Here is a 119,235-nt window from a genome sequence, read left to right as displayed (position 1 = left end):
CATCTCACACTGGCCTCCGTCCAGGTGGGCGAGCCTTCCTCCTGTTCCCTGAACATACAAAGCTCCTTTCTCACTCTGAGACTCTGTAATGTCATTGCCTCTTCCTGGGATGCTCTTTCTACAGCTCTTGGCATGACTGATCCCATCATCCTTCACATCTTAGCTCAAACATCTCCTCAGAGAGCCTCCCTTCCTGACAAGTTTATCTAAAGGGGTCTCCTCTGGCTCTTCCCTCCTCATTCTGTTTATTTCTTTCACAACATTTATCATAATCTTTGACGAACTTTACTCTTTATTGGTTTACATGTGTGTTATCTAACTCTCACGTGAGAAATGAAACCAGCTCTTCATCTGCCTCGTTCAGCACTTTCAGCATCAGACACAGTAACTGATACATTAACGATCATTCAATAAATACGTGTAAGTCAATTAAACACTGCCACGAGAAATTTGTTACTCTTATGAAAAACACATATTCACCACTAAAGGAAGAATGACCACCTCTTTAAACATGAACATGCCACCTGTGTACATTCACGAAGAAACAATGTTTGTGAACATGTGGACTCAAGTTTCTCCATCTACACAGAGGGCTGAAATGCTCAGCGTCCCGTGAAGGGGCAAGGTAGCCCCTACCCTTACCATCTCTGCATATTCCACCTGTTCCCCCTCATTGTACAGCTCTGGGGGCAGGTTATAAATCCGCAGGATGTTATCCGCACTATTGGTCAAGATGCAGGAACCATCAGGAGCCCTGTAGGAATAGAAAAGAGTCAGAAAGCTGGACAGGACTACAGGCCTACACTTTCCAAGTGCAGGGCTAGGGCCCAGGCTACCTGTAGGGTGGGTCAGTGTAGGACCCTCCCCTGCCAAGGCCCTGAGGAAAGCAGAAGACACATAATCCTAGATGAGTTTTAAGCTCAATCCAAGAGGAACTCTTACTCCTTCTCCCAGATAATCAGGGTTTTTATCAATGGTGAAAATCCTGGGCATGGTGATCTTCCCCGCCTCCTTGTCCTCACTTACCACTTACAGCCTTTCAAGAAGTTCTCGGGTTGGGTGAACTCTGACCAGGAACCACTGAGAAACCGAGGGAGCTGGGAGAAGCAGTAGTTCCGGGTGCTGGAAGGAAGATGTAGGGAGAGTGGGGGACAGCAAACCCAGGTGGGCAAAGCACGGAGAAAGCAGGCCCGCAGCGGTGGGGCTGCCGACCCGCGGGTACGCGCGCAGTGCACTCCCACGCACCTTCCACGCCGCGGCGGCCCTGCCACCACCACCTACCTGTATCCTTCGTCCTCCGGGGCGAGGTCCTCAGACACTCCTTCCACCGCCTCTCCTGGCCCCAATTCCGGCCCGTCCGCTTCTTCTGCGGGAAGGCTCACGTTTTCACCAACCTCTGGCTCCTCAATTCGAGGGCTCAAGTCGGTAGGAGCAGAGAAGCCCGCCTGCAGGGCGGTGGAGGCAGAAACGGGGCCGCCCTCCCCTGGCGCCCGGGAGCCCGCCGCGGGATCCGGGAACGAGCGGGCCGGGCCGTCCCCAGCGGGAGGTACCGGCGGTGGCAACAGTTCAGAGTCCGGACTCTCACCCGTCGGGGAAGCCCGAGGAGATAGGGGAGCCGGAGCGGGGGCCTGGTCCGCAGCAAGGCAGTCCGGGGCCGACCGGGGCGCCTCGGGCGCGCTCATGCTGCCGAAGAAGCGCGGACTCCGGCCCCCGCCGCGACCCTCGTCCCTCGAGCGCCCAGCTGCCCTGCCGATACGACAGCCCACACCGCCTCAAACTTCTCGGCTCCCGGACGCAGCCCCGGAAAACCCGTCCGGGGCCCTTCCTCCTTCTTCCGGGAGAGGGCGGAAGACCCCGGAAGGCGAGCGGGACCGGTGGACGCGCCCCGCCGCAAGCACAGCGTCCCTCAGCCCCCGCGGTCACTAAGAGCCACTTGCTCTCGCGGGATTTGGCCCCGCCTTTCCATTGGACCTCCGCATCCCGGGTCAGATTTCGCGGGAGGGGCGGGGCAAGCACGTGACAGGTCGCGGAGGCTTACCGTTCCCATCAAGCCGTAGGGTTCGTGGTGGTTGCTGGGTGTTGTAGTCCGAGAGCCTCTGCCTCGGCGAGCAGTGCCTGAGCTCCCCCTGCCGTCTCCCTCCGGCACTCCTAAAGCACCTACTACCCACCCTCACCTGCGGAGGGCGCTGGCGCTATGTTTGATTTTACAGCTTTTGACCTTTTTTTGCTTCTCATTCCGCCAAATTCCTCAGACTTCCGTCTCTTTTCATTCATTCAATAAGCATTTATTACTGAGCTCTTCCTTGCTACTAGGTGCTACTAGGCACCGAGAAATAAATACAATGAATAAGATAGTTGACAAGGTCTCTGCCCCCCCGCCCCCTCCCCATGGCTTACGCTGCTGTGTTACTAAGACAAGGAACAAATCTTTGCAGAAAACGGTAAGGGCTGCGAAGGAAATTAAACAAGATGGTGTGACACAGGGTCTCTGAAGGAATTCGTTGGATTCGGATAGTAAGGAAGTCTTTCCTAAAAGGTGACGTTCTAGCTGATGAGAAGAGCATATCCAGCCATCCGGGAGGGGAATGACAGGTGCAAAAGCTCTCTCCCTCCCACCTTCATGTCTGACACAGGAGCAGGTGTCTCCTAAAATGGTTTCCACTTATTCTGCCATCCCCGCTCCGGCCTGCCGACCGTCCCCACCCCCAGTGTAAAGTAGCTGTAGCACCAACCCAGTGAGAATCCGGACTGGCTCCCGGCCCTCCTCCCGGGCTCCAGCCCCACCGCCTCCCCGCGCCGGCTAACTGCTTGCCCTTACTTGTCATGGCGACTGTCCAGCTTTGTGCCAGGAGCTTCGCGGGGGTTGCTGGGATTGGGATTTTCCCCTCCCATGTGCTCGGACTCACTGGCGCTAAAAGTTTTGAGCTTCTCAAAAGTCCAGAGCCACCATCCTGGGCGCAGGTAGCCGCCGGGCTCCGGGATCCTCTGGCGTCCGGCCTCGGAGCGTGCTTCCCAGGACGGTGACACGCTCCCCTGAGGTTCGGGTAAGCTCCTGACTGAGCCAGATGAGTCCTGTCTGAGTCACCGGCTCTCGGCTCTGTGTGTTTTGAGCTTGGGGAGAATTGGGGTCTGGGGGTGGGGCACGCGATCAGCGATCGCGGGGGAATGGAAGTTTGGCTGGCGGCACCAATATCGGAATGCACCGCTGGGAGGCCTGGGTGCAGATGAAGGGGCTGTTGGGAGCAGCCGGACTCAGCTTTATAGGAGGGGGACGTGCAGCCGGCCGAAGGGGTTCCTCCTCACCCTTCCCCTCCCTTTCTCTCCCCGTGCCGGGTGTGAAGAACCCCGAAATAAGACGCACAAAGCATCAGGATCCGAGATTGTTTTTTCCCCGATCTCGGGATTTTGGGGACCCCCGAGATCTTCGAGCCCGCAGCATCCCTGGAGGGTCCTCTCGGGCTCCGTCCCGACATGATCACATTCGGGGGGGTCGATCCAGGAAGCCCAAGCCGCTCAGGTCCCAGAACTTCCGGACCTTTGTCCTTCCCGGAGGGATCTCCCCAGCGGCCCCTGGCTCCACTAAATGGAGACGATCCTAGTAGACTGCCTGGCGTGGACGTGGGTAGCGCTCCACGAGCAGTCTGCCCGCGACGCCCGGCGGGACGGTCCGGGTCCAGGAGGCCCGCGAGCTCTGTTATTGTTTGGTCGAACATTTACATTTCTGCCCCTTGCCGCAGCGTTTCCGGTTTTTTTTCCGGAGCAGTTCACTGTTCCCCCGAGGAGAGGGAAAGTGTCATTTAGACTGACGTGCTCAGGGAGGCTGCGCGCCGCCTCCTCTACTGGCTTTCTTTTCTTTTCTTTTCTTTTCTTTTTTCTTTCTTATTTTTTCTTTTCTTTCTTTTTTTTTTTTTTTTTTTCCCCTGAACTCCTTAGCTGCTACTTTTGGCAGGCCGGGAGGGAGGGTCTGTTTGGATGCAAACCTCGAGCCTTCCCCCACTCCTTGAATGGTGCGCCCCACCCCATCGCCTGCAATCTGGGCGGGCGAGGGACGAGGTCTCCAGAAGCGTGCCGACGGCAAGTCCCGGGTATTTTCGAGCACGAGTACATTTGAGAATGACAACGATGGCAGAATGCGACGATGCGCCGTTTGTGTGGGGCCGAGACACGGTTTCTCTGGCATCCGGCTCGGGACTCAGCCATTCCGAGTTCCGACGCAGAGCGAACGTCGTGAGGGCGGAAGGGGCGGGGCTTGAGGGGGCGGGGCCCGCCGAGCCGAGCCGAGCCGAGCCGAGCCGAGGGGACGGGATACCGCCTCCCGCCTGTCAGTCACTCCGGGCGCGCGGTGCTTCCAGCCTGCGCTCGCTCACCTACCTGTGCACCTGCTCGGTACCGGCCAGTGCACGCGGTGCTTGTGTGCGGCTTGTTCTGAAATTGAGGTAGCATTTACACTCACTGCAATTAGACAGGTTTGGGCTGCTAACCAGCAGCCTGTCAAATGACACAATTTACACATTGTCATCGCCCCAGAGAAGGTTCTTGGGCCTCTCCCCTCTGGGGGTCTCTGACCCTCATCTTGGAGTTCTGTCACTACTTGTGCCTGTTGAAGAGAGCGTCGTGTAAATAGACCCACATAGTGTGTGCTCCTTTGTGTAGGCTTCTCGCCGGCAGCATAATACCTGTGACACCCATCCTTGTTCCTGTGTAACCAGTACTACTGTATCAGTAGTGTATCAGTGTTTTTTGCACCTTTGTATTTTTGTATTTAGCACATCTCACTGGATGAATAAACCGTGAGGTTTTTTTTAATCCATGTTCCTTTCGGTGACCGCTTGGGTTGTTAACCGTTCGGGGTTATTTTGAATAAAGCTGCTATTAACATTCTTGTACAATTCTCTTTGTGGTCCTATGTTTTCATGGGGTTGGTTTTGGGTGTTTTGTGTGTGTGTGTTTTGTTTTGTTTTGTTTTTGTTTTTTATAACCGTCTGGGAGTGGAATTTGCTAGGTGAGAGAGATCTAAATTTGATTTTTAAAATTAGTATATTTCAAAGTGGTTGTTCTGTTTTATGTACCCACCAGCAACAGCTGTCTTTCCTCACATCTGGTTTTGTCAGACTTTCTAATGTGGTGCATCATTGTGGTTTTCAGTTGCAATTCTCTTAGCTGTGATCAGTTTCCACGTGCTTATTGGCCATTTTAACTTGCGTTCAGCTGCATGCAGTTCTTTATATATTCCGGATAGGAGTCTTTTGTCAGTATCTATTTTCTCCTGACCTGTTTCTTGCCTCTCTGTCAGCCTCTAAGGCAGAGCAGCAGCAGATTTATCTTCTGTCTTTCAAATGTGTTCTGTGTGTTTAGAAAATCCTTGCTGACCCCAAGATCATGAAGATATTCTAGGATATTTTCTTCCAGAATCTTTAGGGTTTTAGGTTTTATATTTAGGTCTTTGAGCCATAATTAATTAACTAATTAATTAAGAGTAATTTTTATCGTGATGTGAGGTAGGGGTTCTGTTTTCTTTTGGGGTTTTCCTAGATGTATATCCAGTTCTTCTAGTGCCACTTGTTGAAACAGCCCTCCTTCCCCCCTCACTGGATCACTTTTAATTGGAGTGCTTGGTCTATTTAATTTAATGCAATTATTGTAAGGTTTGGGTTTAAGTCTACTGTGTTAATGCTATTTTCTATTCTATTTCTTCTTCTCTTCAGACACTTGAGGAAGAAACAATAACAATCTTACAAAAACTTTCAGAATGTAGAAGAGGTAACATCTTCCCAACTAATTTCATGATATCCTGAGAATCCTCATATCAAAACCAGACGAGAATGTTACAAGAAAACATTTAGACCAATATTCCTGCCAGCATATATACATATGTGTGTATATATACACACATATGTATATATGCAAAAATCTCACAAATCTTAGCAAAGTAAATCTGATTATCTATAAAACGGATAAATACATCCTAATCAAGTGGAGTTTATCTCTAGACGGCAATGTTTTAACATTCAAAAAATCAGTGTAATTTGCCACATAAACAGATTGAAGGATAAAAATCCTATGATCATTTCAACAGATACATAAAAAGCAGTTGACATCACGCAACACCTATTCATGATTTTAAAAAAAGAAAGAAAAGAAAAGCCAACCTCCCAGCAAACTAGGAAAGGGAAAACTTAGTCTGATAAAGAGCACCCCCAATCAAGTTACCATCAATACGTAACAGTGACAGACTGAATGCTTGTTTTCTAAGATGAGGAACTAGGAAAGGATTTGATTCTCACCCCTTCAACATTATACTGAAGGTGTTAACCAGGCTAATAGAAGAAGCATTGAAAAACTCACAAGGGGCACCTGGTTGGCTCAGTCAGTAGAATACATGACTCTTGATCTCAGAGTTGTAAATTTGAGGCCCACCTTGGATGCAGAGATTACTTAAAAAATGAAACCTCTTAAAAAGAAGAACTATCATGACTGATAAAGGATTATAGCAAGGTCACAGGTTACAAAGGCAATATACATAAATTGTATTTTTATGTAATAACAACCATTGAATCTGAAGTCGGAAAATGAATTATAAAAGCAGTGGCATTTACAAAGCATCCAAAAACATGGCATACCCAGGGATAAATTGAAGAAAGACGGACAAGAGTTCTATGTTAGAAACTGCAAAATATTGCTGAGCGAATTTAAGGAAGATTTTTATTTTATTTTATTTTATTTGTTTATTAATGAGAGACACAAAGTGAGAGGCAGAGACACAGGCAGAGGAAGAAGCAGGCCCCACGCAGGGAGCCTGCGTGGGACTCGATCCCTGGTCCCCAGAACCACACCCCAGGCCGAAGGCAGTGCCAAACCGCTGAGCCACCCGGGCTGCCCGGAAGATTTAAGTAACAGTACCATATTCATAGATGGAACACTCAATAGTGTTGAGATGTCAGTACTCCAAGATGATTTCATTTGATCCCCATCAAAATCCTAGCTGGTTTTGTTTGTAGAAACTGACAAGCAATTCCAAAATGAAAGTGTAGTACAAAGCTGGAGGTCTTAAACTAGCTGACTTCAAGAATTCTGTAAAGCTACCATAAGACAACAACCATGAACTGAATAGAGCCCAGGAAAAGACACATAAGTGTAATCAAATGGTTTTCTACAAAAGCTCCAAAATGAATCCATGGGGGAAGGAAAGTCTGAAGAGAGTGCTGAAACAAGCAGAGCTGAGTGGATTCTGACCCCTACCTCATACTATACACAATTTGAGATGGATAGTAGATCTAAGCATAAAATATATTAACTTTCAGAAGGAAACATGGCAGCAGTGTCTTATGCTTGGTAGGGCTGGGTGACAAGGTTATATCAAAATGTGTCAAACTTTGTTATCTAAATGGCAAAATTAAGATTGTGCATTTCAACTTACATAGATTGTAACTCAAAAATATCTGTGGGCTTCTGCGGAGCCACTAGAAGTATAGGGGAGACAATACAGGCAGAATGTTGATTATTCTTGAAGCTAGAGGAAATTATAACACTTGACATTTTGTCATGTTCATATTATAATAAACAAATAATGTATGAATACCATCTTTTTAAATTTTTCTTCATTAATCAAATAAGGTCGCTTTGATGGTACCCCCAGTCTCATGAGTGTAAGTTTTAATTCTTTTTATCTGTCTTTCATACTTTCACATATATATGTTGGTAAGAAATAAATTCAGTTGACCCTTAGAAAACACAGGATTGAACTGTGTAGGACCACTTATACATGGGTTTTTTGGATAAATACAGTAACAGTATTGTGAATGTTTCTTTTTTTCCTTGTGATTATATTAATAGCATTATCTCTAGCTTACTTTAAGAATATAGTATATGGGGGGCACCTAGGTGGCCAGTCTGCCTTTAGCTCAGGTCACTATCTTAGGGTCCTGGGATCCAGCCCTGCATCAAGCTCTCTGCTCAGCGGGTAGTCTGCTTCTCTCCCTCTCAAATAAATAAAATCTTTTTTTAAAAAAAGAATGTAGTATATAATATATATATATAATATGTTTTAGTTACTTATGTTATCGGTAAGGCTTCTCAATAGTAAGCTGTTAAATTTTGGGTCAGTCAAGAGATAACACCTGGATTTTTTTTTTTTTTAAGATTTTATTTATTTATTCATGAGAGACACAGAGAGAGAGGCAGAGACACAGGTAAAGAGAAGCAGGCTCCATGCGGGACTCCATCTGGGCACCCCAGGATCATGCCCTGGGCCAAAGGCAGACACTCAACCACTGAGCCACCCAGGCGTCCCTGGATTTTTTTTTTTTAAGACTTTTTTTTTTCTTAATTTTTATTTATTTATGGTAGTCACAGAGAGAGAGAGAGAGAGAGAGAGAGAGAGACATAGGCAGAGGGAGAAGCAGGCTCTATGCAGGGAGCCCGACGTGGGATTTGATCCCGGGTCTCCAGGATCGCGCCCTGGGCCAAAGGCAGGCACCAAACCGCTGCGCCACCCAGGGATCCCTTTTTTTTAAGACTTTTTAAATGTATTTATTCATGAGAGGCAGAGACATAGGCAGAGGGAGAAGCAGTCTCCCTGTGGGGATCCTGATGCGGGACTCGATTCCAGGACCCCAGGATCACGACCTGAGCCCAAGACAGAAGCTCAGCCACTGAGCCACTCAGGTGCCCCAACTCATGAATTTTCTATAGCACAGGGTTCGATGCCCCCAACCCCCACATTATTCAAGGGTCAACTGTACTCATTTTATATTTTTAATTCACATAAACTACTTAGGTTACCATGTTTTTCTTTTTTTTCCCCCTCGAATTGTATTTTTTTAATCAATCTGAGCTATATCTATCTAGTTACGTACACACAGATACATTCATTTCCTTAAACTGCTGCAGTAAACTCTTGTATTTCATGTAGCCAATCCCTACGGATGGATAGTGATGTTTCCTGTCACGGAGAACATCACTGATATGAACGTATTTGCGCAGAACTCCTGCTCCCTCCATACAAAACTCTTCTAAGGGAGTCTTACCTAGAAGTGATTCTGCAAAGTAGTAAGTTGTTGAGTCTTACCAGATACTGCCTTGCTGCTTTTAAGAATCATCGTGTTTTCCCAAATAGCTTTCAGCCAAAAAAACCTTTTTGCACCAAACAAATATTATTATTATTATTATTTTTACAGACTCTGGATGAAGCCAGAGGAGCATAATTATTTAGAGCTTGGACAGTGGCTTTTGAACAGCCCAGATTCAAATCCCTGGCTCGGGAGTTTTCTGAATCTGAATGAGTGAGTTAATTCCTTCAACCTCAGTTCCTTCAGCTTGAAGATACCCACTGCTATGGTTTCTTGAGAGGATTAATGAGATAAGCCACCGGAGCAGTGAGCCCCTGTGCGGATTACAAACAACAGCCATTGTTAGGATGGTGGTGGGGTGGGCAACTGGATGAGGTCCCAGCTGAGTTTGGCCTTCCCACCAGGGATATCTATGAGTCCTGCCTCCCCAGCCATTTGGAAGGTCTGGTTGAGCTTCTGACAATTTAGTTTAATGGCCCTTGATCCTCATCCATGGGAAGTACATGCTCCAAAAAGGTTTCCTGGTGATAGTGCCTGCTTTTTTGAGAAAAACAGAATTACCTTGCTGCCAAGGACCAAGAGAGGGAGAGACCTCCTTTGTCTATGAGGCTGTCTCCCTCCCAGTGGGATTGGGACCTCGGGCCTAGCATCCCAGGACAGCCCCTCCTGGCATATTTACTGAACAGAGATCCCTGAAAGAGGGGCACTAGCATTAATGAGGCAGGACTACAGAAGCCCCACCCACTCAATTACAAAGTTCTGGGTCTAAAATAATAATCAAACTAATAGAATGGAAAATCCTATAAACAAACACATCTGTTGAGCTCTTACTGTGCCAGGCACAGAGGTTAAGTAACCTCCCCACCTATTAGGTGGTGGGCATGGGATTTAGGCCTAGCCTGTCTGCCTCAGAGCCCATGCCCTGCTACAGCTGCTCATGTCTCCCCATCCTAGGTATTTTTCACTAAACAAAGATGAGCAAAACTCAATTCCTGCATGTAAGGAAGCCAAAAGGCTAGCCCTTGGGATGGGTAGAGTTGCACAGCAAATATAAGTAATGATACGATGTCAGACCTAGGGCTTTGACTTCTGAGCTCCCTTCCATAAAATCTCAAAAGCTTTTTTTAAAATTTTATTTATTCATGAGAGACACAGAGCGGCAGAGTCACGGGCAGAGGGAAAAGCAGTCTCCCTACAGGGACCCCAGTGCGGGACTCGATCCCAGGACCCTTTGGCTCACAACCTGAGCCAAAGGCAGGTGCTCCACCACTGAGCAACCCAAGCACCCCACGAGTGGTCATTTCGAATAAAAGCTCATCCATTTGCCTGTGTGCGGTGGGCGAGTCCCTCCACCTCTCTGAGACCAGCTTCCTCACCTGTTGGGCAGCCAGGGTGGTTCTGGGACAAATGAGATAACCCACAAGAAAGGATTTCACAAACTCTGAGGACATAAGAAAGCAGGCCTTCAATCCAGGTAGAGGTGAATGTTCATGGAGATGCTAATGGGAAGAGCTGCTGGGGGTGAGGGTGGGGCCGGTAGGCTTGTCAGTGCTTTACAAGACAAAAAGGTAATGAATAGGGACTTTGGTTTGCAGTGGGTGTGTTTTTTTGCAAAACTCTTGACAAACTCGGGAGTTGGGGAAGATGTCATGAGATGGTGGCAGCGCAGCCTAGTACAGCGCCAGGGCCCAGACTGGGACCTTCCCTCTGACCTGCTGGCTCCTGGGGACACCTCACAAGGTGCTCCTGGCTTCGGCACCATTCACTTGCTGACCACAGTGAGCCCAACCAGGTGAGAGGCATTTTGCTAGTGCTGCAGTGAGCCGGACAGGTAGCTCACCTGCTTCTCCCTCTCCCCCTCCCTCTGCCACTCTCTCACTCTTGTTCTCTCTCTCAAATAAATTAATTAATCAAATCTTTTTTAAAAAAACTGGTGACAGCGTTTGGCTGGCAGTCTTTGCCTGGGTGGTCTGGGCAGACATCCCTGAGGAGCTGTGACATTCGGGATGATCTGCTAGAAGGTGACTCCCCTGCAAGCAGAGGCTGGACCAGGGTTCCCAATAGAGGGAACCCCGAGCCAATGAACTGGGGTGTGTGTGTGGCAGCAGAGAAGGGCAGCCACTGGCTGGAGAATACTGGAAGACAAGGTCGGGGATGCCGGCCGGGAGGTCCTGAAGACTCTGCAAGCCAAGGGTGGAATGGAGATAGCAGATCCTTAGGAAGCTTCGTGATGAAGGGGATCAGGTGGGGAATGAGGGGGTCCATGCAGGTATCTTCGTCCAGGTGGAGGGTGTGGGCTGACGTTCTTCATCCTTATAACCAGGAAGGCTTGTGGACTCTGTAATGAGAGGGCTAGAATCCCCTTTCTGGTTATCTTTGTACCTTGAGGATGTGTGGGGGTAGGCCGCCCAGGGGTGGAATGGGCAGGAGCAGCCCTGCTCCTGGGGAGGCCCAGGTGGGGGAGCCAAGGCATCCCAGGCCCTGGTATAATGTTGCTGGAAGGGTCCCTCCCACCTCGGGGCTGAGGGACCCGGGCCCGGGCTTGTCTCCCGCTGACCCCTCGCCTTGCCCTCCACAGCACCCACACTCCCTTCCCAGGAGCTGCGATGCAAGAGCCACAGTCAGAGCTCAATATCGACCCCCCTCTGAGCCAGGAGACATTTTCAGAATTGTGGAACCTGTAAGTGGAGGGCAGGCCAGGCTCCCCACCAGCCCTCTGGGACCCCTGCCCACCCACCCCAATCCCAACCCCCAGCACCCCCCCCCCCCGCCCCCCCAAGTAGAAGCCCAGAGGAAGCAAAACCAGCACTGACTTTCTGCTCTCATCTTCCAGGCTTCCTGAAAACAATGTTCTGGTAAGGACTGGGTGTGGGGAGGTCCAGGGCGGGGGTTGGGAGCTGGGGACCTAGGGACCTGACCCTTGACTCTGGTCTCGCCCCCTACAGTCTTCGGAGCTGTGCCCAGCAGTGGATGAGCTGCTGCTCCCAGAGAGCGTCGTGAACTGGCTAGACGAAGACTCAGATGATGCTCCCAGGATGCCAGCCACTTCTGCCCCCACAGCCCCTGGACCGGCCCCCTCCTGGCCCCTATCATCCTCTGTCCCTTCCCCGAAGACCTACCCTGGCACCTATGGGTTCCGTTTGGGGTTCCTGCATTCCGGGACAGCCAAGTCTGTTACTTGGACGGTCAGTGGCCCTGCGAGGCGGGTTTCCATGGGGCTGGCCGGGGCCTGGCTGTGGCCCCTGGGTTTCTCTGTTTGGGATTTTGAGACTCCTCTCGGTCCGCACTGTCAGTCTTCCTGCATTACCTATGTATTCTGTGACCTTTGGCCTCAGCTCTGTGTCAAAGTTGACATTTCCCCCCTTGACCTTGGGCTTTCACCTTTCCTGTCATGGGGCAAAGGGACTCTTCTTCATTTTCCTTCACTTGTTCATTCCTTGGCTTTTAAAGTAAGCTTCTGGGAGATGCCTGGGCAGCTCAGCAGTTGAGCGTCTGCCTTTGGTTCAGGGTGTGAGCCCCAGGTCCTGGGATCGAATCCCATACCACTTCTCCCTCTGCCTGTGTCTCTGCCTCTCTCTGTGTGTCTAAAATAAAGTAAGCTTCTGGAATAGACCCCGACCCCTCTACTTCTCACCACCCACCCCGGGCACACATGCCCTGACCTGTCCATCTGTCCTTTTCTTACAGTACTCCCCTCTCCTCAACAAGTTGTTTTGCCAGCTGGCGAAGACCTGCCCCGTGCAGCTGTGGGTCAGCTCCCCACCCCCACCCAATACCTGCGTCCGCGCTATGGCCATCTATAAGAAGTCGGAGTTCGTGACCGAGGTTGTGCGGCGCTGCCCCCACCATGAACGCTGCTCTGACAGTAGTGACGGTAAGCCATCGGGGGCTACAGATGGGACAAGGCTGCTCCCCAGAGGGCCCAAAGCCCTGATTCCTCCCCGATGGCTCTTAGGTCTTGCCCCTCCTCAGCATCTCATCCGAGTGGAAGGAAATTTGCGGGCCAAGTACCTGGACGACAGAAACACTTTTCGACACAGTGTGGTGGTGCCTTATGAGCCACCCGAGGTCTGGTTTGGCATCTGAGGGGTCTCTGGGAGGAGGGGGCTGGAGGGATTTGTGAGGCGGGAGTTGAGGGGGCTTTCTCCTCCTTCAACCTCCCCGCAGCCCTGTGAGGAGTGCAGAGGCAGGTGGGTCATCCCATTCTGCGGTTGGGAAAGACTGAGGCTGATAGACTACAGGCCTGCCCAGGGCTGAGTGGCCCGACCCTGGGCCTACCTTCTACCTCAGGTTGGCTCTGACTATACCACCATCCACTACAACTACATGTGTAACAGTTCCTGCATGGGAGGCATGAACCGGCGGCCCATCCTCACTATCATCACCCTGGAAGACTCCAGGTAGGGACCTGCCTGCCACCCTGCTCCTGGCCACTTCCTTACTGTACCCCCCTCCATCCTTCCCATCCATTCCTGTCCCAATGTGGAATCTCCTCTGCCATCCGCCTCCCCTGGTTTTCTTTCCTCTGGCTTTGGGACCTCCCTGACCTGTGGCTTCTCAATAGTCTGTAGGCTTTGGCTCTACGTAGGATGAGGGTGGCTAGGAGTCAGTGGGGCCCACCACCCTCACGGCCCCCTGCTTCTCTCTTCTCACCTGGGTAGTGGAAACGTGCTGGGACGCAACAGCTTTGAGGTACGCGTTTGTGCCTGTCCCGGGAGAGACCGCCGGACTGAGGAGGAGAATTTCCACAAGAAGGGGGAGCCTTGTCCTGAGCCACCCCCCGGGAGTACCAAGCGAGGTAAGCAAGCAAGACAAGAGGAGGTGAAGGAGGGACACCTGGGTGGCTCAGGGGTTGAGCATCAGGCATGATCCCAGGGTCCTGGGATCGAGTCCCGTGTCAGGGTCCCTGTAGGGAGCCTGCCTCTCCCTCTGCCTATTTTTTTGCCTTTGTGTGTATGTCTCATGAATAAATAAATATAATCTTGAAAAAAAAAAAAAAAAGAGGAGGATGTGGGGCAGATACAGAGGGTGCAATTCTGCTCAAAACATACTCTTCTCTTGTCTTTTCCTCCTCTCTTTCCCAGCACTGCCTCCCAGCACCAGCTCCTCTCCCCCGCAAAAGAAGAAGCCACTAGATGGAGAATATTTCACCCTTCAGGTACCAAGGCTGGGAGGAACAGATAAGGCAGGCTCTTGCCCCCGCTTAGCGGGATCAGATGAGGGAAGAAAAAAATGTGAATGGAGCACATGTGAGGCTAGGCCTGTTCCTCTCTCCATCCTTTTCTCTGGTCCTGTCCCTGATTCTTGAAGTTGATATTCTTGGATTGAAGATTTGTTTCAAGCTGAGGGCCAAGAGCACAGTTTTCTTTTGACTGCTCCGCCTGCAATTAGCACACTTGCCATCAAGGGGCAGCGGTGCCTTGACAGTGGCTGCGGGCTGTGCCTTGCTGCAGATTGGCACTTACACCTTAGTCTGAGTTAAATGGTACTGTGGCTTCCCCCTCTTATTCTTTCTCCTCCTCCCCCCCACTGCCACAGATCCGTGGGCGTGAACGCTATGAGATGTTCAGGAATCTGAATGAAGCCTTGGAGCTGAAGGATGCCCAGAGTGGAAAGGAGCCAGGGGGAAGCAGGGCTCACTCCAGGTGAGTGACCTGGGCCGGCTTGCAGCCCCACCCCCTTGCCTTCATATGTTGGAAAGCCACAGGATTCCATTCTACTCCTACCTTCAAGGTGGAAGGGAACTGATCCCCTCATGGTTGGTCCCACCCTGGGCAAACCTGCTTCTACCATACCCCCAGTTGGATCCTGTACTCCCTTTTCTGCCTCGGGAGGTCCCCAAACCCCTTAAGGGACAAGCATGGGTGTTTGTCATCTCCAGCAACCCCTAGTGCCAAGTGGGGTCTCCAATAGGGACCTGATAACCGTGTGGGAAAATACTGGACACAGCAGGATTGGGCCAGACCCCCAGCCCTGCCAAGGATGAGCAGATCCGTGTGGCCTTGCATCTCCCCTTCTGGGGCTCGGTTTCCTTGTTCATCAGATGGGGTGAGGGGAGAGGAAGCGAACACACAGAAGTTCCCTGGGTGCTCAGTAAATGTGTCTACAGCATTTTAACTTAAATTACCTCATTCCAAAAAAAAAAAAAAAAAAAAAATTCCCTTACTCCAGCCTTGGACCCTTCCAAGCCTAGATCTAGGACAAGGAGCCCCGAGGCTCCCACTTGCTAATATCGTCTCTTCCCCTCCACCTTGTGTCCCCAACAGCCACCTGAAGGCAAAGAAGGGGCAATCTACCTCTCGCCATAAAAAACTGATGTTCAAGAGAGAAGGGCCCGACTCAGACTGACTTCCCCTGCTTCCTGTCCTCCCCCAACACGCACACCCTCACTCTCGTCCTCCTTCCCTGGCATTTTTGGAATTGGGAGCTTGAGCACACCTATTCCGGTGTGTTACTTTGCATGGTACAGATGTGCCTCAGAAACACCCTAGATTCTTCCATTTGCCTTTCCCGTAAGTCTCTACTAAAGAAGTTGGCCTGCACAGTTGGTAGGTCGGGAGATAAAGGACGTTCCAGCCTGGTTTTTAAGTTTTTTACTGTGTAGAACCATGGGAGAGGTAGGAAAATGTTCCTGAATGTTGGGAGCATTTTATAGCCCCTAAGACACTGAGTCATGAGCCCAGTTCTCTATCATTGTAGCCAGTGGCTGAATTTTTCCTAATTTCACAGGCCATTTTTATGAATTGCTAATTAACCATACCTACCTCACTGAGCTTGTGAGGATGAATGAAATAATGTCTGTCTGACCCCAAAACCACCTTTTATCCCATGTCTGTGACTTAGTGCCTGTGTGGGTGCTCATTCCCTGCCCTGGCCAAATCCTGTCCAGCCTTTTTGGGAGACCCCTGCACCTAAGATGAAATCTCACTCCCATCTCACACCCTGCAGAATCCCATCCCTGGTGTAGGATCTTTGTCTACCAAGGGCTTTTACTGCTTCCCCCCCCCCCCCGCCCCCAATTGCTCAGGATCAATTTCTTTTGCACTCTGTGAGGCACATCTGCATTCATGCATTGATCACCCCCACCCCTCCTCCTCTTCCCTTTTTATATCCCGTTTTTATATCAATCTCTTATTTTACAATAAAACTTTACTACCATGTGTGTGTCCGCGGGCTGCATGGGGCCCGCCATGCCGCAGGGATGAGGAAGGAGGTGACGTTGGGAGGCAGCCACCTGAGTCTCCAGGGAGTGTGGGCTGGGGTGGGGGGGTGCCCAAGGCCGGGGCTCTGGAGAACAAAAGCTGGAGACTGGGTCAGTCTGCAGGCTGCATGACAACAAGGGAGGGGGGTACTCCATTCATAACCCGAGAACCAACTGTCCCTTCCTCCTCCCCTTCTGCCAGGGCTGGCATAAAGTTCTCTCCTGCCCCTGCTTCTAGGATTGGGCTGTTACCCCCCTCCTTCGGCCTCTCACCAAGGATTATGGGATTTAAATGTCTGATTTAGCAAGCCTGAGCCTCTGGGGTGGCCATCTGCTCCACAAGAAAGGGGCAGGATACCTGGGTCCCCGAGGGAAAGGTGGTGGGTGCTGTTGGATGAAGATAGGGGAACAGGGGAGGCCTGCCAGCCAGGGTCCCAGGAAAGTGGGGGCGGCTAAGGTGAGGGCTGGAGTGTGGGGCCGGGGCCTTCCCGACATCCCCTCATCCTGGGCCTCATGCCAGGCAATTCAATGAATTGAAGCTTTAAACTCTGCCAGGAAAACCTTTCAAAGGGCTTCTTGGGGTAGGGAGGAGAGCTGAGGTTGGGGAGCTCGGCACCCCGCCTGTTCTACTCAGTGCTGCTGGCTCCCAGGGAGGGGGGCTGGGAGCAAGCTCTCCCCATCACCCACTGCTGGTGAAGCCAGTGCTTGAAGGGATGGTGAGACAGTGGGGACATGGCTTGGCCCACCCCCTCCCTGGAGGCAGAGGGCGGGGTGCTAAGGTCCAGAGAGGCCTCTGGGGCCAGTGTCCTCTCTGCCTTATCAAGCAGCCTTAAAGTTCCTGTGGGAGTACCTTGGCTTGCCCCAAAGGTCCCAGATGGCTGTGCAGCCACCAGCCTGCCTGGCCTCAAAATCACCTTCTTCCTCTTTTTTGCCTGGGCAATGCCAAACACTCCCCAGGAGACCTGGAACCATCTCCAGAGACAGTTCTCCATCTCTCTCCACCCACTGCAGCCTTGGCAAACCAGAGCTCTTAAAACCCCTCTCACTCCTAGATGGGTCACCTTGAAGCTTCCTTATGACCAGTGTCCAGCACCCCTGACTCACATTTCCCTAGACTATGTGTCCCTGGCTGTTTTCATTTCTGCTCTGCTCCTTCTGAAAACAGATCCCTTCTGGCTCTGCTGAAACCTCTGTGAGCTGATAGATCACTGGCTGGGCATGAGGCTGGGTTTGCAGGCCAGTTCTGCGATGAGTTGTGTGACCTATAATGGGTCCCTAACTTTGGTCCCACCTGGCTGTTTTCTTACCTCATGTTCATTCAGTCATCAGTGGGCATTTGCTGGTGTTTTATGCTGCCTACCTCTGTTCTAGAATGTGGGGGCCTGTGGCAGACATGGCCCCCGCCCACAAGTTCCAAACCTAAGCCCTATATCACTGGAATTTGGAAAACAAAAACTTACCTCCCTGATTCCAAGAACATAGGGTTCCCGGGACACCAGGGTGACTCCATGGTTGAGTGTCTGCCTCTGGCTCAGATCATGATCCCAGGTTCCTGGGAGGGGCTCCAGCATCAGGATCCCTGCAGGAAGCCTGCTTCTCCCTCTGCCTGTGTTTCTGCCTCTCTTTCTGTGTCATTCATGAATAAATGAATAAAATCTTTTTCATTTTATTGAAAAATGAAAAAAAAAAAAAAAAAGGAACACCGGGTTCCCAAAGCTGAGACCCAGCCAAAGTGGTACTCTGAGGAATGTGTATAGCCGCAAATGCTTTCATTCCAAAACAGCAACAAAAGGAACGTAGCATGCAGACTAAAAAAAAAGATACAAATTGTTGAGAGACCAAGCAAACTTGGTGGAAAAGGTAAATCTAGTTAAAAGTTTAGGGGAAAAAAAGATAAATTTTAAAAAGGAGAGAAGAGTGTGTGGCTGGCTTAGTCAGTGGAGCTCTTGATCTCAGGGTCATGAGTTCAAGCCCCACATTGGGTGTAGAGATTACTTACAAAGTACAATACAAAATAAAATAATAAAAATTTAAAAAGAAAAAAAATAAAGAGCTTGATGAAGAAAACAGCAAAGACCATTGACTGCTCCAATGCTACTTAACTATTCCATGTCACAAGAAAAGAATGAAATGTCTAATTTATGTAAAGTTTTTGTGGTTTAATTAATAGAAAAATCTGATAAAGGCTAAAAATGGGCACCTGGGTGGCTTTGTTAAGCAGCTGCCTTTGGCTGGGGTCATGATCTCAGGGCCCTGGGATCCAGTCCCAGATCTGGCTCCCTGCTCAGCGGGGATTCAGGGTCTCCCTCTGCCTCTACCCCGCCCCCCTTGTATGTACTCTCTAACAAAAATCTTTTTGAAAAAGACCATAAGGAGGATCCCTGAGTGGCTCAGCAGTTAGGCACCTGCCTTCGGCCTAGGGGCGTGATCCTGGAGTCCCAGGATCTAGTCCCACATCAGGCTCCCTGCATGGAGCCTGTGTCTCTGCCTCTCTCTCCCTGTCTCTCATGAATAAATAAATAAAATCTTTTTAAAAATAAAAAGACCATAAGTAATGCCTGGGTGTCTCAGTGGTTGAGCATCTGCCTTTGGCTCAGCACGTGATCCTGGGGTCCTAGAATCAAGTCCCACATCCGGCTCCTCACAGGGAGCCTGCTTCTCCCTCTGCCTATGTCTCTACCTTTATCTTTGGGTCTCCCATGAATAAATATATGAAATATTTTTTAAATAATTAAAAATTAAAAAGACCATAAAAACTCAAAAGCTAAATTAACTTACATTGATGCAAAACTCTAAAAATCATACAAGAATACATTGATGAATCAAAAGATGAACACTGTACGTAAAGGTTTATTACAGGAGCACAAGGTTTGTTTAGTAGAGAATCTATCAACGTAATTCATTACATTAACAAGTTAAAGAAGAAAAATATGATCATATCAACAGATGGTGAAAGGAATTTGATTAAATTTCAGCATCCATTCCTTTAAAAAACATCTTAATTAAAAATAGTGATGGAATACCAAGAGGTATTATCCTAATGGTTAAACACTAAGATTGAAATAAAGAACCATACGGGATGCCTACTGACAATGTTATCATGCATTCAAGAAGTTCAAAAAAAAGAAGCCAACATGGGTGAAATATTGCTTTGCCTTTTTGATCATATGACTGTACCTAAAAACTCAAGAGACTATGATAAAGAATTGTTGGGGCCGCCTGGATGGCTCAGCAGTTTAGTGCCGCCTTCAGCCCAGGGCCTGATCCTGGAGACCCTGGATCGGGTCCCACGTCGGGCTCCCTGCATGGAGCCTGCTTCTCCCTCTGCCTGTGTCTCTGCCTCTCTCTCTCTCTCTCTCTCTCATGAATAAATAAATAAAATCTCAAAAAAAAAAAAAAGAATTGTTGGAACTAAAAGTAGACACACAGTAGATGGGGAAATATTTTTTATCTTCTCAAAAAAGTACTGAGAGGGACGCCTGGCTGGCTCTGTTGGAAGAGAATGAGACTCTTAATCTCAGGGTCAAGGGTTTGAACCCCACGTTGGGTGGGTGTAGGGATTACTAAAAAAATAAAACCACCCCCCCCAAAAAAAAATCAATGCAGGAAAACCTACTTGCTTTGCTAGACATCAGAAAACACACTGTAAAACCACTGGAATTGGGATCCCTGGGTGGCGCAGCGGTTTGGCGCCTGCCTTTGGCCCAGGGCACGATCCTGGAGCTCCGGGATCGAATCCCACGTCAGACTCCCGGTGCATGGAGCCTGCTTCTCCCTCTGCTTGTGTCTCTGCCTCTCTCTCTCTCTCACTGTGTGCCTATCATGAATAAATGAAAATGAAAAATAAAAAATAAATTTAAAAAAACCACTGGAATTAAATCAACATGGCTTGGTGTGTGGAGTGGTAGACAAGCCAGGGGCAGCAGGTACTGAATCTGAAAGTAAATCTCAGCATACAGGAAATTTGATTATATGGCCAAAGTTGGCAATTCAACTCAATGGGAGTGAATCATAGATTTTTTTTAAATATATTTTTTATTATGTAAACTAGGCCCAACCTGGAGCTCAAGCTCACCATCCCAAGACCAAGAGCGAGTGCTCTACCCACTGAGCCAGCCAGGTTGCCCTAGATTTTTGAAATAAAAGCAAAATAGACAAAACTGGAAAACCCAATAAAATTGGACTCCTGGTTTACACCACACACACAAAAAACAAATATCAGAGGAATTAAAGTGAACATTGAAGTTTAAATGAAATTAATATCCTGCTCCCCACCTCCAATCTAGAAAACATGAGTATACTCTAGTGACTAGAAACCCAGAAACTGAAAAAAAAAAAAAGGCTAAGCATGTTGGACTATCTTAACACCTAACACTTTTCAACAAAGAGGCAAACAATCGCTTGGGGGGAAGTTCTCAACGCAGAAAACAGTTTATATCTCTAGCTATCAGAGAGCTTGAACAAATTAAGAAGGAAAGAACAACCACTAGGAAAAATTTTACACAGCCAGCTTAAAAAAAATAATAATAAAGCATATATTAGAGCTCAACCAGGTGAAATAGTGGCACGCAAAATGTATTGAGTGAAAAAACCAGAATGCACCTAAGGGTATATACTAGGATCCAGTCCTGGCACAATAGCCAAACCCAGTGATCTGTGTGCATGTGCACATGTGCATGTGTGTACTATGCACTCATGATAAAATTGTGCATGTATGTGCCTATGTCATAAAGCTACTCTCATGGTAAATCCTAAGACTATTTGTAAACCAACCAACAAAAATAAACCCCAAGAAAGCTAAAAATTAGCTCTAGACTCATCCCCATACATCACAACAAATATTTTATATGGACCCATGCATCCTTTTTTCCTATGCTTGCGTGTATGCTTTTTACACAACATTGAGATCCCAACAGTTATATTGTTCTGAAATCTGTTTCTTCCGGTCAACTTTTCTCATATCCCTGGGCATTTTGCTGACATTATTCTCTCTCCCCAAACACCCTATGCTTTTAAGCCTCTAAGAAACCTGCCACCCGAAGCCCACAACAGAAAGTCCAGAATTTTGTCCTTGCTGGCTTGCTCCCCTCCCTGGAAGCACGTTTGTGGAGGTCTACCTGGTATGAGTTTCTTGTACTCCTCACCTCTCCCGTTAAACTGGGAGGCTCCTTGGGAGCAGGAACTCTGCCTCTTTCATAAGTCTGTCCTCACGGTGCCTAGAATGCACACAGTAGGCACATCATAAGTATCACTATACAAAGTGGTGTAGGCTTCCTGCCTCTTGCACCAAATGATCTCAAAGATGGTACAGATGAAGGAATGATCTGGATGCTTGGATATTGGACGGAGAGGTCAAAGCTGAGAAACAGGCCTGGGCAAGCCCTGGATCACTCAAATCCACCACCCCAGACCCCCTTTCCCAGAGCCCTTCCAAATGCTTGAAAAGGAATAACCCGCACGCAGGGCTCCGTGTATGATATATATTTATATATATAATTGCTCTCATTTTATTGTACTTTATCCTCTTTTTACAGTAGATCTGACACAGGCATTAAATAACTGCAGAGAGAGACCACTGGGGTGAGGGGGGAATGCAGGAGAACATGGGGACCCGAAGGGAAGAGACTCAGATCCAGCGAGAGGGAAGAAGGGAAGGGTCCATCTGAGGGTGGGGTGTGGAGGGTGCAGTGTCAGAAAAGAAATGGACAGTTAGAGAGGGCGGAATGAAGGGCACTATCGCTCAAGAACACCAGAGGCCCCTCATGGAATGTTCTATGGGCACTATGGGGACGTTTAAAAATGCCGAGGGGCCTGAAGGAGATGGGGGGGGGCAAGAAATTCAGAGCCTTAGACAGAGGGGCTATTTGCAATGTTCAGGCTGTCATGCAGAGGAGGAGGAGGAGGAAGAGGAGGAGGAGGAAGGAGTTAGTGATTAGTTGATAATGTGCTCAGAGAAGCCAGAGAGAGGATGGTGGGGGTAGCTCTGGGCCTGGGGGCGGTGGGGGAAAGGAGGTGAAATAGTCCCACAGCCAGCTGACGTTTCCAAGGTGGCCACTGGGGACCCATCCAAAAAGGCTGCCCCTCCCCCAGGGCTCCGGGGAAGTGGAATTTGAAGGATATTCTGGGAAAACAAACAGGGAGAAGTGAGCCATCGGCAAACACAAAGGCATATTCAGCCTAGGTCAACCCCATCCCTCTGAGGACTGCCTATTTGGGTGACAGGAGAATATTCCAGAAGAGCCAACAGGGACTCCTCTTCCCAACCCTCCTTCCCAGCGCACGCTGTCACCAAAGGGTGAGAAGACAGATGTCCCAGAAAACAGGGAAAAGGCCACGGAACCACCTGGTCCTTGATGACAAACAGCTGTCTTTCCAGAGGAGGGAATGGGGATGGAGGGGAGGTGGGGACAGACCTGCCACCGCCACCACCACCATCGCCGCTGCCAGAGGAGCCGGAAAAGTCAAAACCCACGGAGACAAGTGACTGTGTGGATGAGGCAGAAAGTGTGGGAGGGACAGAGAAAGGTGAATGGAGTGTCTGCAAGCTGGTGTGAACAGAATGTGTGTGTTGTGGGGGGTGGATGAGTGTGAAGGCAGGTGTGAAGGGGGTGGGTGTGGTGAGAAGGTGTGAAAGTGGGCAGGTGTGAAAGTGGGCAGGTGTGAAGGTTGAAGGTGGGAAGGTGTAAAGGTTGAAGGGGGCAGGTGTGAAGGTAAGATGGTAGGCAGGTGGGAAGGTGTGAAGGTGTGAAGGTGTGAAGGTGGGCAGGTGTGAAGGGGTGAAGGGGTGGGTGTGAAGGGTGGCGGGTGTGAAGGGGAGCGGGCAGGCATCTCTGGGGATGGGAGGGGAGGAGACAGCCCACGCACAGCTAGAGCAGAACCAGAACAGTTCCTGACTGGGGCCGCCCTGGGACCGGTCTCCTGCCCTGACCCAGCCAGAACCGGGAGAGGTCGGGGGCTGAAGGCAGGGACTAGCAAGGGCCATCAGGCTGGGTTCACAGGTACAGAACAAAAGGGCGTGAGGCTCAAACAAGTCATAGCTCTGTTATAAAAAATACCTTTGGGGTGGGTGAGGGAGGGATCAGGCAGGGTCAGGGACATTCCAGAAGCATCCATAGGAAAGAGGTGGGGGGGGGGGCGGGAAGAAGGGGCCTCAGGTTTTGTTGATGCGGAGTTTGAAGGCCACACGGCCAGCGAACTTGTCTCGCTCATCATCTGTGGCGATGTTGGCGGCATTGATTCGGCACTCCACATTCACCTCCACATTGGGGGTCACGTTCAGGAACTTCACAGCCACCAGGGGCTGCGTGTAGTTCACCTGGGCCAGAGGAGGAAGGCAGAGGTCCAGGCCCATGGCAACTCAGTGTCCTCCCCAAGGACCCCGTTCCACCCCCCCTCCCCCGGGGAGGCATCAGTGGGGGCCTCCCACGGGACTTACGTGGAACCTTTTGCCATAGTAGGGGAAGTACATGAGGTCGATGTTGCCATTGGCAGGGAACATGACAAAGTTGCCAAGATTCTCAGCATCTTCATCTCGCTGTGGGGGCACAAGGAGGGGAGGGGGAGAGCACGTTAGGGATGCCAAGAACCCAAGAGCTCTCTAGACTTCCCTCCATTTTTCCTTTGCCCCCAAATAATTTCTGTCTTGGATCTGTTTCCCTTGGGCTGTGAGCCTCTGTGTGTGTGTGTGTGTGTGTGTGTGTGTTTGCCTAAACGCAGGAGGGGGCATCCTGTCTCCTTCATCAGACTGGGAAGTCCTGAAGGGTGCTAATGACGTTGAAGCGGCCCACTGCAGTCCCCACACCACGTTCTTACCCTGGTCTCAGGAATCAGTTTCTGGAGCAGAGCCAAGAGAGAACAGAGAAATGAATCAAGGCTCAGTAGGAAGGGGAGGGTGGAGGCAGTGTGAGTGAAGAAGGAGAGAGACTTTCTAGAGCGGAGAGAGGCGGGGTCCAAGGACAGTGAGTGGTGGCAGATGGTGCTAACTACCAGACACCTAGAAAGAACCGGGAGGGTGAGCAGAAGCCACAGTCATCAGGAACTAGATGAGAAGATGGAAGGGCTGGGGCTAGAAGCCGGGGGCCCAGGCTTGGGTGGAGTCAGAGAGGTGGGTGTCTATCCATCTACACAAAAGCAGGTTCCTGCATCCTAGAGAGAAGCAAGGGGGTGGGAGCCCCTTGGCGTTTGAGCCACATTGGCACCCACTCTTACCCCCTTGTCCCTATAGTGACGGGGCCTCTGAGAGAAGAGAAGACACGGAGAGATAAGTGAATCAGGTGGAAACCATGAAGGGCAACAGGTGGGCAGGTGGACAAGGCTCGACGAACTCACCTTCCCCACACAGGTAACATTCATGCTCTGATTTGCTCCTGCATAGAAGTTGATGACCTGGAGGGAGGAGAGAGAGGGTGAGGAGCCAGAGAAAGAAGATGGAAAGGACACATGCGTTCAGCCTTCCCTCCACGGATCTCAGCCTCCAAAGGCCCCATCTCTCTTGTTGTCCCAGCCACTCAAACATCCCAAAATCTCTCGAATGCCCATTGGGGAAAGAAAGCAACTGCCAGCAGAGGGTGGCCCCAGCCCACTTCCTGCGTTCTCCCTGGTGACCAAGATCACACATACCCGGTTCATCTTGATGAAGACACAGGGCTGCCCCGTGCTGTACCCATAGTGGGTGGGGTCCCCAATGCCGGAGCAGTCCCCCAGCTGGGTCCGGTTGAACTGGCAGGCACGCTTTGGGTAGTTGAGAACTCCATTATCTGGCTGTTCATAATAGCGTCCAGGGCGGCAGACATCATTCTTTTGGGCTTGGATGGAATCGTTGTAAGCTAAGGAGGTGGGCGTGGGGAGAGTCACAGACCAGCTATCCTGCTCCCAGGGTCCCCCAGTCCCCAGCCCAAGCTCCTACGCGGCCACACTCACGCTCCAAGAACTTGTTCAGCTTCTGAACATGCTGGTCCCAGCTTTCAGTGTCACTGACATTGACAATGACATCGAGATTCTCGGTCTTGGGGCGAATCATCAAGCCTGTAGCCAACATGGGCAGGGGCGGAGAATATATATATATACATACACACACATACACAAATGGATATATATGTATGGACCACACACTGAGGAAAGACGACAGAAATAAGGAGCTGCTGCAGGATGATGGGTGGATGGGGTAAAGATGTGAGATTGTCTTCACAGGAGGAAGATCTAGCACCTTCCCAGATCACAAAGGTCTCAGGTACAGGAAATGAGAAGAAAGGCAGACTCCAAGCACTTCCCTGCATGTGGTCATTGGGTCATCAGAACCAAGTCTCTGTGAACCATGAGTTATTTTGGGGGGAGGCTTGGCAGCACAGGAGCAGTTAAAGGCTGGTGGGGAGCCGCATCACTCACCCGGTGTGGCCAGCCGGTCCTGATACTTGGGGGTATGGTCAGACACGGTCTGCAGCATGACCCACATGGTGAGGGTGAACATAGCCGTGAGGAAGCCATAGAAGACGAGGTAGAAGAGGAGGATGAAGGCTAGGGAGGAGGAAATGGAGTCAGGGGGTTCCAGGTCCCCTGTGATGACTACATCTGTCCCCACACACCCTTTTCCCCCTCAGAGATTCAAAACCCGGACGGGTCACAGAGTCTTGGGGACATCTTAGAGCCTTCCCCCTGGGAGCAAAATGAGACAAGCTGGAAATAGGCAGTTGTGTCTGGCTTCCAGCCACGGCTCCCAGCCCCCTCCGGTCCTAGGGCATAGTGAAGCCCAACCTTGTGGAGGCCACAAGAGGCCTAAATTCTCGTTGCTGGGACAACCCCAAGTATAGGCCACAGTCATTTTGCATCAAATTATGTTCCCAACTTCTCGAACCATTCATGGCCCTGAGAAGGCCCAACATCTGCTACTGCTACATCAGTACTGGTCCTTAAAGCTGTCCAGCGTGATGACTTTAAGCTGACACTGGCCACCACTCATGACTAAACTCTCACACACACCCCAGGAGTGTGGACCCTCACACTCAAATAGCAAATTCTCCTCTCCCCTGGCACCCATGGAAGTCAAAGCTTGGACGCAGTTCCTGCCCACCTACCACATCTCTCAGAGCTGCCCAGAACCTTCAACAGCCACCCCACCCCCAGTTCACGCACAGCACCCACAAAGCAGAGGTGGAGAGCACTTCCCGTGGAGAGCAGGTCCTTGCTGGGCCTGACATGTAAGCCCCTGCTGTTTCCACCACCCCGGACCTTCAGTCTTTCCATCTTAGAAGACACCTTCCCCATGAAGCTTCCCCAGACTGCCCCCCAGCAGTCAGGGACCCCGCCAATCCCAGGGGCTGGACTTCCAGGTCCCATAAGGCAAGGAGGACACTGGACCCGCCTCAAGGGCCCCCAGTTAGGGGGTGCTGATGGGAACAGCATGCAGTCAGTGTGGATGAAATGCAAATTCAATTGCTTCGAATCCCCAGTTTAACAATTATTTTTGGAAAAATGGCACCCTTCTCCCGCACTCAAGCCCAGCACCAGACTATCGACTAGAGACCAACCACTCCCTCCACACCGCCTGAGTCCCTCTATGGGCTGGGAAGGCGCCCGGAGCCACGGCAAGCCCACAGACACGCTCTGCCGGAGGATGCACGCTTCTCACCACCACTGGTATCTACTCCTCCCTGCGCCTTGCGACATCCGAGCCCGAGCCCGAAGCATGCAACCTCCACAACCTCCCCGGACCACCCCTCCCTGCCAGCCCCCCACCCACAAAGCAGCCACAGAAAGCTGAGAACGCTCAGCAGTGGAATACTGACAACTTCCGCTGTGAAGAGCCCCCCCACACACACACCCCCAACCTCTCCAAGACCCGCCCCCTCATGAATGTTCCCAGGGTCCAGGGGATGGGCACGAGCTAAAAATAGACGGGCTTGGCTAGCTAGTGAGAGCCAGAGGGAGTGAAGGGGCGCTTTTCTGAGGACGTGGGGGGTGGGGGGGCGCCCGTGCGGAGCGGACCTGCCCGGAGAGGGAGCGCGAGCGCCGCGGTGCGGACACGCGCGCACAGCCCGCGACCCCCGGGCGAGGGGGCTCGGCGGGGGGCGGACAGGCGGCGGTGACCTACTTTCTCCGCCTCCGCAGCGGCCGGCCAGGGAGATTAGACCGGCGATTGGGCCCCCTCCCAGGCGAGAGCCCGGCAGGGGGGCCGGACGCCGGGGACCCGGGGCGGGAGCCGGGGCCGAGCCCGCGGGACCCAGTGCCCCCCGGGCGTCGCCCGGCGGACCCCCGCCCCGCCCCTCGCGCAGCGGGCCCTGCGTACCCCAACTGGTCCCGGTGCGGCCCATGAACTGGTGCGTCCTCGGGTTCCACACGAACTCCTTCCACTCCTCAACCACCTGCCCGCAGCTCTTCTTCTCCTTCTGGATGACCATCTTGGCGGCGGGGGGCGAGTCCCGCGCGGGGCGGGGAGCTGCGGAGAAGCTGGGGTGCGGCGCGCAAAGGCCCCCTCACGCTCAGGAACGCGCGGGGAGCAAAGGCAGCGGGGGCGAGGGAGACCCTCCTCAGATAGGCAGCTGCTGCAAATTCCGGGGTGCACCGCCACGCGCTGCAGGCTGCTGGCAGCGCGGCGTAGGATGCACGGCTCCTAGGCCCCCCAGCTGCGATGAAAAGGGGGACCGTCAGAGCAGGGGAGTTTGAAAGGGGAAGGGGTGCGTTGCAGCCTCACCCCCCCAAACCTTCTAGAAACAAAATGAAAACGGATGCAAAAATAGACGGCTGCAAAACCCGAGCGAAACGCAGAAAAAATAGGGGGGCAAGGAGGCCAGGGAGGGGTGGGGGAGGGGGCTGCCCCTAAATCCGAGATGCAAAGAGGCTGTGGAAAGGGCCGGGGCACCGCTCAAGGCCCTTCCGCCAAGCGGAGACCGCCACACCAGCGGTGGCTGGGCCGCGGGGGTGGGGTAGGGACGCGCAATTGGGGGACGGCCAGGGATGGGGGCCCCCCAGGCGGAGGCTCCGCTCCTCAGCAGTGCGGGGCCAGCGGTCGCTGCGCGCAGTCTTTATACTCCGCGGCTGTGGGGGTGTCCGCCCCCTTCCCACCCCCAGAAGCCCCGCCTCCTCGCCGCTGGCCCGGGCGACCTCATGCATATGCAAATATGGAGAAAGGGATTGGGTCCGCCCCCCTGCCGCCTCTTTAGGACACGGAGGTCTCTCCCCTCCCCCCGCCCCAGGTACTGGACGGGATCAGATGGACGGAGCGGATGGAGGGCGTGTCGGGGCGGAGCGGAGGGAAAGATAACCCCGGAGAGATAGGGAGCCGGAGAGGGAAGCCGATCTCTGCCGAGAAGGGGCCCCAGGCCGGCCATTGGAAACTAAGATCTGGAGATGGACAGGGCCAAATGCGAGAAGAATGGAGAAAGAGCCAGAGACCAAGACAAACAGAAGACACCTGCCAGGATGCTGGACCAGACCACACAGAGAAGGACAGACGTCACTACCGGAGGGAAATTCTCCTTGGGGGAGCAGCTACCAGCCCCCACAACACCTCCTTCTCCACTTCCCCAGCCCCTGGTCCTCTCGGAATTCAGGGGCTTCCTCATGTCCCCACCCACCCTCTGGGCAAAGCCCTTCCCAACATCACATTCCTGGGCCCTAGCATGGCCCTGAGACCCCAGCCCTGGACACAGGTCTGCTCAGGTATTGTGTGTCCCCCCAATCCCCCATGTCTGAACTCCCCCTTCCCCATTTACCCACTTGAGTCCAGGAGCATTTATTGAGTATCTACAAGAGACCTTGCACAACTCTAGCCCTGGGGATGCAAAGTCATGATTCTCCTGGAGCTCAAGAGACCCACAGTCTAGTAGGAGGGCTACCGGAGCCTCTAGAGACCACGGCTTAAGAATCATTATCTGTCACTTTTTATCTCAAATCTTGTCACTTTTCCTTGGAGAGATGTTTCTTCTTTCAACTCTCACCTCCTATCCTTGGCTCTAGTCCTTAACGATGCCTGTTCTATCACCCTCCTCTTTAAATTCTCTCCCCCAGCCCAGCTTCAGGGACTTGGGATCTGCTCAATGAGGCTGGTGCTCAGAATGGCCTTGTGCTCGGTTTAGTGCTCTGCTATCACCATCTTGTAACTCTTCATTTTATCTTTGAACTTGTCATTTGTAAGTGAAGTTGAACGGGACAGTGGAGTGTGTGTGCGCAGAGGAGATACTTGTACCCTGCCATTTGTGAGGCTCCATGGGCACAGAACTCCAGCAGACCCACCACACGTGGGGGCTGGGCCAGATTCAAAGGGAAGAAAGCTGAGCATTTTAGGCATACACCTGAATAAGCGGAGTGCTAATAGCTGAGAGGCCACGCTTTATGTTGGAAGCAGGTGTTGCTTGGAACACGGAAAGAAGGGAATGAGTGGCCTTCTAGAAGACATGGGTGGTTGAAGCATCTTATTCTATTCTTTTTCAGGTGCGCAAGCTACTTCCTGACTCAGCAGACCACTTCTGCTGACCACGGTGACATGGGAGGAAGGAGAACTCTGAGCTGCCCACAATTCCTTTTCCTTTCAGTCCTTCTGTGCTCATCAGAAACCTGAAGGTAGATAAATGTTAATTTTTCTTTATTTCGAACAACATTAAATAATAAAACCTCGTGAGAATTTGAGACAAGAACACCAGAAGAAAAGGAAAGCCTTTTCTCTTTCAATGCCTTGAATGGCACTTTCCCCCCTGCGTTTTGAACAAGGGATTCCACATCTTCATTCTTGCACTGTGTCCTGCAAATTATACAGCTGGCTCTGCTTCGGTCTCTTCTGCAGCAGGCTCTGGATTAATTTTCTCAAGATACAGTTTTAATTAGGCCACTCCTCAGCTCAAAGATCTTCAATGGCTTCCTGTTACCCTGCAGGACGGAGTCCTGATTCTTTTGTCTGTTCTTCGGAGCACTCCACAATCTAGACCCAGCCCGTGTCCCCAACCTCCTTTCCCTCTAGGACCCGACTAGTCCTCTGCTGGAGCTGAGCCGGCCACTCCCAGGACAGGCTGTGCTTACTCCTGACTTCACACCTTTGTCCATTTCATTCCCTCATCCTGGAAGACAGCCCACCCTTCAGAGTCCAGCCCCAACTCCCATTCATTCATTCAATGCGTAGCTAATGACCATTTACTTAGAGCCAGGCACTGTTCTGGTCCCGGGATTCCCATTTCAATAAATAACAAAAACAAGCAAACAAATAAAGCAGTGCATTATAATATTATGCAGAAGAAATAAAACAGGGTGAGGTGCCAGAGAACCCCTGGATGGTCCGGGAGGGCCTTACCAAAGAGCTAAGGGTCAGCGTGAGACCCAAGTAACTCAAAGGACCCATGGGGACCTGTAGAAGAAGACTCTTCCTTCCAGAAGGAGGAAAGTGTAATGCAAAAGCTGGGCTTCGATGAAGGAAGAAGGGAGGTAAGATTGGTTCAACAAGAGATCTGAGAGGTAGGCAGAAGCCAAATCATACAGGTCAAAGGGAGTAGTTTGGATTTTAATCCAATTATTGTAGAAGCAATTCTAGGGTGTTAAGCAGGGGAGTGATACGATTAAATTTCATGAAAATCACCATGGCTGCCATGTGGAAAGAGGACCACGGGAAGCAAGGAGACCAGTTGAGAGGGCTTTGCAGGAGCCAGTGCAGGAGACATGGGTGCTCTGGACCAGTGTAGCAGGTTTGAGGGTGGAGACAAGAGGATAGGTTCAGGATTTACGTTGGAAGTACCATCACATGAATAATGGGGGTGACAGAGAGAAATCAAGCCTAATGTCTCAGTTTTCATCTTAAGTAACTGGACTGAAAACCTCTGTGGTGTATTTTATCTTTTCAATCAGACTGCAAGCATTTCTAGAACAGGCCTTGGCCTTAGCCTTCATATATGTCATCCTATGCCCAAGCAACCCACAGAGCTCTGGAAGATAAAGTCTGATTACTGAATTGCACTTCAACATGGAATGGCCCCTTCTGCTAGAAACCTCAGGGAGGCTATCAGGCAAACAGCATAGAAATGAGCCAGGCTCCATCTGGAGAGATGAGGCCTGGATCGTACCCTCAAACCACATGCCCTGGCAAATACAGGGGTGGGGATAGCCTCCAGACTGCTGGCTCAGTCTCTGTCCTGTACACCGGTCCCTTGAAAAATAATGTATTTTTGGGGTGAGGCCGAGCTACCTGTTGCTCCCATGCACGTCTTCTTCTCCTACAGGTACGAGGGAATACGCTACTAAGTGCAGCACTGGTATTCAGAGGGAAATAAGCTAAGGAAGGAATGGGGCTCAAAGAGCCATCACAAACCTCCAACCTCTTCCTGGAACCCAGCCTTCCCACCAGCATCTCCAGGAAGAAGGAAGGGAACAAGAACTCCCACACCCTCTTTCCCATATCCAGAGGCTATCATGAAGTCTGTGTTCCTTGATCCTCCTCTCCACCACCCCAAATCCCAGGGATTCAGCTATCTGGGTCCCAACAAGATGAGTCTTTTCAGAGACAAGAACAAGGAAAGAAGATAACTCCAACACACAGATATGGGCATGTTGGCAGGAGGGCTATCATTTAATGGGCACAGAGTTTCGCTTTTGCAAGATGAAGAGTTCCAGAGATGGATGGTGGGGAGAGTTGCCCAAAACTGAAAAACGTAATCCCACTGAGCCATACAAATAGTTAAGATGGTACATTTTAGTCCATCAGGGTCAAATTAAAAAAAAAATTTGTTTACAAAGATGGTAAATTGGGGGTGCCTGGGAGGGATGAAGTTGGTTGAGCATCTGACTCTTGGCTTCATCTCAGGTCATGATCTCAGGGTTAGGAGATTAAGCCCCAACTCGGGCTCCACGCTCAGCTCAGAGTCTGCTTGTGTTTCTCTCTCCCTCTGCCCTTTCCCCCTGTAGAGCTCTTGAGTGCGCTCTCTCTCTCTCTCTCTCTCTCAAATAAATAAAATAAATCTTTTTTTTCTAAAAAAAGGATGTATGTTATGTATATTTTGCCACAATTAAAAAAAAGGGGGGGGGAGGAACATAGATGTCCTGCCACTGACCTGACCAAGCCCCCCAACTCCTCAGGAGGACATACAGGGCCTCTCACCACCAGGCCCAAGGAAGCCTCCTTGGGATGGCTCAGATGAGGATGTCTGCCTTCATCTGGTCGCAGCTTGCCCCTGGTCAGCCGCATCACACCACCTTCTTTGTCTTTTACACCCGGCAGGCTCCAACTTCTTTTTTTTTTTTTTTAAGTTTATTTATGATAGTCACACACAGAGAGAGAGAGGCAGAGACACAGGCAGAGGGAGAAGCAGGCTCCATGCACGGGGAGCCCGACGTGGGATTAGATCCCAGGTCTCCAGGATCGCGCCCTGGGCCAAAGGCAGGCGCCAAACCACTGCGCCACCCAGGGATCCCAGGCTCCAACTTCTATTTCAAGAACTGTGCATGAGGGATCCCTGGGTGGCACAGAAGTTTGGCGCCTGCCTTTGGCCCAGGGCATGATCCTGGAGACCTGGGATCGAATCCCACGTCGGGATGGAGCCTGCTTCTCCCTCTGCCTATGTCTCTGCGCCTCTCTCTCTCTCTCTCTCTCTGTGTGTGACTATCATAAATAAATAAAAATAAAAAAAAAATAAAATAAAGTAACTTAAATCTTAAAAAAAAAAAAAAAAGAACTGTGCATGAGGTTCATGGTGACAACAGAAGCAACATCTCTCATATACTGAACACTTCCTACAAGGCCGAACTCAGTGCTGGCAAGGCCTTGGGCCCACATGACTCATCAGCAGCTCACAGCAGGCCTACAAGTAGAGTCATTTCCCCATTTTGTAGATGGGGAAAGTGAAGGGTCAAGAGACCTAGGCATGGGATCCCTGGGTGGCGCAGCGGTTTAGCGCCTGCCTTTGCCCCAAGGCGTGATCCTGGAGACCCGGGATCGAATCCCATGTCGGGCTCCTGGTGCATGGAGCCTGCTTCTCCCTCTGCCTATGTCTCTGCCTCTCTCTCTCTCTCTCTCTGTGTGTGTGACTATCATAAAGAAATAAAAATTAAAAAAAAAAAAGAGAGACCTAGGCATTTCTTCAGGTTCATACATTCAATAGTTGACCTCTTTGATGATCCTTGGTAGAACTTTGCAGCCACTTCATGGGGATCTTTATGAAAGCATTTTATTTTTTACTTTTTAAAAATTTTTTATTTGTTTATTCATGAGAGACACAGAGAGAGAGAGGCAGATACACAGGCAGAGGGAGAAGCAGGCTCCATGCAGGGAGACTGATGTGGGACTAGATCCTGAGTCTCCAGGATCACTACCTGAGCCGAAGGCAATCACTCAACTGCTGAGCAACCCAGGCATTCCCATGAAAGCATTTTACACGTCTTTCTACTTCCCTCCCAAGACTCTGGCTCTCCAGGACCAGGGTGCACCTTATTCATCTTTGGAATCCCTCTGGACTACCCAATACAGTATATATTACAGTATGCCTGGCATACTGTCAACAGCCAATACTCTCTGGTTAAAAGCAGGGAAAGGAGAAGGAGGGAGAAGGGGAAGGAGGGAGGGAAGAGAGAGCATGCAGGGTGGAGTGAGTAGGTAGACCAGGCCTGGAAGATGCAGGTTATGCTGCCAAGCTCCGGAAAGGTTGTAGGGGTGTGGGAGAGCCAGGGGACACTGGGCAGGCACTGAAGGTGCCCTTGGTGGGGGCCTGGCAGCCTCTGCATCAGAGCAAAGTCAGTCTTAATGAAAGAGTGTAGACAGCTCTGGATGGTAATCAGGAATCCTGAAATCTAGGGCAGACTGGGGAAAGAGGTTGGGAGTGTGGTGCCCTGGACAGGGTGGGGTGTGGGGAGGAGGGAAGGGCCAGCCCCTGGGAGAATCCTCAAGGACAAAAGTTCAGGACATTGCTGCTCAGAACCACCCCTTGATGGGGACCCTAGTGTTTAGGGTCCTTTAATCCTCCCCGCTGGCTCACACCTGAGGCGCCCACGAGACTGGTTTCTTTTCATTATTCAGGTCTTTGCTCAAGTGACACCACCATAGAGAGACCATCCCTGACCACCTGGCCAAGGCTGCCCATCTACTACTGTCCTCTGTGACGTTACAGGATCTTATTCCCTTTAGAGCACCAAGCACTACCTGAAATGATCTTGCTTACTTACTTTTTTTGTTTATGGCCTGTCTGCCCTGCCCCCATCCTGGGAGCTCCATAGGACCGGGGATGGTGGGGGCACCTGGGTGGCACAGTTGGTTTAAGCCTCCAATTATTGGTTTTGGCTTGGGTCTGTGATCTCAGGGTTGTGGGATTGAGAGCCCCTTCTGGGGCTCTGTGCTGAGCATGGAATCTGCTGGAGTTTCTCCCTCTCCCTCTGCCCTCCCTGCCTGGTGCTCTCTCTCCTTCTCTCTCTTTCTCTCTCTCTCTCTCTCTCAAATAAATTAATTAATTAAAAAAAAGAAGAAGAAGAACAGAGATTGTTTCTTTTTCATCAATGCATTGTCAGTGTCTAAAATAGTGCCTGGTACACAGTAGGTTCTCAGTAAATACCCGCTGAATGGACATATCCATGGCCCAGGCAGACCCCAAACATTGCTCAGGGAGTTGAATCTGGGCTTCCTGACCATGTTGAGGACTCTCCACAACACTCCACCTGCTGGAAGCATCGGTAGACCAGCAACCTCAAGATTGGGAGGGTCCAAGGAGAAGCCTAGGCTTTGTTTCTTCCACCCCAGAGCCTCTCCTGGAGCCTCCTCATCCAGGGGTCATTTAGGTCCTGGCTGATCCCTGCAGAAGGGGACAGCAGGGCCAATGAGTGACTCACCCTGTTGCTGGGGTGACTGGGAGAAAAATCATTTTAAGAAGCCAGGAGGCGGAGATCCCTATGGGTTCTGGAGATGGGGGATGGGTTAACAGCCCTAGAGAGGGTTTGAAGTTTTCCCAGGAAGCTAGGGGCTGAGACAGGAGGGTGCCCCTAGTACCCTGGGATTCTGCAGAGGTCTGGGGGGCTGAGGGCTGAGTTACCATATTCTTTGAGGGCAGAGATATTCCTGACTCTGTTTCTCCCAGCTGGGACCAGCCTAAACCAGCTCTTTGTTTAATGGAGTAGAGATGAATTCATCTAGGAATGCTGCAAGTAGACCAAGACTGGAAGAGATGCAGACTGCTTCTTCCTCTGCTAGGACTCCTTTTTTCTTTTCTCCCAGCTGCTCCCACCCTCTTTCCCAGAACCCCTGCCCTGTCTCTCAGTGGCTCTCTCACTCCCCCTGCTGCCCCTTCCTTGCACAGCAGTGGCCCATCGAAGGGACAACAGAATTCCACTGCTTTCCTTCCCTCCAGACCCCTCAGGAACCCCTGGGCTGGGAGAAGGCTGAAGTTATACAGGGAGGAAATGCCCAGGAAGTGGGTGGGCTCCTGGTTCCCAGAAAGTGACCTGCACTGAAGTGTGTGTGGGGGCGGGGGGGTGAGTGGGTGCTGCTGGAATCTCAGCCTGAGAAGTCACAGCTTCCTCCCTAGCCCTGAACCCCCAGACTAGGTTAGGGTCCCAAGCTTTCATGATGATTCCCTTTATGGTGCTCATCACTTTCCAGTCATCCGCTATGCCTTGGTCTTTGCTGAATGACTGCCTCCCCCAGGGGACTGGGAGCACCACGGTTGGTTTTACTCATCAATAGGACCCACTGCTCAGCACAGCGACAAAGTTGGAGACGCACAGCTAATACTTGTTGAATAAATGAATGAGCGACATTCAAGGAGATTCATAGGTGGGGATTTAATGGGTGGTGTCAGTGCCATTGCTTGGGATCTGGGGACAGCTGTGAGTCCAGATGTCCTGACTTCGTCTAAGGGCCCGGTCCATGTCCAGCTTCTGGCCTTGTGCCCAAAGGCCATCCAAGCAAAAGGAGGCAGAAGAAGCCTCTCCTAGAGGGAGGGCGCATGGAGGGGTAATTAGGGCAGCTTAGACCCCCAAACAGCCCCCCATTTTCGCAGCTCTCTGACTTAAGTTTTTTAAAGTGCTTCCTCCCACTGCCTCTATATCCCCTCTCTTCTTGTGGCCTTTCTTCTTCCTTTCCAGACATTTCCTTCCCCCTAAAAACACATACTTGCCTGTCTTCTCCTCTCCCTCTGGCTACTTCCAGCTGTGTGCTGAGGAACATGAACAGCACCGTCTTACCTGGCAGAGCTCCCAGGAATAGGAACCCCTGGGGCTGGGCCCACAGGTTGAGGAGGAAGCCAAGGTGCAAGGCAGGCAGAGCAAGGATCTCCTTCTTATAACCCTGGGTCAAGATCACCCTGGACACAGCCAGCTTCAGCTGAAGAGGGAGTCCCAAGACCAAGGGCAGATCCAGCTCCAGCCCCGACCCAGAGGATAGCACCATCTTCTGCAGAGTGTGTGGGACAGGGGTGTGAGTGGGGGGGTGAGGGGGAGAGAGAAGGAACTGCATCAACTCCTCGTAACCCCACCCCTTGCCACTGCAATGGGGCCTCTGGGCCATACCTTTCATCTACCGACCATTCCTACCACCTAAATGCTGCCTCAATTTTCCTTGCTTGATACTCTAAAACCACACTACCCCCCACCCCCACCGCCCGGTAAATGCAATCTAAATAAAAGCCATTTGTAGGGGCGCCTGGCTGGCTGACTTCCTACAGCGTGTGACTGTTGACTTCAGGATTGTGAGTTCAAGCCTCATGTTGGATATAGAGATTCCTTAAACATAAAATCTAATGAATAAATAAATAAAATGCCATGTGCTTACTGTGAGCAGCTTCAAGATGTGTCTTTAGCTTTCCTCACATTAACAGTTTGGAGTCCCCCTTCACCCCACCCCAACCCTGTCTGCCCCCAGGCTCCAATGAATACAGGCAGCACCCTCTCTTACTTGGTCTTGGAGGTAGAGGCTGAGCCAGGAAGGGTTTTCTGGGGTCCCCAGGGCAAGGAGGTGGCCGGAACCTGCTGCCAGCTGGAGTCCCAAGTCCAGAGAGAAGGCCCAGGGCTCTGCGTGAGGCTGGGGAATGTCTGGGGGCAGGGGAAGAAGTGATCCACCTGAGGACTCAAGGCTGGGGACTCATGGAAGAGGGTGGCTAGTGATGGAGGGAGACAGGGGAAGTCAGACACAGAACTGACCATAGAGGAAAAAACAGCCTTTTACCTTGGAGACTGAATTCTGCACGAGTTCCTGGAGGGAAGAACGTCCCAGGTTGGGACTGGACAGCACAGCTTCTGAGGCTACTAGCAGGGGTAGACTCTGAGGTCTGGGCCTGTGGGTCCAGCCAATTACCCTGGCGCACGCAGCCATCCAGGGCAGGGACCAGCTGGAGCAGGTGGACAGAGGGAGGATGCGGGGGTGTCGTGATCAAGACATGGGAGTGCCTCTCCACCCTCAGTTTATTCTCCTCCAGACACAGCATTTGGCCTCTACCACCCAACTCTCATGCCCTTGGCTCTCTTTAAAAGTGTGGCCTTATCTTTCTTTAAAAAAGGGGGTGGGGAAAAAATAAAAATTAAAAATTAAAAAGGGGGTGGGGGCAGCCCTGGTGGCTTAGCGGTTTAGTGCCACCTTCAGCCCAGGGCATGATCCTGGAGACCCAGGATTGAGTCCCACGTCAGGCTCCCTGCATGGAGCCTGCTTCTCCCTCTGCCTGTGTCTCTCTGCCTCTCTTTCTCTCTCTCTGTTTGTCTCTCATGAATAAATAAATAAAATCTTTAAAAAAAAATAAATAAAAATAAAAAAATAAAAAAGGGAGTGGGACAGCCCAAGTGGCTCAGCGGTTTAGCTTCTGCCTTCAGCGTGATCCTGGAGACCTGGGATCGAGTACCATGTCGGGCTCCCTGCACAGAGCCTACTTCTCCCTCTGCCTGTGTCTCTGCTTCTGTGTGTGTGTGTGTGTGTGTGTGTGTGTGTGTCTCATGAATAAATAAATAAAATATATTTTTTTAAAGTGTGGCCTTAGAGCCCCACGGTCACCTAGCCAGCCACACTTTAACAGCTCTGGTCTGTGATCTCTAGCCCTATTGTCCTAGTTACCGGCAAACGGAGGTTGGAGATGGGAAACAGCAGTCCCCCCAGTGCAATTCTGATGATGGGCTGGGGTTTGTTGGTGGCTGGAGGCCCAGAGACCTGTCTCAGGCGCAGCACCTCCTCCCCATCCACAGTCAATAGCAGTGAATCCTCAAGGATCTTCACTTCCACCTGCAGGGAGGAGCGGAGCCGAATCAGGGGCCCCTGGGTCTGCCTCCACCACTCTATTCAGAAGCAGTCATGTATAGCAGAAAGAACATGGACTTCTGGAGTCGGCAAGCATCCTTGGCTCACTCAGTCTTTGAGCCTCAGAGCTCCCCTCCAGGAAGCTGGAGATGAGCATAGCAACTCCCCCCATAGTGGGGGTTTTGTGTGGATTGAATAAGATGACAGAAGGACAGGGATGCCCAAAAACCCATTTCTGTTCCCTTTCCATGGACCAGCTCAGGACACCCCGCCCCTCAGGACCAGATCTAGCTTACCTGATGCCACGTGCCATCATCTAGCCGAGGCCCAGCACCCACTGTAAGCTGGGCCAAGTGATTGTGCAGTTGGATCTCAGGCCTGCCATCTCGAAGTCCTAGCACAAACCAGTCATCCTTTGAGTTGGTATCGCCATAAAAAATCACTCCCTCTGGATCCCAGGTTCGAAGCTCAAAGGAGGAAGAGCTTCTGGGAGGACAGAGAAGGACAGACTGTGTATGAGGCATGTCCTCTAGGGGTAAAAGTGGGGTGGGGGAGACTAAAGGTCAGGGATGGAGACAGGAAAAAGAGAAGATCCACAGGAGAGAAGGTAGGGTCAGGGGACTCAGTTAAGGGGGGCTAGGTCAACCTCATACTTCTTGATCTTGGTAAAGTTGAAGGTCATGACAGTGACAGGCTCTCCTCCTGAGCCGTTGCTGAGGTGCACAGAAGGGAGGTCCTGTATCCTCTATCAGAGAAAGAAAACAAACAAGGTAGACCGAGGACAGGAGGACACGAGAACACTGCCACAGCATGGGGGAGGGGAGGCGAGGAAGGGAAGGCAGGAGCAGAGCCAGAGTGTAGCTCATTTAAACACACACATGGGCTAAGCACCCATCCCAACAGTCCTGCACCTGAGTGGAGAGACCCTGTCTCAGGGCCAGTCCCTGGTGGCCGGGAGGTGGAAGCAGCAGCAGCAGTATCAACAGCCACCCAGGCAATGTGGCCAGCGGGCCTCTGCAGTCCATGGTCAGTTGCAGTCCTTTCTGTGGCTCAGAGAACTCTGGGGATAATGTGTGGGGGCAGGAAGCCTTTCTGTAGTTGGTGTTGGGTTAAAGGTTGCCCTGGGGGGAAGAAGGGGGGCAAGAGACCGGGCACTGACCCTCTGGCCCCTCTGACCCCTCTCAGGACAACTTGGGGGAGGGACAGTATTCCTCCACTACACTCCCCCTGCTGGGAAGGTTTATGAGCTAGGATAGGATACTTCCCCACTCCTCCTTAGAGCCTGGCCTGGGACCTGGAACCTTCTGCCCAGCTGAGGAGATGCGTCTACCGGCCTGAGGTCTAGAAAGAGTCCTGCTCTGCACCCCAAGAAGCATGCTCTGTGCCAACTACAGCTGACACGTGGAATACCCAAAATCTAGCTGGGTGAGTCTGGGGACATCACTCTCCAATGGTGCTTTAGTGTCCTTATACATCAAGTGTGAAAATAGGACCTACTTTATGGGATTACTGTAACCAGGATTCATTGAGATAATGCAGTGCTTGTTGTCTGCTCTGAGCTCCTCCCTCAGGATTTTCCCAGGGCTGTGAGGCTAGCCTTAGAGGAAGGCTCTGGCCCTGAGAATGATTTAGTGACTACTAAGAGGAGGCCCGGCCCCCACTCCTAATTATCTCCTCTTCCCCATTTACTTGGAAGTTTCAGCATCTACCAATAGAAATTCATCACCCTCTCACTGACCCGTTTTGAAATCCCAGTGCACCGGAGAGAAAACACCTGGAGTCACTCAAGATCTCCTCTACAAAACACGTCTCGGAGCTGGGGGGACTTGGCCTCCAGTGAGGGAGCGAGAGTGAAGGGTACAGCCGGGAATCACTGCACATTTCACTTAGGGAAGTCCGGGGGATGTGACTTTTGAACTGCGGGGTTTCACCCACGGAGGCTAGGACACCCAGGCGACAACAGCAAGCTAGCGGCCAGTCCAGCCTTGACCCCTGCCCTGGGGCCCAGTCACGGGGGCGGGCGGTGGGGGGCAGGGCCAGGGCCTCCGGGCTGGCCTGCTGTGCCAGCTGATTGGCTGGTGGGGCGCGTCCCGCCGAGGTAGGGGTGCGGCGCGGAGAGGGCCCCTCCCCCCACCCCACCCCTGGGCGGAGCACTCGGCAGGCCTCCGGCGGGTGCAGGGGTGCGGCGTCGAGAGGACCCCCGCCCCTCGCGCCCATCGCTCCCCGGGCCCCAGCTGGCGGCGCCCCCCCACCCCCACTCCTGGGCGGTCCGGGGTCCCGTGCTCACCCTGCCTGAAGGACTGTAAGGGAGAGTCGCGGACTTCAGACCCAGACGATGGCGGGGGTCCAGATGGCTTCCGTGCGGATCCGAGAGGCCAAGGAGGGAGACTGCGGACACATCCTGAGACTGATTCGGGTGACGGCTGCGGCCCGGGAACGGGAGGGGGTGGGAAACAACCCCGGGGCAGGGGTGCGTGGTGGGGAGGCGGGGTAGCCGCGGGAGGGGCCCCCCCCCAGCCCTGATCCGGCGTCCGTCTTGTCACCGCCGCAGGAACTGGCCGAGTACGAGAAACTCTCGGACCAGGTGAAGATCAGCGAGGAAGGTAGGGACCCCGACACCCGCGTTCAGGCCCGGGCTGGGGCGAGAGGACGGATCGGGGGAGGGATGGGTTCTCCAGGCCAGGTTCTCTCTCGGTCTCTTTGCCGCCCCTCCCTCCCCTGCAGCCCTGAGAGCAGATGGCTTCGGAGAGAAACCTTTCTATCACTGTTTGGTGGCGGAGCTTCTCCCCGCCCTCGGGGAGCCGCAGGGTAAGAAGAGCCGGACCTCCGAGGTCCCCTGTCCTGTCCTGCCAGGTGCCCAGTCCCTGAGCCCTCTTCTCTGTTCCTCTCAGGGCCCTGTGTGGTGGGCTATGGGCTGTACTACTTCATCTATAGCACGTGGAAGGGGCGCAACGTTTATCTGGAAGACATCTACGTGATGCCCGAATATCGGGGTAGGAGAATATCGGGGTCGGAGGCGGAGGCTGGGGCCAGCCCCATTCCTGCTCCCTGATCGCGGGCCTCTTCTGATTCCCTTCAACTGAAACAACCCCCCTTCCCCTTTTTTCCGCTTTTTCTCCCACAACAGGTCAAGGGATTGGCTCCCAAATAATCAAAAAGGTGGCTCAGGTGAGGCCCTTGAAAAGCAGGCGGGTGTGGGAGGCACAGGGGTCAGGTGTAGGGTCAGAAAGGCTTTTCTAAAAAAAGAAAAAGAAAAAGAAAAAAGAAAAAGAAAGAAAACCTTTTCCTTTCTTTAGTAAAGATTTTGATTTATTTATTCATGAGAGATAGAGAGAGAGAGGCAGACATGTAAGCAGAGGGAGAAGCAGGCTCCATGCAGGAAGCCCAGTGTGGGACTGGATCCCAGGACCTGAGCCAAAGACAGATGTGCAAACTCTGAGCCACCTAGGTGTCCCACCTTTTCCTTTTTGAAAGGAAAAGTAAGTGATGTCTTCTCCCACAGGTGGCCCTGAACAAGGGCTGCTCCCAGTTCCGCCTCGCTGTGCTGGACTGGAACAAATCAGCCATGGATTTGTACAAGGCCCTAGGAGCCCAGGATCTGACAGAAACTGAGGGCTGGCACTCCTTTCGCTTCGAAGGAGAGGTGATGAGGGAGCTGGCAGGAAAGTGACACCATGCCTTGGGGGGAATCTCTCTTCGTTGATCCTCTCCTTCCCCACCAGCTCAAGCACTCAGAGACTTGTGTCCCCTGGCAGAGATCTCCCTGAGGAACGGGAGGTTGGGTGTGCAGAATCGGGGGAGAGGCCTTTCCACCTCCTTGTTGAGGGTGAAAAATAAATGAGAATTACTATAAGCATGGTGCTGGCAGAGCCCTGGGTGATTCCATAAGCTTCAGCTGCTCTGGGATCCTTCCCGAGCACCTTGGTCTGGTCTCCTGATGGCTGGATGCCACTGCTGGGGGTAAAGGTGAGCCCGAGGTGACTTTCACTCTCAGCGGCCCAGACTTTTGGCTCTGGCCTGTGGAATATAGAGAAAAGAAGAACAAGCGGCCAGCTAGGCACATCAGGCCCATTGGTCCCATTTGGGACCCAGACAAAGGGTGGCTGGGGTGTGTGGACTTCAGGTGTAGGCCGTGAAGTTGAGGCTGGAGGCTGGCTCAACAGATGGAGCGGGCTGCCACCTGCTGGTGGTGTTTCCGGGGGTGCTGGGAAGGGCCATTTAACTCAACTTTGGGGAAAAAAAATCAGCTTGCTAATGCTTTTTCTTTTTCAAAAGTCACAAAGTCCTTATTTTCCAGTTCAGCAAAACCAAAACAAACCTTTAGCACCCATGGAGACAAGGAAGGAAACAAGCTCATGTCCTACTTTCACAGCATTTTATTACACCGGTAATGTGGATTGGCTGCACGAAAATTGGAATGACCGTATGAAATAAAAATAGAACCCATAGCCTTACTTGCATAACTATTATTAACCCTTTGGTATCGATCAATTCTTTAGATTTTTCAGTGTCCATATATACACATAATGAGTTAAGTGAATAGAGATGGGATCATATACTTTTTTTTTTTTTTTTTTTTTTTTTTTTTAGTGAGCTCTACACAAAACTTGGGGTTCAAATTCACAACCCTGAGATCAGAAGTCACATGCTCTACTGACTGAGCAGGCCAGGCACCCAGGAATCATATACTTCCTAATATATCAGAAACATCTATTTTCCATCTATTAAACATAAACCTGTCATTTTTTTTTAAAGATTTTTATTTATTTATTCATGAGAGACCAGAGAGAGAGGGAGAGACACAGGCAGAGGGAGAAGCAGGCTCCCTGTGGGGAGCCCGATATGGGACTCAACCAGGACCCTGGGATCTTGACCTGAGCCAAAGGCAGACTCAACCACAAAGCCAACCAGATGCCCACATCTGTCATCACTTTTGATGGTGGCATATTATATTCCTTTTGTTAATGACCCATTGGTTAAGTGGTCATAATTTAGACAGTGAAAGGGGGCAGGTAGGTAACATAAATGGGTAAATTGTAAGAAACAGGATCTCTAGACTTCTATGGAAATGTAGAGAAGTGAAGATTCATCATAAAATTCAAATTTAAAAAAAAGGATGCAGCCAAACAGAACACATCAGGGCCTTGATTCTTCCTGAATGGTGCCAATTTGGGGCCCTTAAAACCAATTTAGAGCAAATGGGCCTTTAGGACAATCTTAAGAGATAATGAAGGTGGTCAACCCCTCCTATAAATGGGAGCCAGAAAAATCCAGTACTCTTATCCTTGGCTTATCTCAATCTGACAGGGATTTATATATATATATACACACACACATATATAATTAATGTATAAATAATATACAAATAAATACAATGCATATAAATTATATATAATTAAATGTAATATAAAATATATATATATTTAAGGATTTACTTATTTATTCGAGACAGAGAACACAAGTGCACATGAGCTGGGGGAGGGACAGAGGGAGAGGGAGGAAGAGAATCCTCAAGCAGACTCTGCTGAGCAGGGACCCTGACTCCAGGCTCAATCCCAGGACCCTGATATCGTGACCTGAGCCAAAATCAAGAGTCGGAGGTTTTACCAGTTGAGCCACCCAGGCACCCCAGGATTTATATCTTTCAAGGATGACCAACTTATCTAGTGATGGGGCTTTTTTTAAACCTTAAATATCATTAGAATGCATTATTTCTGGAAAGATGCACAAACAAGCACAGAGAATGCAGTCGCCTCTGAGGAGAGGACCTGAGTGGCCAGGGGACAGCTTTTTCCACTTGCCACTTTGAATTTCCTGAATTTTGTGCCATTCTCATGTATCACTTCAAAAAAAAAAAAGCATAAACTTTAATACTTTTTTTTTTTTTTATGATAGTCACAGAGAGAGAGAGAGGCGCAGAGACATAGGCAGAGGGAGAAGCAGGCTCCATGCACTGGGAGCCCGATGCGGGATTCGATCCCGGGTCTCTAGGATCACACTCTGGGCCAAAGGCAGGAGCCAAACCGCTGCACCACCCAGGGATCCCTAAACTTTAATACTTAATCCAGAAGAAAAGGGCATGAACTAGGAAACAATACTGCCAAAATTTATCTTGCCCCATCTCATTTTGCCTTTGCATTTCAGAGTTTACGACTTTCACGTTATTCTCTTGCCTTGGCCCCAGTCTTGGCCGGTTTTCACAGGATGTCTGCAATCCAGCATCACTCTGTTCTACGGCCACAGGCTCGCCTTGGGCTCCTGCCCACTCATCACCTCATTAGCCTCCCAGGAGTTGATTCTGTTAGATGTGGAGCCTGATCAGTGGTATGAGGTGTAAGGGCCTGGGTTCTGACCACAGCAGCAGTGAACAAACTGGAGGGCACTGAGGGGGAGGGCTTTTTAAACAGATGGGATCCCTGGGTGGCGCAGCGGTTTGGCGCCTGCCTTTGGCCCGGGGCACGATCCTGGAGACCCGGGATCGAATCCTACGTCGGGCTCCCTGCATGGAGCCTGCTTCTCCCTCTGCCTGTGTCTCTGCCTCTCTGTCTCTATGTGACTATCATGAATAAATAAATAAAATCTTTAAAAAAAAAAATTTAAACAGAACATAGAGGGGTGCCTGGGGGGCTCAGTCGTTTAAGTGTAAGACTCTTGGTTTCCGCTAAGGTCATGATCTCAGGCCTGAGATCCTGTCTGCGTCATGATCAGGCTCCACACCCAGCAAGGAATCAGCTTGAGATTCTCTCTCTCTCCCCCTCTGCCCCTCCCCCATTTGCGCATGCTTGGGCTCTCTCTTTTTTTCTCTCTCTCTCAAATAAAATATTTTAAAAATAAATAAATAAAGGGAGCATAGAGGGGCAAAGGGCTGGCTCAGTAGGTGGAGCATACAACTTTTTTCTTAAGGTTTTATTTCTTTATTCATGAGACACAGAGAGAGAGAGGCAGAGACATAGGCAGAGGGAGAAACAGGCTCCCTGCGGGGAGCCTGATGCGGACTCAGTCCTGGGACCACGGGATCACGCCCTGAGTCGAAGGCAGATGCTCAACCACTGAGCCACCCAAGTGGCTCAGCATACAACTCCTGATCTTGGGGTTGTGAGTTTCAGCCCCACAGTGGGCATAGAGATTACTTTAATATATTTTTTTAATTTTTATTTATTTATGATAGTCACAGAGAGAGAGGTGCAGAGACACAGGCAGAGGGGGAAGCAGGCTCCATGCACCGGGAGCCCGATGTGGGATTCGATCCTGGGTCTCCAGGATTGCGCCCTGGGCCAAAGGCAGGCGCCAAACCGCTGCGCCACCCAGGGATCCCGAGATTACTTTAAAAAATAAATAAAATCTTAAAAAAAAAAATAAAGGGAGGTGCACTTGGGTGGCTCAACCACTGAGCCACTCAGGGGTCCCTAAATATATTTTTAAAGATTTTGATTATTTATTTATTTATTTGTGAGAGAGAGAGAGCACTCATGCACATGAGTGGGGGGAAGGGCAGAGGGAGAGAGAATCACAAGCTAACTCTTGAGTGTGCAGCCTGACACAGGGCTCAATCTCAGGACCTCAGCCAAAATCAAGAGTTGGATGCTTAACTAACTAAGCCACCCAGGCACCCCACCCCTGATAGTTTGTTTAAAAATGTTTTTCTCCTTGCATAGTCTTTATTTCTTCTAAACTATTTTTTTCTTTCTCAATTTTTTTATTTTTGTTTTTTTGCAGGTAGGGGGTGCAGCTCTGTCTTTCATTTTAGAGGCTTTCCTCAAACATCAGGTAGTCCTCAGTTGTGTGCTCATATTTAAGATTGGCACACTAAGGTACAATTGAAAACTGTGTGAGTGTGTGTTTATGTGGCAGGTCCCTCCCTAGGCCTGTTAAATGTGGACTTTACTAAGGGGCAATCCACTAGGCCATTTCCTTGAGGAATCCCTAATGCCAGTATCTTTAGGTCTTTTTTTCTCATCTGATCAGATTTCTCAGAAAATTCTTCCCCACTCCTACTTGGAGGGTAAAAGATTGGCCATATGTATTCTTAGAGTGGGGTGAAGAAGAGGTCAGGGGCAAGTGTCAACATTCAGTATGTAAATTTTCATGTAGTCCCCATTTTCAGTATCCAACATTCTTCTATCAACCTATCCATCTTTCTAGCTCCTCTTAATTTTGGTGTATTTAGAAGTCCAAAGACAAGCTGGGCCTTTTCTGTTGACACATCCTTCATAGTCTGGCCAGAGTAATCTTGCTAAAAGGCACGTTGGCTGAAAATCCTGTAATGGCTCCCACTGCTCTCAGCAGAAAGTCCAAACTTCTAAATTTGTTCCACTTCCTCCAAGCTCTGGCCCAACACTTCCAGCCTTGTGTTTCCTGTCCAGTTGGTTCTAACTATGTTAGACTCTTTCCAGTACCTCACTGCACTCTCCCCTTTGGGCCTTCTGCACAAGCCATTCCCCATCTGAAATGCTGTTCCCTCTTTTCCTACTCCGATCTTTTGTCTGAATAAACAACAACTACAGCAGATAAAGAAAAGTTAAACCCGAGAGGATGGTTGGTGTCAGAGGCTTGGAAGTTTGCGATGGTACCATTTCTAAAACAAAATTCAGTCACTGCTATTGCTTAAGAGCCCAAACCCAGGGCAGCCCAGATGGCTCTGGTTTAGCACCGCCTTTGGCTCAGGGCCTGATCCTAGAGACCCAGGATCGAGTCCCACATCAGGCTCCCTGGATGGAGCCTGTTTCTCCCTCTGCCTGTGTCTCTGCCTCTCTCTCTCTCTCTCTCTCTCTCTCTCTCTCTGTGTGTCTCTCATGAATAAATAAATAAAATCTTAAAAAAAAAAAAAAAAGAGCCCAAACCCTAACTGTTCGGTCTGACAGCCACCGTCATGATCATCTGCTCCATTTAAACTCTCTCCCTCTCCTTGTCAGAATCGCTGCTGTTCTTTACCATCTCTCTACTGTCTCTGCCACCCTACTTACCAATGCTCGGATACTCTTGAAGGCACCTCTTCTCTCTTTTTTTAATTTTTTAAAAATATTTATTTATTCATAGAGACAGAGAGAGAGGCAGAGACACAGGCAGAGGGAGAAGCAGACTCCACGCAGAGAGCCTGATGTGGGACTCGATCCTGGGTCTCCAAGATCACGCCCTGGGCTGCAGGCGGCGCTAAACCATTGCGCCAACAGGACTGCCCTCTTTTTTAAATTTTATTTATTTTTTCTTTTTTTAATTTTAAAAGAGATTTTATTTATTTATTTGAGAGAGAGTATGAGAAGGGGGAAGGGCAGGGACGCCTGCGTGGCTCAGCAGTTTAGTGCCTGCCTTTGGCCCAGGGGATGATCCTGGAATCCCGGGATGGAATCCCACATTGGGCTCCCTGTATGGGGCCTGCTTCTCCCTCTGCCTGTGTCTCTGCCTCTCTCTCTCTTTCTTTCTCTGTGTCTCTCATGAATAAACAGATAAAATCTTTTAAAAAGTGGGGGAGGAATACAAGGGGGAAGGGCAGAGGGAGAAGGAGAAGCAAGCTCCCAGCTGAGCACAAAGCCCTATGTGGGGCTCAATCCCAGAGTTGACCACTGAGACCACGACACCTGCAGAAATCAAGAGTTGGAGGCTTATCCAACTGAGCCATCCAAGTGCCTCTGAAGGCGCCTCTTCTTTTGCCAGCCCTTTAAATACTGCTGTAGTTGAGAGTTTCATCATGGACCAACTCATTTCTCAGTTGACACTTCTCTTTAGAGATTTATTTTTGTCTTGTATCTTTAGCTATGACTAATATACTGATGATTCCTACGTCTGCCTCTCTAGCCAAGACCTATCCTGGACCACGTACCTGTGTGTCCATGGACCTGCAGAACACTGATCCTTTCATTTCAGTTGATATTTGCCGTGCAGGGAACTGTGCTAGATACTGGGTATACAGTGGTGGCCACAAACAGGCATGGAACCCAGTCTCTGACCTCACAGATGGCAGAAGACAGACGTTGAACAAATTATTAATAGTACAACCATGATGAGTCCCACAAAGGAGTATAGGATGCTTTGGTGGTGTGAGGTGGAAGGCCTGACCTAGTAAAGGCATAGTGGAAGGCTAAAGAAATTATATTTAGGGGCATCTGGGTGGTCAGTGGTTGAGTGTCTGCCTTTGGCTCAGGGCATGATCCTGGGGTCCTGGGATCGAGTCCTGCATTGGGCTCCCCACAGGGAGCCTGCTTCTCCCTCTGCCCCTTTCTCTGTGTCTCTCATGAATAAATAAGTAAAATCTAAAAAAACAAAAACCTATATTTAAGTAGAAGGAGAAGTTTGTTGAAGACAAGGGATGTCTACCTGGATGGTGGACCCTTAAAGAGCAAAACCAAACTCAAAGTCATCAACGTGTCATCCAAAATTTTGTCTCCTGAATTCTTTCTTCCATGATTGGCAGCATCATTCACTCGGAGACACTAAGTACAAATCTGAGAGTTGTCTGGGGATCCTCCCACTTCTTTACTGGCTCCTAAGCCCACCTCTCACCACCCTCTTCACCAATTTTTATTGATTCTATTGTAAATTTAACAGGCACCAATCAACTGGTACCTCTGTTATCCACAGCCACAATCCAAGTAGGTCTTCAGCATCTTTCTTACTTACCTGCAATAGTTACTCACCAGTCTCACACCTTGGGACCTTGGGACCACCCTTACTCTTTAATCCATTCTCCACAGTTGAAGCATGCAATTCTTGCCACATTACACAACTGCTTGAAATCTTTCTGTGGCTCTTCAGTATTCATAAAGCAAAAAGCCTTTCTCTTTAATCTGATTTACAAGTGCCTCACAGACCACCTTCCTGCAGCTCCCTGCTTCAGGCCTATTTGAACTAGTTGTGGTTCCCTAAAGGACAGGCTCTTTCTGCTCCTCTGCATCACCAGCCATATTCTGATAGCTCGAGACTACTCTTACTGCGCTTTCCCTCTAGCAAACACTTACTCAGACCTCATATCTCAATTCAGGTTACTTCTTCTGTCTTCTTCTGGTCACTCTGAAGACCCTTGGAATTCCCTCTAAACCTAGTCCTGGTCTCTATCACGTCTTCGGTCAATCCCTATGCACTTACGGATTGGTTTAAATTTGTTTATCCTTCCCTTCCCGGTATATTACAAAATCATTCTTTTGGGGACTATATCTTGTCTTTGTACCCCTAGTTCTTAGCACAGCGACTGGAACACCGTGAGGGCGAAACAAATACTTCGCTGAATGATTAAATGCACAACACATGATTCTAATTTCTGTGCTACTTTATATCCATTTCTACAACTAAATTTTTTCTTTTTTTTTTTTTTAAGATTTTATTTATTCATGAGAGACACACAGAGAGAGGCAGAGGCACAGGCAGAGGGGGAAGCAGGCTCCCTGCAGGGAGCCCGATGCGGACTCGATCCTGGGACCACGGGATCACGCCCTGAGCCGAAGGCAGATGCTCAACCACTGAGCAACCCAGGTGGCCCAACAACTAAATTTCCTATCTTAGTTCAGGAATCTAAATTTTTCCCTCTACGACCCCTTCTTACTCCACTCCATTTTTTTTTTCCTATTGTGAATATCCTCAGTATTTGGATACCAAATCCAGTAGCTAATCTAAGTCGTCTTTGCTTTTTTGGTACCGCCTTGAAATCATCCTTTAACGTTTCATTGTATGCACGATCGGCATCTTCTCGAGGCAACAACGCGGTCCCTAAGTCTCCAGCTAGAGTTACAGATGCTCCTAAGAGTCTATACGTGCGTCCGGACGAAGCCCGGCGCAAGAGCACCGGGCTGCTTTTTTTTTTTTTTTTCCTTTGGAGCGTGCGCACCAAGAAAGACAAAGGTGGGGAAAGTGACCAAGCAGTCATCCAGGCGCATGCCCGTCCCCAGCTCGCCCCAGCCCGGGGATGCTCCCGGCGGGGAAGTGGGTGTGGCCTGACCCGGAGCGGCAGAAACCCAATCCGACCGAGTGGGCTCGGCCCCTCCCTCCGCACGATTGGTTCGCGCTCAGTGTTGTGGGGCGGGGAAAGGAAGAGATGTGGGCGGGGGGGGAGCGGATGGTGAAGAAAGGAAGCCGTCTAGTTCTGCGCAAGCGCAAGCGAGCGACCAGCAGGGGGCGCGAAAGAGCGTAGGGGAGTGTGGAAGCCCTGATGCGCTGGCGAGCGCGAGCTGGGTCGCCAGCCTTGACGCCTGCGCCGTGGCCCTCCGGGCCCCGCGCGCGGCGGGCGGGTGCCCGGTGCGCCTGCGCAGTAGGCGGCAGCGGCAGGGGGAGGTGGAGGCCGTAGAGCGGCAGCGGCAGCAGCGGGTCCCGGGACTGAGGCAGCAGCGGGGGCGGCGGCAGGCGGAAGCTGAGGTGACGAAGGCAGCGGCGGCGGCGGCCGTTTCCCTCACGGTGGCGGAGACCAAGGCGGCGGCGGCGGACGGGGAGCGGCCCGGCCCCGGCCCCCTGCTCGTTGGCTGTGGCAGGGCCGCCGTGGGGCCGGCCCGGCTCCCGCCCCCGGCGGCTCCCCCTCCGGCTCCTCCCCCGGGGAGACGCCGGGGGCCTGGCCCGGCCCGGACTCAGACCGCCGCTGCAGCCGCCGCCGGGGCAGTCGGAGGCGGCGGCGGCGGCGCCATGGGCGGCCTGGCCTCCGGGGGGGACGTGGAGCCGGGACTGCCCGTCGAGGTGCGCGGCTCCAACGGGGCCTTCTACAAGGTGAGGCGGCGCTCCGGCCGGGGACACCCGTGTGCGGCCCCCTCCCCCCGCCGGGGCGGGGGCCGGTGGGGCGGGATCGCGTTTCGGGAGCCAAGTCCTGACCCCGCGAGCCCCGGACCCACGCTCCCGTCCGCAGCCCTCCTGGGGGGGACCTCTGCAAGTGAGCCCCCTTTCCTCCGATTTTCGCTCCCTCTATTAATTACACTTGCTTTTAACCACCCCCACTCCCCAACCCCCACTCCGTCTTGGAGAGAATGAACATCGGGGCATTATTGTGCTCGGATCGGCACCCGGTCGTTCCCCCCACCCCACCCCACCCCACCACCAGGAGACCCCATTTCCCCAGCTTCTCGTTGACTTTTCTTGTTTCCCTAGTAGAAGACATACCTTAAACCTTCATCACATCCCCCCACCCCGCACGGTCCAAGCACATGGAGAATTCTCTTTATTCCTCCCTATTACCCTCTTGGGAAGGCCGTCCCATATTAGATCCTTTTATCTTCCTCCGAGAGGCCTCTGCCTCCTGGCTCTGCAGGACTCACCCCACTTTCCTGCTGTATTTCTGCTCCCAACCCAAGGAGAAACGGTCAAAATCCATTGATGACATTTGCTATCGTTGACCTCAGCAACTCTGGGTTGTTGTACCAGTCAAGTTGCCTCCTAGCCGTAAGGTGGCATCTTTCCCCCAAGTCTCTCACTCCAGCCCTTTATCCCAAGGCTGGCTGGTCTGCCATTCCAGGAGGGTGCATTTCTTTTTTGTATCTCACTTTGACTTCAGCTATCTTTAGATCATTCCTATAGTTTCTTCCTCTGGAGCAGGGTGAGCTTCACCTTCCTAATCACATGAAGAGATCTTCTGAGGGATTGCCACTTGGAGAAGACTTCTGGTCAACTCTCAGTTTGGGAATCTGATAGCTTTTTTTTTTTTTTTTTTTAAGAAGGGGATTTATCTTTAAAGGATCCTTGTTTACATCCACTTTTGCCTTGCCCAGGATGTGGTTCCTTAGAACTCCTTTTGCTACCACCATTTTTATTCTGAAACCATTTTCTAGGATATTGTTTTCCCCTTTGGATTAAGCCAGAGGGAGACCCCTTCTTGCCTCTCAGGAATTTTTCTTTGTGTAACTGTTATTTTTGATCCTCTTTAGATTTTATGCCTGGAATCATCCCAGAGATTTTTCTCATTCCTGTCTTCTTTCATTTTACCCTGAGGAGCAAGAGCAGGGATATCTTCTTATCACATGGGAGGGAGAGTCCCCTCTCTTTTTCTTTCAGGCCTTTCCTCCTGTAAAAGACCTCTGCATCTTCGTGCCCTTGGAAATGACTTTCTCCAACTCTATCCTAGAAACTGGAACAGAAGTCCTGTAACTGTAAGGGTCTTGTCTTTGCCCTTAGAGTGGAAGGTTTCTGCCCTGGCTTCAGTTGATAAGTTGAGTGTAGTGATTTTTTACCCACCCTAAATGCTTATCGATTTCTGCCTGGCTTCCCTCACCAAATTTCATTCTATTCAGAGCCTGTGGCAACACTTATCTCTTTATTTTAGATTATCCTGTCAGCCTTAGTCTTTGGTTTTTTATCCTAAACTTGTGTATCCCCCAGGAACCACCTTATTCCATGTCTGAAGGAAGTTCCCAACTGACCCCTTCTGTCGTTTTTTTCTGCATACTTTTCTAACTCAAGACTTTTTCTTCTAGCCTGCCTCCATAGTGTTTCTGTTTTCTTGGCAGAAGTCTCTAATTCCTTTCTGATTCTGATAGAGTATGCTTGTCTCTTGTATCCCTTTTCTTCAAATTTGCGTACCTTTGTTGAAATACCCTTCCTTGTAAGATTTTAGCCCCATTTTCCCCAGTATCTTGTTCTTCATTTGGGTCTCTCCCACCCCGAATTCTGGGTTTGAAGAAAAATGACTCTAAAATTGAGATAATGATACTTGCTTTTTTCTAAGAAGCATAGGTACCAAGCATTGCTGGGAAAGATTGGTATCCAGTTCAGATGAACTGTGTGAGACTGGGGACACATTTCTCTTTACACATACAAGTGTCTAACAGAAAATCTCTCAATCTTTCCCTTTACCCCGTGGGCTATGACAATGATAGACTTGGGTGAATTAGGGACAGGATGCTTTGAATCAGAGTTTGGAGTTGAGCTGAAAGCCAGGTGATGTGGATTTTGTGTTCTGGCCATGTTAGCATTTTCTGCCTCATGGGTCAGTTAAAAACAACAATAAATTCCTAAATTCAGACTAATCTTTCTTCAACTTTCAGTGCCATATAGATACTTATCCATTCTGACCTTGCTGCTGATTTAATATTCATGACTCAGCAAACTTTGGTGTGGGTCAAGGAATGTTTACATTGCTTCTAGAACTATAAATTTGGGGAGGCCCCTTTCTCCTGTCTCAGAATTGGGTCCTGTTTTTGATCATCTTCCACGATAGCACTGCACATGTCAGATCTGGAATATAAGTTATCCTGTAGCTATCCCACCAACTCTTCATTTTCTCCGGTACCTAAAAGTGTTTTAGTCTCTAGGTTGTACTCTCCTCATGAAATATCTGTTCACCTTTCAGGGCACAATCAGCCAACGTTCCAGACCTTGCCTGGATGTCCACATTCCTCTTCCTGTCTTAAGGAATACAGCATCCCCAGCTTCAAGCTGTGGTTTTTATCCAGACCCCTCCTGTTTTTCTCCCAGAACCCCCTCCTTTCTTTTGAGAGTCCAGGACTAGAAGATAGGGTAGAGGTGGGGAATAATTTTCTATCTTATTTAAGGAAACAAGTATCTAGAACGCTTGGGTACTCTTCCTCTTTCTGGTCCTAAGCCCTTTAAGCCAAAGCCGGGATATGCTGCAGCCACTGAATTGAGTCATTCTTTGGATCTAGTTGGCTTTCTAGAGATTGATTCACCTGCTCCTGCTCTCACCTGCTTATCTCTCACTTTCTACCACTGGTATCTTTGGAGGAAAAAAATGGATGATGTGGGTGAAGTTAACATGAGTTTGGGAAGAAAACTTGTTCTGGTGAGTATTTGAAGGAAAAAGACCCTAGAAGTTTAAGATTGTGTGGTGTTTGGTTGAACTGCTGAGTAATGTGAGGGGAAACTCCATTCTGAGCTATTTCTGCCTTGGGGACAGATAGTGGTAGCTAGGAAAAACAGGGTGGTAGTGCTACCTCTCCCTGAGGGCTAACCCTAACATGTTGGGGGAGAATGGGATTAGAACCATGGGAATATCCTTTGCGAAGAAGTATATCTAGGAGCGGGAATCTCTTCTTAAAGGAGGCAGACAAGTGATTCTCTTCTATCTCCTCCATGCTTTTTATCTCATCCCTAAAATGTTTTGAGAAGAGCTAATCCTCTCTTAAACTATTTTTCAAGTTTAGGGACAGACATTTTGGATAAAGAATTGGATAAAGAAAAAAAAAGAATTGGATAAAGACAGAAGGAGCTAGGTAAAATGTTTCTAGAAATCCACACAGACCCTCACAGAGGGAGAAAAGAAAAGGAAAGTGATGCTGTTAGGAGGGGAGGGTGGAGGATGCTCAAGGAGCTGAGAACCCAAGGGGGAAGAAGGACTCAGGCAAACAGTGAGGAGTGAAAATGCCTCAGAAGACTCGTGTGTGGAATAGCAAGCTTGGGTATAGGTGGAGCTGTACAAAGAGTGGAGAAAACATGGGGAATGGCAGAGAAAACGAAAGCACAGCTGAGCAGAAGGGCAGGCACCAGGAGGACCAGATGCCTTGGGCAGTAGTAAAGCTCTGCATAGTGAGGCGCCGCAACAAGATCTGATCCCAAAAGAAGAGAAGGATGGCCAGCTGGTATCAAAGAATGAAATCTGAGTTTTGGTTTTCCCACCGTAAGGAAACAGCAGTATAGTAAATGTTTACGTTCAACCAGTTCATTGAGGTGGTAATGATAGAAGTGTGCATTTTCGGTGTTTTCTCTCCTAAGCTCAGCTGTTACGCATAGCTGCAGAGTTCAGGAATGGTTCTTGTGTGTTAGACTTTTTGAAATCCCTAAATTTTTTTAAAAAGATTTATTTATTTGAGGCAGGGAAGGGCAGAGAGAATTTCAAACAGACTTACTGCAGACTCCCCGTTAAGTGTGGTGCCTAAAGCCCGGCTCGAGCCTACCACCCCAAGACCATGACCTGAGCCAAAATCAAGGGACAGACACTCAACCCATTGAGCCACCCAGGCGCGCCAACCCCTAGTTCTTTGTTAACAGTTTTATTGAGGAATAAATATTGAAGTGCATATGTTCGAAGTATAAACTGAGAGGTTTTGACTTAGATACCAGTCTACATATCTATATAGATACGTGTCAAACCATTACCACAATCAAGATATTTCCATCACTCCCAGTTCTTTCAACCACCAATCTGCTTTCTGTCTGTTGGTAATATGTTAATTTGCACTTCCCTGATTTTTGACAAAAGCAAAAAGGCAATTCAGTCGAGAAAGGGTAGTCTTTTCAACAAATAGTGCTCAACCGGACTGTCCACGGGTAAAAAATGAACTCTGCATATCTTGCACCATGTACAAAGTTTAACTCAGAGCAGATCATAGATCTAAATGTAAAATAAAAACTACAAAACTTAGGACGCCTGAGTGGCTCAGCGGTTGAGCGCCTGCCTTTCTTTGGCTCCGGGGATGATCCCAGATTCCCCGGTTCAAGTCCCGCATCGGGCTCTTTGCATGGAGCCTGCTTCTCCCTCTGCCTGTGTTTCTGCCTCTCTCTCTCTCATGAATAAATAAATCTTTTTTAGAAAAAAAGAAAAAAAAACCTACAAAACTTGTAGAAGAAATAGGTGAAAGCTTTGGGTGTTGGATTGAGCAAAATTTTCTCAGGAAACCAAAAGCTCAGTTAGAAAAGAGCAAATTGATAAATTGGACTTTCAAAAACAACAATCCCTAATTTTGAATATGTGAAAATTAGAGAAGGTAGAAAAATTGGGAGCATAGGATTGAACATAGAGCTTGCCTGTCTTTGTTGAGATAGTAGGAAGTGGACCAGCTATTCAGTCATCCCTGTTCCTCTCCCAAGTCATGGTCTCAATTTGGGGTGTGGGGGTCTTACCCTTTTCAGATTCGTAGCAGCGTGTCATAGTCTAGCATTCAGAAATCTCACATATCCTAAGTCCTGATTTCTCCTTCTATAAATTGTGTTCATCCTTTTGAACTTCAACAGTGTTCCAAGAATTCACTTAGGACCCAGGCACGAAGGCACCGAGTTTGCTCAGGTCTCTTGCTGCGTTGGGGAGCTATACCCTTTTCTCTCTTGGCAGATCCTGATGTCCTCTAGGTGTTCCAGGACAGCCTCACACTGTCTCATGGGATATTCTTAGCCTTGCTGAGTATTGTTGGTATTTTAATTGAACTCTGGCAAGTTGCTCAGCACAACAGGAGGCAGATAGATAGGGAGGCCCCTGTGGGAATTATAGTAGACCCATCAGTCTCCAGGCTGTTCTTATGCAGGTGATGTTTTCCCCTTCTGTGTCATTTGTCTCATCTTATTTGTGGATTTTGCCAGTTGTCTTTCCATGTCAGTGTCATTTCTTTTGTCCCTGCCTCAACTTCATATTCTTGCCCCAGTCCCCAGTACAGGTAAGTTTTTCTGGTCCTATCTTTAAATTTCTTGTGTCTCTATCTAAAACTCTAGGTAACCGTCTCTTTTCCCTTGATGGTAGTAAATTGTCGTTTTCTTTCTTTCTTTCTTTCTTTCTTTCTTTCTTTCTTTCTTTCTTTCTTTCTTTCTCTCTTTCTTTTTTCCCTTCCCTTCCCTTCCCTTCCCTTCCTTTTCTTTTCTTTTCTTTTCTTTTCTTTTCTTTTCTTTTCTTTTCTTTTCTTTTCTTTTCTTTTCTTTTCTTTCTTTTCTTTTCTTTTCTTTTCTTTTCACTTTGTTCTAAAATCCATTCTAGGGCTTTGTGAAGGATGTCCATGAAGACTCTGTCACCATCTTCTTTGAAAACAAGTAAGACCTTGGGAATAGAGAATCCAGCATACTAGGTCCTAGAAGGAGAGTGGAGAAGAGGGGGCGGCTGAGTCCTATGAGGCATGTAATAGGTGGGGGAGAGCCAGGGGTGTGGGTGGTCAACTTATATAGACCCCAGGAGAGGAATGGGCTGAAATGTGTGTGTGTGGGGGGGGAAACGGTTGACCTAGTATTTGGATTCTAGCAGGAGACAGAAGATACAGTGGAGCAGGGCTTAGAATTTAGCCTCTAATCACCAGAGAAGGTGGGAACTGCCCAGCAGAGGCAGTAACCCCTTCCTGAAGAAATAGCAACATGATCCCAAATAGCTTTCATGTCACGGTTTCCCTTGCAGCTGGCAGAGCGAGAGACAGATTCCTTTTGGGGATGTCCGGCTCCCACCTCCAGCTGACTATAATAAAGAGATCACGGAGGGGGACGAGGTGGAGGTAAGAGCCAGGGCTCCACCCCTTCTAAATGTCACTTTTTCCAGGATTCTGTGGTCTCCCTTGCCCTGAGACCAGTATCCCAGGCTCTCCTCTGGTTGGTTCACTCTCCTCCCTCTGAAACCCAGCCCAGTAGGCTGTGGAAGAGAGAAGTGCACCAGCTCCCTTTCCCTGTTGTGATCAAACTCAGGGAGCTTCCCAGTTTCAGGGGAGTTACTTTCCCGTTATGGTGACAGCACCCTCTGGGCTTTTAATTAGCTCCTTCCTCGTGTCTCCTTTGTTGTGGTATAATGTGCTTCCCAGGGTCTGAAAGTTGCGTTCATGATGTTTTCATTTTTTAATTTTTTTTCGTTCGTGATGTTTTTAGCTGGGCCTCAGTATCTCTTTATTTTCGGCTCCAGGTTTATTCTCGAGCCAATGAGCAGGAACCTTGCGGCTGGTGGCTGGCCCGGGTGCGGATGATGAAGGGAGATGTGAGTGATGGGAAGCACGGACCATAGTCACAGAAAAGGGGGGGGACAGACGCTCAGGTCATCCACACTTGTTTCTTCCTTTCTGCCAGTTCTACGTCATCGAATACGCTGCCTGTGATGCCACTTACAATGAGATTGTCACCCTGGAACGGCTCCGGCCAGTTAATCCCAATCCCCTTGCAACCAAAGGCAGCTTCTTCAAGGTTACCATGGCTGTGCCTGAGGATCTGAGAGAGGCGTGAGTCAGGGACATCGGGATGGGGGCTCCGTTGACAGTCCTCCTGTTGGCCCACCTTTCTCCCAGGCCCCTCTTATTTTTGTTTATTTGTTTTTAAAGATTTATTTATTTATTTATGGGGTGGGGAGAGAGAGAGGCAGAGACACAGGCAGAGGGAGGAGCAGGCTCCATGCCGGGAGCCCGATGTGGGACTTGATCCCGGGGCTCCAGGACTGTGCCCTGGGCCAAAGGCAGGTGCCAAACCACTGAGCCACCCAGGGATCCCTCCCAGGCCCTTCTTGTACTGTCAGTCTTCCTCGTCCTCCCCCATCCTTCCTCATCTCATTTTTGTCATCCCCATCTCTCTGAACCTCTGAACTGCACACTGTGCCCACTGAGCACTATTCTCTTCCTTGGCAGCTGCTCCAATGAAAATGTCCATAAAGAGTTCAAGAAAGCGTTGGGAGCGAACTGCATCTTTCTCAACATCACAAATAGTGAGCTCTTCATTCTGGTGAGTTATTTGACCTGACTTAAAACGTAAACCCTCTCAGTGATTTTTTTTTTTTCCTCCCCTTTTAACTCCTTTGCAGAAAGGAAGGGGCTCAGATGTGCTTCTGTTTATTTGTCAAAGAAGACTTTTTGTATGGCTCCTGACCCCTGCGGGCCCAGGCCATGTTTCCTGAGTCTTCCCTCACGTATGACCTTAAGTTTTTTTTTTTTTTTAAGCCTGGCCATCCTTTTGCAGTCTGGACCTTCCCTTGCATATTTGGGCTCTGAAAAAATAGACTATACGATTCTCACCCCTCCCTCTGCCTAAAATCACTTCTCTTAGGTACCCTGATAATAGTAGGCCCTTGTGAAACTGATAGTGATTTTTCTCTTCTCTCATTTCATTTCTTAACTCCTGTCCTTTTCCAGAGACTGAGGCATCCTGGTTCCCAGTCCTGGGTCTTCCCCGTTGTGTATTCAAAGTCAGTTTCAATGATTTTGTCCATTGGTTTCTTCCCAGTCAACTACAGAAGCCCCTGTGAAGCGGGCGTCTCTACTGGGTGACATGCATTTTCGAAGCCTGCGCACCAAACTCCTGCTCATGTCCCGCAATGAGGAGGCTACCAAGCACCTGGAAGTAAGTTTAGGCCTCACTTCATACTGCTGAATGGTATTGTTATCATCCTGCCTTCCCATCCCATCCTCCCCCCATGCTCTTGTGTTTACAGAACAAAAAGACTAAGGTCTTTCTGGGCCATTAAACCTGGGTCTGCTATTTTTTCCCAGACTCCTCCAGATGGCAGAGCTTCATCATGTTATAATAGTACAGTTGTTTTCATTTTTTTCTTAACCATGGGACCCTTTGATCAAGTGAAGTTTTACTTGAAAACACAATGCCTAAAACAGATCAGAGAAGCTCTGCCTAAGTAGAAGAAGGGAGTGTGACCCGGACCTCCACTGGCCTCCCCCAGATCACCTCTGGGAATCAAACGGCTTTGCAGGGTCTATTTGAGAACCATTTGTATTCTGGAAGGACCACTGTCAAATATTGACCTTTGGCAAATCATTTGATTTCACTGAGCTTTATCTGTGTGACAATGAGGTGTTTAGACTAAAATATTTCAACAAGGTCTTTTTGAGTTCTGATATCTTAGGATGGTCAGATTCCCTTTGCTTAGGTGCCATACCATCCTATACAAATAGTGTGTGTGTGCACATCCATTCCGTTTATCAATAGAACTGATCTTTTTGGTAGGCTTTTCTCCGAGCCTGTGCACATTGTGAATCATAGTGGTCTGTCACTTCTCCAGGGATGCTACTCAGGGCACTGGCAGAACTTCACCATTACCCCCAGATGATACAAATTATGTCTGCTCAAGTTCCCAACGAGCAGATTCCCTGGTGACAAAAGGTAGACTTCAACTCTTCTTAGGACCTGGTTGTATTGATCAGTGTGGTAAAGAGTGCCAGATATGGGGCGCCTGGGTGGCTCAGTTGGTTGAGTGTCCAACTCTTGATTTTGGCTCAGGTCACGATCTCAGGGTTGTGAGATCGAGCCCTGAGTTGGGACTCCGTGCTCAGCACAGAGCCTGCTCAAGATTCTTTCTTTTCCTTTCCGCCCTCACTTTTTCTTTCTCTCAAATAAATAGTCTTTGAAAAAGATAGTTAAGTTGGCCGTACATGTAGTCTTGTTTTTGAGAGATCTTGTTTTTCTTCTTTTTTTCTGTTTTGTTTATTAAATTATCTTGAAATAATTGTCTGCATAAAGGAAAAACATAGTATATTAGGTACACTTGTACCCGTCAGGCAGTTTAAGAATAAAACTCTTGGCAAACTTCTAGAGAACATTTGTAAATCATCGTAGAGCCTCTCCTTTCCTCCCTAATGCAGTTATTTTGAATACCCAGCGTGGTCCCTTTTTGTCCATCCCCTTCTTGCCTGAGGTAAGTCCTTGCCATAATACAGTCCCACCCATCTTGGAAGTAGGATGTAGTGGACTGGGATCAGGAATGACCCCTTTCAAATAGCTTTCCTGTTTGGTGCTTCTACCTAGGACTTCCTCTTCCAGAACCTTCCATGTCTTTCTGCCCTTGTGCCCAGGTATCTGAGGACTGATGGAGAGAGGAAGTGGTAGTGTGGTTTCCATAGCTCTTTATATGCTTTCTCAGCCTCTTGCTTTCTACTCAGTTTTTTGGGTTTTATTTTGGGAGTTGATATTAGTTTGGTCAGAGTAATTGTTCCTTACTCTTACATTTACCTTGTGAAAGAGCCTTTCACACCAGCCTTAATTAATCCTTCTGATAGTCTGGGAGTGGGATGAGTCAGGTGGAACAGTTCAGCAGATGACAGAACAGAGACACTGAGTGTATTGTGTTTTTTTTTTTTTTTTTTTTTTTTAAAGATTTTACTTATTTATTCATGAGAGACGCAGAGAGAGAACCAGAGACACAGGCTGGGGGAGAAGCAGGCTCCCTGCAGGGAGCCCCATGTGGGACTTAATGCTAGGACCCCAGAATCACGCCCTGAGTTGAAGGCTCAACCGCTAAGCCACCCAGGTGCCCCGAGGGTGTGTTGTGTTTAGCGTCACATAACCAGATAGTGTCAGAGCCAAATCCTGAACTGTGGTGGCTCCCAGCCCAAACCCTGCCCTCGTTTACCTCCCTCACCCCCACCCCAAGCCATTGGTGTTCGCCAGGTAGGAGTGGAATGGCTGGTTCCTGAATTCTCCATACAGGTCCCAGGGGTCTGTGGATCCAAGGTGGTTCTGGCTTGCTTTCACATATTTTTGTCTGCTTAAGTCCTGCAGAGTGTTAGGGACCCGGGACAGGTGTCTGGGGTTCCGCTGCCACAAACCCCACTGTGCCTTTTCATTTCAGACAAGTAAGCAGTTGGCGGCGGCCTTCCAGGAGGAGTTCACGGTGCGAGAGGACCTGATGGGACTGGCAATTGGGACTCATGGTGCCAACATCCAGCAGGCCCGAAAAGTACCTGGGGTTACTGCCATTGAGTTGGGTGAAGAGACCTGCACTTTCCGCATCTATGGGGAGGTCAGCAAAAGACAGCTGCTCTTTAGGTCCCTTGGGGGTCGAGAGAGGAGAGTGTGTGATGAAAAAGAAATCTGAATCCTGTGGATCTCCCTCCTTGACTTTGGTGGCAGTGCACTTTCCCAAAGGCAGAGAGTGGCAGGAAAATGAGTGTCTGGGTAACAACTCCCTACTCCTCTCCCTGTAGACTCCTGAGGCGTGTCGACAGGCCCGAAGCTACCTTGAGTTTTCTGAGGACTCTGTGCAAGTGCCCAGGAACCTTGTTGGTAAGTTGAGGGTGTGTACGTGTAGGAGAGAGTACAGGGTGGGAGGAGGGAGATTCCCAAAAGCTGTTCTGGGCTCAGCACCTCAGTTTTCACAAGGAAACTTCAGTCTGTCATAGGAGTGACAAGAACGGAAGAACAGGGCAGCCCTGGTGGCTCAGCAGTTTAGCGCCGCCTTCAGCCCAGGGTGTGATCCTGGAGACCTGGGATTGAGTCCCACATCGGGCTCCCTGCATGGAGCCTGCTTCTCCCTCTGCCTCTCTCTCATGAATGAATAAAATCTTAAAAAAAAAAAGAATGGAAGAACAGATTCCTAGGGATTATAGTATTTTGTCCCGTGAAAACTCCCCTGAAACTTAGAAGAAGGAGAATAAATTGAACAGAATCCAAATGTAGAAGTTGATTTTATCTTCTCTGTTTTTACTCTTCTTTCTTTCCTTCATTTCTTAAAAAAATGTTCTAATTCCTCCTTTATCCATTCAGGCAAAGTGATTGGAAAGAACGGGAAAGTGATTCAGGAGATTGTGGATAAATCTGGTGTGGTGAGGGTTCGAGTAGAAGGTGATAATGACAAGAAGAACCCGAGGGAGGAGGTATGGGGCAGCTGCATCTAGAAATTGGTTTCCAGAAGGAGATGGGATTGTTCTTGAAGCCCTTCTCTGTGGGCTGGGATTTCTAGGGTGGAAGATGGGAGTTCCCAAGCGGTAGAGGATGGGAGCTTCTGTTTCCCCATAGTAGATGCAGAGCCCAGATGATCCCACACAGTGAGCTTCCATAGGAGAGGGTGGAGTCAGTACGTGTGTTGACTGTCCTGCTAACACCACCCCCCTCTGCTCTCCAGGGGATGGTTCCTTTCATATTCGTGGGCACCCGGGAGAGTATTAGCAACGCCCAGGCCCTGCTGGAGTACCATCTCTCGTACCTGCAGGTACCCGAGCCGGGAGCCAGGGCCCAGAGGGTGTGGGTGTAGCAGGGAGGCTAAGGTGCTGGTGGATAAGTTAGGAACTGTGGTGCCAGTTTGTCTCTGAGGAGAACAAAAACCACTGAGTGCAAATTGGGGGCTGTGGGGTTGGGTCCCGTAATTTTCCTGTTCAGCCAATGTCTCTCTTGGTTACTGAGCGTTTCGGTATGTAGGGGCGGTCAGGGCAAAGAAGCCTGAGTGAAGGAGCCTGTTCATCCGTCTTACATTTATTCCTCCTTCTGTACCTTTCTCCGTCTTCTGCCCAACCAGGAGGTGGAGCAGCTTCGCTTGGAGAGGCTGCAGATTGATGAGCAGCTTCGGCAGATTGGGCTGGGCTTTCGCCCTCCTGGGAGCGGGCGGGGCAGCGGTGGCAGTGACAAGGCTGGGTATACCACGGACGAGAGCTCCTCCTCTTCCCTCCACACCACGCGGACCTATGGGGGCAGCTACGGGGGCCGGGGCCGGGGCCGGAGGACAGGCGGTCCTGCCTATGGTGAGACGCCACAGGTCTTGTGGGGGAGAGGTGCAGGTCTGGGGGCAATCTCTAGGACAGGGTGACACATGGAAGATGGGACTGACTGGGGGGGCTGAAGCCAGGGCGGGTGGGTAACCCTGACTGAAGCCCTCTGCACCCTGCAGGCCCCAGCTCAGACCCATCCACAGCTTCTGAGACCGAGTCAGAGAAGAGGGAGGAGCCCAGCCGAGCTGGGCCAGGTGACCGGGATCCCCCAACACGCGGGGAAGAAAGCCGGAGGCGGCCAATTGGGGGCCGGGGTAGGGGACCCCCCCCTGCCCCCCGGCCCAGCACAAGATACAACGCTTCATCTATCAGCTCAGGTACTGCTGTCAGCTGGGGTTGTGGATGCAGGCCAGACGGACAGGGGACAGACCCCTGTAACAACCTCTTCCTCCTCTGACCAGTGCTAAAAGATCCAGACAGTAACCCCTACAGCCTACTGGACACATCTGAACCGGAGCCCCCAGTTGATTCTGAGCCTGGGGAACCCCCCCCAGCAAGTGCCAGGCGCCGCCGCTCCCGCCGCCGCCGCACAGATGAGGACAGGACCGTCATGGATGGGGGCCTGGAGTCCGATGGGCCCAGTATGACTGAGAATGGCCTGGGTAAGGGCTGCTCCGGGGGTCTGAAAGGTTCAAGCTGGGCAGTAATCGAGGTGTGGACGTGAGATGCACCACTTGAGTTTTCTCTGCCCCACAGAAGATGAATCGAGACCCCAGCGTCGGAACCGGAGCCGCCGCCGCCGTAACCGTGGAAACCGGACGGATGGCTCCATCAGTGGAGACCGTCAGCCAGGTCAGCCAACACTGGGTGCTGGCATCATTCCTCAGATCTGGGGGACTGGGTGCCCTGTGCCAGGCAGTGGGGCTGCGTGGGTGTCTAGGGGCTGGACACCTACTTCCTCCTGAAACCGTCCTCTGCCTTCCCCAGTGACCGTGGCCGACTATATCTCCCGAGCAGAGTCTCAGAGCCGCCAGCGGCCCCCCCTGGAACGCACTAAACCCTCAGAGGACTCTCTTTCAGAACAGAAGGTAGGCAGGCCGGGTGGGATGGACCCCACGGCGTTTTCCTCCTAGGGCAGGGGGCACAGGGGGTGCAGGGAATTCACGGACAAGGCTATGTCAGATGGAGTTTGGGCTGCGTGTGCAGCGGGAAAGGTTGGGCTCGGACTGTCTGGGTTCCCTAAAAGTCCCCAGTCAGGGCTGGGGTGCCAGCCAGCCGCCTAGAGCCCAAGGCTGGGGGCGGGGAGGGCATTAACCTGAATTTCCACTTACCGATTCCTTCCTTCCTCTTCTTTTCCACTCTCCCCTCAGGGTGACTCTGTCAGCAAGCTTCCTAAGGGCCCCTCAGAGAATGGGGAGCTCTCAGCGCCCCTGGAGTTGGGTAGTTTGGTGAATGGGGTTTCATAAACCCTCCAGCCCTCATCCCTCCCTTCTCCATCTCGCTTGCTGCCCAACACCATGGCCCTCACAGGCCCGACTGACCTGCGCTGGAGCTGCTCTTTATCAAGGGGGTGGGGGGTGGCACAGCAGCTTGGGTCCCCCCTCAGCCTCCAGGAGCTTGTGGAGGGGTGTGTAACAGGGTCATACCCCCTTCCTCTTGTCCGCCCTACCCCCAGGGTGAGGGGAGCCTCTCTCCTTCCCCATCAGACTGGATGTGCCTTTATCCTCTAATGCCCCAATCTCTCTGAACACCCCCGTTCTCCGCCTGCTGGTGCGGGGTGCTCCTTGACCCACCCAGATTTGACAGTTCAGGGGGGCTCCCCTGCTATCCCTCCTCCCATCCTGTACCCCCCATTTCTGGGGCCTCATCACTGTGGAAGACGGGGATAGTAAGGGTCTAAGTGGGTGGGAGGCATGGGGAAGGTTTTGGAGTAGAACCAGGGGTGTGTGTGAAGGGGGGTGACAAGGTCCCCCGGGGGAGGGGGACCAAACTTGTCTGGTGGATGAGAAGGCGTATTTATTTTTCACTGTACAGTATTTAAAAAGAGAATAAAAAAATCCAAATGGCTCCATGGTTCCTGCACCTTCCTTGTGCCCACTTGGGTTGTTTAGTTTCTCTAGGATTGACCTGCCTCTGCCTAGGCCCTTGTTGGCTGCTTCTCTGGGCTGGCTGCTTTGGGAATTCCTGGCATTCCTGTGTCCCCAGGGCCCAGGTCCCTTCCTAGTCCAGAACACAGTGGCTGGTGGCCTGGGTCTTGTTGCCTGTCCCCTCCCCCAGGTGCAGGGCGGGCGGGCTGTCAAGGGAGCTGGGCCACTCCTCTACCCTGAGTCACGGTGGCTAGGTAGGGCTGCTCTGGGCTGGAGCTGTTCCTGCTAAGAGCCGAGAGCCAAGGCCGGCTGCCTAATCCGATTACTTGAGGCCTGGGGCTTGGGCCGGGCCTGGGGCAGAATGGGGAGCCAGGCTTCCACTGGCAGCCTTGCAGAGTTCGGTGTCCAGCTCTCCTTTCTGCTGGTTCTCTGCTCTGGACTCACCTACTCTGCTGACCACTCGGCCCCTGGTGGTGGGATTGGGAGTGGGGGTGTCCCGGGGCCCCTGGCTCCCTACCTTCAGACTGAGGTTGCAGATACCACCTGCCGTGGAGAAACCAAGGTTTGGGGCTGGAGTTGGGAGGGCCTAAATTTTCTCACCTGGAGAAAGGGGCTGAATCACCACCTAAGCACCTGCTGGGATGACTCAGGAAGCAAAAATGGTCCGTCTTCTGACTGTCTTGGCCCAGGGGCAGGTCAGGGGTTTGAGGAGCAATAGGCACCAGAAAAAGATTTGGGGTAGGGGTGGGGTGTTCTGACTTCCTCCTGGTTCAATTGTGACCCTGAGGGCTTTTGATTCCCCTGTGCTTGATCCCATTGTGCAAAGGAATTGACTTTAAATTGCCAAAGCTCAAGAAGGGAGGGGAAGGCGTTCAGAGCTTCTCTGGCTGGAAGGCTTGACTTCTGGGTCCTGGGTGGGGAGGGGGCGTGGTGCCCCAAGGGGAGCGTTGGGGGCTGGGGAGAACAGGACACCTGGGTTTGCCTAAGGGAGGGGGACGTTGGCGCCCTTAAGGAGGCGCGGTCTGCTGGGAGGGAGTGGGGAGGAGTCTGGTTAAAAGCTGTTCCCGGGTCTGGCCCACCCGCCAGCCACAGACGCTGAGGCCAGGTGAGAGGGGCCGTGGCGCCCGAGCCCGGGACCGCTCCGGAGACCGAGCGCGCCTCGGTGGAAGGCCACCTGGGTTTGGAGGACCTCGCGGCATCCAGGACCCAAGTGCAACCTGCCCGGTGCGCCGGACCAGGCAGCGGATTCGGCACCGGCTCTCCAAAGTGCCTGATTTGTTGGGAGCAGGGGCTCCGTTCTAAGGCCTCTGAACTTGGGGACACCTACTTTTTAAGGACACGATTTGTCTGGAACGACTCCAGACTAGAAAGACACTTCCGTTTTAAGGACACCGGTTTGGGCATCCACGCTCCACTTTAGAGGGGAGGGCGTGTAGGACGGCCTCTCAGGGCTTCCCTCCACCCCCCACCCTCCCCATGGCGCTTCCTGGCTCTTCCCACGATCAGGCCTGGAGCCTGGCGCCTCTTGCTCCCCCGGCCCCGACCACCTCGTCCTCGGGCTGCCAGGAACGGGAGGGTGCTGGGAGCCCAGGGGTCCCTGGGGCGCTCCCGCTGGAGAAGGTGAAGCGGCCCATGAACGCGTTTATGGTGTGGAGCTCCGCCCAGCGCCGCCAGATGGCGCAGCAGAACCCAAAGATGCACAACTCGGAGATTTCCAAGCGCCTGGGCGCGCAGTGGAAGCTGCTGGGCGAGGACGAGAAGCGGCCCTTCGTGGAGGAGGCCAAGCGGCTCCGGGCCCGGCACCTGCGCGACTACCCCGACTACAAGTACCGGCCTCGACGCAAGACCAAGAGCTCGGGCGCCGGGCCACCACACTTCGGCCAGGGAGGCGGTGGCGTGGCTGGCGGCGGGCCCCTCTGGGGGCCCGGACTCATGACCACCCAAGGCAGCAGGGGCTTTGGGTACCAGCCACCCAACTACTCGACAGCCTACCTGCCTGGCGGATACGGGTGAGTGCCCAGGAAGCAAGTGGAGGGGCTGCAGGGAACCCCCACCCCCACCCAGTGCCCCACTAGGGTGGGAGCTTTCTGGGGGCCCAGGGTTTCCACGGAGGGCGTCTCCATCCCAGCCTGGCAGCAGCGGCCCCTCAGGATCAAACTACAGACCCTCTGGATGTGATTGTGCTCTAGTTACCTGAATTTCCCGTTTCCTCCCTGCTCCTGGCCCTCCTGTGACCCGGCTCCCTCTCCCAACCCTCGGGGCAAGGAGAGGCCAGGCCCAACTCTACCCCTTCCTGGCCTGCCGCCCCAAAAGAGGAAAACAGGCACAGCACGCAAGCCTGCTGGGGAGCGTGCCTCAACAGGGCATGGCTGCGGCACTGCTCTTAAGCCCTTAGTCCTGGGGTCTGGTTCTGAACCTGCGTTGCCCAGTGGGCCCGGCTAGGGGCTGGGAGAAGAGTTCTACTGTTTGCCAGAGTGGGGCCCACCCACCCCCACTTGTGAATGGGGGCCCTGCTGACCCCTCCCGCCCCGAGATGGGCTCTAACTCCAGTGTCTCTCTCTTTGCAGCTCTTCCCACTGTAAACCAGAGGCCTCCTCGCCGTGCTCCCTCCCTCAGAGTAACCCTAGGCTCCAGGGAGAGCTGCTCCCTCACTTCAGCCCCTATCTGCCCCCGGGCTCGCCCACTCCGTACAACGCCCCCCTGTCAGGGGCCCCCATGCCCCTGACCCACCTCTAACCCTTGTGGACATGGACCTCCCAGGAAGGGCTCCCTTCTCCTCCTCCTTCACCCAGAACCTCCCACCCCCACCCCAGGCTGCAAACCTTTCTTTAGAACTCAATGTTCCTCCAGTACTGAGGAAGCCTGTGCTCTGGTGTCTGCCCTGCCCCCAAAACACAACACACTTCTTTTTTGTAGGACGAACACAGTTTTTACTATTAAACCACGTCTCAGAGTCTTTATTCCCCCATCTCTGTTCCACCCTCCCCTCGCTGCAGCAGGAACCAGCAGTCTCCGCTCCCTTCCGCCTGGACCTGCCAGAGCAGGAACCTCCTCACCCCACCCTGGGGCCCTACCTGAGTCACTCTGTCTCCTGCCCCCCACCCAGCAGTGGGGTCCTGGAGACGGTCCCAACCAGGTTCGGGGAGGGAGGCGGCCACACGCCTACCACCCGCCCCCATTCCTTCCACTGGTCAGGCCCTGGGGAAGACGGGTAGCACAGGGCAAACTCTCACCCCAGAATACCTAAGTAGCTGGGAACTGCTGCCAAAAGAGGAATCTCTGCCAAATGATGAAACGAGTTCATCGTACACGCAGGGGACTGTGCACACTAGGTGTCAGTCTGAAAATCTCCCCTGCCCCCTTCCCCCCAGGATCGCGTTCCCACTAAAACCCTGACTCACTAATTCACAATTGTAGAGGAATGAATGATAAATCCTGCCAGCTGACTGGTTTGGATGGGAAGGACCCAGAGGGCGGGTGGATAACTCGAAATGGGGAGTGTGCTATAGTAGCCAGCTCTGCCCTACTGCTTTTTCTTCTCGTGGGGAGCCTTTGCGTTCCAGTAGTACAGCAGCTGGGCGGCGATGAGGCCATTGCAGAGGGAAGAGACCACGAAGGTTCCGGCCATGAGGGGGTCTCCAGTCTCCTAGGTGAGAGGCAGCCGGTGGGGGGGGGGGTCACTTCCACACAGCCCAAAGTGCTCAGAGGGAGCAGCCTGAAGTCCCCGGCTGAGCCAGGACGGGATTTTAGCGCCCTCTAGAGGGGAGAAGGTGAGCTCACCTGAATGGAGGTGAAGATTCTGGCCAAGGAGCCCCCAAAGAGCAGAAAGACTGTGATGGCTGAGAGCTGGCCTGTGTGCCCGTTCTGGTAGTTCGTTGCTGCCTGGATCAGCTGGGGAAGAAATCAAGAACCTTTGTTCTGTTATCTGAACTCTTCCATGTTCCCGCCACAGACTTCCCATCGCCCTCTGTCCAACACCCCCATACCTGGGGCTCCCACTCTGCTCCTCATCCAGTCCCCACCTCACTCCCTCTGCCCAGCATCCTTCCTTCCTTCCTTCCAGTACTCACCCGCCCCACTACCACAGCAGGCACATTGGAGGCCTGGAGCAGGGTGATTACGGCCTGCGGTGTCAGTGGTGACAGGAGCGCAAGCAGGACCAGCGCATAGCAGGCTAAGAAAGTGACACCTGGGGGCCAAGGAGGTAAGGAGCCCTGGTCAGCCTCTCCCACTCCTCTGGCTTCCCAGAGCCAAAGTTCCCCATCAGGGCCCCCAAGAGCCACACCCTGCTCTCGGGTAAACCCCGGCACCTTTCATAGTTTGTCCTCTGTAGTGCAGGACCAGGAAGCAGATGGTGACTGTCTGGAACAGCAGGAACAGAGCTTCACCCCAAGAGCTGCAGAGTCAAGAGTTGGGAGGAAGAAAGGCGGGCCTGGAAAGGGGCAGGGAAAGCCTCCATGGCCCGTCCATCTGGGGACACAGTTCTCTGACGCCCTCCTCAGCCCCCACCTGTCTAGATCCCGGGCACCCCTGGGATGCTCTCCTCATCACGTCCACAGGTGATGGCCAGATTTCCAGAAAGGCTTAAATAAGCCCTCTCCCCTGCCTCACCCTAAATCCCACTTGCGAGCATTCACCCTTGGGGATTGAGGGTAGGCTCCCCTCACCTGAAGGGGAAGTTGTTGGTGATGCTGTAGACCATGGTCCCCGTCAGTGCCACTAGTTCTAGCATCACTGACTGAAGGCTCAGCCCTTCGGCGCTCTTGGCTTTCAGGATTTTAAACACCTGGGGCAATTTTACTAGAGAAAGGACGAGAAAGGCAGAGGTAAGGAGCCCACATCCCTTGGGAGCCCCACACAACAGCCATGGGGCAGACTGGGAAGCATGTCACCTCGACTGGTTAAGAGACCCACCCCATTTCTGGTATCTCAGCCCTCCACCTGAAGACAGGGTACATACCCAGAAGTGACCCGGCCACAATGCCCAGACCCAGGCTCTTGCTGAGAAGAATCTTGAGGCAGGGGACTGAAAAGAGAAAGCGGAGTAAACACAAAAGCAGCCCCTGGAACCCAGCTCAGGGCTAAAGGCTTTTCAGGCTGCTGGGGGTTGCTGCTGCTCCCTAAGACCTGGGCAAACCCAAACAAGGAAGATCAGGGCTGTCCGATGGCAGGTGAAAAGGCCAGGGGGCCTTCCTGCCCCAAATCCTATCACTGTCAGGTGACTTTTCCAAAATAGACGGATTTACGTCTAAACTCCTTGACTTCCGAGGCTTTCCATTGCTTCTCTGCAGAAAGCTGGGCAATGCCCAGGAGACCTCCCATCCTTTCCCCTCTGAGCAACCCAGGCGCTCCACTTCGCGTGTGTTGCCCGTCCAAGGACAGGCCTCCTGCTCCCTCGTGCCCGAACTCCTGGCCCCTGCTCGGGGGCTTGCTGGGAGGCCCTGGTACACCCCTCCAGCCCAGCGAGAGTCATGAATGCGACCCAGACAGGTGCACAGTGGGAGAGTGGGGGGCCGGGAAGAGACTGGGCCTGACGTCTGCGGTGGGCTTTGTGTGGACCTGCCTCGCAGACGGAGGCCGGCAAGCAAGTCATCCCAGGATTAGACCACCAGCAAATGCTGAGGGCGGAGGGCGCCTCTGCAGATGCCCCCGAAGCCTAAATTCATCAGATGCCTTGGAGTAAGCGCGGGTTTGCTCAAGGTCTACTAATCTATTAAAGACCGTAACGACCTGGTCAGATTTTAACTTCGTTTTGTGCAGTCTGTGTCTTTCCACCTTTCACGATCACCAAGAAGTAATGATGCCGCCGCCCTCTCCCGGCCTCCCGCTCAAACATGGCGAGCCCCCTCTATGGACGCCGAGGCACTTCCGCCCCCCGCCGCAGGGATTTCCGCCCGGCACGGCGTGGCAGGGGTCGCCACCGTCCGGCCCGCAGTCCCGCCCCCCTGATGGCCCGAGGGCGCTCGGGCAGAACTTTTGACAAAGATACCGAATAAAGCTCACCGTGAAGCAAGTCCCACTGGACGAAAATTTGGTCGTAGCATTTCTCAGGTAAGAGAAGCGGTACAAGCGCTCGTTTGAGCAGGCCCTCCTCCTCGGCCGCCATGTTGCAAAGCTAGCTTCCGCCCGTCTCTCCGGGCCGCCATGGAGCGACGCTGCGCATGCGCGCCCTGGCCTTTTACACCCCCACCCCCACCCCCGCCCGGCCCTCTTTTCCTCGCTCTTTCTTCACGCCACCCCACCCCGTAAAATAGATCTCGTGCAGCGACCACGTTTCGGAAGCGCCCTGCCAGCTCGAGTCTTACGGCATGCTGAGGCGGCGCGCCTGCGCAGTTCCATTTCTCGCGCCTTTGTTTATGCTTCCAGTTCGGAGGCAACCCCGCGCCTCCTACCTCTCTATCCGCTCCTTCTGTGCGGCGCCATCTTGTCTTCCCCAGCCGGCTCCACCTTGTTCGAAGTTGAGAGACGAGGAGCATGGGTGTCCGCAAGGGCTTTGGGTGGGGGCGCCATGGCTCCCTATCTCCTGTTGTCTGGGCGGCTCCAGAGGGAAGGACAGCGTGCGCCAGGCAGTCCCCCGGAGGCGCCGAGCTCCACGCAGCCCCGTGTTCCTCCCTCCTGGCTGTCTGCGCCCGCAGCTGCTGAGCCGGGAGGGTGAAGCAGAGGCGATGGCGGTGAGAAGGCGAGCCCCCAGGCCCGAGGGTTCTGTCCTTCCCACCCGCCGGCCCCTCCGCCTTGTGCGGCCCTGAGCAAGCACATCAGCAGCGCCCCCCCCCCCCCCCCGCCGCCCCGTAAGGAAAGGCCGCTGGGGATTTGTGACCCCAGCTCCCAGCCATTCCGGTGACCCCATGCCATCAGCAAGGTCTCACGGGCTGCCCGCCGGGTGCGGACCGCGGCTGTCTGGGAGACCCTTTGGCTGTCTGGGAGACCCTTTCTAGATCCTGGACGCCGGCTGCCCTGGGGGTGCCACCCACTCCCACCGCAGGGGAGGGGGGCGGGCTGGAGGCAGGCGGCTCCTGGGAGCGCCCGCGTGATAGGGGGTGGAGGTCAGAGTCTGCTGCTGCTGCAGCCCGTGGCAGAAATAGAAGTATCCCTGGACACGGGCACCGTGTTCGTGTTGCCAAGGAGCTCCCACACAGCCTTCGGAAAGGAAGTGACCCAGGTGTGACCTTCCCCGAACACTCCTCGGCTACTGCTACCTGCTGCACTTGTATTTGTGAAACTGGTTTGGAGGGCCTGGGGAAATGAAGCAGCCAGAGGCCCCAGAAAAAGAGGAAGGGGGATGCGGCAGATTTCGACACCAGCTGTGGCAGGCTCTAGGGAACGGGGTCACAGAGCATAGGATGGTGTCCATTTCTCTTCACCTGCTTATTGTCTGGCTCCCTGAGACCCTACCATGGAAGGTGCAGAAAGGCATGTGACAAGACAGCTTTTAGTCCTGGCAAGAATGGGGAAATCCGAAGACAGTGTTTCGAGCAGGTTTTATTATGCTGGGGATGGGGGAGGAGAACTATGTCATGTTTATGACCCTTTCTCTCTCCTGCATCCCTTCAGATGGCATTAGTTCTATTTTTGTTCCAGAAGACTGAGAAGGAAGGTAACTTTGTTTCTGAGTCAGTTGGGTGATGAGAATGCCCCCCCCCCCCCCCCCCGCCAAGCTTGATACTGGTATCAAGGATGGGGACATGCTCAGAGGGGCTGGTAGGTGGGTGGGCGTCTCCTGATAATGCAGAATGTAACCAGCGCCAGGGCGAGGAGGCCGAGTGAGATCACGCCGACGATGAGGGGCAGCAGGTTGAAGTGTTCGCTGGGACAAGAGAAACCTGGCAGAAAGGGAGGGCGGGCAGGCATCAGGGTGGTGGTGGGGCACAGGTGGGAGGAGGATGGGAGGAAGGCGTGGGGGGGACATGGGGAAGTAGAGTGATGAGTGCCCTCGAAGCTCCTAGGGAAAGAGGGCAGAGTCCTGCTGAGGAAGTAGGGCAGTTGCCCTAAAGCTACAAGGCTGAGAGAGAAAGGAAAGTTCAAGATCTCATAAAGGAGGCGGGTGGCCGTCAGAGCAGTGGGAGCCTTCTAGGAGGGAGGACTAGTTCTTACTTGGCCCAAAGGCCCCTGAAGGGGGCAGCTGAGCAGCCTGCAGCTTCAGGTGGAGCAGGTCAAGGCGCAGAGCTGGCGTAAGAAGGATGCTTGCATTTCTGCAGCTGAAGCTCTGGCCCAGGGGGGCTTGGAGAGCTCGGAGGGATGCGTTCTGACCTGAGAATGTCCACTCTGAAAGAGCGAGGAAGGGTCAGCTCTGGAGCCTTGTCCCCGCCACCCCGATTTAGATCCCCTTTCAGGAGCCCGGACATTCAGGGCAAGCGACCCGAGGGCGGGTGACTCACGCGCCGCCTGCGGAAAGGACACGTTGTACTGCAGAGCCAGGTAGTCGAGGTAGACTGAACCCTGCTGCGGCTCCTGCGAAGGCGACCAGGAAGGCTGAGAGTGGCCGGAGCCCCCAGCACAGCAAAGGGTGGGGGGATAGGGGGACACGAGGGGGCCGGGGTGGGGAGGTACCTGTGTGAACCCGAAGCTGAGCTGCCCGAAAGGGAAGGAGAGAAGCAGATGGGGGCGGGCCCCGTCACAGTCCCCCCAGGGCTTGGTACTGTTGGGGTTCAGCACCGAGATGCCCCAGGCCTGTAGCGGTTAAAAAGAGGTTTTGAAGGCTGCAGCCGCCCGGGGTTCCCTGTTTCCTCCATCCCCTCCCTGCGTGCCCCCTTCTCTCTTCTTCCTTCTGCAGTGCGGTGAGCGACCTCACCCCTGCCCCCACGGGTGGCTCTACCTGGCCTCCGGCCTGGGTTGGGTACACAACCCCGATCTGAATCCGGGCTTGGAGCCGGGCGCAGGGCTGGGAACCCGTAGTCCAAGTGTAGTCTCCTATGGCGTCCTGGGGGCCAGGGCCGGGACTGGGAGGTGGTGGCCTTGGCCCTGGCCCCGGCTGGGTGTAGCTGGTGGAGGTGTGGGGTTTGCCGGTGCCCGTGGTGCCCGTGGTGTTGCTTGTGCTGTTGCTCGTGGTTGGGTGAATGGTGGTGTTTCTGTGCCCCGGGGTTGTCGGGGCCTGGTGAGTGGTGGTGTTGGGCGCATGGCTGGTGGTCTCCGCGGTGGTGGTGCTGTGGCTGGTGGTCCCAGGGCTTCCTGTGCTCTCTGTAGCCGTAGGGGTCACCGTGAAGGAGGGCAGCAGGGTGGCCGACTTTTTATGGGGACAGTCGCTCCGGGTCCCCTGGGCTTGGAGCAGAGGGGAGGGTTGGTTAGCAATGGGGCAGTGTCCCCCTGAGCCCCTTCCCCTCGGGCCCCCCCTTACCTGCTAGCAGCCCCACCAAGGCCCCCAAGAAAAACACGGCTGGCCTCATAACCGATCGGCCTCACCCCAGTCGGTGCGGGACGGTGTGTTCAACACCAGCCTGTAGCCTCTGCCTTCTTTTGGAAGAGGAATTAAGTGTCTGACTTCCTGTGGCAGCCCAGTCCACCCCCAGCCTGACTCAGGCACCTCAGCCCCAGCCACCAATCACTTAGTCATTGAACCCGTCACCAAGTGAGGGGATGGGTCACCAGCCTCAATATCACAGGTAGATGCGGAGTTTGGGGACAGTTGGTCCTTGCGGACCTACTTGTCTACTTCAGCCTGTTTGGTGGGCCGGAGGGGTTACAGAACCAGCGGGGAACAGCACCCCACCCCTTGCTTATGTCCTCCAGTTCTAGGGGTTAAGTGTTTCTATTCCCTCTTTTCCATTTGTCACTTCCTCTTGACAGAACATGTGAGGCACTTATGATGGTGCTTGCGTCTTGGCCTTTAGAGTGGGTCACTAGCCAACAAATGCTACCCCACTAGCGGGTCAGCAGGGAGAGGATAACAAAAAAAGGAAACCCAAGGGAAACTTGAGGGACTATGAACTGGGGGTGGAGTGGTGGCCCCAGCCAGGGAGGCCCTGGGACACAGGTGGGAGGGAAGGGGAGGCAAGAAATGAGAAGCCCAAACAGGCAGTTTCCAAGTCATTTTATTCAGAATTTTGTGTTTGTTTTCTGAATCAATAAATACTATACAAAACAATGTAAAAATGGCTACCACTTTTTCTCCCCTGCTCCCCCCCACCTGGGGACAATCCTCTGGGCCATTTAACTCTGGGATTCTCCAGATTTGGTCCAGCAAATGAGGTTGAGTGACACTATGGCCCCTGGCAGCCTCTGAAGAGGCACGTAGCTGGGGTGGGGGAGAGCCTCTGGGGTTTGGAGGTTGACTAGGTTACGGAGATGGATTAGTGTTTTTGGGAGAAGAGACGGCGCCTGGAGCAAGAGCCTGCCCCAAAGAAAAGGGTGTCTAAAATGTTCACGTTCCTTCTTTTGCCTCAAAAAGTGACATTTATTCAAAGAAAAAAAAAAGGAAAAAAATGACAAGATGTCCATCCCTTGGCTCCCTTCCCTCCCCCCTCCTGCTCTTCTGCCCCCCCCAGACTGAGGCCAGGGTCAGGCTAGGTAGCAGGACCACCCCTCAGATGAGGTCAGCAACATTGAGGGGCATTTCCTCAATGGAGGTGTTGTAGAAAGTCTCGATGTCTCGAAGAGTCCTCTTGTCTTCTTCTGTCACCATGTTAATAGCCACACCCTTCCGGCCAAATCGTCCACCACGGCCGATTCTGGTGAGAATAGGACAGGTTCAGTCTGGCTCAGGATGGGGGCAGGACAGAGCCTGAGCTCAGGGCTGGGGGAGGGAACATTTTAGATCTGCACTTACCTGTGGATATAGTTTTCCCTGTTGGTAGGAAGGTCATAGTTGATGACTAGAGACACCTGCTGCACATCGATGCCTCTGGCCTGGGTCGGGAGAGGACAGGTCAGCAGGAGGAAGGGTGGGGGACCAGTGCGCGTAGCAGGGACCGCTGTGTGTGTAGGCAGCCAAAGGGAAGGCAAAGGAAACAGCAGCCCCTCTTCCCAGCACCCTGAGGCATGTCACATTTTATTCCAAGTTGCTACTTTCCTGAGGGGGGCACAAGCAAGCCCCCTGGAGAGGGAATCAGCTTGGGTCCTCCCTCCTTCCCAGGGTTCTCCATTCCCTACTCACCAGCAAGTCAGTGGTAATCAGTACTCTGCTAGAGCCCGAGCGGAACTCCCTCATGATAACATCTCGCTCCTTCTGGTCCATGTCTCCGTGCTATAGTGGGGACCAGAGGGGAGGGCGCGTGTCACAGGCGCACAGGCTCGGAGGCCCAGGCACACGGGCACTACGGGGAACAAGGGAGAGAACGCACCATGGCAGACACGGTGAAGTCTCGGGCGTGCATCTTCTCGGTGAGCCAATCCACCTTCCTTCGGGTGTTGATGAAAATGACTGCCTGTGTGATGGTCAGAGTCTCGTACAAGTCACACAGCGTGTCCAGCTTCCACTCCTGGGAGGGGGAAGGAGATCAGTGAGGGGCTCTACCCAGGGATGTACAGCCAGGCAAGCCCCCCCCTGCACCGGGCCCCACCTCTCGCTCCACGTTGATGTAGAACTGGCGGATGCCCTCGAGGGTCAACTCTTCTTTCTTGACCAGAATCCGAATGGGGTCCCTCATGAACTTCTTGGTCACCTCAAGCACGTCAGAAGGCATCGTGGCAGACAGCAAAACCACCTAATGGGAAAGAGCAGCCTTGGGGTAGGGGATCCTCCAGGCTGGCCCCCCCTCCCCTAGCAAGCAAGTAAGTTGTCGCCTAATGCAGAAGCTAGGGCATGAAAAGGCTTGAGGCCCCCGGATTCTTTGTGGCTCCTGCAGCATGTGCTGCTGCTGTGACCCCCACCACACAGCCACCTACAAAGGAAACCTTGACCGCCCACTAGAGTCTGTGAACCCCTTTCTCACCTGGGTGTTGCTGTTGAGCTTTTGGAATATGTCATAGATCTGGTCCTTGAATCCACGGCTTAACATCTCATCAGCTTCGTCCAGTACAAACATCTTGATATATTTGGGAGCTACAAGAGGAGAAAACCCCAATGGACAGTAGTGAGGGAACCAGGAAACCAAACTTCAAGTTCCTGATCGAGAACACTAAGGAACAAGAGATCTGCTCTCAGGATACGAAGGCTGATCCTTTGCCAAGACTCCCACACGAGGCCAGCTGACAGGCCAGGGAAGTAGAACACTCCCCGGGGCTGAGGACGGGGAAGCCAGGCTCAGATGACACGCATGGGCTCATCACAGAGCAACTCTTTCCCAGGTGCATGCTAGCCCGTCAGAGGAGGACACTGCGAAGGGGGGGGGGGGGGGGGGAAGGCACGAGTGGGAGGGTTAAAGAGGACAGCCAGACTCACATAGGTATCTCCGGTTCAGCATGTCAAACACACGACCCGGGGTGCCCACGATGATATGAGGAGCCTCCATCTGAAGCTTCTGCACCTCAGCACGTACATTGGTCCCCCCAATGCAGGCATGGCAGGAAGCACCCATGTAATCTCCTAATGCCATGACTACCTTCTGTATCTGGACTCAGAAAAAAAAAAATGTACCCAATTATGAGCTATGATCAAGGCAGGTCCCGTTTAAGATGCTTCTAGTAAAATAAAAAATAAGTAAGTAAATAAATAAATAAAATGCTTCTAGTGTTCTCTCCAACTCAGACGTGCACCATTAAACTCACTTTTCAGACAAGAAACAGGCAGATACTTCACTTAAGATCACACTGCCAGTAAGTGGCAGGCTCAGGATTTGAGCTTGGTCTGGCTCCTAAGAATACAAGGATTCACACTAACAGCCCTTTCTAAAAGCCATGACGACCCATTGATTTGATCTCACTCCAACTAGTTTTATGAATGGAAGGCCATCTACCCGTGTCCTACTGAACTCCTGCCACAGAACCTGTGCTAGGTGACACGTTCGCTTTTTTTATTTTTTTTATTTTTTATTTTTTTAAGATTTTTTTTTTTATTTATTTATTCATGATAGTCACAGAGAGAGAGAGAGAGAGAGAAGCAGAGCGAGAAGCAGGCTCCATGCACCGGGAGTCCGATGTGGGATTCGATCCCGGGTCTCCAGGATCGCGCCCTGGGCCAAAGGCAGGCGCCAAACCGCTGCGCCACCCAGGGATCCCCGTTCGCTTTTTTTAAAAGAGCATGTTCTGCACATACATTAAGGCCCTACTGAATTCTTCCAGAACTCTTCACTTACAGTACCTTACCTCAATTCACCGATAAGCATAGAATCATCCTAAACTCACCATAAAACTAATATCCTACTTATGAGACTAGCATTTCTGACCCTTTCTCCACCAAGACCCAAGAAAGGTCTCATTAAAATTTTATGTGCCCTAGGCATGAAACAGCTCTGGCCACCAATCCAGGCATCAAGCTAGGATGAACACAGGACTGCCCGTCTGCTTTGCCCCTGGCTGATATAAGAGCACCACCACCACCAAGGTGTCTCTTTGCCCATTGCCAGGGGGTTTGTTCATAAAACAGCCACCAAACTTGCCCAGCCAGCCAGGCTCCACCTTGCAACCTTTTCATTTGACTCAGGAAATGGGTGGAGAAAATAATGCTTATTGTGTTTGGGTAGGAAAGACCTCGTAATTAATCCTAACAAGCTCTCAAACATCCGGAAGTCCTCAACTTATTTCTTTACACAGTCCCCACCCCCCCAACCATTCAGTTCTTAAATAGATAGTGGTCCTGAGGAACACACATCTATGCTTTTTTTAAGGACCACATTTCTAAAGCAGTCCTTCAGGGGAGGAACAAAAAAGCCTACATACTCACCTGCTGAGCCAACTCCCTAGTGGGTGCCAGGACCAAGGCCTGTGTAGCCTTTAGATCCAATTCAATTTGTTGCAGAATCGATATGGCAAAAGTGGCTGTTTTCCCAGTCCCAGATTGGGCTTGAGCGATCACATCATAACCTAAATAGATCGAGAAAAACAAGACATGAGAATACATACATTTCAGAGTCATGAGATGTTCAAGGCTTTACTTTACCCACAAGAAGCCGATGGAGCCATGTGCCAAGCATGACGTGCTCCACAGACTTTACCCCATGACAACAGAGTGCCCACACAGAACATTAACTCATTCAGTACTGCACAAAGCTCAGAAACAGGTACCAGCAGAAATCAAACCAGCCATGCATGTGGCCAGGGCATGAACACAGACCAAAAGCCAAGCCTGGATAAACAAGGAGTTGCTCGGTCCCCGACTGATAGGAGACAGGCACCAACCAGATACCACTGTACCCAGTTTAGGGACAGCCCAGAACCTGTCCTGGGACAGGAGGCTTACCCTTGATACAAGGAAGAATGGCTCGCTGCTGGATGGCAGAAGGCTTCTCGAAACCATAAGCATAGATGCCACGGAGAAGGGACTCGGAGAGGTTCATGTCATCAAAGCTGTCAACAATCTCATTCCAGTTACTCTGTAGGACAGAGAAAAATCACAGTAGTCAAACGGGGGTCTGTGTTCTCGCAGAACAGAGGGCACCTTGGTACCAGCCCCAGAGCTGCAGATCCCTGCACCTCTCCTCCCTCTGGGGAAGCCAGCTGGCTCTACCCGGCCTGGGCAATCAGTGAGGGCCAGTCCACTTGTGAAACCAGAGGCTAAACAGGGCAGGAGAGGAGACCAGACTCCTCCGGCAACCTGGTTCGTACAACCCAGGACGTAGATACTTTATACCAATCATCGAAAAGGAATGAGAATTGGGGAGAGGAAACAGGAACAGGTTCCTGTTAGGGGACAGGAACCACCCCTCCCGAGGTCAGGGGAGGCTGCTACAGACCGTCTTTTCCAGAGAGGGGGAACAATGGCTCAAAGCTCCCGGCTCACCTCGATGACGCCTTCGGGCTCCATCCCATCGGGGCCATTGTCTCTGGATCTGTTGGTGGAAAGCAGATGCACACCAACTGAGACGAGTTAGAAATCCGCGCGGCCGGGCTCTCCCCAGCAAGCGGTCCCGCCCGTGCCATCAGCCTCCACTCCCCGAGGACACAGCCCTTCCTCCTCCACCGACTCGGGCCCCGGCCCCCGCAGGCCACAGGGAACGCCGCCGCGCCCCCCGGGACCCTGAGGGGGTCCGCGCCCCCGCCCACGTGTCCCGGGCCGGCCGGAGCGCGTGCGCCTCCCCCCGCGGCCCCGGCGCGCCGGAAGTCCCGCCCCTTGCCTCCCGGCTGCGAGGGGAGGACATCCCCTTCCCCCCACGTCACTCCGCCCGCGCCCTCCCCCACCCCTCCAGCCCGTCTCCCCCCCCTTGCGGTGCCCGGATGTGGGAGGCCGCGGGCGGTGGCGGCCTCGCGCACAATGAGCCCCAGCAGAGCTAGAGAAGGGGGAGATTGCACAACACTCAGCAGCGAAGGGGGCTGGGGGAGGGGAGCCCCTCAGGCCGCCATGTGCTCGCTCCCTCGACCACCCGGCGGCGTCTCCCCCCGCCACGGAACAATCCACAGCCCGCCCGCCCCGTCGCGAAATGGCGTCGCCCTCCCATACCTCAGGCCGCTCACCCCTGAAGGAAAGTGGACCTGCCCATCCGCAGTTTGCCAATTGCCCGGCTTGTGCGGCAAAATGGACCCGCCCGCCCGGCGCCGGGTGGGCTCCCGGTGCCTCACGCGGCCGCTCCTCGGGGTCAGGCTCGGTCCTGGCCGTCAAGAAAACCAGCACACTGAACGGCCGGCTTCTCCCGCCCCGACCCGGCTCTCCGCGCGACCGAGCGCCCGGCTCAGAGGACCCGGGCGCCCCCCGCTCCGGCGAGTGGTCCCGTCAGAATCCCCCAGAACCCCGAGCGCGCGCGAGCCCTCCCTCGCCAAAGAGGCGTCCGGACCCGCCGGCCGCCGCCGCCGCCGCCGCCGCCGTCGTCCCCCGCGCCGGGTCGCGACCCCCGCCTGGCGCTCGGGCCGGGGCCTCGCGCGCCGCGTCGGGGACAGCGGCCTCAGGGCAGGCCTCGCACGCCGGGCCCCGAGGGCCGGACCTCCCTCGCTACCCCCCCCCCGGGACCGGGCCTCCCGGCGTAAGGCCGCCCCGCACAACCCCGGGAGGGAGAGGCCCGGGGTTGGGCCTCGGCTTCCCCCGCCCCCCGCGGGACCCTCGAAAAAGAGCGGCTGGGTGAGTAGCCTCGATCTCTTGCAATAAGGATTTCTTACCGGGAATCCTGACTCGCAGACATGATCCTTAGAAACTAGGGCGGAGTGCCCGCCTATCGACAACTTATAGAGCGCCCGACCCCGCCCCAGCCATCGCATTGGCTCGGCCGCCTCGGCCCCGCCGCCGGCGCTCAGCGACTCGGCGTGACGTTAGTTCGCCGGCACCCCGGCACGCCGCCACCATTGGACAAGCTGAACGCCTATCAAGATGAGGACCCGCCCCTGCAGCCCCATTGGCTATGCGGCCCGCCTTTCTCGCCGGTGCGGAAGTGACATACGGGAGTCAGGCCTCGAGGCCCGGCAGCCATCTTGGGGCCCAGCGCCCCTACACGTGCGGAGGCGAGAGCGCCCGGGTCATGTGCTCCAGCGGGCCCTATCGCGCGCGAGGGGCGAGGTCTCAGCCTCCAGGGACTTCCGGGCTCCCGGGACCGCCGCTTCCCTTGGCCTCCGCTCCAGGTGCGCACGGGACCCGCACCTTAGTCGTTCGTGTTGTGCAGCAAAGGTAGACGGACTCCGCCCCGAGCCGTCGCGAGCGTGCGGCGCGGGTGGAAGCCGAAGGCGTGCGCACCTGGCAGGGGCAGGGGCGGGACGGGGGCGCCTCCGGGCACTTGTGGGTGCTGCCCCGAAGTTCCCTTACCTCTGAGCCCCAGCTTCCCTGCGGTGGGGGCTGAGGGTGGGGTCCGGGGATGACCGGTCCCGGGGGAGAGGGGGAGGACGGGGCATGGCGGGCCCCGTGGTCTCGACACCTATGGCAGTGTGGCCAACGGTGACTGCTGAGCCCGAGCCTGACAGATGGAAGACCAGCACTGTGTATCTCCAAAGGATCCTTTATTGACCAGAACAGGACCGTGGCATTTATATATATATATATATAAAAAAAAGTTTGAAGATCTGGCAGGCAGTAATCCCTTTGCCCGCCCACCACCCCCAGCACAAGATTTTCCTGCCCCCGCCCCTGCACACATAAAGGGGATGACTGCCCCACCCAGGCCACAAGGCGACGCTCCGCCCCAGCAGAGGGGGGAAAGGGGGCTGTTCCGTGGCCACCCCCTCAACATCGGAAATCAATAAGTATTCTCTCAAAGAAAAAAAATAACAGAAATCAATTAAACATTTAAATATGAAAAACCAAAGGGAATCGGGTGGGGAGAGGCAAGAGAGGAAAGGAACTGGAGTTTCATGGGAAAGAAGGGTGCCCCATGTCCCCATGCCCATTAATGAATGGGCTTGAGGCCTGGGATACGAGGCTCACACAGTGAGTTTGCAGTGACACAGCTCCTTGTAGATCTGCCGACGAAGTTTGGGCATGTCCTGCTGGGTGAAGCTGAATGGCTGAGACAGGGCCAGGTGCTTGCAGTACTGGGTGTTAACAAAGCAGGCCATAAGAACCATCTACTGAGCATCCCCCCAGGTCAGGACCTGTGCTGTGCTGCACAGGAGCCAGATCCACCTCACCAAACCTTTCACAGAACATCCACATTTCACACACAAAGCCAACGTCCCATAGCCTAAGGCTCAAAGCCTGACTCTAGAGTCACTGTTCTCGATACCTGAAGAAAATGCTTTGCACTGGGGGTTGGGAAGCAACTGTACCAGGGCCAGAGACCAAGGACCAAGAGACCCAGGCCAAGTGTGGGCCCGGGGAAGCCGGGAGACCAAGGGGATCCGAGTTTCTGCACACTAACACCTAAGGTTCCTCTCTGCTTCACAAGTGCCTGTGAGCCAAACCAGAGAGGTGGAACAGCCTCCCACCTCCTTACCAAACCTTTAACCCCACCGATCTCTGCTTACCTGTAACACAAAGGCACCACAGTCACTGTCATTATTCTGCCTGGCCACGTTCTAGAGAATAAAAAAGAAGTCCTTCACCTGGACGCTCCTCGGGGTGTGGCTTCCACTTCTTCCTCCTACCGCTCCTCTACCACCACCATCACCACCTGTACCCCTCCCTCCAGACACTTACCATTTTGAAGTAACCTTTCCAGCCCTGGTGGAAATCCAGCCGGTCTTTCTTCACTGCTTCTGCCTGTAGGTACTTGGCAATATGCTATGGAGACAGGAAAAAGAGGAAGTGATGCCTCGGTTTCCCAAGTGAACCTAGGGTACAGTGGTCCCAGGCACCAGGCCTGCCCTTCTGCCCACTATGCCTTGCCACTGGATTCTCCACCCCCCCCCCCCCCCCCCCCCCGCCTTCCCTCTCAAACCTTAGGGCAGCGGCGGTTTAGGGTGCGCTGCGAGTCAAAGTAGGTGATGGTGCGTCGCCTCACGTCAACAGAGATGAGGGACCAGTGCACCTCCAGGTGGATGGGGATTAGCAGGAGCTCCTTATTGAAGATGTCCACCTAAGGAGGGTGGTGTCAGAGGTCAGGTTGGACAGCAGGAGCCACCTGCCCATTGCCGCGAGGGTCCTAAAGAGTGGAGGCGGAGACAAGGAGCCCAGTGGGCAAGCACACAGCTGAGCTCCTCCACTGTGAGGTGAAGTTCAGCATGTGTAGATTCCAGGGGTGAGGGAAGAAGGCAGGTCAGAAGACCTACTGTCACAACACACCTGAGACCCCAGGATGGCCAGGTACTTTCTTTCCACACATTAAAGGCACGAGTACTTAATAGCTAAAAACCCAGGCTCAGGATTCTGGAGCCAGCCCGCTGGGGTTTAAACCCAGCTCCTCCATTTCCTAGCTTGTGACCACGGGTGAGCTACGGAATGGCTCTCCGTGCCACCGTCCTCTTAGATGTAAGAGGCTGCGAATAACAGTGCCTATCTCACTTGTTTGTTACCAGAGTTAAATTAGTTCCTGTCCATGATACGTTAACAGCACCGCACAGGACCTAGTAAGGGGTCGGCCCGTTACCACAACCACCCTGTGAGGGAGTTCTCAGTCAGCCTAACGATGGAACTGCAGCCTGGGAGAGTAGGGCACCTTTCTGACGGGCACAGGAGAAAGGACACAGGGGACACAGGCCACGTTCTTTCCACTGTGTTATCCCACCCATACTGGGAGAAGCGGGCCTGCCAGGTCACTGCAGGTGTAAGCCCCTGAACCCGGGGACAGAAACTAAAATGCCAGAGCCAGTCCCACTTCACTCTAGACCAATTTTTTCACCTTTGGCGGGAGGGCAGGGACCCCAACTAGAGGGGAGAAAAGATACCCACCCCTACCCCATCACCAAACGCGTTCCCTCATTTTCCCCAGTAACTTCTGCCACTAACCCAGGCCTCCCCAATTCCTAGCTCTTCTTCATTCCCACATCCAACCCATCTGAAAATACCATGGTTCTACCCACAAAACCTATCCTAGAGAAAGCCACTTCCATTTCTGCACTCAGCGCCCTGCTCCAGGCTTCTGTGCTCCCCTCCCTGGCCAGTCTGCCTGCTTCTACTCTTCCCCCCACTTCCAGTCTACATGAAGCAGGAGTTGAAAACATGAGGGACTTCCCAGGCTCCTTAAAACTTTTCAGTGGCTTCTCCATGCACATCAAGAAAGATCCTCCTCTGCCTCTCCTCCATGCCTTACAGGATCAACTCTGACCGGATTTCTTACTACACTCCCTCCACTCAGATGCTCCAACTATACAGGACACCCACATGGGCCTTCGGTGCCTCAAATGCTCATTCTCACTCTGGGTCCCATGTACTTGCTACTCCTTTGCCTAGACCACTCCTCCCCCAGATCTGCAGGGCCAGCTCCTTGGCCTTCAAACCTCAGAGAGGAGAGGCCTCCCCAAACCGCCCAATCTAAAGGGCCTAGCTCCCGGGCTACTGCATTACCCTTTCAGGTGATTCATAGCACCTAGCACTAGCTGAAATTTAACCTATTTATTTACCCTTAACTCCATAAAGGCAAGTTTTCCTTACTCAACACTGAATCCCTTGTGCCTACGACTACCTCACACATACCAGAGCCTTATTAATACTTGAAAGACTGAGTGAGCAGGCTTTGAGGAAGGGCTCCTAGAAAACAGAACTCTAATCCTCTACAGGCAAGGTGTCACACCAGCGTATATGAATTGATAACTCACGTTTTTGGTCCACCTTTTCACCCCATCATAACCCTTGGTGCGGAGTTTATCATAGAAGAAACTGTTGAAGAAATGCACCTGTGCCAATGATACAAAAGACCTGGATGGAACTGAAAGAGCTCAGGCCCCCTTGCCAGGTCCCCTCCACCCTGGCCGCTTGCTTCCTTTCATTAGGGCTCCAAGGGCCAGTTTCAATAACCTGCACTCCAACTCACTGAGGGTAAAAAACCAAAGCCTTTTTAACCTTATCTTACTGCTTCCCATCCCAATTTGTGGAGTTAGCCACAGGGAAAAACCCTACACTGGGGGAAAAGAATTAGTAAGTTCAGGACCACGATTACAAATTTGAGGAGCGCCTGGGTGACTCAGTCAGTTGAGTGTCTGACTCTTGGTTTCGGCTGGGGTTGTGATCTCGGTATTGAGAGCTCAAGCCCCTCGGTATTGAGAGCTCAAGCCCCTCGTTGGGCTCTGCACTCAGCAGGGAATCTGCTGGAGATTTCCTGCCTTCCCCCCCACTCTCCCTCCCTCCCCCCTCCCTTCCTTTCTCTCTCAAATAAACAAACTTTAAAAAAGAAAGATTACAGATTTAACTGACTGCCTTCTACCACCTCTCCCCCAAAACCAAGATCCTCTTTATGGATGAAGAGATAAAGGGGACTGAAAAAGCTGCTTCAAACTGCAGAAGGGCTTCTGGGGACTGAGGTACCTGGTTTGGGCCTACCTTTTCAGGGACCGTGTCCATGACCAGGTCTCCATACATGTTCATCACCTGGGGAGAAAATTGGAGGCAACTTGCCATGGAGAGTGCAGCATAGGTATAGGGCTCCCCCAAACAGAGGGCCCCAGACACCCTGCTCCCTAAATCCCCTTTTGGGCCCATTTCTCCACTACTCCTCACCTGGTCATTGAGCCAGTTCTGTCCATACAAGGTCCCCAGGTCATCCATGGTCAGTACATGCCGCTTATAGGCCACTCGGAAACCCCTCACCATGGCATTGCCTGGCATCCGCTGGTACGACTGGATCAGCTGCAGCACCAGGCCCTTCCTGAGTAGGCCAAGGGTGGAGTCACACAAGAGACAAGGGGGCTAGAGCATACAGAAGTACTTTTCTACTGCCCAGAATAAGAACCTAAACTAAGTTCTTATTCTTAAGAATAAGGGGGCACCTGGGTGGGGGCACCTAGGTGGCCCAGTCGGTTAAACATCCGATTCCTGATCTCAGCTCAGGTATTGATCTCAAGGTCGTGAGTTCAAGCCCTGTGTTGGGCTTCACACTGGGTGTGGAACCCACTTCAAACAAAAACTAATCCTTTCTTTGGGCCACACATCCTTTTGAGGACCTGCTAAAGGCCTAGTCTCCAGAGAGGCACAGGAGTATCAGGTATACATAATATTGCAGGATCTCAGGTAAAGACTCCACCCCAGTCAGTTTACAGGGGCGTGGCACTCTGCCTACAGGTTCCTCCCCCTCAGTTCTACCTTCCTCCATCCGCCTTGTACATCCCTATGGGAGAAAAGGCAGCAGCAACCTCTCCATACTCTCAGGGCCCAGCCCTCTTCTGACGACATCTCTTTCATGCCTCACCTGGAAGGTGTAGAGAACTCCTGCTGAAAAATGTCCTCCAATTTCTCTACCACCTCATCAGTGCTAAGAGGGATGAGGCTGCCATAAGTTTGAAGGAATTCATCCAAGATGCCTGAGCGGAAGGAAAGAGGAGTGGCGTGAGGCCTCCAGATTCCAACTTAGGAGTTGGCTACTAAGCAAGAGACTGGGTCCTCTAGGGTCCCTTACTCTGTACGCAGGTCACATGCTCCTCCCGCAGGGGGCTGTGCTGGCCAGCCTTTTCCCCAGGCCGCTCCACCTCTTCTGCAGCACTCAGATCTGAGCCCTGAAAGAGTTCCTGGGCCACATGGTCCCCGATGCTACACACGTTGCTGATGAGGATGCTGGCATCAGGGGGTGCCAGACCTCGTTCCCCTTCTGGCCCGGGTGGTCCCCCAAAGCCATTGGGAAGAGTACAAGAGAGGAGGCCTGTAGGACGGGGAAACAGGATGGAGATGAGAAATTGGCTCAGATCAAAGAACAGTGGGATAAGATTAAGTGACCCACACAAATTATAAAACCACGAGGATGAACTGAAACGTATCTACCCATATAAACCCTAAGGATGAAATGAGCATGTCTGAGAAGTTATAAAGAAACAGAAAAGAAAAAGTACTACTCATAACACAAAAGCAAGACAAGACTAAGGAGATAAACTTCAGAGATATCTATCACTATTAACCTGGCATCTAGTATAGGACCCTGCAAACGCTCAATTAATAAAAACATACCCCGAAATTGTTTGGTTGAGAATCCATAAAAGAAACATTCTGAGTGAGAATGGCACACAGAACAAGACAGGCGATGTAGTCCACTAGTCAGAGAAATCTCATCCCACCACAAGGAGAATGGCACCCTTTGCAGACACACATGCAAGGGTCCCCTTTATTCTCAAAGGGCAAATGAGGAATTTTAAGTGTCTAAAACTGTCCTGACTTTTGTAAACCACGTCTCCCTTTCTCATCTATACACAGGACACCTACTTAGAGACTCTGTATTCCAGCTTTGAGCATCTCCCCAGACTTAGTTGCTGCTCAAAGAGGCGCTTAAGACATCTCACAGATATTCCGGACTCACTCTGCCATCCTACTAGCCTTCGGCCCAGCTGTCACCACAGCCAGAAGCTCCTGATCCTCCAGGATCTGAACCCGCCCTACCCTCTCCCTCCACCCATTCCCACCTTACCAGAGTCAGGATCCAGAGGAGACTTTGGAGTCCACCTTAATCCATCTTCCTCCACTGGGGGCCCAGAGGACATTGGTGGAGACCCTCTCACCCCATCCTCAGCCATGAGAGCACCTAGCAGACCCAGCCGGGGTGGAGGTGGCCCCCGAGGGGAGTCAAAACGACAGCAGGGAGATGGCACCTGTGGTGTCGCACCCCCTTCCTGGGGTGAAAGATGGTTCTTGGGGTGTGCGAGGCTCCGCCGCCGGCCCCGGTGGCGCCCCCAAAGCTTCCAGTGGAATGTCAACGAGGTGCTTTTTGGGTAGAACAGCATCCGGAAAGCTCTCTTGGCTCTGCGGCGGCGCTGTGAGCAGGTTTTTCGATGAGTAGGGCGGGGAGGGCGAGGTCGCTGGGAGGCCCCCAGCTGACCCCATCTTGGAGGCAGCCTCCAAGCTGCCACTTCCTCTTCCTCATCTTCGTCCTCATCTTCCTCCTCTTCTTCCTCCTCTTCACTAGCTGAGGCATCAAAAGAGGGCCGAGGGACAGGGAGGCGTCTGGCTGGCGCTGTGGTCCCGGACCCAGGATCTGGCCCAAACCCTCCACCTGATTTGAGTCGGGGCTTGGGGGGTGGGGGCCAACGAATACGCTCCCGTCTGGGACTTGAGTAAGCTGGGGCTATGCCAGGTCCAGGAGGCTCAGGCCCCCAAGACCCGGACCCTTGTATAGTCTCTTTCATCTTCCAGTAGCCTGTAAAACAATGGTCAGAGTGTCAGAATCCAAACATCCTATACCCCAGATCTTGCTTCTCTTCCTCAGCATGCCTTCTCTGGAATCAGATGCAAATAATCTAAGGAGATAGGGCAAAACGCAAAACTACTGACTGCTGACATTTCCGGTTAACACGGTTCACAAGGGGCCCTTTAGAGCCTGTGCCATCATCTCTCCTCTGACCAGACAGAAGCAAGGGAGACTGGCTAAGCAGCAGGCCTCCGGGATCTTATTTCTCAGATCCCCAGGCTAAACCCAGTATTCTCAGGCTCTGCTTCTCTATTTTACTGCCAGGGGTATCCTAATTGAGAACCTAACGAGGGACGTGGCTCAGCACGAGAATGCTGACATGACACGGAGACAGCTGAGGAGAACACAACTTCCACAAGGAAACCGCGGTCCGGAGTGGGAAGAGAGTTCTCTACCACCCTGGAATGAATGGGGGGCTGGGGTGGGCAGGGTACGGGCATGCTCAGGTCGTCTCGGGAGGTCTCGGGGGGAACGGGGATCCCAGGGCTACGGTTCAGGGAGTAAAATCCAATGAAAACGGAAGAATGTTAAAGGAAACTGAAAGAGAACCCAACCGGTGCTCAGGCAGCCGGATCAAGGCGCTGGGACAGAACTGAGCCGCGTGAGCCAGGCTGGCCCAGCCCCCTCTCCTGGTTCCCGGGGGCCAGAATGCGTCCCACACCGGTTTGGTCCTACAGGCTCAGGGCAGTTCGGCGCCAGAGGGCCTTAAGAAGCCCCTTCAAGGGCCTCCTGGGCCCCCGTTAGGTAGGAATGAGGTCCAGGATTGGGAGAGGCCGCATCAGGGCTGGGGGAAGGGTAGGGGGCGTCCTCACCGGGAGCGGGGAAGCCGGGCTGACGGACCCGAGGGCGGGCGTCTCCGGCCTCAGGCTTCCCGGCTCATCTCTCCGGCGACGGCGGCGGCCCCGCCACTCCTGCTGTCTTCAGGCGCAGCCCTCTCAATTCAGGATTCCAACGCTTCTGGGCCGCGCGCCGCGCCGCGCCGCCGAGCCGCCCCGCCGCGGCCGCCTCTTGCTCTGCTTCAGCCTCCACCTCCACCACCTCCCCCTCCTCCTCCTGCTCCTCCTTCCCCTCCCGCGAGCCCCAGGCCCACCGGCGCTGGCGGCGCACGACTTGTACGTCACACCCGGCAAACAGCGCCGGCGCGGCCAGCACGCGCCTAGTCCCGCCTACCCGGGGGCGCAGACGCCACGGGACGGTCCCGCCCCCCGAGCCCTGCGCCCGGCTGCGCCTGCGCACGCTAGCTGCTCGGGGCCGCGCGCGGCGGTCCCACCGCTATCCCGCCTGCGCGTGCGTGCTGTCCGCTGCTGCGTGTCCCGCCGGGAGCGCTCCTAGGCGCTTGCGGGCCCGGACCCCGGGGCGGCGGGACCTGGGTCCCCTGGGGGCGCAGGCGGGGTGGGGGGAGGGCAGCGAGGGCACTGGAAGCCGTTTATTCTCTTTTATTGAAGTCTAAGCGGGTCTTGAGCGGAAAGAAGAGCCCAGAGGAGTGAAGGCAGGCCAACCCTAGGGCGCACGCTTGACCCACGCTCCCCGGCCGCCCAGCCCAGCCCACAGGGGCCCCCACGCCGGCGGGCGGACAGCACGAAAGGCAAAACTTGGCACCACCCGAGGGAGGAGTGTGGCTGCACGGGGAGCGTCGTCGTCGGGCGCCTAACAAGCACCCCCTCCCCCGGAGATCGTGGTGGAAACCGGGGCGCCCCACAGCCGGGGAGGGGAGTGGGGGGTGAGGCTGCTTGTGCGGCGAGGAGGCAGCGGGTACCTGGGGACAGGTGTGGCCTGGGGAGCCACGAGTCTTTCCGAGTGGAGGGAGGCTGCGTGGACGTCTGCCAGCAGGCAGGCGGACTCTCCCAGGCTGCCGCTAGGTGGTGGTGCTGTTCTGGAAGCCTTCCAGTGGGACCCAAAGTGGGTCTAGACACGGCCTGGCATTGCCCGCCGCCACCCCTACCTCCCCCAAGAATATGGGGCTGGATGGGGGACAAAAGCAAGATGTTACACCTCTTTAATATCCGTGAAAGCGAAGTCTAGAAGGTGAGGGCGCGATGAGGCAAAGGGAGGAAGGGAGATGGATGAGCCGTCCAACCCAGGGTTGAGGTCAAACCCAGAAGAGGCCTCTGCTCCTGTTAGCTCGTGGCTGTGTCCAGTATTACCCACCCTCGTCTTCCGAGCTCAAAACCACCATCCGTATCATAATCACAGTTTCACAAACCCCAGGAAGGTTCCATGCGGAGAGAGGCTAAGTTTCGCCCTTCCCCGGGGGATTGTGACACTCAGAATATCGCCCTGGTGCAGGTGGAAGACACCTGAGAAACGGGAGAAGATACACACTAGGTGAAGCACAGTCCTGCGGTGGACCCTCTGGTGCCTCCCCTCCCTTCTCCAGCTCAGCCTTCCTCCTGCTTCCTGGCCAGCATCCCCCAGATCCACCTCTGCACCGGGCTTCCAGGCCCCGCTCCCCCTGGCCTGGTGGCCTGGTCATTAACCCCCCTGGGGTCAGAGCCGCCCTCTGTGCCCACAGGCCTCTCACCCGCACTGTAGCAGCTATTGTAGGCCCAGTCGGGGTTGGAGGGCATGCTTCGGATACATCGGAAGAGAGTCTCCTGCCTTCCCTGGCCCTCCCGAGACACCACCTGACCCATGGTGAAAGTCACATCATGAAACAGGACCTGGCAGGGAATGGAGGAGAAGCTGAAGGAAGTGAGAAAGTAGGGCTCAGTACTGGGAGGCTCGGGAGCCTGGACAGGGGAGCCAAGGAATGAAGGAGGGTCTTCCAAGTGCTGTGAACAGAGGGTTTGGGAACCCTCAGGACCAGGGCATCCAAGTCCTGGGAGAACAGACCTCCTGGCCCCCAGGCAAGGCTTAGGGTATGTGTGGGATTACCTGGCTATACAGCAGATAAATTCCAGAGTCCCAGACTCGAACAACATATCCTTGGGCCTCCAGACCTCTCCCACGCTTAAGAGCCGGTTGCCACATCACCTCTGTCACATCAGAGTCCTCTGGAGGTGAGGAGTGTGGCAGTCAGGAGTTGTGCACGTTCTCAGAGACTTTTCACCTCCAGGATTCTCTCAAGCTCAGGTGCCAGCTCCAAAGTTCCCCGACCTGGCCCCTCCCCCAAAGCCATTATTTAAAACAGTGCTCACCCTTGGAGGTGATATTGATGGGGACAAGGTGCAGAACCGAGTGCTTCTCTGAGGAGAGAAGGAGGAGATCTAAGCAGCCCCGTCCCCCTGTGATCAGCCCTCCACCCTCACCCTGGCTCAGGGCAACAATCTCGAGGTCCCCATGCTGCTTGATCACCTCCCACCCCTGCTGCACCCCGGAGGCCTCACTCTTCTGTTTATGGATGAGTGCAGCTCTCTTTCTCCGGGATCTCTCCCCATTCTCCCAGGCTTCCAGGGCATCAGGGCTCTGCTCATGGGAAGAGGGTCAGGGTTAGGCTAAGAAGCAAGGGCCCCCAACAGTTCTTCCTCCCGGCCGCCCCTCCACGCCCACCCCTGCCCCCGCCCCAGGAGCGCCTCACATCACTCCTGCACTTTTCCCCAGCGACCTGAGTCTTGGCGCTGGCTGTCCTCCAGGATCTGGTAGACATGAGAAGCATTAATCTTTAACAATTTCCTTTCCTGGAATGGCTGCTCCCTTGACCTCCAAACCTGGGACCCTCTCTTGCACCTACTCAAAACTTTACAGACCGGGAGGCTAGACCCAAGAGGCCCCGACCCAGCCCTGCCACCCATCCTCAGCTCCCCTCACTCACCTGCTCCTGGAGGCTCAGCCATGGATACCCTTCCTCCTTCTCAGAGGGCCCTCCAGTCCTCTGCAGCCGAGCCACCTCTCTCCTTAGATTTTGCAGCTCTGTTTGTTGGGTCAGCAGGGCCATGGCACAAGCCACGGCCCCCAGAGCTGCCCCCCAACTCAACCAGAGGGCGACTGAGAGTGCCGGCTCTCGGACTGGGCCCCCCATGTCTCCTGGGGGCCCTTTGGGGGCTAGCAAGGAAGGAGATGAGGCTGGCATGAGCTGGGGACCCTGCCGAAGGCTGTGGCCTCAGGAGTGGGGTGGCGAGGAGGTGGTGGGAAGGGTGGGGGTACAGAAGGGAAGAGGAGCGTTACGCAAGGGAGGAATAAAAAGGAACTTGAGAATGAAAAAAGGGAGGAGGAGAGCCAGCAAGGGGCACTGTTGGTGCTCCTGGCACCCCGCCGTGGGGCCAGTGTTGTGTTGAGACGCCCCCTCCTCCAGCGTCAGGAGAACTCGGTGTCAGTCTCTCTAGGAAGGACAGGACTGCCAGTGACACCCAGGAGGAGCGGCCGGAGCATAGGAATCCTGGGACGGCCCCAGAAGTGGGGGAGGGAAGGTTGGCTGGCTACGGGGCATGGTGCCAAGAGCAGGGATGGAGGGACAAGCTGGGCAGCCTTGGGGGTCACGGGTGAGGGCGGGAGACCCTCTGGCTCAGACACCCCAGAGATCCTCGGACAAGTCGGCCAGGAATGACTGAAGGTGGAAAAGGAGAGGAGGGGGGCAGATGGGAAGGAGAACCAGGGTCGCGGAAGCAAGAGACGGGCTGAGTTCTGGGGTTAAGGCCAGGCCGGGTGTGTTGGAATAAGGCCTGTACTACTCCCTGTGCTGAACTTGGCAAGCAGGACTTCCTGTTTCCCGAGAAAAGCTCTTACATAAGGCTCTGGTCAGAGAGAGAAAGAGAAAGCCCCAAGCACCCTACCACTGTAGGATTCCTGCCCTGGCCCCTGGGGTGCAGGTTCTCATATTCCTGGGCCCCAGCGTCCTGCCGACTGACCCTGGGCTCCCCTTGGGGCCTGCTCCCACCCCACAGGCCGCCAGGCTTATGCCAGCACCTGCTGAATGTCCCGAAGCTGCCAAGAGGAAGGGCTCCTGCTCCTCCCAGCCTGGGATTACCTGCAGGAGGAAGCCGGCCTCCTAGGTAAATGAGGTAGCTGCTGCTGGACCTTGGGCAGATTGATTTTTTTTTCCTGGCAGCTTGCCTTTTCAGTCTCTGCTCATGCCTCAGGGGTCAGAGGCATGTGGGTCTCCACTCCTGGGCCTGTACCTTGCCCTGGCATCCTGCACTCCACTCCTAGGTACCCAGGCCCCCTTCCCATGGAGCCCCCAGCTCCTCTGAGCGATGTTCCCCACACCCCAGTAAAGAGAGAGACTGTGGTTTATTCTCTTTAATATCCACTTATTGACATCTTGTCACAATAATAATAAAAATAATATCTGTTTTAAAAATCCACAGGGAAGGAGCTCATCCTGTTCTCAGCCCTCGCGTATGGGAACTCCCGGCCTCCGTGTCCCAGTCGCCCTGGCGTCTAGCCCTGATTAGTGCCTGAAGTGGGGGGAGGTTAGGGACCCATTCTCACCCAGAATAGACACAGTGTCCTTTGGCTGGTGTTGGGGGGGAGGGGGGGTGGCGGGGGTTGGCCAAGAGTTAGGAAGTCAGGAGATAAATGGGGGCTTCAAAAGACCAGGGGTTCAGGGGCCAGTGAGGTGGAGGATGGGGGTGTCAGAGGGGAAGAGGATTATGTATGTGGCACGGAAACAGGTGAACAAGTCCAAGCAGCCTGCAGAGGGCAGGCAGGTCAGGGCAGGGGGTGGGGGGAGCTGCAGTGGGGGCGCCCCCAGGGCGCCTCAGTTAACCTGGAAGAGTCCGAAGTAGGTAAGGAAGGGGGCGGCCTTGAGATGGGCCCAGGGGAGGGTGCGGATCCGCAGGGAGGACCCGGGCCGGAGGGGCAACAGCCCAGACACTTGGCAGAGGCGGAGCTGGGGGCCCAGGCTGCTGGCGGCTGTGGCGGAGAACTCTTCCAGGCAGCGCAGGGCCAGGGCGTCATCCACCAGCAAGTCCAGCTTCAGGTAGACAGCCTTCCCCTCATCAAAGTGCACCTGGGGGCCGGCAGGAGGCCGCAGAGTCCGGGGTCCTTGGTGACCCCAGGATCCCATCGGGCCCCGACCCTAGGCTCCCCACCCCAACCTGCCCCCTGAACCAAACCCTCTCCGTCTCCCTCAACCTGGGGCCCCCGCTTCCTGCCCTACCGTGGAGCCAGGTGGGGCTTACCTGGCAGTACAGGTAGTAGAGCCCAGCCCGCGTGACTATAAATTCCCCGCTCTGGCGGTCATAGCGCAGTGGGTTGGAGCTGTTGATTTTGGCCTCTTCCCAGCCACTCACCGTCCCATCCACACCTGAATGCAGGGGTTCAGAGATTGGGGACAGTCCCTTTGCAGGGCCTTCTCATGATCCCCAGGGACCTCTGCAAATTCATAGGCCTGGGGGGGCCCTCTTACCCCAGGAGATGAAGAGACGGCCCTGCGGCCCAGGGAGGAGCCACAACCCCTGCAGCATCAGAGGAAATCATGGGAAGAAATGCCACACTTGTGTGACCAGAGCAGTAAGGAGCAAGTTGTCCCCAGCCACCTCTGGGGGGGGAAGAGCCGGGTGGAAGGAGAAGCGCGGGGGCTTCGATATTTTGTGTCTCTACCGTGTGCCTCTCTCACTCTGAGAATGCCCACATACTGTACCTGAGTCATACAGTACCTAATTAAAACTAGGGCAGCCCGGGTGGCTCAGTGGTTTAGCGCCGCCTTCAGCTCAGGACCTGATCCTGGAGACCTGGGATCGTGTCCCGCATCAGGCTCCCCACAGGGAGCCTGCTTCTCCCTCTGCCTCTCTCTCTCTCTGTGTCTCTCATGAATAAATAAATAAAATCTATAAATAAATAAATAAATAAATAAATAAATAAATAAATAATAAAACTAATCACAAGGGGGATGCCTGGGTGGCTCAGTGGGATAGGCATCTTGACTTCAGCTCAGGTAATGATCTCAGGGTCCTGGGATCAAGCCCCACATCGGGCTCCCTGGTCGGTGGGGAGCCTGCTTCTCCCTCTACCTCTGCCTGATGCCCCCCACCCACTCATGCTCTCTCTGTCAATTAAATAAAATCATTGAAAAAAAATTAAAAATGAAAGTAATCAAATGGTACACAAATGTCCATCAAACAATGGCTGGATAAGGAAAAGTCTGGCGTAGCCAAGCAATGGGGTATTATTCAGCCACCGAAAAGAACTGCTACCATGTGGATGAACCGAAAACATTATGCTAAGTGAAAGAAGCCAGTCCCAAAGGACCACATATTATGAGGTTTCTATGAAATTTCCGGGTAAATACATAGAGACAGTAAGTAGATTGGTGGGTGCTTAGAGCTCTGAGTGGTGGTGGGTGGGAGACATAGGGGTGCTGGCTACAGGGTACAGGGCTTCTTTCCATGGTGATGCCTGCATAACTGTGTGAACAGACTAAGAGTAAATAACCCACCGAATTGGCACACTTGAAGCGGGTGAATTGTATGGTATGTGAAGCATAGCTCAATAAAACTGTACCGCAAAACAAATTAAAAAAGGCTAGAGCTAATTCTCTTTCCACCTCTGCCTGCTGCTCTCCCTGCTTGTGTTCTTTCTCTGTGTCAAATAAATAAAATCTTTATTTTCTTTTTTTAAACCGATAGCAGGATGTCAGGTGGCTTCCTGGGTCCTCCCCAGGGCCACCCTGGTCTCTCTCTCCAATCTACCACGACACAGGCCAACTCCCAGGGCTCCTGCCATCCTCTTGTTCCCTCTGTGCAAGGGCTCAGCTGACAGGCCTGCCCTGGCCCCCTCAGTTCCAAACAGCCAACCCCAGCCCTGCCTCTCGTCTCTTCCCCAGGCCACCCTGGTTCCTGCATAGCCATCAACGACCAGGGAAATCATCCAGTTTATTTACGTATGTGTGAGTGAGAGGTCTGGCCATGGTCTTACTACCGAGTCGTGGCACTGAGAGCTGGGCCTGCAATGAGTGGGCACCAGCAAACACTGGTGGGAGGACAGAAGGAGGCGGCCAACAGGGCCCACAACTTGGGCAGGGTCTGGATCGGGCTTGGTCTAGATCCACCGGACACTCTCCGGGGCTTCACTGGGCAGCTGCCTTCCCCAACCCTCCCTCCTCCGCACCAATCTGATGCCCCAGTTCCCAGTTCCTGCCAGTGCTGCCACCTAAATCGCTCTGTCCCATCTCTCCGCCCCCAAGCCAGGCCCCTGCCACCACCACTGGGATTCTTCTCAGCCTCCTTCCTCATGCGACTCCCTGGGTTGGCCACCTTGCAGGCTCCAGCTTCTTCCCAGCAGGACCAGAGAGTGAGGTCTCTAAATCACAGATGTGAGCCTGCCTCTACTTGCTCTGACCCCAGAATGACTCCCAGACCCCATCTGTGGCTCCGCTAGCACTTCCCTTCCACCAGGCTGAGCTGCTCCTGGTCCCAGGCTGAGCCTCATCATACTCTTGCAGAACTCAGGACATTGGCACCAGTGCTTCCTTCTCCCTGGAAAGGCCCTGAACCCCTTCCCTTGTCCATCGGACGTTCACGCATCAGGGCCCATGCCTTCTTGGGGAAGGACTTCCTGACTCCACTGTCTTCCTTCTATGCTCCCGTTTCCCTGTGGCTGCTTTTGTGATGGTTCTTGTCAAGGTGAACCACAGTTCACAAATGAATATGCTCGTATCCTCTTCTAGATGGGAATTTATTTGAGAATAGGCCTGGGGGTGCTTCCCCAAGAGCACCGAGCCCGGCCCTTCCAAAGAGCAGGTTCTCAATGCTTGTGTGTCTAGTTGGTGGAGGAATGATGTCTGGGTAACTACTGAACTAAATGGCCCCTGGAGGGGTTGGGGAGGACACTGGCCTGGGGCATGAAGGGCAGCAGAGAGGAGGAGCGAGGGCATCCCCCACTATAGATCCAGCTCGAGGAAAGGCTGGAAAGGCTGGTTGTGGCCAAGGGCGCAGTGTGGCTGGGACCGCGGTGTCACCGCCACAAACCAGAAATGGCCATTCTTTATGCCTGGCAACTGCTCTTCCTCATGGAGCTCGAGCATTGACGCAAGATTTTGTACCGTTTCTCCTCTCTCCTCAAACCTCTTGCCCATCTTCCTCACTCTCCAGAGGACCTAGAACTCACCAGGCCAGGGCTCCCTCTCCTCCCCCGACCAGAGCTAAAAACTGACCTGTGCTCACATTCTCCACTAACCCTCTTGTGATGGTGGCATGATGTGTCCCTCCCTTCATCCTGAAACCTCCCTGCCCCTCTCCCTGGGCGCTGCCCTACAGGTTCCCCTCCCCCCTGCACGAGGTATGTCCACACTCTAGGTAGCTTTAAATCCTGGTTCCATGGGGGCACCTGGGGGGCTCAGAGGTTGAGCATCTACCTTCCGCTCAGGGTGTAACCCCAGGGTCCTGGGGTCGAGTCCCATATCAGGCTCCCCGCAGAGAGCCTGCTTCTCCCTCTGCCTGTCTCTGCCTCTCTCCATGTCTCTCATGAATAAACAAATAAAATCTTAAAAAAAAAAAAATCCTGGCTCCCCACTGAGTACCATCACCGCCTCAGACGGGTTCAGTAACCTGCATCTGTAAAATGGGGCTGATCAAAAGATCTTCGTTTTAGGACTGTTGGGAGTTCTAGATGAACAGAACATTCAGTAAACGTTAGCCAGGAGTCCTGTAGCACCGCTTAGCACCAGGACTAAATTTGTTCTCCATCCATATCTCCCTCCAGCTACTGGCCCGTTGCTTGGCTCATCACGGAGAAACTTCTGGAAAGGGCTGGCACTGTTTCTGATGGCTATTTCCCATTTTCTCTTAACCCAGTCCATGCTGGCTTCTATCCTAACTGCACCACTGAAACTGCCCTGGCTGAGGTCACCAGTTGACTTTTAAGGTTACCAAACCCCCCCCAACCCCCCCAACCCCCCAACCCCTCCCTGCCCATGGTCAAATCATGTGACCTCTCTGCTGCATTCAGCACAGATGGCCACACCCTCCTTGGTGAGAAGGCATCTTCTCTCAGATCACAGGACACTCTCCTTCCCAGTTTCTTCCCTTCTGTCTGGCTGCATCTCTGCTGGATTCTCCTCTTCCGCTCCACTTCGGGATGTCTGGGGGCCCCATGGCTTCACTCTTGGGGTCCTTCTTCCCCCGGGTGTCTCATCCAACTCTATGGCTCTAAACACCATCTACATGGCCACGGCTTCTGACCAGATGCATGCTGACCCAGCCTCAGCTGACTACGTCTAGCCATCTCTCCGTGGAACTCACTCATTCATTATCACTTCTCCACTTGTTCAGTGAGAGAGCTAAAATTTCATGATTCATTTACATACCTCCCAACCTATTTATTCCCCGGTTAACCCCATCTTGATAAACGGGATCCTTATTCCCAAGGATGCCCACGTTAAAAATCTAGAAGTCACTTTTGATTCCTTCTCTTCCCTTACCCTGCACATGCAACTCAAGAGCAACCTGTATCCTCCAGCCACACACCCTATCCATCTACTTCGCTCCATCTCAACTGCCAAACCCCCTAGACCAAGCCACCGTCATGTCTTGCCTCCTGGCCTGTCCCATGGAAGGACATTCCAGGTGAGGGAACAGAGTATGCAAAATCCAGAAGAAGGACATTGGTGGGGCAGGGTGTCAGGCCAAGTGTGGAGATTGCATAAAAGTGTGCGACCAGATCACGGGGAGGCTGCAGCCAGGCAGGGAAGCAATGGAATAATGACAGTGAGTTTGGAGGGCCTCAGCTTGGCAACACAGTTGGGATGGAGTATAGGGGTGGGGAGAAGCTGGGATGGGGAAGGGGTAGAGACTGGATGTGAGGTTCTGATGTCAGTGGTGCTGAGATGGGAGGTGGGGTGGGGTGGGGTGGAAAAGAAGCACAGTAGAAACATTTTGAGAAAAAACTATCAGAGCGTGAAGACTCAGAATACACGGGGGTGGGAGGAGAAGAGGGAAGAATCAAATGTGTTTCTTGCACAAGAGTGAGGGCTGGTGGCTGGGTGGGGGGAGCCTGCCTGGCTTCTCACACCTGGATCACAGGCAAACACCAGGTTTGGGAGCTGAGAAAACAGAGCCCCCAGGATGTCCTTGACCTGGCTTCTGGTGTTCCCAGGCTGAAGGCGGGTGGAGGTGGGGGGGGGGGGGGCAGTGGGAAGTGAGAGGTTTTGAGGAGCCCCTTTTCCAGGGGCCAGTGCTGTGGGGGTCAGGGGAGAGCTCAGAGGTGGGAATGGGGTCTCACCGGCCTGTCCTCCGTCCTGTCCCGGTTGTGGATGAACTGTAAGGCATAGGAAAGGGTTGGTGAGACCTGCCCTGCCCCTCTGTCCCCTGTCCTCCCTGGGCATAGCTCACCCATCGCTCACCTTCATAGTGCGCTGCAATGGCTCTGCGAGCCCGCGTTTTCCGGCCTTTGGATGCTGAGATTCAAAGAAAGAGACAGGGGCCAAATAGTCCTCCCTACATCTGAGGGGCCACCCCCCAGCACCCCCGTACCCTCAGAAGCCCAGCATTCTGACTCTTGTCCAGACTCCAGGCCTCAGAGCCTCACGCCATACCTCCCTCCATAAGCAGAATGACTACATCATTTATCACCCAAACTGGGTTGTTTCTGAGAGCAAAAGGGTGCTATTAATAATCACACAGAAATAACAGTTGTAAGCCGGGACAGTCGCCTGCAAATCTGGACATACGGTCACATGGTCATCCCATTCACAAGTTTCTTTGCTTACTGGGGCCCCAGTCTCTGTTTCGCCTACCTTCTCCCCATCAGTTTTTTTTTTTTAATATTTTATTTATTTATTCATGAGAGACACGCAAGGAAAGGCAAAGACACAGGCAGAGAGAGAACCAAGCTCCCTGTGGGGAGCCTGGTGCAGAACTCGATCCAGGACTCTGGGATCACAACCTGAGGGGAAGTTTCCCAGGCAGCCCCCTTGTCTCCATCAGGACTCCAGGGGTACTCCTAACCCTGGGCCATCCCCTCTTTCATATGTGGCGTAGGGTCTCAAATGAGAAGCAGGTCCATGTGATGGAAGGGGTTTCAAGGAGAGGCCCAGAACTCTAGGCTTGCATCTCAACTGATTAGATACATGATTCTGAACTCTAGCCCCCACCCTGTCTATTCGTCAGTTTCTCTAACCCCACTTTGAATGAGGATAATGGTTTTGGCGCTGCCCACTCCGTTGGGATGAACAAAAGCAATAATGGGTGCAGAACCCATCACTGACCGGCCACTATTATTATTCCTGAAGGTAGGATGAAGGGATGCTCACCGTTCCTGCGAGTCCGGACCAGCCGCTTCAGGAAGGGCCCAGGATCCTGGCTCTCCTCTGTCTGGGAATTCAGTTCCTAGGGGAATCAGGAGCAGGGCTAAACCAGGGTCTTGCCGGGACTACCACAGCCCTAAACTGAGACCGACAGGGGGCCCGGTCGGGAGAGGCACCAGCCAGCAGCCAGCACAGATGTCTTAGGGAGCCAAGGGGAGGCAAGGTCCTGGGGTCAGGCCCCAGCCCTCACCCTGCTCCCCAGACCTGCCGCACCTTGCCGGCCTCCCCACAGCCCCACAGCCCCCCAGCACACAGAACAAGCACCGACCCTTCAGCCCAATCGGCACACTGCACACGCGCCCACACCCAGTCGGCGTGCACACTGGGTACACACCCTGCACACATCACCAGCATCCCTCCTCCGCGGCAGGCTCCCCCCATTTCATGCCCCCACAGCACCCACAGCCAATAAACACTCCGGACTCAGGTGACACCAGCCCCTTCCACACGGCCGTCACCATCCCTCCCTCCCTCCCTCCCTCTCGCATACCCAGGCACGGCGGTGCACACCCCCCGCACACACGCGGCTGGCACCGTCGGGGGCGCCCCGCAGCCTCGGCTCGCACCCACTGCCCGCGCCCGGCGGCCCCCACGGCCACTCACCGGCGGGTCCGGGTCCTCGTCCGCCACCAGCTCCCCCTGGGAAGGCTCCTGCCGGGAAGGAGGCAGCGTCACCCCGTCCTTCTCCACCTGACATCTCACCCGCCACCCCACTTCCTGGCCCCGAGCCCTCGGCCCACCCGGCCCGGGCCGCCGCTCCGCCGCCCGGGCTCGCGGCCCGCCCCCGGGAGGGTGCACCGCGGGGCCTCACCTGGGCGGGCGCCGATGCCCGGCTCCCCAGGCTGACCGCGGCCAGCAGGAGGCCGAGGCAGGCCAGCGCCAGGCCCAGGCCCAGCGCGAGCGGGGCCAGCAGGGCGGTGCCCGGCTCCCCCCGGCGCCCCCTCCGCCTCTGGCTCCGACGGGCGGCCATGGGGGCGGGGGGCTGTGCCTGGCTCGCCGCCCCCCCCACCGCCCGGGACCCGCGGGGGGCGGGGGGAGCCGGCGGGCGGGGCGGGCGGCCGGGAGGGAGGGGCGACGGGCGCCCGGGCGGGGAGCGCGCAGGAAGCCGGACGCGGCGGGGCGGCGGGGCGGCCGAGTGCGCTCCCCGCGCCGACCCCCGGAGGAGGCCCTCGGGGCCGGGGTGCGCGGAGGGGGGGACCCGGGCGCGGTTGTGGTGCCGGTGGAGGGGGGCGGCCGGGCAGCGGGGACCCCACCCAGGCTCGGGTGCCGGGGGGGCGGGGGGCGGAGAGGCGGCTAGACCCCCGGCGCCCCCGATCGGGCCGGTGGCGCCCTGGGCCCAACCGGCGACGTGGGGCTCGGGACCGAGTGCTCTGGCCGCCGGCTTAGGGCCGAAGCCGGTTCGGAGTTTCTCGGCTGCACCAAAGACAATACTTCCGTGCCCAGGACTGGGAAGGAGCCTGAGGACATCACTCACTCGGGTCATGTGCTCACTTCTGTCGGCGGATCAGTGGGGAGTTGATTAAAACTCCGGCTCCCGCGCTGGGAGGGAGGGCCGCCCCCGCCCCCGCCCCCGCCCCCGCCCCCGCGCGCGGTTAGCCGGTGCCCCAGACGCCTCTCCCTCTGGAAGCACGTGGGCCGCTTCAGCTCGTCGCGGGGCTTCAGTGAGCTCGAGAGGAGCAACGAGAGCCCTGTGCACGAGTTGCGTAAAAGCCGGACCCCTTTTGCCTTGAAAACACTTTTGCAAACTGGAAATCCCTCGAGGATGCATTTAACCTGCAACGTGCCTTTCTGTGCATCTGCAGTGAAAAGTGCTAGAAAGCAATTCTGTTTCGAGGGTAACAATTAGCTCTCAGGCGAAGCCGTGGTTCTGACCAAGGAAGTTCACAGAGAGGCTCATCTCCCTCCTCTCTCCAACGCCACCTTCGGGTCTTGTGTTCCGGATTCTGTTCTGGATTCATTGTGTTGTGGAATCTGCTGAACCGCCTCCGGCCGCAGGGTCTCTGACACCTTTATTCCACTTACTTGGCACACTCGTCCACTCTGTCCCAGGGTTAGTCATTTCTGACAGTTTTCCAGACCCATCTTTTCTCAAGAGGATCCGAACTGCCTACTCATGTCTCTTCTGGTACCTTCTCTTTCTCAGCTGTCGCAGTTTGTAATGAGAGATCTGGCTCCTCTCCCCATCTACGTTGTAAAGTATGAAATCATATATTTCCTGATTTCTGCTTATTGTCTGTTTCTAGGCAATAGACAAATTGCACCAGAGTTTTTATTCACTTATGTTCCTGGCACCTCCTGAAATACTGGTTCCCAGCAAATATCACTAGAGCACCCTGTTGATAAGACAAAGCAGAGTATATTGCTGGTCCCTCAAAGGCCTGACAATGCCTCATAAGGAGACAGGCAAACCTATGATATTTATGGAGACTTTGAAGTCTGGTTTTTTGTTTTTTTTTAAGATTTTATTTATTTGAAAGAAAGCACAAGCAGGGCGAGCAGCAGGCAGAAGGAGAAGCAAGCTCCCCCCAAAGCAGGGAGCAGGATGCAGGACTCCATCCCAGGATCCTGGGACCATGCCTGAGCCAAAGGCAGATGCTTCACCAACTGAGCCACGGAGACACCCCTGAAGTCTGGTTTAAAGGTCTTTGCAAGCTGGGGTAAGAGCAGGGGTTGATTAGGGTTACAGTGGAATCCTGAAGAATTTGCATATCCAAGTGAGAGGCTCAAACAGTCTTAAGATATAAACTGTTGGTAGATATTTCTATGGAAAATCAGCTGATTTTTTTAAAGTAATCTCTACGCCCAATACGAAACCCAAATTCATGACCTCCAGATCAAGAGTTGCATGCTCTGCCCACTGAGCCAGCCAGGCACCTCTGATTTGGTTGTGGGGTTTGTCTTTGTGTGTTTTGTTTTTTGTCTTTAATAAGCTCTAGGCCCAACATGGGGCTTGAACTCACAACCCTGAGATCAACAGTTGCCTGCTCTACAGACCGAGCTAGAGCTAGCCAGGTGCCCGAAAGTCAGCTGATGTTTTCCATTTAAGAGTTGATGAGTCTTTCAGGAAGTTTCTGGAATAAGCAATAAAGTTAATTTGCAACATTCATCTTCCTGGGTGAAAGTCTCCTGGAATACTATACTAGTTAACGCCAGTGAAGACAAGGGTAGTCATGTTAACAGAGATGTAAGTGCCCCCCCCCCCCCCCCCCCCCCCCCCCCCCCCCCCGACTGGTGGTTTCAGTTGTCCCCCTGCAGCGACATAATCATAATGGATGCTTAATAAACATCTGTTGGTTGATTGAGCTAAAAGCTCCGGGGGGACAAGGACCACATGTCTTCTCTTCTGTTTATCCTCCGTGCCTCCTGCAATGTCTGGCACACGGGGTACACTCAGTAAATATTTCTTTTTTTTTTTTTAAGATTTTATTTATTTATTCATGAGAGAGAGAGAGGCAGAGAGAGAAGCAGGCTCCTGCAGGGAGCCCGACATGGGACTCGATCGGGGGTCTCCAGGATCATGCCCTGGGCCAAAGGCAGACACCCAACCGCTGAGCCACCCAGGCGTCCCAATATTTCTTGAATGACTGAATGGGCAAATACTACATTTGGATTTCTAGTGGGTGACATTTGTAAAAGAGAGAAGGAAGAAGCACAAGACACTTTGGTGGAAAGCCCAGAGGGAATTCTGAACACTTTTGGGATCGATATAACTTAATGGTACTGCTCAGCTGTGAGCATCTGCCTTCCGCTCAGGGTGTGATCCCGGGATCCTGGGATCCAGTCCCACATGGAGCTCCCTGCAGGGGCCCTGCTTCTCTCTGCCTGTGTCTCTGCCTCTCTCTCTCTGTATCTCTCATGAATAAATGAATAAAATCTTAAAACAACAACAACAAAGAGATCGAACCAATTCCCTGAGGGAAGTTAAACCTTCTTGTATGGATGCTGGCAATCCAGAGTAAATGTTTTTTTATTATTTTAGTTTTTGGGGTGATCCATAATCTGACAGCTGACCATCAGCCCTCTCCACCCCAATCGAAGCTCTTCAGTGGATGTTCCTCATCGTATCCTAATCCATGAAGAATTCCTAGGCAGAATTTCCAACCAGAGAAAAACAGTGTAATTTACATAGAAATCTAGAGGAAAAATAGTATAATTTACATACCAGAAGGGGAAACTCAGGATATCATGGTATTTTTTTTTTTAAGATTTTATTTATTTATTTGAGAGACAGAGCATGAGTGTGGGGTGGGGAGAGGGAGAAGCAGGCTCCTCACTGATCAGGGAGCCTGACAGGAAGCTCGATCCCAGCACCCCGGGATTATGACCTGAGCTGAAGGCAGATACTTACCTGACTGAGCCCCCCCAGGTGCCCCAGGATATGTTGGTATTCTTTATGAAATATTACCAATGATCACCACACATATGAGAATCAAGACCATGCAAAGAAAGACAAAATAAAAAATGGGCACTAGAGAAAACAGACACATGCATAACTCCTTTATTGTGTTTCACTTTCTTGCACTTCACAGACATTGTGTTTTTTACAAACTCCAGGTTTGGAGCAACCCTGAATGGACCAAGTGTTGGCACCATTCTTCCAACATCATTGGCTCACTTTGTGTCTCTGTGTCACATTTTGGCAATTCTTTTTTTTTTTTAATTTTTATTTATGATAGTCACACAGAGAGAGAGAGAGAGGCAGAGACACAGGCAGAGGGAGAAGCAGGCTCCATGCACCAGGAGCCCGACGTGGGATTCGATCCTCGGTCTCCAGGATCGCACCCTGGGCCAAAGGCCGGTGCCAAACCGCTGCGCCACCCAGGGATCCCTCTTTTTTTTTTTTTAAGATTTATTTATTTATTCATGAGAGATACAGAGAGAGAGAGAGAGAGAGAGGCAGAGACAAACAGAGGGAGAAGCAGGCTCTTCCCAGGAGCCCCACATGGGACTCGATCCCAAATCCCGGGATCATGACCTGAGCCGAAGGCAGACGCTCAACGGCTGAGCCACCCAGGTGTCCAACATTTTGGCAATTCTTGAACTTTTTCACTATATTTATTATGATCAGTGACTTGCTGAAAGCTCAGATGATGGTTAGCTTTTCTCTTATTTATTTATTTATTTATTTATTTATTTATTTAGATTTTATTCTTACGTAATATCCATACCCAATGTGAGGCTCAAACTCACAACCTGAAGACCAAGAGTCGCACTCTCCAGCAACTGAGCCAGCGGGATGCCCCAGCATTTTTTAAGCAATCTAAGCTGTTAGTTACTAGCTATTGCACATCTAATAGACCATAATATAAACATAACTTTTATATGCACTGACAAACCAAAAAATGTGTTTGACTTGCTTTATTGCGATATTGTTTTATTGCCATAGTCTGGAACTGAACCCACGAAAACTCAGGTATGCTTCCAATGCATAACTGAAAAATAAATAAATAAATAAATAAATAAATAAATAAATAAATAAATAAATAAATAAATAGATAAAATATTTTCAAAATTAATTAAAAAAAAAAAAGACAGGGATCCCTGGGTGGCGCAGCGGTTTAGCGCCTGCCTTTGGCCCAGGGCGCGATCCTGGAGACCCGGGATCGAATCCCACGTCGGGCTCCCGGTGCATGGAGCCTGCTTCTCCCTCTGCCTGTGTCTCTGCCTCTCTCTCTCTGTGACTATCATAAATAAATAAAAATTTTAAAAATACTAAAAAAAAAAAAAAAGACAAAACATCCATTACACAAGAAGAGGATGCTATGTGAAAAAGAACAATCAGAAAACAAGAAATGTTTCCCAGTGGCTAAAAATGTGGTTGCCTCAACAACCTCCTTTTCAACTCATTTCTTACCTCAGGTAAAAGACCCTACCGCCAAAGCGTTCCCTGAAGGGAACCGAAATTACCCCTCAGGCAATAAGGACTGCTGGGAGCCAGCAAGACCCCACCCATGAACAGCCCCAAGATAGTGATCGACTTGACCTTTTCACTGCCGCTTGCACTGCTTGCACACACACACCAACCTTGGCCCCAGATACTCCTCACCTAACGCTATAAGGATTTTTAGCACTTGGGAGACTGATTGAGACGGTGTTGGCTGTCTTCCTGGGGTGGGCCTCACTGAAATAATTTTTTTTTTTAATATTTTACTTATTTGGGATCCCTGGGTGGCGCAGCGGTTTGGCACCTGCCTTTGGCCCAGGGCGCGATCCTGGAGACCCGGGATCAAATCCCACATCGGGCTCCCGGTGCATGGAGCCTGCTTCTCCCTCTGCCTGTGTCTCTGCCTCTCTCTCTCTCTCTCTCTCTCTCTCTCTCTCTGTGTGTGACTATCATAAATAAATAAAAATTTTTAAAAAAAGATTTTACTTTATTTATTCATGAGAGACACACAGAGACACAGGCAGAGGGAGAGAGAAGCAGGCTCCCTACGGGACTCGATCCCAGGATCCCAGGATCACGCCCGGGGCTGAAGGCAGATGCTCAATCACTGAGCCCCCCAGGACCCCTTGAAATGAATTATTTTTTGTTTCCGCACCCCTCATCTCTCTGCCTTTGGATTTTGTCAGCAGCAAGTGGCTGAACCTGTTTTGTTTGGAACTCCAGAGCCCAGTGCTCCTGCACCTGTGCTTCCTGGCTCCCATCTGAGAGAGAAGAATCTCCTTCTAGCATTCTGTATGGAGCCAGATGATCCCCAAGTGTAAGGACAAGAGAAAGACAAGTGCTGACAAGCCAAGTTGGCATCTACACACTCTTGCCTAGAACACTGGGGCTACATTCCCCAAAATGTGGGAGGACACCAGAAAAAAACAACAGGATATTCAGGAAATAGTGACTCTAACTCAGATGAGGGTCAGGATGACCCCTGTGCGGTTCTCACTGGTAGAGGAGGCAAGATGGGATTTGAATTGACTAAATGTCATGAATCATAACCTGACTAAAAATAAACAGAGAGGCCTGGCTGGCGCAGTCAGTGGAGCCCACTCTTCATCTCAGGGTCGTGAGTTCAAGCCCCACATTGGGTGTAGAGATAAGTAAATAAACTTCGAAAATTTTTTAAAAATAAATAAAGGTGTGATATAGGTAAAGAGTACCAAAAGAAAAAAAAACAATTAGAATTTCTAGGGAAGTACTGAAGAAGAAACTCTTTTGTGTCCCCCCTTTTTTCCTCAAGGTTTTATTTTGAAGTCATCTCTACACCCACTGCGGGGCTCGAACTCACAACTCCGAGATCAAGAGTCACTGGCTCCACCAATGGGGTCAACCAGAGACCCCAGGAAACTCTTCATTTAAATGAAAATCAAGGTATATTATGACATGATTGTATTTCATTGACACACTTTTATTTAATGATCTTTAATGCTTGAAACAGTCTCCTGGATTGTGGGCTTGAATGCAGGAAGTAGGAAGTGTAATCCCACCCATTGTTCAGCCTGGTTTTGACCAACATTCCCAAAGCCATAAGAGTACAAGCACTGCTTCTCGGATATCAGCTTTTAGAGTCAACCTGTAAAAAATCCAGAACACCTGGTTATGGTTGCAGGAACGATTGTCAAGCCTCAAAATCTTGAATTTGTAAATGTGGGCTGAGAAAAGATTGCCAGAGGAAGTGAGGAAGAGGAGTTACAAGCCGGCTTCTCTGGCCAAACACACAAAAGTAGACAGGACAATAGGGTTTTACCTGTATGACCGAAATAAGTAATATAAAACCAGAAATAATTAGACACATATCGTTAGGAAGAGTGGAAGAGGAAGTGGAGCTACTCAAGTGCCTCGTGTTTTGTGTTGGAAAGTCGATGTTCACGAAAGATGATACAGAAGGGAATTGAAGGATGCGCATTTTAGCTAAGATTTTGGAAATAATTTCCAGAAGAAATAGGAACAGAAACCCTTAACAAGGCTTGTTTCCGGGTCGCAGGGTTGGAGTGGGGTGGGACAGGACGGGGACGGGTGAGGTAGCATTGCTTTCCAACTTAACAGTCTCTGTTCTGCTGGGTCTGCTTTCAAGCAAATGCAGCATTTTGGTTCATAGAAAAACATTATTGGGGCGCCTGGGGGGCTCAGTCAGTGAAGCATCTACCTTCGGCTCAGGTCATGATTCCAGGGTCCCAGGATCAAGTCCTGTATCGGGCTCCCCGCAGGGAGCCTGCTTCTCCCTCTGCCTATGTCTTTCTTTGTCTCTCTGTGTCTCTCAGGAATAAATAAGTAAAATCTTTAAAGAAAAAGAGAGAGGGAAGAGGGAAAAAAAATGTAAAGCAGAAAAGCCTAGCCGAGCAAGAAAAAGCCTGGACTCACACCTGCTAATGGAAAAAAACAGAGATTGGACCCTTGGAGGCATCATCCTCAGAGCCTTTAACTTTGGCTTGAAAAATTAATTCAGTACGCTTAACCTTTTTGTTCTTGGTCTGCGGCCAAAATGAAAATTAACTTGCATTTGGACACCGACTGGAAAGTGGCTTGGGAAAAGTGGGAAGCGTAGGAAAAATACTGAAGGGAAATACGCCAGTCTGATTTGTTTTCCTCTGGCCTTTTATGCTTTCCTTCTCAAATTTTCTACCATTATGAGAGAAAAATCAGGCTTTTTTGTTTTTGAAGGCCCGGTTTGATTAATATCATTCACGTGCAGAGAATTTCCCACGGTCTGGGCCAGGGGGCTGGGAAGGCTCTGCTGGCTGTCCTATTTTCTTTTCTTTTCTTTTCCTTTTTTTTAAGATTTTATCTATTTATTCATGAGAAACACAGAGAGGCAGAGACACAGGCAGAGGGAGAAGCAGGCTCCCTGCGGGGAGCCCGATGTGAGACTTGAACCCGGGACCCCAGGATCACGCCTAGAGCCAAAGGCAGACACCCAACCGCTGAACCACGCAGGCGTCCCTGGCTGTCCTATTTTCAATGCCAGCAAAAGTTTGTTGAATGTGTTAAAAAGAAAAGTCCTCAGAGGCCCCCAAATGGTCTCATTTTGGGGGGCTCCATACACCATCTCACTGCAGTTCAACCTCCCGCAAGAATGGAACCCAGCGGTCAGCAAGGGGTTTTAGGGTCCGACCAGAGTGGGCCACGGGGGCTGGGCCCCGTGCCCTGAGGCTGAGGCCCTGTGCGGGTTAAGACACCTGGCTTTTCCCCTAGAAAGCTGGCCTTCTACAGAACATTCCTTTTCTTTTGCTAATAACTTTCTGGCCCCACCCTCCCCCGTTATAAAAGCCTTGCATTTTGTACAACCCCTCTGAGAGTCTCTCCTTGCTCCCTGGGGTGCTGCTGCCCTACTCATGAAGGGTTTAATAAAGCCAATGAGGGGGCGCCTGGGGGGCTCCATCGGTGAAGCATCTGCCTTCAGCTCAGGTCATGATCTCAGAGTCCTGGCTGGGATGGAGCCCTGAATGGGGCTCCCTTCTCAGTGGGGAGCCTGTTTCTCCCTCTGCCTCTATCATCTCTCAAACAAATAAATAAAACCTTTAGAAAAACATCAATGAGCTCTTAAAATGTACTTAGTTCAATTTTTTTAACAAGAGTTTACAAAGACGCTGCATGAATTTTTTTAAAGATTTTCTTTCTTTCTTTCTTTCTTTCTTTCTTTCTTTCTTTCTTTCTTTCTTTCTTTCTATCTATCTATCAACCAATCAAAGAGAGAGCAAGTGAGCACAAGCCAGGGAGAAGCAGACACCCCGTTGGGCAGGGAGCCCAACTCGGGTCTGGATCCTAGGACTCCGGGATCATGACCTGAGCCGAAGGCAGATGCTCAACCGCTGAGCCCCCCAGGCGCCCCCTCCTCCTCTACTGTCATTGCTACTCTGCTTTACTTCCAACACCTGGTAAGTGGGTCTCCACACACCCCCACCAGTTCTGTGACAGCCGCTGAACACCCTCACCCCATTCCAGGTTCTACCTGGAGGGAGCGTGGGATCCCACAGGGTAAGGAAGAGCTCAGTCCTGTAGGGCTGTCCCCAGCCCCACACACTTTGGACACCAGCGAGCATCTGGCACCTGTAATTTTTTTTTTTAATATTTTATTTATTTCTTCATGAGAGACACAGAGAGAGAGGCAGAGACACAGGCAGAGGGAGAAGCAGGCTCCATGCAGGGAGCCCTATATGGGACTCAATCCTGGGACTCCAGGATGACCCCCTGGGCCGAAGGCAGGCACTAAACCGCTGAGCTACCCAGGGATCCCTGGCACCTGTACTTCTGACCCACTGGCTATCTCATCAGAGGCTCCCGTGCCTTCCTCTCCGGGTCGATGACCCGGCTAGAGCAGCTCACTCAAGAAAACAGTGTACTTGCTAAGATTTGATGATGAAAAGCTACAACTCCGAACAGCCAGATGGAAGAGATGCTCCGGGCAAGGAGTGTGGGAGGAGGAGAGCCACCCTCCCAATACCTCTGCGTCTTTAGCAACCCAGAGACTCCGGCACTTTGGGGGTTTCATGGGGTTGCGTTACCAGGTTCGGCTGATCAAGTCATCACTCATGGGGGACTGAGCTCAATTGTTAGCTCCCCTCTCCTCCCGGAGGTTAGGAGGTGGGGATAAAAGTTCTAACAGCGCCCCTGGGTGGCTCAGCGGGTGAGCATCTGCCTTCGGCTCAGGGTGTGACCCCAGGGTCTGGGATCGAGTTCCGCATCCGGCTCCCCTTATGGAGCCTGCTTCTCCCTCTGCCTGTGTCTCTGTGTTGTCTCTCTCTTTGAGTCTCTCATGAATAAATAAAATCTGAAAGAAGAAAGAAAGAAAAGAAAGGAAGGAAGGAATGAAGGAAGGAAGGAAGGAAGGAAGGAAGGAAGGAAGGAAGGAAGGAAGGAAAGGAAAGAAAGAAAAAACAAAGTTCTAACCCTCTAATGGTGAGGTTGATTCCTCTGGGCCACCAGCCCATCACTAAGGGCTTCTATTAACCTAACCTCATTAATATAAACTCAGGTGTGAAAAAAAAAAAAACAAAACAAAACTCAGGTGTGGGTGACAGGGGCTGATTGGGACACTCCATTCATCTTTATGGTTCTGGAGCCATTTCAGGAACCAATGACAAAAGACCAAATACCTCAACAGATGTGCCCATTGTTCTCACACACTGGGAGATTCCAAAGGTTTTTAGGATCTCCCTGCCAGAAATGGGAACAAAAATGAAATCTCTCTCTCTTTCTCTTTTTTTTTTTTATAACACCCAGCACCTCAGAGTGTCCCGCCATGTTTTTCTTCTGATTAAATTCCGGTTGCACATTTTTGGCAGGAAAGCCACAGCAAAGCTATTGTGTGCTTGATGCCTTACAACAGGAGACACAAAGCCTCAATTCATCCTATTACCGGCGATGTTTACTTGGATCCCTTTGGAAGGCAGCTATGCTCACCACTATACCACCAACGCCTTGGATCCCTTTGGTTAAGGTCTGGTCCGCCAGGCTTCTCTACCCCAACGTGACCATTTTTTCATCTTCATAACGAACAAATGGTCTGTGCAAACACACTTGGGACTGCCCTCCAGAATCGTGTTCTCCAACCCACAGCCACCTGAACATTTGAGTATACGTTAGTGACCCTCGCCTGAATCAGCTATTACTCCATGGGTCTCAAAATAGATATCTTCATTCTCCCTCTACAGGTCTTAACTACATTCTACTGTGATTTCCCTTCTGCCTCATTTAGTATTTGTTTTTTTATTTTTAGTACAACCATGTCCTTGTTACTCATGTGTTGGTTTTCTTTTTTTAATGCAGTATAATCCATTAAGTCATTATCCATTTTCATACTTAAATTGTTCCAAATTGGGATGCCTGGGTGGGTCAGCAGTTGAGCACCTCCCTTCTGCCCAGGGCATGATCCTGGGGTTCCAGGATCAGGTCCTACATTGGGCTCCCTGCATGGGGCCTGTGTCTCTGCCTCTCTCTCTGTCTCTCATGAATGAATGAATAAATAAATAGTTCCGAATTTATTCAGTGGGAGATTTTGCCATCTGGTTCCTGGGTCCTCCTCAGTTTCTGAGCTCTTCTTTCCCCACTTCTTGCCTTTCTCTCTCTCTCTCTCTCTCTCTCTCTCTCACACACACACACAATAAGAAGTTCCAGGCCCTCTATGTACTTCCTCAACACCATCCCTGGGATCAGCAGCTATTTCTGCAAGGAACTCTGTTTCTTGTCACAGAGAAGGCTATTGAGAAACCAAGGTGACAGGAGAACTTTGTGCTCCTCCTGGAAGGTCGCTGATTCTCAGCCCTTTGTCAGAGATAGGCTGCGTAAGTGTTGTGTACTAAATCTCTAATGTTACTTCTCATTCTGGGCCAGCACTCCGGGGGCTCGCTCCCCTGGCTCCGTACCCCCCACCCCTGCATCTGTATCTCCTCCCCCTGTCTTCCTGTTCAGGACACAGTGTCTCCCTCCTTGCGTTCACTACAACTGATTATCTATTGCCTGTGTCCCTCGCTGGAGTGTGAAGTTCCCCAGGTGTGGAGCCTAAGTCTGCCCCCCCTTTTTTTTTCCTTTTTTAAGATTTTATTTATTTATTTGACAGAGAGAGAGCATGAGCAGGGGGAGAGGCAGAGGAAGAGGGAGAAGCAGATGCCCTGCTGAGCAGGGAGCCCATGCAGGACTTCATCCCAGGACCCTGAGATCATGACCTGAAGGCAGATGCCCAACCAACGAAGCCACCCAGGGGCTCAAGCTAAGTCGGCCTTGTGCACCACTGTATCTCTAGTGGTTTGCTTGGTGCCGGGCATACAGTAGGCACTTCGTGTATTTGATGAATGAATGGCTTCTTTCCCTTGGTTGGACCCAAGGAATTCCTCAAGCGACCTTCCAGGTGCTCTGCATGGGCTCTCCCTGGTTAGGACCTCCATCTGCGTCCTAGCCACCTGCGCTCACCCCCACCATCATCACATCTCATCACGTCATTCATCCGACTCTCCCTTTGTCAGCTTCGTGGATGCAGGAACTTGACTTATTTACCTTTGTCTCCCAGAACCTGGCTAGTGCCTTGCACACAGTGGGCACCCCCTGAATATTTCTTGCACCAGTGAGTAAATGATTTTGCTCTGATGCCACAGTCGGGAGGTGTAGGCCCCAGAGTAAAAAAAAACTGAAATCAGAATCAGAATTCAGACTTCCTCTCCCCGCAGGCAATGTGACTTTTTGGAGGAGGGGAAAGAAGACCTGGCTTTGAGGACGGGGTAGGGTTTGGTGAATGAGGAAGGGGGGGTAGTTGGCATTTCAAGGCTAGATGGGCAATCGCCAGCCTGACCTTCATCTCATTCTTTTTCCATTCTCTATGTCTTTTTTCTTTTTTTTAAGATTTTATTTATTTATTCATGAGAGAGGCAGAGAGAGAGGCAGAGACACAGCAGAGGGAGAAGCAGACTCCTGAGGGGAGCCCGATGCGGGACTCAATCCTGGGATTCCAGGGTCACGCCCTGAGCCAAAGGCAGATGGTCAACCACTGAGCCACCCAGGTGTCCCGTACATTCTCTATTTCAGAGATTCCTGGGTCACATGGTTTTACTTTTATCGCAGCTCTTCATCCATTTCATATGTGCCTTTGTTTTTTTTTTTTTTTTAAATATAAATTTTTTTTTTAAATTTTTTTTTTATTTATTTATGATAGTCACAGAGAGAGAGAGAGGCAGAGACACAGGCAGTGGGAGAAGCAGGCTCCATGCACCGGGAGCCCGACGTGGGATTCGATCCCGGGTCTCCAGGATCGCGCCCTGGGCCAAAGGCAGGCGCCAAACCGCTGCGCCACCCAGGGATCCCTCATATGTGCCTTTGAAGTAAGACTCAACCCAGAGGAGAACTGAGTGTCAGGAGCGGGCCAGACTCTCAGGTGCTGTAGGCCCTGGGCCCCCTACTGGCTCCTTGGCCCCAAGCTCAGACTTGGATGTGTTGGCCCCTGGCCTTGGCACCTGCCTCAGCCTTGAGCCCAAGCTGCAGCTTGACTCAGCTCTGGCTTGGCTATGATGGGCCAGACCAGCCAGCCTCCCACTAAGCAGGAGAGAATATGGTAAAAGCAAACACACTTCCTGATACCTCAGTGGCACCTGCCTCAGACCCTTTTGGGATATCAAATGTAAATGCACAAATTAGTTTAAAAATTGTTTAAATTTTAAAAAGCATCACATCTGCGAACAGCCACAGTTGCTAACCTATTGGCCAAAAGTGAGTTGGGTAGGGATCCCTGGGTGGCGCAGCGGTTTGGCGCCTGCCTTTGGCCCAGGGTGCGATCCTGGAGACCCGGGATCGAATCCCACATCGGGCTCCCAGTGCATGGAGCCTGCTTCTCCCTCTGCCTGTGTCTCTGCCTTTCTCTCTCTCTGTGTGTGACTATCATAAATAAATAAAAATTTAAAAAAAAAGTGAGTTGGGTAATAAGAAACCTAGGTCTGGTCTCCCCTGGTCTCTGGCCTTGGGTAGGCCACCCAGCTCTGCAGGTCTCAAATGGGAAAATGGGCTGGAAAGAAATCAGGCCTGGCTGGTGGCAGGATTCCTCTTTTTTTTTTTTTTTTTTTTAAAGATTTTGTTTATTTATTCATGAGAGACACACAGAGACAGGCAGAGACACAGGCAGAGGGAGAAGCAGGCTCCCTGCGGGGAGCCTGATGTGGGACTCAATCCCAGGACCCCGGGATCACGACCTAAACCGAAAGCAGACGCTCAACCACTGAGCCACCCAGGAGCTCTGGTGGCAGGATTCTGCAGGAGTGCAGAGTTGGGGTCACCCCATGGCTTACTTTAAAGCAGTGTATTTTGAGACACCTGGGTGGCATATTTTTAACACAGAGAGAGACAAATGCGTGTCTATATATCTGTGGGGAGAGAGAGTTTTGTACTTGTGTATATAAATATATGTATGCACATGCCTGTGTATAAATGTCTCGCTGTAGAAATATAAGGGGTCTACTGAGCCAGACACGGGGCTGGATCCTGAGATCATGACCTGACCCAACATCCTGAGCCCGAAGCTTAACCAACTGAGCCACCCAGGCACCCCTCTCTTCTTTTTTTCTTCTGTAGGCTCCCTGCCCAGTGTAGGCCTGGAGCTCACGATCCTGAGATCAAGAGTCTCAGGCTTTCTTTCTTTTTCTTCGTGTTCCTGACTCCCACCTGGATCTAGAGCCTGAAGCTAACAGTGGGAGCCCTCGGAAAGTCTCAACAAGTCTTGTGTGTACTCCTCGCCATGGCTCAGCTCCAGACACGCTTCTTCACTGACAACAAGAAATATGTGGTAGATGATGTACCCTTCTCAATTTCTGCAGCCTCTGAAATTGCTGACCTTAGTAACATCATCAGTAAATTGCTGGAGGCCAAAAATTAGTTCCACAAACATGTGGAGTTCGATTTCCTTATCAAGGGCCAGTTTCTCTGGTTGCCCTTACTCAAACACATGGAACTGGAAAACATCTCATCAGAAGAGGTTGTGGAACTGGAATATGTGGAGAAGTACACTGCACCTCAGCCAGAGCAATGCTTGTTCCACGATGACTGGATCAGTTCAGTCAGAGGGGCAGAGGAATGGATCTTGACTGGTTCTTATGATAAGACTTCTCAGATCTGGTCCTTGGAAGGAAAGTCAATAATGACAATTGTGGGACATACAGATGTTGTAAAAGATGTGGCCTGGGTGAAAAAAGATAATTTGTCTTGCCTACTACTGAGTTCCTTTATGGATCAAACTATTCTCTTATGGGAGTGGAATGTGGAGAGAAACAAAGTGAAAGCTTTGCACTGCTGCAGAGGTCATGCTGGAAGTGTGGGTTCTATAGCTATTGATAGCATGGGAACTAAATTTTGCAGTGGATCCTGGGATAAGATGCTAAAGATCTGGTCTACAGTTCCTACAGATGAAGAGGATGAAATAGAGGAGCCCACAAATCGACCGAGAAAGAAACAGAAAACGGAACAGTTGGGACTGACAAGGACTCCTATAGTGACCCTCTTGGCCACAAGGAAGCAATTTCCTGGGTTCTGTGGTCAGATGCTGAAGAAACCTGCAGTGGGTCTTGGGACCACAAAATTAGAGTATGGGATATAGAGTCTGGCAGTCTTAAGTCAACTCTGACAGCAAATAAAGTGTTTAATTGTATCTCCTATTCTCCACTTTGTAAACGTTTGGCATCTGGAAACACAGATAGATATACCAGACCATGAGATCCCCCGAACTAAAGATGGTTCTTTGGTGTCGCTGTCCCTGACCTCACATACGGGCTGGGTCACATCATTAAAGTGGTCTCCTACCCATGAGCAGCAGCTGATTTCAGGCTCTTTAGATAACATTGTCAAACTGTGGGATACAAGAAGTTGTAAGGCTCCTCTCTATGATCTGGCTGCTCATGAAGACAAAGTTCTTTTTTTATTTTATTTTAAAGATTTTATTTACTTATTTTTTTTTTTAACAGTGGGTTTATTTATGTTTTTAATTTATTTATGATAGTCACACACAGAGAGAGAGAGAGGCAGAGACACAGGCAGAGGGAGAAGCAGGCTCCATGCACCGGGAGCCCGACGTGGGATTCGATCCCGGGTCTCCAGGATCGCGCCCTGGGCCGAAGGCAGGCGCCAAACCGCTGCGCCACCCAGGGATCCCTATTTACTTATTTATGAGAGATACAGAGAGAGAGAGAGAGAGAGGCAGAGACACAGGCAGAGGGAGAAGCAGGCTCCATGCAGGGAGCCCCACGTGGACTAGATCCCAGGTTTCCAGGATCATGCCCTGGCTGAAGGCAGCGCTAAACTGCTGATCCGCCGGGGCTGCCAGAAGACAAAGTTCTGAGCATAGACTGGACAGACACAGGGTTACTTCTGAGTGGAGGAGCAGACAATAAATTGTATTCTTACAGATATTCACCTACCACTTCTCATGTGGGAGCATGAAAGTGAATGACAAATTTGACTACAGAGATTGTTTCTGTAAATGCAAGTGATAAAAAATCCTTAGATTACATCAGTGACGGTTCAGAAAGCCACCTCTTTAAGTTTATATAATGTTTTCACCCTTGTTAATTGCTATCACTGTTTATTTTTCATTTTATATTTATTATACAATAGTTTGTATTGTTAAAATATAAAATGTGAAAAAAATATTTAAAAAAATATAAAATGTGACCTGCCTTCTCTGCCATATGCAAACTCTTGAAACTAAACTAAGTTTTTTAGTTTCCTTTTAGAGGTATTGGTTTGAATTAAATTTTGCTTTTGAGATGCTGTAAAAGTATGTATTAAAAATATAGTAATTGTCCAGATTTTTATTTCTGATGAGGAAACTTGAGTTTTTTGTACATTAGCTGTTTAAAAAAAAACTTAAGAAAACTAATACATTCTAATAGAGAAAAAAATTGGAAATACAATTTACTTTGCGTAACATAATTGATATTTAACTATAATAAGACTTTGTGGGGGCAGCCTGGGTGGCTCAACGGTTTAGCGCTGCCTTCAGCCCAGGGTGTGATCCTGGAGACCCGGGATCGAGTCCCATGTTGGGCTCCCTGCATGGAGTCTGCTTCTCCCTCTGCCTGTGTCTCTGCCTCTCTCTTTCTCTCTCTCTGTCTCTACTGAATAAATATATAAAATCTTAAAAAAAAAGACTTTGTGGGTATTCAGAAAATTAAAACATTTATTTTTTTTTTTAATTTTTATTTATTTATGATAGTCACACACATATCCCGAAAATTAAAACATTTAGATGGATGCTGCCAATGAAGAGTTTGTTGAAATATTTTAAGTGAAGTACTTGGTATTAAAGATATGTTAGAATCCTCTAGAAGTTACATATAGATTTCATGGTAACCAGGAATCTTTCTCCCTAATATATCCTGGTGTAGAATAAAATCTTTAGACAGGGGATCCCTGGGTGGC

General features: G+C 52.3%; 13 protein-coding genes, 1 long non-coding RNA gene, 2 other non-coding genes and 3 pseudogenes across 24 annotated transcripts in view; 6 read left to right on the top strand and 13 right to left on the bottom strand.

Annotated features, from left to right (window-relative positions):
* WRAP53 (WD repeat containing antisense to TP53) overlaps window positions 1–3,850 on the bottom strand; it is a 13,044-nt gene extending 9,194 nt beyond the window's left edge. Inside the window, 3 exon segments of the mRNA XM_038536723.1 lie at window positions 643–754; window positions 1,027–1,122; window positions 1,282–3,850. Of these exon segments, the coding sequence (XP_038392651.1) occupies window positions 643–754; window positions 1,027–1,122; window positions 1,282–1,682 (609 nt within the window). The 5' untranslated portion in view covers window positions 1,683–3,850.
* Window positions 2,917–16,225, top strand: TP53 (tumor protein p53). The gene is given in 11 exon segments (NM_001389218.1): window positions 2,917–3,044; window positions 11,647–11,748; window positions 11,902–11,923; window positions 12,014–12,253; window positions 12,756–12,942; window positions 13,024–13,136; window positions 13,359–13,468; window positions 13,730–13,866; window positions 14,153–14,226; window positions 14,607–14,713; window positions 15,335–16,225. Coding segments are annotated over 10 exon segments (1,146 nt in total). The 5' UTR covers window positions 2,917–3,044; window positions 11,647–11,674; the 3' UTR covers window positions 15,417–16,225.
* Window positions 16,226–21,735: 5,510 nt separating this feature from the next.
* On the bottom strand, window positions 21,736–28,273 carry ATP1B2 (ATPase Na+/K+ transporting subunit beta 2). 2 transcript variants are annotated; one of them, XM_038536722.1, is made up of 7 exons: window positions 27,551–28,273; window positions 25,654–25,782; window positions 25,189–25,293; window positions 24,889–25,073; window positions 24,598–24,654; window positions 23,705–23,803; window positions 21,736–23,584 (listed from the first exon to the last, which is right to left on the bottom strand). In XM_038536722.1, exons 1-7 carry the CDS (start codon window positions 27,660–27,662, stop codon window positions 23,420–23,422), a joined length of 852 nt encoding a protein of 283 aa, XP_038392650.1. In that variant the 5' UTR covers window positions 27,663–28,273; the 3' UTR covers window positions 21,736–23,419. The 2 variants fall into 2 exon arrangements, with proteins under 2 accessions (XP_038392650.1, XP_038392648.1); XM_038536720.1 differs by having other exon boundaries at window positions 24,889–25,094; window positions 27,551–28,272.
* Window positions 28,274–28,497: 224 nt separating this feature from the next.
* Window positions 28,498–31,998, top strand: LOC111095878. Its single transcript, XR_005358867.1, has 3 exons — window positions 28,498–28,923; window positions 29,695–29,823; window positions 31,464–31,998. It is a non-coding gene; the product is annotated as an uncharacterized LOC111095878 (long non-coding RNA).
* A 3,983-nt stretch (window positions 31,999–35,981) lies between these two features.
* On the bottom strand, window positions 35,982–41,226 carry SHBG (sex hormone binding globulin). Of its 5 annotated transcripts, none has more exons than XM_038536715.1 (9): window positions 40,725–41,226; window positions 39,349–39,558; window positions 39,091–39,182; window positions 38,734–38,923; window positions 38,258–38,422; window positions 37,382–37,544; window positions 37,112–37,248; window positions 36,403–36,610; window positions 35,982–36,149 (listed from the first exon to the last, which is right to left on the bottom strand). In XM_038536715.1, exons 2-9 carry the CDS (start codon window positions 39,460–39,462, stop codon window positions 36,001–36,003), a joined length of 1,218 nt encoding a protein of 405 aa, XP_038392643.1. In that variant the 5' UTR covers window positions 39,463–39,558; window positions 40,725–41,226; the 3' UTR covers window positions 35,982–36,000. The 5 variants fall into 5 exon arrangements, with proteins under 5 accessions (XP_038392643.1, XP_038392645.1, XP_038392644.1 ...); XM_038536717.1 differs by having other exon boundaries at window positions 39,349–39,497; XM_038536716.1 differs by lacking the exon at window positions 40,725–41,226 and adding an exon at window positions 40,176–40,431.
* SAT2 (spermidine/spermine N1-acetyltransferase family member 2) lies at window positions 40,575–42,297 on the top strand. The gene is made up of 6 exons (XM_038536719.1): window positions 40,575–40,853; window positions 40,989–41,040; window positions 41,162–41,245; window positions 41,329–41,430; window positions 41,565–41,605; window positions 41,940–42,297. The coding sequence occupies exons 1-6, from the start codon at window positions 40,773–40,775 to the stop codon at window positions 42,105–42,107; spliced, it is 528 nt and encodes a 175-aa protein (XP_038392647.1). The 5' UTR covers window positions 40,575–40,772; the 3' UTR covers window positions 42,108–42,297.
* Window positions 42,298–50,704: 8,407 nt separating this feature from the next.
* FXR2 (FMR1 autosomal homolog 2) lies at window positions 50,705–65,511 on the top strand. 4 transcript variants are annotated; one of them, XM_038536710.1, is made up of 17 exons: window positions 50,705–51,118; window positions 57,036–57,088; window positions 57,444–57,537; window positions 57,936–58,007; window positions 58,097–58,245; window positions 58,645–58,738; window positions 59,237–59,353; window positions 61,593–61,763; window positions 61,948–62,026; window positions 62,507–62,616; window positions 62,865–62,951; window positions 63,255–63,477; window positions 63,624–63,821; window positions 63,906–64,106; window positions 64,201–64,296; window positions 64,432–64,532; window positions 64,815–65,511. In XM_038536710.1, the coding sequence occupies exons 1-17, from the start codon at window positions 51,038–51,040 to the stop codon at window positions 64,908–64,910; spliced, it is 2,022 nt and encodes a 673-aa protein (XP_038392638.1). In that variant the 5' UTR covers window positions 50,705–51,037; the 3' UTR covers window positions 64,911–65,511. The 4 variants fall into 4 exon arrangements, with proteins under 4 accessions (XP_038392638.1, XP_038392640.1, XP_038392637.1 ...); XM_038536712.1 differs by lacking the exon at window positions 50,705–51,118 and adding an exon at window positions 54,096–54,137; XM_038536709.1 differs by lacking the exon at window positions 50,705–51,118 and adding an exon at window positions 54,977–56,721.
* A 1,091-nt stretch (window positions 65,512–66,602) lies between these two features.
* SOX15 (SRY-box transcription factor 15) lies at window positions 66,603–68,447 on the top strand. Its single transcript, XM_038536708.1, has 2 exons — window positions 66,603–67,540; window positions 68,099–68,447. Exons 1-2 carry the CDS (start codon window positions 67,008–67,010, stop codon window positions 68,265–68,267), a joined length of 702 nt encoding a protein of 233 aa, XP_038392636.1. The 5' UTR covers window positions 66,603–67,007; the 3' UTR covers window positions 68,268–68,447.
* Window positions 68,438–71,695, bottom strand: MPDU1 (mannose-P-dolichol utilization defect 1). The gene is made up of 7 exons (XM_038536707.1): window positions 71,535–71,695; window positions 70,492–70,557; window positions 70,199–70,331; window positions 69,842–69,927; window positions 69,602–69,720; window positions 69,312–69,422; window positions 68,438–69,177 (listed from the first exon to the last, which is right to left on the bottom strand). The coding sequence occupies exons 1-7, from the start codon at window positions 71,635–71,637 to the stop codon at window positions 69,055–69,057; spliced, it is 741 nt and encodes a 246-aa protein (XP_038392635.1). The 5' UTR covers window positions 71,638–71,695; the 3' UTR covers window positions 68,438–69,054.
* A 1,295-nt stretch (window positions 71,696–72,990) lies between these two features.
* CD68 (CD68 molecule) lies at window positions 72,991–75,236 on the bottom strand. Its single transcript, XM_038536706.1, has 6 exons — window positions 74,863–75,236; window positions 74,344–74,786; window positions 74,079–74,198; window positions 73,907–73,979; window positions 73,623–73,793; window positions 72,991–73,351 (listed from the first exon to the last, which is right to left on the bottom strand). Exons 1-6 carry the CDS (start codon window positions 74,909–74,911, stop codon window positions 73,218–73,220), a joined length of 990 nt encoding a protein of 329 aa, XP_038392634.1. The 5' UTR covers window positions 74,912–75,236; the 3' UTR covers window positions 72,991–73,217.
* Window positions 75,237–75,539: 303 nt separating this feature from the next.
* Window positions 75,540–81,670, bottom strand: EIF4A1 (eukaryotic translation initiation factor 4A1). The gene is given in 11 exon segments (NM_001251942.1): window positions 75,540–76,192; window positions 76,291–76,370; window positions 76,618–76,707; window positions 76,805–76,942; window positions 77,024–77,167; window positions 77,396–77,505; window positions 77,845–78,013; window positions 79,285–79,424; window positions 79,801–79,933; window positions 80,341–80,389; window positions 81,648–81,670. Coding segments are annotated over 11 exon segments (1,221 nt in total). The 3' UTR covers window positions 75,540–76,047.
* On the bottom strand, window positions 76,440–76,580 carry LOC119872053. The gene has a single exon (XR_005360255.1). It is a non-coding gene; the product is annotated as a small nucleolar RNA SNORA67 (small nucleolar RNA).
* Window positions 77,600–77,737, bottom strand: LOC119872078. The gene has a single exon (XR_005360273.1). It is a non-coding gene; the product is annotated as a small nucleolar RNA SNORD10 (small nucleolar RNA).
* LOC119872067 lies at window positions 78,828–78,972 on the bottom strand (annotated as a pseudogene).
* Window positions 79,648–79,768, bottom strand: LOC119872065 (annotated as a pseudogene).
* Window positions 81,671–82,740: 1,070 nt separating the features above from the next.
* Window positions 82,741–90,220, bottom strand: SENP3 (SUMO specific peptidase 3). Its single transcript, XM_038536705.1, has 11 exons — window positions 90,046–90,220; window positions 88,457–89,182; window positions 87,461–87,700; window positions 87,254–87,365; window positions 86,566–86,713; window positions 86,389–86,436; window positions 85,668–85,745; window positions 83,852–83,989; window positions 83,611–83,694; window positions 83,439–83,489; window positions 82,741–83,006 (listed from the first exon to the last, which is right to left on the bottom strand). The coding sequence occupies exons 2-11, from the start codon at window positions 89,169–89,171 to the stop codon at window positions 82,896–82,898; spliced, it is 1,725 nt and encodes a 574-aa protein (XP_038392633.1). The 5' UTR covers window positions 89,172–89,182; window positions 90,046–90,220; the 3' UTR covers window positions 82,741–82,895.
* A 979-nt stretch (window positions 90,221–91,199) lies between these two features.
* TNFSF13 (TNF superfamily member 13) lies at window positions 91,200–93,267 on the bottom strand. The gene is made up of 6 exons (NM_001205169.1): window positions 92,985–93,267; window positions 92,560–92,638; window positions 92,371–92,418; window positions 92,108–92,226; window positions 91,755–91,893; window positions 91,200–91,530 (listed from the first exon to the last, which is right to left on the bottom strand). The coding sequence occupies exons 1-6, from the start codon at window positions 93,240–93,242 to the stop codon at window positions 91,421–91,423; spliced, it is 753 nt and encodes a 250-aa protein (NP_001192098.1). The 5' UTR covers window positions 93,243–93,267; the 3' UTR covers window positions 91,200–91,420.
* Window positions 93,268–94,868: 1,601 nt separating this feature from the next.
* TNFSF12 (tumor necrosis factor (ligand) superfamily, member 12) lies at window positions 94,869–102,384 on the bottom strand. The gene is given in 7 exon segments (NM_001205168.1): window positions 94,869–95,120; window positions 95,293–95,417; window positions 100,331–100,366; window positions 100,452–100,505; window positions 101,361–101,436; window positions 102,018–102,065; window positions 102,226–102,384. Coding segments are annotated over 7 exon segments (750 nt in total).
* A 14,007-nt stretch (window positions 102,385–116,391) lies between these two features.
* LOC100688386 lies at window positions 116,392–118,269 on the top strand (annotated as a pseudogene).
* Window positions 118,270–119,235: the final 966 nt, after the last annotated feature.

The sequence above is a fragment of the Canis lupus genome, chromosome 5, assembly GCF_011100685.1.
Source record: "Canis lupus familiaris isolate Mischka breed German Shepherd chromosome 5, alternate assembly UU_Cfam_GSD_1.0, whole genome shotgun sequence".
In the NCBI taxonomy this organism is placed as follows: Eukaryota; Metazoa; Chordata; class Mammalia; order Carnivora; family Canidae; genus Canis; species Canis lupus.
The sequence above is the reverse complement of the archived record's forward strand: the minus strand, read 5'-3'. Positions and strand labels throughout refer to the sequence as shown.

What these genes read in the sequence shown, in the direction of transcription:
- SENP3 (XM_038536705.1), bottom strand. Translation starts at nt 89,171, where the DNA reads ATGAAAGAGACTATACAAGGGTCCGGGTCTTGGGGGCCTGAGCCTCCT. An exon ending in AGAACTGGCTCAATGACCAG is followed by an intron (nt 86,437 to 86,565) that starts GTGAGGAGTAGT and finishes TTTTCTCCCCAG; the next exon opens with GTGATGAACATGTATGGAGA. An exon ending in GGAAAGGTTACTTCAAAATG is followed by an intron (nt 83,490 to 83,610) that starts GTAAGTGTCTGG and finishes TTTATTCTCTAG; the next exon opens with AACGTGGCCAGGCAGAATAA.
- MPDU1 (XM_038536707.1), bottom strand. Translation starts at nt 71,637, where the DNA reads ATGGCGGCCGAGGAGGAGGGCCTGCTCAAACGAGCGCTTGTACCGCTT. An exon ending in CAGAGGACAAACTATGAAAG is followed by an intron (nt 69,721 to 69,841) that starts GTGCCGGGGTTT and finishes CTTGGCCCCCAG; the next exon opens with GTGTCACTTTCTTAGCCTGC. An exon ending in CTGCTGTGGTAGTGGGGCGG is followed by an intron (nt 69,423 to 69,601) that starts GTGAGTACTGGA and finishes TTTCTTCCCCAG; the next exon opens with CTGATCCAGGCAGCAACGAA.
- CD68 (XM_038536706.1), bottom strand. Translation starts at nt 74,911, where the DNA reads ATGAGGCCAGCCGTGTTTTTCTTGGGGGCCTTGGTGGGGCTGCTAGCA. An exon ending in CTTGGTGGGGCTGCTAGCAG is followed by an intron (nt 74,787 to 74,862) that starts GTAAGGGGGGGC and finishes CTCTGCTCCAAG; the next exon opens with CCCAGGGGACCCGGAGCGAC. An exon ending in GTCCTTTCCGCAGGCGGCGC is followed by an intron (nt 73,794 to 73,906) that starts GTGAGTCACCCG and finishes TCGCTCTTTCAG; the next exon opens with AGTGGACATTCTCAGGTCAG.
- SAT2 (XM_038536719.1), top strand. Translation starts at nt 40,773, where the DNA reads ATGGCGGGGGTCCAGATGGCTTCCGTGCGGATCCGAGAGGCCAAGGAG. An exon ending in ACATCCTGAGACTGATTCGG is followed by an intron (nt 40,854 to 40,988) that starts GTGACGGCTGCG and finishes TCACCGCCGCAG; the next exon opens with GAACTGGCCGAGTACGAGAA. An exon ending in TAATCAAAAAGGTGGCTCAG is followed by an intron (nt 41,606 to 41,939) that starts GTGAGGCCCTTG and finishes CTTCTCCCACAG; the next exon opens with GTGGCCCTGAACAAGGGCTG.
- SHBG (XM_038536714.1), bottom strand. Translation starts at nt 40,318, where the DNA reads ATGTGCAGTGATTCCCGGCTGTACCCTTCACTCTCGCTCCCTCACTGG. An exon ending in GCACTGGGATTTCAAAACGG is followed by an intron (nt 39,530 to 40,175) that starts GTCAGTGAGAGG and finishes CACCAACTACAG; the next exon opens with AAAGGCTTCCTGCCCCCACA. An exon ending in GCCTCTACCTCCAAGACCAA is followed by an intron (nt 36,611 to 37,111) that starts GTAAGAGAGGGT and finishes CACACTCTGCAG; the next exon opens with AAGATGGTGCTATCCTCTGG.
- ATP1B2 (XM_038536720.1), bottom strand. Translation starts at nt 27,662, where the DNA reads ATGGTCATCCAGAAGGAGAAGAAGAGCTGCGGGCAGGTGGTTGAGGAG. An exon ending in CCGCACCGGGACCAGTTGGG is followed by an intron (nt 25,783 to 27,550) that starts GTACGCAGGGCC and finishes CCTCCTCCCTAG; the next exon opens with CCTTCATCCTCCTCTTCTAC. An exon ending in GGACCGGCTGGCCACACCGG is followed by an intron (nt 25,294 to 25,653) that starts GTGAGTGATGCG and finishes TGTTGGCTACAG; the next exon opens with GCTTGATGATTCGCCCCAAG.
- FXR2 (XM_038536709.1), top strand. Translation starts at nt 56,587, where the DNA reads ATGCAGGTGATGTTTTCCCCTTCTGTGTCATTTGTCTCATCTTATTTG. An exon ending in ATAGTGAGCTCTTCATTCTG is followed by an intron (nt 58,739 to 59,236) that starts GTGAGTTATTTG and finishes GTTTCTTCCCAG; the next exon opens with TCAACTACAGAAGCCCCTGT. An exon ending in CTTTCCGCATCTATGGGGAG is followed by an intron (nt 61,764 to 61,947) that starts GTCAGCAAAAGA and finishes CTCTCCCTGTAG; the next exon opens with ACTCCTGAGGCGTGTCGACA.
- TNFSF13 (NM_001205169.1), bottom strand. Translation starts at nt 93,242, where the DNA reads ATGCCAGCCTCATCTCCTTCCTTGCTAGCCCCCAAAGGGCCCCCAGGA. An exon ending in CATCAATATCACCTCCAAGG is followed by an intron (nt 92,227 to 92,370) that starts GTGAGCACTGTT and finishes CCTCACCTCCAG; the next exon opens with AGGACTCTGATGTGACAGAG. An exon ending in CAATAGCTGCTACAGTGCGG is followed by an intron (nt 91,531 to 91,754) that starts GTGAGAGGCCTG and finishes CCCGTTTCTCAG; the next exon opens with GTGTCTTCCACCTGCACCAG.
- SOX15 (XM_038536708.1), top strand. Translation starts at nt 67,008, where the DNA reads ATGGCGCTTCCTGGCTCTTCCCACGATCAGGCCTGGAGCCTGGCGCCT. An exon ending in TACCTGCCTGGCGGATACGG is followed by an intron (nt 67,541 to 68,098) that starts GTGAGTGCCCAG and finishes CTCTCTTTGCAG; the next exon opens with CTCTTCCCACTGTAAACCAG.